The sequence below is a fragment of the Callospermophilus lateralis genome, chromosome X (assembly GCF_048772815.1).
Source record: "Callospermophilus lateralis isolate mCalLat2 chromosome X, mCalLat2.hap1, whole genome shotgun sequence".
Taxonomy (NCBI): Eukaryota; Metazoa; Chordata; class Mammalia; order Rodentia; family Sciuridae; genus Callospermophilus; species Callospermophilus lateralis.
The window spans coordinates 86,183,814-86,327,992 of record NC_135325.1 but is presented as its reverse complement, the minus strand read 5'-3'; the positions used below and the strand labels follow the sequence as shown (position 1 = coordinate 86,327,992).

The window sequence follows — 144,179 nt, the reverse complement described above, 5'->3', positions numbered from 1 at the left end:
GTTGAGGCCGGGAGATTGAAAGTTTGAGGCCAACATGGACAAGTTAAAAAGACCCTGTCTCAATAATAAAATGTGTGTATAATTATGTAACAATCAATCCCACTATTATGTGTAATTATAATGCACTAATAAAAATTTTAAAAGTAAAAAGGGTTGGGGTTGTAGCTCACAGGTAGAACTCCTTGCCCCTCTCCTCCTGCCCTGGGTCAAAGCCCAGTACCAGGAAAAAAATCAGGGCAATAGGAGAGACAAATATTTCTTTTTTGGCATTTCAGGCTTTTATAATTCTAATAACTCTCGGGTCTAACATGCTATTAATAGACAAATTAACATTTGTAGCAGAAAACACTTGGTATCCAAATCTGGGAAGAAGACTTAAATTTAGCAGACCCCTTTTGAGATGAAACAGATCTTCCATAGAAGCATCAGTTTTGGGAGTTGTCAAGTTTAGCCTTGGTCCAGGAAATCTCCTATTCTCTGGTTCTGGAGATGGGAGAGGTAAAGGGGGTGTGAAACAGAACCTAGTGGTGCCTTCTGCTCAGAGGCAATCATATGTCATCCAGGTAATTTCCTGTGAACTGTACTTGCCTGCATCAAAGTTCAGCTTTGGTGCTGTCACCTCCTCATGCCCCACAGTCTGCTCCTGCCACTGTTTTGCAGTCAGGAACCCATCACTGCTGGGCATGGCTCAGGAGACAGAGGCAGTAGAATTTAGAGTTCAAAGCCAGCCTCAGCAACTAAGCAAGGTCCTAAGCAACTGTCTCTAAAGACCTGTCTCAAAAATATAAAAAAAAGGCTGGGAATGTGGCTCAGTCGCTAAGCCTCCCTGGGTTCAATCCCAGGTACTCCCCCCACCAAAAAAAAAAAAAAAAAAAAAAAAACCTCACTATGCAACACACTTTGGTTTCTCCCACTGTAGAAAATGGATGATTATGGCACTTTGTTGAGTGTCACAGGGAACTGAATACTGGCCTTCCCCCAGGCATAAGGATCAATGTTGGAGGTCCTTGAGGGCTTTTTTGCAGCACCGGAGTTTGAACCCAGGGACACTCTTACCACTTGCCACAGTCTGGCTGGGCACAAAATCACGAGCCACTCAAGCAGGAACAAACTTTATTTTTTGAAACTGCCACCAATGCCCTGTACGCTCCCAGGAAGATTGCTGACCGACCCACGCGGTGTTCTCCGGACCCCCAACAGGAAGTCCCTCCTCCGGAATTCCCTCCTATCATACTTCCCCAACCAATGGGAACTCTCCAGGTGTCCCTTAGCAGGCCGAGGTGGACAGCAGGAGTCCAATATCCATATGAATGCAGATCTTAACATAATCATAGCATCTCAATGACTTGCTGGTGTCACCTTTCAACCAAAAATGCCATGCATCATATTACTTGGCTGTGGCTCTTAGCAACCACTGAGGTACATTCCTAGCACTTTATTGAGAAAGAGTCTCACTCAATTGTAGAGGCTGATCTTGAATTTGTGACCCTTTCTCAGTTGGAAGTAGCTGGGATTACAAACCTGTGAAAACACACTACTCTGCCGAGGGTTTTATTTTTGGGGGGAGAGGGGTACCAGGGAACAAATCCAGGGGCACTTAACCATTGAGCAACAACCCCAGACCTTTTTGAGTCAGGATTTTTCTAAATTGCTTAGGGCCTTCTAAATTGCTGAAGCTGGCTTTGAACTCAGGATCCTCTAGCTCCAGCCTCCCGAGCTGCTGGGATTATAGACATGTACCAATGTGCCCACCTAGGGCTTTTTTTGTTTTGACGGTGGTGGTGCTGAGGATTGAACCCAGGGCCAGGGCCTTGTGCATGTGAGGCAAGCACTCTACCAACTGAGCTATATCCCCAGCCCTAGGGCCTTTCTTAAATGACCTCAAAATCTCAACCCAGGAAATGAATTAATCAAAGGGGTTCACAGAAGTCTTATATCAAAATAGTTACCCCTTATCTGCAGTTCCACTTTTCATGGCTTGCTGCTCAGTCAACTGCAGGCTAAAAATATTAAATGGAAAATTGCAGAAATAAAACAATTCATAAATTGTATGCTATTCTGAATAGCATGATGAAATCTCATGTTGTTTCACTCTGTCCTGTGTGGGACATAAATCACTTTGTTCAGCATATCCATCCTGTATATGCTGCCAGCCTGTTAGTCATTTTGGTCATCAAATCGGTATTCAGTATCAGACAGTACTTGTGTTCAAGTTTTACTTAATAATGGCCCCAAAGGCCAGACATGGTGGCACACACCTGTAATCTTGGTGACATAGGATCACATGTTCAAGGTCAACCTCAGTAAATTGAAGAGACCGGCTCAAACAAAAAAAGCGGGGGGGGGGGGGGCACCCCTGGGTTCAAGCCCCAGTATCACAAAATAGGGTTGTTGGTTATTTGTCCTTAGGGCCCTTCTTTCAGGTCCTCTGTTGAGTACAATGATTCCATCTGTACAAGGCTGGCCCTGCCCACCAATGTGGAAAAAGAACATTAATCAGCAGAGCCTCCCAACTGATGTTTTTTTTAGGGGCGGGGGATACCAGGGATTGAACTCAAGAGCACTTGACCACAGAGCCACATCCCCAGCCCTATTTTTTGTATTTTATTTAGTGACAGGGTCTCTAAATAAAAAAAAAATTATATATATATATATATATACACACACACATATATGTATACACACACACACACACACACACGCAAAGCAAAAGAGTAGTGATGCTGGCAATTTTATTACAGTATAGTTATAATTTTCTATTTATTACCAGTTGATGTTCTTACAATTCCTAATTTGTAGATGAAACTATCACAGGTATGCATGCATAGGAAAAAACTATGTGTGTGTGTGTGTGTAAAATTTATTTCAGTACTAGGCATGGTTTTAGGTACCCTTGGGGAGTGGGGGTGGGGAGGTTAGATCATTATCTGTGGAGAGGTAGGGAACTACTATATTCCAAGATGGTAAATCCACACCAATTCATCCAATACTTCAAGAAATAACATCACCAGCAATTGAAGCCATCAATGCTTCATCTCAGCTTCTTCCAGAGCAAACATTTGAGATTGAAGTGGGCAAGGGAATCATAATCCCTTCAGTCCCTCAAATTGTAGAAAGAGAAGCTAGTTGTAATGTTGATATTCAACAAAAGGAAAAATATAATAAATAAAAGCAGGCCCAAGCTTCAAAAATCAAAGCTTCCACCAAGCTCCAGAATCATAGTGCTTCACAAAGGAAAAGAGCACCCTTAATTGATGATACACAAGGAAATGAACTTAAAATTCTGGAATGCATAATGCATTCTTAAATTTTGCACACTTACCTTCTCAAAACAGTTTTACTTAAAAGGGCTGAAATTAAATGCCAAACATCTGTCACCACTGATGAATAGAGGGAAATTACCACATTTGGCAAAATTGGTTCAAAATGAATAAATCATAAAACACTCCTCCTATAAGCAAATACCTAATTTGGGTCCCCAGAATAAGAACCAGAGATCCAGCAGTGTAATTCAGGTTCACTACACAAAATTAGACTCTAGTTCTCAGTAAGCTCTGAATATCTTAAAAAGTCTTACAGTTGAATAAAGCTGTTGCCTTGATTTCTCTTGGCTTAAAACAAGGTAGCAAAAATAGTTAGGAAATAAAGAAACAGGAGCTATCACTGGACACAAGACATCTAAATCAAACCATCAGCAGAGAATCATGACAGAAGATAAAGACCCCAAAAAATCACACACATAGACACTTTATTAGTTTCTTCTACAAGAGACAATTAACATCAAACTTTTAACAGAAATGTCAGGTCACTGGAGAGGCCAAACAGATTCCAGGAAGAAAGATGAAAATTAAATACTTAAATTAAAAGGCACTAGTATACCACCTAAAACCCACAACCACAGTGGAAGTAGGCTAAGGAAGGTCAAGCTACAGCAAAATATCTAATGTGAATGTTAGCAATTACACAGCAGGAAGCAAGTCTGTGTTCTAGAAGACTATGATACAATGATTGTTTGGGCCCAAGAGGATATCTGGCCAGGAAAAGGTCAAAATGGCTGAAGTTGTAAAGCCATAGAAAGGAATAGGTACAAAGGGAATACAAGCTACATGGTCAAGCAGATGACAATGAATCAGGCTTCTTCCTCCCAAGAAACATTTGCTGCACTGTGCTACCCCCTACCCCCTCAGGATCCCACCCAACAGTTTTTTCAGGCTGAGTTGCCTGCTCCTGCCTTAACAGAAGGCTTGCTCAGGAGAATAGGTTTGGGGGCTGCTGAGGGCTCTTATTCTTGATTTAGCATAGATCTTGGAGAAACTTGTCACACATGGGCTGCTTTGTGGCTAGTTGTTCTGACAAAGAAAAATCCCCAAAGTATTCACATGCAAAGTCTGAGCTTCCCCAACCATCTAAACAGCCTTATTCAACAACCTCAGAAGTCTGAGATCTTGAAGCAGCTGAACTCTAGTTAAAGCTGCAAGGTTCACAAAATCATTAAGGAAGCCAGAATGAGACAATGCAGTTAAGAAATCCCAGCAGTTAATCTCAATCTGTCTTCCCCCAATTTACAATAAACCCTCATTTACATGATATGGGATGTAGAAAGCTATACTGGAGCAAGCTGGGTCTTCTGCTGAATTTGTCATCAAATACTAAGGGAAACAAAGGGTAGGGTTGATTTTATTTTTTAAAAAGCCTCAAGTTATTCTATTATAAAGGAACATGACTGAATAGGTAGGAAACAGATTCCCCATTATGAGTTCTCCTGATGGCTTCTGCAAGGATCATAGAGATGTCAATCACCTAGAAAGGCAAGAAAGGCACCAGGTTAGCAGACACGGACAGAGCTGATTGGCCAGTTTGAAGCCTCCACTGTTGAGTAATCTAGTGAGCACCCCTCCTCATAAGCCCATACTCAGCTACTATTCAGAACGATATTTTTACTATACCCATTTAGGAAACAGTCAAATGTTAGTAATGGAGGAAAAACTCTCACTGGGGCTCAAAATGAGGGTGGGATGCCATTTTAAAATTCAAAATGGTGAACTACAGACCAGTGCCAGTCTGAATTTAATCCTAATCCCTAAAAAGATGTACAAAAATGAGTACAAGTTTGAAAAAATTTGACAGTAATTTGATAGAACAATTTTATTTCTTTTACATCTAGTAGTAAAACATGTGGTCTTGCAAAAACAAAACACAATAGTTAAGAGTAAGATAAACAGGGTTTGTGTAAAGCATGAACTTGTACACTTTCATGTGCATTAAAACCACTGGGAGTGCTGAGTGTGGCAGTCCATGCCTGTAATCCCCAGCAACTCTGGTGGCTGAGGCAGGATGATCACAAATTTGAGGTCAGCCTTAGCAAGACCCTGTGTCAAAATAAAAAATAAAAGGGCTGAAGATGTTGCTCAGTGGTTAAGTGCCCGTGGTTTAATCTCCAGTACCAAATATAAAAAAATCACTGGGAGTGCCAGGTACAGTGGCACACACCTATAATCCCAGAAACTCAGTAGGCTGAGGTAGGAGGATCACAAGTTCCAGGCTAACTTCAGCAACTCAGTGACACCTTGTTTCAAAAATAAAAGGGCCAAGGGCTTACATAGTTCACTGGGAGTATACCTGGGTTCAATCCACAGTACTAAAAAAAAAGAAAAAAAATCACTGGAATAGCCTGTTAAAATGTAGAATCCTAGGCTCTATTCTCTAGGTTCTGAGGTCTAGCAATTTGAATTTTTAAACAGGTGTTTTTTTTATCACAGATCCTGATAACGAACAAACTTCAAGATCAAAGGAGATCTTCCGAATCCAGAGACCTAATTTAACATATATAACTACCCCTAAACACTCGGATGAAATCTTGTTTTGCAAGAATCTTATTCTCACCTGTATTTTAGAGCAATGCTTCATCTTGTCCTCCTGAGGTATGGTATTGGTGACCACTACTGCTTCAAAACATGCATTATTGATTCGAGAAATGGCTGGGCCAGAAAAGATTCCATGAGTCAAGATAGCATAAACTCTGGTCGCTCCAGCTGAGAGAAGTCTAGTGGAAAAAAGAGACTTGAGTTGGATTAATCTTATTCACTATTATAGAATCTGAGTTAGGGAGAAAAGGTGTATTAGTCTACCATAGCAAAACTTCATAGACTGGGTGGCTTAAGCAGAAATGTAATTCTTATAGTTCTAGAGGCTGGCAAATGCAAGATCAAGGTACAGATAGGGTAGGTTTCATTCTAAAATCTCTTCTCTTGTAAGAGGCTGCCACCCTGCTGTGTGTTCACAGGATCTCTTCTGAGCGCATGCACAGAGTGCCAGAAAGCTTTCCAGTGTTCTCTTCTTGTAAGAACACTAATTCCATCATGAGGGCTCTGCACTTGAGACCTCAGCTAAACCTGAAATACCACCCAAAAGTAATCTTTAAATACCATCACATTTGGGGTTATGGTTTAACATGTGAATTTTAGGAGGACACAATTCTGTCCATATCAAGAAGACAAATCTGCACTAAGTCACTTCTTGGTTGGACTTAATAAATCACTCAAGGGTAATCCCCTGTGCTCCTTTTCTTTTCTAGCTAGCCAAAATGGAAATATTTCCCAGCAAAATCTTGGAAGCCACATGTTAAAAGAAATAGTCACAAGTTTGAAAGAGTCTGGGTCCCAGAAAATGAGTCCAATCAGGAATACTTGCATTGGAGCGTGCCACAGATGAGAAAGAAACTACCATATTAAGCCACTGACATTTCAGGGAGTTGATCTGTTACACAAATGAGTATCTTATAAATACAAGGATAAAGTGGGTTTTATAAATGTAAACTCAAGGAGCCAAGCTAGGAATCTTTTTCATACCTATTATGTGCCAGGTACAGACACTTAGGAATTTAAAAAAGCATTCTAAGAAATAAAATAGCCAGGCACAGTGGCACACACCTGTAATCCCTGCTACTTGGGAGGCTGAGGCAGGAGGTTTGCAAGTTCAAAGCCAACCTTAGCAACTTAGGGAGGCCTTAAACAACTTTGTGAGACCCTGTCTCAAATAAAACATAAAAAGGGCTGAGGATGTGGCTCAGTGGTAAAGTATCCCTGGGTTCAATCCCTAGTACTAAATAAAAAACAATGCTGTTCATAGTGGTTTGGATTGTAAACAGTGGAAAGCCACTTATGATTCTGCAGGAGAGAAGCGATGGACCCTGGCCATAGTTTTAGAAAGATTATCAAGTGCAGAGGTAATGTATAAGACGGACAGGGGAAGTGAGAAATTAGTGACTGGCAGCCGGGTACAGTAGTGTACACCTGTAATTCCAGTGACTCAGGAGACTGAGGAAGGAGGATCAAGTTCAAAGCCAGCCTTGACAACTAAGCAAGACCTCGCCTTAAAAAAACAAAAAACAAACCACAACAACCAAAAAAAACCCCCAAAACCCACCATAAAAAGGGCTAGGGATGTAGCTCAGTATTAATGCACCCTTGGGTTCAATCCCTAGCACCAAAAGTAGAGTACTCAGGGAAATGAAAAGCACATTGGAAACAAATAGCTATAATGGCTGTACAACATTGTGACTGTAATTAATGCTACTGAATTGTACACTTAAAAACAAATGAAACTGTGTACTGTTATACAGACAATGCTACAACTAAGAAAATTTGGAAAAAAAGAGTACTCAATTTTTATTATAATTCAAGCCTAGGCTTATGAAAACCTTCCAAAGCGACTTATCTTTTTCGATTCAATTACAAAAAGTATTGGCAGGCTGAAGGCATTCAGATGTCAGTTATTAGCTTTTTATTTTATTTTTTACTTTTTTACATTTTTGGTACTGGGGATTAAAAACCCAGGGATGCCTTTCCACTGAGCTACATCCCCATCCCTTTTTATTTTTTGGTTTGAGATAGGGTCTCACTAAGTGGCCAAGGCTGGCTTTGAATTCACAATTCTCCTGCCTCAGCCTTCTGAGTTGCTGGGATTACAGAAGTACACCACCATGCCCAGCTTAGCTTTTTTACTTTTAACCACCAGCTTCCCAACTCTGTACTCACTTGTCAGCGGCATGACAAATTGTGCCACATGTGTCAGCCATGTCATCCACAAGGATAGCAACTCGATCCTTCACATCTCCCACTAGCACCATGCGGTCCACTTCATTGGCCTTCTTCCGTTCTTTGTGAATCAAGGCAAAGTCCACGTTCAACCGGTCTGCAATGGAGGTCACTCTGCAAAACAGGAGATATTCAATGTTAAACACAAGTGTATAAGATTTCTAAGACAAAAAAAAAAAGAAGAAAAAGAAATAGACTAAAGAATGAGCTGGAAGGGCTGGAGGTGTGGCTCAGTGGTAGGGCACTTGTCTAGACCAAGAGAAACCCTGGATTCAATCCCCATCACCACACATACAAAAAGAGAATAGGCTGATTTTCTAGGGGAAAGTAATCACTGAAACCAAACAGTTTCTAGGGCTAAAAGTAAACAACTATCCTTGATGACCTCTCAACACAAACTGGGTTGTATGGACTAATGCCTTTATCCCAATGGCAATTTAGGAATGTTACTCACACTTTGGTAACCATTCATTCTGGGTAAGGGAGAGACCTGGGAAGTAGTATAATGCTAAGGCACACTTAGTTAATGGATTTGTAACAAAGGGATGAGAGAAGACTTTATTAACCAATGCAGGGGTGCACAGATTGTCCCCATTTCCATTATAGAACACCAGTGCCTGTGGATGTGAGATGTGAACCTGAAGCTGGCAGGAAAGGAGCAGTGCCCAGCCTGTTCCAATGCCTGTGCCCTCGTGGCCCCCTTTGTGATGGTGGCAAAACATCCACCAATTGTCAGTGTCAACTGTACCTGGACACCAAGCTTGGGAACTTCTTTTATGAATGCTAGAAAGAAAGTTATACCAATTAACCATACAAACTGGGCGTTTCACTATACAGACTAAACTATCTCTAAATAAAAATACAATTGTTACTTTTTTCCTTATTACAATATAACACAAACCACAGCAGAAAGTGGGGTATTAGATAAGTCTGACTGGTGACCATATAGTTCATAAGTCACTCAAGTATAAAGCCATTTGGTGTAGATAATATTGGACTGCCCTGGTGACATGTACATTCATGCTCCACTGTCATCTTTTCATACACAAAGCAAAGGCCTGTGCTTTGGGTTATTTTATTTTTAAGTGTAGCACTGATTAACCTATAATATATCCTATTTCCTTGTGACTATGGTTACATATCTAGATTTCTACTGGAAAAGGGGGAACCTGTGACCGTATAGTAAGATTTGAAGCATAACTCTAGGCAACATTTGTACCTTGACCTAAACAAGCCACACTCTGAGCTGTCCATTACTACTGCTTAGGCACATAACATTGGTGGTAACCAATTTACTCGGAATGATTGATTTTCTGAAGCAAATGCATAATCAATTACGTTAAGTGTCCCAAACCATCTATACTCATTGGCCAACATATTTATTAATCAACAAAGGAAAAAAAAAGTTAGAAAATGTATCCTACATCTCTCATCCCTGAGAGGAGAACTCCTGTGCAGATAACAATTGCACAGTACATAGGGAGTAGACCCTATCTACTCCCTAAACCCTGTCAAAGCAAAAGGGCTAGCCCCGTGGAAAACATTCCATCATTACAAGGTGATTATGATGAAAATAATCACCAAGAGCAACAAATTATCTGCTTAAGGCAGTTTCTTGTACCCAACTTTGACAAGAAAATCCTGCTTAACTCTTTAAAATGTGATTATTTTCTAAGTCCCTTGGCAAGATGTGACCATAGTGCCTATGACAACTGCCAGTTGGGGGATTTTAATACACTCTCTCCAGTATAGCAGAGGGTAATTAATGACTGAATGGAGCTTATCAAGTCACACACCAGATGGATAACAGAACTTAAGTTCTCAGCTTATCAGTTCCACTGAAGTAACAAAATAAAGAAGCTGCTGAAAAATAGTCACTGAAGATTTTTAACCAGGGATTGAACCCAGAGGTGCTTAACCACTGAGAAACATCTGTAGCACTTTTTTACTTCTTTTATTTTGAGACAGAGTCTCACTATATTTAGGGCCTAACTAAGTTGTTGAGGCTGGTCTCAAATCTGAGATTCTCCTGCCTAGGCCACCTGAGCTGCTGGGATTAAAGGTGTGTACCACCATGCCTGGTGTCACTAAAGATCTGAATGGCTTTTTAAAAGTTCTGAATTAGCTTTTCCTAATCATCTGTGTTTTGGAGCTCTTCCTTCTATTTCCCCATCAAGAAGAACATGTGCCATACTTCTGAATGCATTATTATAAGTAATCCACTAAGAAAAGCAAGAGCTCTTAGTCTGCACCATGTGAGCTGTAAAGCACCATAAATGGAAATCCCTGGCAATGAGTTTAAAATTCTAAAGTCCTGGCTTTAAATAAAAATGTCATACTTTATTTTCCTCCCTGCTTAATATTTTAATCCCAAGGATCAAAACGGTCTAACCAACAGCATTATTAGAAGGGTGTAAAAGCTCACTTATCCACTAATATGGAGTTCAATAGCAGCTGTCAATCAACAGAAAACTAAATTTCCTACCCTTTCAGATAGGTGTTTTGCAGTGTTGTTAGCCATGCAGTGCCAAGTTACTAATGCTATAGTCAAGTCCGCAATATCGTAACTATTTATTCTCCTTTTCTGACTTGTCTTCTAAGTAGTAATTTGGGTCAATAAAAGGATAGTAAAACTATATCTAACATTAGATATTACTTAAAACTGCCATTTAGATTTTCCCAGTACATGGGGAAGAATACTAATTTCAACCATACCTCTTGGCTCCACCAGCATCAGGTGACACAATAGTGCAGTTCCTCCACTCAGAGATATTCTCCCTAATCCACTTCAGGACAGCTGGCTCTGCATACAAATTGTCCACTGGGATATCAAAAAAGCCCTGGAGAAAGAAGGCAGGTCAGTTTTGCTTCGTTTTCCTTCTCTTCCATTTGCAAATGGATAACACAAAGAAAATAATAACTTGCATAGAGAGAATGCCTTACTGCAACACTCAAACATATAGAAAAGGCATTCTCAATATGGTAGATTGTAAAAATTGCCTCCTCAAATCTTGGCTGAGAGAGTCCCACCAAGATCAGCCAATCCAACCCTCAACCAACCCACAACTGAATGCAAGAACTGCAAATGAACCCTTGTGAAGAACAGCCAAGTTTAGCCAAGACCATAAGAACTGTTCAGCCATGGTGTGCACTCATTAGTTTAATATGTACTACTTAATGGCACTCAGCAAACTACTTAGAGAAGTTGTGGGAACTATAATAAATGATCCTACAGGATAACTAGAAATCAGAAGATGTATGTTGATTCTAGTTGATAAAAATTAGTTGTATTTCTCAATTAAGTTGTTCCTTTTCTGTAACATGGGTACCTATGAATCTCAACTGGTTGCCATGGGATAATGACAATGATTTGGAAGTCTCTTTAAATAGTATAAAATAAATATAGTAATCTACTACTTCCTTCATTCTGAGTTTCTATGAAAAGTTAGGTTCCAACATCTGTGGCTCTAAATTGAAGAATGAATCCTCAGGGAGAATAACAACAGCTTCCATTTATTGAGCACCAGTCATGGGCCAGGCATTATATTATGAAATTAATATTTTATAATAATGAAAAAGTATGTTCAGAAGTAAACTGCCCAAGGTACAGAGCTAGTGATTATAAGTGCCAGTATTCAAAGTAGGTCTGCTCCTAAAGCATAGGCTATACCTATAATATCAGACTGCCTCCCTGTCTATCCACTCCAAATGGCGAAGATGGAAAAGATGATATGCTTACAATGAATGCATTTAAAATGTTTTCAGCATCTAGTTTACTTGAGCTATACTTGGGCAGTTTTTGGCTCTCTGCAGTGTTGAGCATTATCAATCCACTCCTTCTACCTAGAAAGGCAAGATAATTATCCCTGATAATTATTTTCCACTGATACCTGAATTTGAGAAGCATGTAGATCCATGGTGATAATATGATCTGCACCAGCTACAGACAGCATATTTGCAACAAGCTTAGCTGAGATTGGTGCCCGGCTCTAAAAGGAGGGGAAGAAAGAAAAAGAAAAACCAAAAAAGCCAATTTGAAATACAATTCATTTCAAGAAACATTTATTTATTGTGTATCTACTTTGTTTAAGTCACTGTGCTACCAGGAATTTGCTACCATTGACTTTGAGTGTATCATAGTCAAGAACATGTGCTAAGTGAAACATCACTTCCCAACTGAGGATATACATTTCAGTAAAGAAAATATCTTCCTTGCTTCCAGGATTATCATTTCACTGGTTATACATATTTTCAGCCTGTTCAAAAGCTTCTACTATTCAATTTTCAAACTCAGCAAACTCAAAACATCTTTTAAAAAACAACTTTACTAAAATCTTTTTAAATACTAGGGCTGGGGTTGTGGCTCAGCAGTGGAGTGTTTGCCTAGTATTTGTGAGGCTCTGGATTCAATCCTCAGCACCACATAAAAATAAATAAAATAAAGGTATTGTGTCCAACTACAACTAAAAATAAATATTTTTTTTAAATCTTCTTACATACATACCCATGCCTGTGTAAACCTAAAATATTAAAGTTCAAAGATATATAACAGAATGGAAATTGTTTCCTTTGTAAATTACATCATCACTTTATTCATCTGCGGATCAGTTTTCCAGCAACCTCAACTCCATTAAGTAAAAGGTATACCTGCTACACCCTAAAGCACCTGCCCTTTACTCTACACTCTGCTGTAATAAAAATATCTGGCCTTTCTCCCAAGCTCTGTGTATTAAAGCTGGGCATTAATTACAACATCCTTGCAAAATTTTATGTGTATACCTCATCCTCTAATAATATCAAATAAGAGAGCTATATGAGACCAAGTATTCATATAAATAGGCTTCATATTTTATGAAGATGTAACAACCAAGACCCTGACTATATGACAGTCAAGAGAAATCTACTATAATTTTTTTTTAAACAGGCTCTCACTATGTTGTCCAGGCTGCCCTTGAACTCCTGGGCTCAAAGGGTCTTCCTGCTTCAGCTTCCTGAGTAGCTGGGACACAAATACACACCATATATAGTTTAAAAATTATTCCACTCCAGCTGGGTACAGTGGCGCACACCTGTAATCCCAGGGACCTGGGAGGCTGAGACAGGGGGATCACAAGTTCCAGGGCAACCTCAGCAATGTAGAGAGGACCTAAGCAACCTACTGAGATCCTGTCTCAAAATTAAAAAAAAAAAAAATTAAAAATCTGGGCTGGGGATGTGGCTCACTGGTAAAGTGCCCTTAGATTAAAGTCCAAGTATGTATGTATTTGTGTGTGTGTGTGTGTGTATTCTATTCCACATGATTGGTAATTAGTCTGATTAATAGAATTAAAAATACCAGCAAGCTAATGGAAAAGTTACATATGCATAATTTGAATGAAATACAGAATACAAATGTGTTGGTTTACACAAAACCACTATATACCTATTGTGAAGACAGGGCAATACCTAAGGAAATGTGAATAAAATACCTCAGAAATATATATATATGATAGTTAAGGAATTTTTTTTTAACTTTAGACTATACTCCTGCTTCCCCTGCTTTAAAAAAATGACTCTGGGTTGGGGGTGTGGCTTAGTAGTAGCACGTGTACCTCGCATGTACAAAGGCTCTGGTTCTATCCGTAGCACCACACACACAAATAGATTCTGTTCATACCTTATCCTTCTTATCCTGCCGGGCATAAGGGAAACATGGGATGACTGCAGTAACCCGGCTGGCTGAAGCAATCTTGCAGGCATTAATCATGATCAAAAGCTCCATTAGATTGTCGTTGATTTCACCACAACCACTTTGAACGATGTAGACATCTTCTCCACGTACACTTTCACCAATTTCCACACTAAATTAGAGAAAGATAGGCAAGATAAAACAATAGATTTTTAGTTGGGCATGGTGGTGCATGCCCATAATCTCAGTGACTTGGGAGGCTGAAGATGATGGTAAGTTCAAGGCTAGCCTCAGCAACTTAAGGAGAGCCTGTCTCAAAATGAAAAATAAAAAGGGCTGAGGATGTAGCTTAGTGGGAGAGTGACCCTGGGTTCTATCACCAGTACCCCTCCCCAAGACTTTAAAGCACGATACTGTATTTGGATAGATAGTAAGGTCTTAAAAAAAACACTAGCTAACTTTAAAGTATTCACAAATAATTGGAAAAGTAATTTCAGGAGGTAGTCATGCAATGTAAAGACAGATTTGACATAGAACCCGTGACTGTTATATAATCCATACAAAATGAAAGTAGAAATATCATAAGGGATGAATCACCACTGTTCTTTCTATAATGATGCTTTCTAGTGAAGACAGTACTGCCTCTACCATATTAGCAATTTGCTCAATAAATATTAAATGCTCATATGCTGGTCACTGTACTAGGAGCTAGGGATACAAAGATGAATAAAGCAGATGTGGTCCTTGATCTCATTCTGTAACAACTGTACTTTTGTCCAATCAGTAAGTCTTATTTAATAACAATGCCATAGGAAGTAAGTCTAATAGTGGAGTACAACTATATTTTATCATAACAAAAATTTCAATACCCATACTTGGGTCCCTGCCAAGAAAAAAAAATTATGATTTCAAAGAAAAAAATCTGGAGCTAGGGGTGTAGCTCAATGTTAGAACACTTGGCTAGCACATGCAAAGCCCTGGGTTCCATACCCAGTGACACACACACCACCTCAATCAATCCTCAAGGTATGGTAGGGATATGTGTATATGTATAAAGAAGGGATAGATCAGAATTGTTAAAAACCTCTACTGAACAATAGAACTTCAGTTCACTTCAGGTGTGGTGGCACACGCCTTTAATTCCAGACAGCTCAGGAGGCTGAGGCAGTAAGATCACAAGTTCAAAGCTAGCCTCAGCAAAAGTGAATGCTAAAGCAACTCAGTGAGACCCTGTCTCTAAAAAGACAAAATAGAGCTGGGGATGTGGCTCAGTGGTCGCATGCTCCTGAGTTCAATACTGTTCAAATTAAAAGGCAATGTAGTTATTATTAAATACAACATGCATACTTTTATATTTTTATGCCACTCTCACCACTATCTTTTGTGTGGTTTCAGAAACTGCCCACTATTATTATTCCCATCAGGATGATGTTTATCTCATGTTTACTCCCCAAATAAAACTTTAAAGGGCATCCCGAAAGAAACCTCTATCAAAATAAACAGAGGTGCTGGGTACAGGGGTGAACGCCTGTAATCCCAGCTACTGTGGAGGCTGAGGCAGAAGTTTGCAAGTTCAAGACCAGCCCGGACATCTGAGAGAGACCCTGTCTCAAAAAAACAAACAAAAAAAACCAAGTTTGGGAAAACTGGGTAAAGGGTATATTTTTATCTGTTTTTTTCTTAGAGGTGAATGTAAGTCTACAATTACCTCAAAATTCAATTATTTTGCAGTGCTAGGGATTGAACCCAGGGCTTCATGTGTGCTAGGCAAGTGCTCTAGGACTGAGCTACACCACCTCCCCTTCTCAAAATTCATTTTTTTAAAAAAAGTGATTGTACAATGTGCATAGTTGAGTAAACCATTACTGCAGCCCTCAATGAAAACTGAGGTCACAGAAGTGTAAAAAAACAAACACACTTCTGTGGTTAGTCAAAAGAACCAGGTCCAGTTGTATTATTTTCTGAAAAGCTATAATACTGTGAGAAAACCTGGTGAAATCCAATTTAATCAGTTAATTTGAGAAATAACTCATCTCAAAGTATTTTCTTCCAAGCTTATCAGGGATCAGTCACATTCTCTTCCTTTATATTCCATGAAGACACCCTTTACTACTTCACAGACTACACTTCTTTCCACTATCTGAATGCTCTTCTCAAAACCACTTCACTAATTTTTCAGGTCTCCAATCAAAATAGCCTACTTGACCTTCTTGTCAAGTATGATATCAATAGAAACAGTAAGATTTTAAATAGTGACTGGAACTGAGTAGAGTGAAACACACCTGTAATTGCCACAATGTGGGAGACAGAGGCTGGAGGATGCAAATTCAAAACCACCCTTGGTGACTTAGAACCTGTCTCAAAACGGGCTGGGGAATAATGTAGCTCAGTAGTAGAGTGTCCCTGGTTCAATCCCCAGTACCAGAAAAAAAAAAAAAAAACATTAAATGTGACTTAACTCAGTGGTAGAACACTTCCCTAGCATGTGTGAGGCACTGGGTTGGTTGATAGCACCGCATATAAACAAATAAAATAAAAGTCCATCAACGACTAATAATAAAATTATCAATCAATTGCAATATATACACCTTATTTGCATGCCAATTCAAACTAAAACAAAAGAACATTTTTATGAGAAAAAAAATTGAACACTGGCTACTTATTTGACAGTAAGGAATTACTATCAATTTCTTTAGGCATGATAATACTATTTTGTTTACTGAAATATATATGGATGACAATATCTATTTGCTTCAAAAATTCAATCATGAGAGCGTGGTGAGGGAAGACTAATAGGAGGAAGCAAAATTAGCCATAGCCGGGCGCAGTGGTGCATGCCTATAATCTCAGTGGCTTGGGAAGCTGAGGCAGGAGATTCATGAGTTCAAAGCCAGCCTCAGCATCGATGAGATGCTAAGCAACTCAGTGAGACCCTAAAATACAAAATAGGGCTGGGGATGTGGCTCAGTGGTTGAGTGCCACTGAGCTCAATCCCCAGTACTAAAAAAAAAAAAAAAGAACAGCCATAAATTGATAACTATTGAAATGGGTGAAGGATGTGCATAGGGTCATTATACCATTTTCTCTTCTTTATGTTTGAAATGTTCCATAATAAAGTTAAGAAAATAACTGGGGAGGATTACTTTATTTATCATTCTAGTTATTCCCTTCAGAATACTCATCACAATTTGTTACATCTTATTATTTGTGGATCTGTTTATCATCTGTCTCCTCCACTAGAATGCAAATTCCATGAAGGTAAGTAACTACTTACCAGTGTCATCAGCCAGTCAGTGCCAGTAGGACATGAAGAATGAATGAAAAGGATGGGAGAGGAGGGGAGGAGTAGGGAGGATAGGAAGGGCAGCAGAATAGAATAGACAATATAATTGATGTATGTACATTCCATGTATGTATTATATGTCAAAATACATTCTGCTGTCATGTATGACTAAAAAAAAATAAAAATGAATCGTATGGTTAAAAAAAAAAAAAACGAATGAACAAACACCCCTCAGGATTAGGCTGCCTCTTATTCACTTTTGAATAAAAGTGAAGTGAATGCCTCCATTTACTTTTTTTTTTTAATGACTGGCTTTTAAAAAAACTTTATTTATTTATTTATTTTTACGTGGGTGCTGAGGATCGAACCCAGGGCCTTGCACGTGCGAGTCGAGCGCTCTACCGCTGAGCCATAACCCCAGCCCCCCTCCATTTACTTTTGAGTTGCTGGGATTACAGGCATATACCACCGTGGCATATGGGATCATGTTTCCTTAAAAGGTTTTGACAAATCCCCCCATGCCCTTCTTCAGATACTCATATTTATATAATTTTGGGGTAGAATTACAACCTGATGGTACCACCAGGATGATATAGTAACAAAGAATTTGATGACGGGTCCTTAACTAGTGATATTAAGACAAACAACAATAGTAATTTTGTGGACCTCCATGTGGCTGACTTGACATAGTAGTGTATTTTTTTTAAACTTATGGATACTTAATTTGATTCATAACTATTGAAATGGGTGAAGGATATGCGTAGGGTCATTATACCATTTTCTCTTCTTTATGTTTGAAACTTGTATATGAATCTTGTGTGACTTTCGGAAATTAAAAAAAAAAAGGATACATATGCTCTATCACCAAGATCAACCTTTAAACCAAATATTTTGGCAACATCAACTATGCCAATACCAAAACTGCTTTCTGAAAACATTCTTCAAAATCCAAATAGATCATAAAAAATAAAAAATGGGGGTTGGAGATGTAGCTCAGAGGTAAAGTACCCCTGTGTTCAATCCCCAGGACTAAAAAAATAAGTAAAAATAAAACAAAAAGAACTCAAGTGGATATGACTAAATAACACCTCCTGGAGATGAGAATGTTCTGTATATTTCTCACTGTGGCAGGTCCAAGTAAGAGGCAGTATTCATGTAAGGGACTTCTCAGATCTTCTTTACTACTAACACATCCCTTTGAGAGCTCTCCAGGCTAAAAGTGGCATTTCTGTTTTATGGTACACAACTGTGGTTTTAACCAAGTGTAACAGGGGTTAACTTGATGTTTTGACTCTTTCACTTATGGCCTTGAAACTTACATATTTTTTTCTTTTTCCCAATCTTCTTTTCCCTAAACTTCTCCCTGATATTCTTTTCCCCTAAACTTCTTCATCCTCATCTCTCCTTCCTAAACTCATTTTCTCTGAATCACCTCTTAAAAAAAAACAAAAAACAAAAAGCCCTGTTCCTGCTGATGGGCAGAATCACAGCCTCTGGGCCAGGAGTTTCCTGTGTTTCTCCTTTGTTAGCAAAGCAATAAACCTTCTTTTTCCTTTTTCTCAAAACCATGCCCTTGTTATTGGATTGGCATGGGGACAAGGACTGAGCTTTCGGCAACACAAGTACTTTCAATAATTGAGGGACTTCAAAGCTCAGAAAATACTAAACCTGCTCATTCCTCTTCTACCCCTAACCTCCTTGACAAAGATCCCCATTTTCCTGGGACAGAATGACAGTTGGGCACAATGATTCCCAAAGTCAATTTTGTCCTTTATATCTGGTATCAGAGATCTATGGTTCTTTTTTTTTTTTTTTTTTGGTGGGGCTGGGGATTGAACCCAGGGCTTTATGCATGTGAGGCAAGCACTCTACCAACTATGCTATATCCCCAGCGCCCCCCCCTGCCCCGCTTCTTAACTATTTCTGTAGGCTTTTAAAGCTTTATTATTGTCAAGTAAGAGCAGAAAAGAACATTCTCAGACCATGGTGGCTTATCTTGCTATACAAATGCCTCAACTAAACTGGGCATGGTGGCACACACCTATAATACCAGTGACTGGGGAAACTAAGGCAGGAGGATCACAAGTTCAAGGTCAGCCTCAACAACTCAGCAAGATCCAGTCTCAAAATTAAAAAAAATAAAAAGGACTAGGGATGTAGCTCAGTGGTTATGTGCCCCTGGATACAATCCATAGTTTGTTTGTTTTTTAAAAAGATTCTACCCATGAAATTCCTAGGATTTTGTACCTATAAGTTTCTAGAGTTTTATAAAAATAAAACTATATAATCCACTGCATATACCTTTATCCCTAGCTGCCAGGAAGCCAAAACATATAGTTAAAGTAACATTAAACTTCAATAATCATTCTATACCAAGTTCTTTTTTTAAAAATTTTTTTAGTTGTTGATGGACCTTTATTTTATTTATTTATGTGGTGCTGAGAATCAAACCCAGTGCCTCACAAAGCTAGGCAAGTGCTCTATCACTGAGCTACAACTCCAGCCCTGATACCATGCCAAGTTCTTGACACCATTACTATAGCCCTTTGTTCTATAAGGTTTCTGATATCTAAAAAAAACTGCACTTTTGACTATGATGAAAAACACTTCAAATCCTTTCTTGAAAGCAGGTGGGATATTTAGTTATAAAATTATCACTGCCAATTTAAACACCAGAGCATCTGTTAAACATATAACTTTGATAAATAATCTTAGTATGGTTATTTAATAATTACATATTCTAACATCACATTAAAGGCTTGAAAAACTTAAAATTCACTTATCAGCTCACCATCCAACAATCACAAGAACCATTTTTTTTATAATTATATCACTTAACAAGCAACCCACAGTTCAGCCATTTCCCAAAGCCAAACTTAAAACTAAAAACTTACCCACAGCAAAAGATGTTTGTTAGAGCAAGGCACAAATTTAGCAACTTGAAAAAGTATTTAATTATGTAAAAATTAAGGTACTGACAGTAGGGCCTGGATATGTAGTTCAGTGGTAAGGTGTTCCTAGGCTCAATCCCTCACACCAGAAATACAAACTAAAAATCTCAACACTAAGCTTTGCATGGTGGTGCACACCTGCAATCCTAGTGACTTGAGGCTGAGGCAAGAGGATGGAAAGTTGGGGGCCAGCCTTGGAAATTCAGTGAGATCCTCAGCAACTTAATGGGACACTGTCTCAAAATACAAAAAAAAAAAAAAAAGAGCTGAGGGTGTAGTGTAGTGGTATAGCATCCCTGGTTTCAATCCTAAGTAACCCTCCAAATCAACATTTTTCTTTCTTTGTATGTACTACTGGGCATTGAACCCAGGAGTACTCTACCACTGAACTACACCCCCAGCCCTTTTTTATTTTTATTTTGAGACTGGGTCTCATTAAATTGCTAAGACTTGCCTTGAACTTGTGATTCTCCTGCCTCTATCTCCCAAATTGCTGGGATTATAGGTGTGGGCCACCACACTGGCTCAACACTGTTCTGATGGTTTCTTCTAAATCTCATCAAGTAAATTGTGACAATAAATAAATAGCAGTTGTGCCTAAAACTTATTTGGTTCTAATAAAATCTACTAGGTGGTAAGATCTAGTTCAGTAAGCAAGAGGGTAAAACTCCTTATACTTTCCCTCTAGTTAACAGGCAAAAACTTCAAAAGGCCTTGGGCCAATCATTCTCCCAGTGGTTTTCAAGGAGGCCAGAAGACTATGTCTAGCTAACAAGTGAGAAAACTACCTTTTCCCCTCCTTTCATTTAGTATCTGGTATAAGTGCTTCCAACTGGCATTGAATGTGAAACAGCACAAAAAGGAAATATAGTGAGTCTTAGAAGTAGATACTATTAAGAAAATCTCAAGAATTTGGAATATGGAGGTGTTGACATGTACAAAATACATGGGAATACAAGTCTTAGGCAAACATAGTTAAAACCTTCCCCTTGCTGGTCATGGTGACACACGCCTAAAACCCCAGTAGCTGGAGAGGCTGAGGAAGAGGATGGCAGGTTCAAAGCCAGCCTCAATAACTCAGTGAGACCATATCTCAAAATTAAAAATAAAAAGGGCTGGGGATGTTGCTCAGTGGTTAAGCACCCTTGGGTTTAATACCCAGTAACAAAGAAAGAAAATAGTTCCTCATAGCATGCAGGTGCTTTATTATAGAAATTAACACTTATTTGTGGTACTGGGGGTTGAACCCAGGAGTGCTTTTACCACTGGATTACACATCCAGTACTCTTCATTTAAGTCAGAGTTTGGCTAAATTGCTGAGATTTTTACTAAATTGCCAAGGCTGTCCTTGAATTTGTGATCCTCTTGCCTCAATCTCCCAAATCACTGGGATTACAGGCATGAGCCAATAAACCCAACAGAAACTAGCACTTCTTAAGCATTTAGCTATACATTCAATATTAATGTTGTTATTATTGCTGATGAGACTGCAAATAGAAAAGTTTGGCTCAACTTTTCTGGGGGACAATTTGACAATAGGTATCCAAAGCCTGAAAATTGGCACATACCCTTTAAATTAGTAATTCTCCTCTTGGGATTTATTCTAAGTTAATAATATGAAAATTTAAAGGAATAATCCATTCATAATGACACTAAATAAAGAAAGCTTTAAACAATGACTTCAATTTTTGAAAATGTAGCTGGGTATTGTGGCACACGCCTATAATCCCAGCAACTTGAGGCTGAGGCAGGAGGATCACAACTTCAAGGCCAGCAACAAGACCCTCGGCAATGAGACCTTGTCTTGAAATAAAAATAAAAAGGGCCAGGATATGGCTCAGTAGTTGGTGGTCATAAATCAAGATATTTATCTCGGGTAGTGGAATTGTGAAGGATATATTCTTTTTTGCCTGCTATATATCCTACATTTTGCACAATACCATTGCCACTCCTCCTTGCCAACATTTATTGTTGCATTTATTGTTTTATTATATGTTGAACAATGTCCTAAGAACTTTACTCCTATCTCATTTAATCCTCACAGTAACTACAGGTGGACAATGTTTTATAGAAGAGATTACCAAGACAAAGAAAGATTCAATTCAGGTTCTCTAATTCTAGCACCTTAATTTTTAACCCGTTTATGTTTATGTGTGGGTATATACACATGCACTCATAAACTATAAATATATGTATGTTTCCTATGTAAATGTATGTTTCCTATGTAAATGTATGTTTCCTATGTAAATGTATGTTTCCTGTGTAAATGTATGTTTCCTAAATAACTAAGGATTATCCTGATTTGGGAAGAAAAATACTCTGCTCACAAAGACAAAGATTCTAGCTGAGCCTGGTGGCATGTGTCTGTACTTCTAATGGCTTGGGAGGCTGAGGCAGGAGGATTGCAAGTTCAAAGCCACCCTCAGCAACTTAGTGAGACCCTGTCTCAAAATAAAAATTAAAAAAGAACCTGGAGACGTGGCTCAGTGCTTGAGCACCCCTGGGTTCTATCCTAGGTACCAAAAAGGTAGAGCAGAGATTTTGCCAAATTCTAGAAAATGGCAAAATTATTTTATTTGAGCACAGGCTCTGCATCTGATGACCCACAGCAGTGAACTGACCTATCCAATACCTATAGATTCCAAGATTCATTGGGCAGAAGATACAATTTCTGCAGCTTAGAAAAAAGAAAGATTGTGGAAGGGATCTCCAAAGTAAACATCTTTATGTTCAGGGCCAATTTCAGAATATCTACAGAACCACACGCTAATGATTAAGCCAGAAAGAAGGAAAGTAACCAATCAGCAATTATCTATATTAGGCTTAATCTAAATCAGTCAGGAGGAAGCTAAATTGTCCCCCCCCCACCACACCAATACAGCCTCCTGTTCTGCCGTGGTACATTATGCAGAGGGCAGAAGAGATTAACACAAGGAAAAAATAGCCTTCATATTTTTCCAGAAAGCACAGGAAATGGATTTAATAACTAGAGGGCCCAAAGAAAACCTCCAAATGAATAACATTCTTGTCCCCTAGCTATGCTGCTACTCTGAGTCTGGTCGGGTTTTGTCTTCTTTAGTAAGGCCCCTGAGCCATAATGGTGTGTTGAAAGCCACAGATAGCAGCTTGCAAACCTCTTTTGACTAAGGTATTGCCTGGTTACAGATGGAAGTGTTTGCGCTATCATTTGCATTACAATCAGCAGCACACTAATCCAGGAAGAAGCTATCCATTACAGATGAATAGTTTTATATTAACTGGGTCTAAAAAAGATAGGGAGAATTACAGTTGGAAAGCACTTTCAAGAAAAAAGCCAAAATCCAGGCATGATGGTGCACACCTGTAATTCCAGTAACTCTCAGCAATTTGTAAGGCTGAGGCCGGAGGATCACAAGTTGGAGGCCAACCTCAGCAATTTGGTGAGATCCTGACTTAAAAAAAAAAAGAATTGGGGATGTAGCTCAGTGATAAAAAGCTCCCCTGTGTTCAATCCCCAGTACAAAAAAAAAAAAAAAAAAAAAAAAGGAAAAGTGTTCAATGTAATCTTATTTAACTGATCATTAGATGAAAACTTCACCCTTAACACATGTATCAATAATGCTGTGGGCAGTGCTATGATTTGACTGATGGGATCACAACTGATGGGTAACCTATCAAAGCCAGAATATTCTACATTTAGCTGGCAGCGGCACTGAAAGAAGCAGGTAATTAAGTTATCCCCAAAATAGTACAATGGTACATGTGAAAGTTGGAAGTGGGGGAAAGGAACAAGACAATGAAAGAAAGTCAAATGTTAATGCACTGTTAGATCCAGAGGTTCCACTGCATTACCTGTCTTTAATTATTTAACACTCAAGTATAAATTTTACCCTAAATTTTCCCACATAGCGATAAGAAATGGGTGATTCCAGGATAGACAATTACTGAAAAATATGCTAATGTACCAGTAGCTGCATTGGGTAAAGGGTCAAAGATCCAATTCAGAACTAAGGTTCCCTAAGACTTTCGGGATGACTCAAGACGAGATGCCAACGATCAAGGGTGCAGAATTAATGTCATCACTTTATTCGATCAACTAGATTTAACTTAAGGATGGTTCCGATTAGTTGGGAGATTAATGATTTTAAAGATGTGAAAGTCAATGCTTGTCAATCTAAGGGAATTCGGTAGTAATAATTTTCGCGCCCTCGGTACATAATGCCAATTTCCTCAACACCAAACCAGACTGACACCATTTCAAATTAAAGTGCTGCTTCTTAGACTCTAAAAGACAGACCAGGGGGGCTCCGAACGCGGTACATTATCCAACGTACACCAGACCAAGAGCTGAAGCGAATCCAGTCCAGCCCCGGTGGCTCAACACTGAAGCGACAAAGCCACGTGTCCCCACAGCCGAGGCTAAGCGTCCATCCCCTCCCTTCGCTCTAGGCAGCCACTATCACTGCACTGGGTCTTCCATCCCTGCCTTCAAACCCAGCAGCTTCGCCTCACGATCCATCTTAACTCCACCCCACCACACGGTGAGAATGAACGTGACCCTCCCGCGCAAGAGGTAAAATAACGGAAACAGCACCCTCGCCAAAGCAGCCCCTTTTCCCCCTTCCCCCAGTTCCCCGGAACTCACGCAGAAGCCCCATCCCCCACAGCTCCTGCCTGCTAAACAGGTGAGGTCTGTTGGGGTCCCAACTTCGCCCTTACCAGGTCTCCTGGTTGCTGAATTTCTTAGTCACCACCTTGCCTAGCTCCAGGCCCAGGCGGTCAGCAATTTTCTGGGATAAATCCTGATGAGAGCTGCCGCTGAAGATTTTGATATTCGGCATCTTGAACAATTATCCTAGGCGCTCGTCGCTCAGCGATCACTGCTACTGCGGAGACCAGAACCGAAGTCTGCCCAAATACTTAATACTGACCGCTTTGCGCTGCTACTCCGCCATCTTACATTCCCGCCCGGCGCGCGGCTCTAAATTACCCAGAGCTGGGGAGGCGGGATCAGCGGGGGAAGTCCACACCCACTCGTTTCCGATTGGCTGAGCGGGATCGAGGGGCGGAGACCTCGCTGCAGCTTCACCTCTCTTCTATTCTCTCGAGTATTGGCTGGAGGGCAAAAACCGGGGTGAGGCTAATAGCCCCACCCCTTGGTAGCTTTGCGGTGGGGGGAGAGCTGGCTAGAGAGCGTGGAGACATCTGACTGGGGGTGAAAGGATATGGGTGGAGGTATACCGGTGACGCGTAGAACCAGATCTTTCCCGCAAACAGAGATCACGCATGCTTTCTTCTTCAGCTAAAGACATTTACGTCTGGCTCTAGTTTATAGTTTCCTTTAAGAAAATATTTTAATAGGATGTGTAGGTTTCTGAACTCGATTTTTATCTCTTTATGAGGGTGGGACTGGATTAAAGCACTTTTATATCACAGAGACACCCCAAACACAAGCGGTCCGAAGGGCTTGTTTACCCTTTGTAATTGTGAAGTGTCATCTTTGCATGGAAGATAAGTCCCATGGGGAAAGTGACCAAAAGCATGGCACTTGAGTCATACAGACAATCCAAGAGGAAGAGGCATTTCATTTCTAACTTGGAACCAACTATATTTAAAGAACTGAAGGAGCGTGGATTTCCCAAAATATACGAAAGTAAAAGTCTGATTTTATCTAACCCTTGGAATGGAAAGGAAAATTAGTGGCTGGGCGTGGTGGCACACGCCTGGAATCCCAACGGCTTGGGAGGCTGAGATAGGAGGATCAAAGCCAAGCGCTAAGCAATTCAGTGAGACCCTGTCTCTAAACAAATTACATAAAAGGGCTGGGGATATGGTTCAGGGGTGGAGTGCCCCTGAGTTCAATCCCCAGTACCAAAAAAAAAAAAAATAGTATTATATGAGACTGAAGATAAAGAAGCCCAAAGGAGGCTGAGAATGTAACTTAGTGTCAGAAAATTTGCCTAGCATGCTTGAGGCCCTGAGTTCCATCCCCAGTACAGCATGAAAATAGGAAGAAAGCCCTACAGAGGGAAGGGTCTTACATTATTACCTTCTTATCTGGCATGGTGGCACATGCCTGCAATCCCAGCTACTTTGGAGGCTGAGACGGGGATTTCAAATTCCAGGGCAGCCTGGGAAATTTAGCAAAACCCTGTCTCAAAAAGGGCTGAGGGATATAGCTTAGTGGTAGAATGCCACTGGTTCAATTCACAGTACTGACAAAAAAAAAAAAAAAAAAAAACCTTGAAGGAATCAGAAAACATGGTTTTCCGTCATGTCCACCTCATATGACCTTCAATGGCATCATGTTCAGTTTGTGTTGCCAATGGATATTTAACCCTATTTTTATAGTGATACTTGCTAATTGTACCAAGGTGAGCTTTTCTTCTTTTTGTTTCTCTCTCTCTCTCTCTCTCTCTCTCTCTCTCTCTCTCTCTCAGTACTGGGAATTAATTGAATCCAAGGATGCTCTTCTAATGAGCTACAACCCCAGAACTTCTTTAAAAAAATATTTTTTAGTCATTGATAGATCTTTATTTAATTAATTTATTTATTTGTAGGGTTGAGATTCAAACCCATTGCCTCACACATTCTGGACAAGCACTCTACCACTGAGCTACAACTCCAGCCCCTCCCCAGAATTTTTAATTCATTATTTTGAAACAGGATCTTCCTCCATTGTCCAGGACTGAGCTACAACTCCAGCCCCTCCCCAGAATTTTTAATTCATTATTTTGAAACAGGATCTTCCTCCACTGTCCAGGCTTGCCTGGAACTTGCCATCCTTCTGCCTTAACCTCCTGAGCAGCTGGGATCACAGCCGTGTTTCAGCCTTTATTATGTATTTATTTTGGAACCAGGGATTGAACCCAGGAATGCTTAACCACCAAGCCACATCCCCAGCCCTTTTTTATTTATTTTGAGACAGGGTCTCACTAAGTTACTTAGAGCCTCACTAAGTGGCTGAGGCTGTCTTTGAACTTGCAATCCTCCTGTCTCAGCCTTCTGAGTTGTTGGGATTACAACTCTACACTACCATGCTTGGCTTCAGCCTTTATTATCATATCACATTTTCATTAAGCACATTCTTCTGTCCATAAATTAGGAAAAGTAAGAGAAAATTCTCATGCAATTTTAGAATCAAAAGTGAAGTTGTGGTGCTGCAGTTGTAGCTCAGTGGTAGAGTGTTTGCATAGTGTGTATGAGGCACTGGATTCAATCTTCAGCACCACATAAAAATAAATAAAATATTGTGCCCATCTACAACTAAAAAAAAATTAAAGTGATTTTGTAAGCCAGGTGTTATAGTTTGGATGTTAGGTGTCCCCCCAAAGGTCATGTGTGAAACAGTGCAAGAAGGCTCAGAGGAGAAGTGATTGGGTTATAAAGTCTTAAACCAATCAGTGATTTAATCCCCTGATAGGGATTAACTGAGTGGTAACTGAAGTGGTGGGGTGTGGCTGAAGGAGGTGGGAATTGGAGCATTGCTTTGGGTATGTATTTGTATCTGGCTAGTAGACTGTCTGATTCCTGATCACCACATAAGCCACTTCCTTCTGCCACACTCTTATGCCATGTTGTTCTGCCTTACCTGGAGCCCTGAGGAATGGAGCCAGCTGTCTATGGATTGAGACCTCAGAAACCATGGGCTCTCAAATAAACTCTTCCTCCTCTACAGTTGTGCTGATCAGGCCATTTAGTCAGAGCAGCAAAAAAGCTGACTAAAGCACAAGGCATGGTGGTGCATGGCTATAATCCCAGCACCTCAAGAGGCTGAGGCAGGAGGATCACAAGTTCAAAGCCAGCCTCAGCAATTTAGCAAGGCCCTAGGCAACTTATTGAGATCCAGTTTCAATTTTTTAAAAAAAGGTCTTGGGATGTAGCTCAGTAGTAAAGCACCTCTGGGTTCAATCCACAGTACCAAGTACCTTAGTGAGATCCTATCTCAAAATAAAAATAAAAATAAAAATAAATAAGAAGGGCTGGACATTCAGCTCAGTGGTAGAGAACCCCTGGGTTCAATCTCCAATAGCACAAACACACAAAAAAGCAATAATCATGGAAATAAAGAAAATATCAGCCAGGCGTGGTGGTTCATACCTGTAATCCCAGTGACGCAGGAGGGTGGCAGCTTCAAAGCCAGCCTTAGCCATTTAGTAAGGCTCAAAAAATCTTAGTCAGACCCTGTCTCAAAAAAAAATGGCTGGCTATGTGGCGCACCCCTGGGTTCAATCCCCAGTACAAGAGAGAGAGAGAGAGAGAGAGAGAGAGAGAGAGAGATAGAGAGAGAAAGGAAAGTAAGGTCAGTGAGATAAGAGTGATTGGGAAGAAGGGGTGGGTTATGTAGGACCTTGTAGGCTATTGTAGGCTATTTTAGGAACTTTGCTTTTACTGAGTAAGGGTTTTCAGTAAGGAATGACATGACCTGATCTCCCTTTTAAAAGGTTCATCCCAGCTTCTGAGAATAAATGCAGGAGGCAAGATAGGAACCAGAGGGACCAATTAGGAGTAGGAGTTGGTTTCCTAGTAGAAGAGATGATACATTTATATGAATAATTTTAAGGTGCAGTACAATTTAACATGGTACCATCAAAAAACCTGCATTTGGATAAAGGGTAGGTGAGCTGCTGTAGCAATGAGCCTCTAAAATACAGCTGATCAAGTAAGACATATTATTTCTCTCTTGCATAATAGGCTGCTCAGCTAGGCCAATGGGACAATTCTGTTGTATGCTAGGTCATGGGCGCATCCACTTTCCAGATCACGGGAAGAAGGAAAGTGAAAGGTTAGTGCAAGGGATTTCCCTTTTAAGCAAGTGAGATGATATTTGTCTATCTCACTTTCTCTCACATCCCTTTGACAAGAGCTTATTCACATGACTGAAAGAAAGATTAGGAAATGTTTTATTGGATGGCCCTGTTCCTAGGAAGGTGAGTGGATTTTGTAGAGGCAGCTAGAAGTCTCTCACAAGGCTCAAAATATTATGCAGGTCCAGGGCTAAAAGAAGTCACCTCTGACTAGGCGTGATGGCACAAACCTCTAAACCCATGGACTCAGAAGGCTAAGGCAGGAGGCTCTTGCAAATTCAAAGCCAGCCCGGGGAATTTAGGGAGACCCAATCTCAAAATAAAAAGGCTGGAGATTGAAGCTCAGTGGTAGAGTGCCCCAGGGTCCATTCCCCAGTACTGCAAATAAAATAAAATAAAATAGAAAAGGAAAAGAAAGTATGACTGAGTTATATGTATATTGTGGTGGGTTCTATGAGTTTAATATAATTCAGAAGACATGAGTTAAGCTCCTTTATATCACGGCCTCTTGAGAGTGGTCATACAGAGAATGAACAATCCACAATCCTTTCTAGCAGGCAGGAGATACAGAACTAAGGTTGATATAGGGGCATGAGAAATGCAATCAAATAGGGAGGATCTGGAAATGGTCTTTCAGGAAAGAGGCTCCATAAGACAAGGATCACAACCTGAAACAGAGCAGAGAGAAGAGCTTTAACAAAGGCCAGAGCAGGTGAATGCACGTGTGGGGTGAGATGAGGTGAAGGGGGGTGTGTTGACAGATCAGGTGAGAAGGGTAACTAGCACACAACTATAATCCCAACTACTTTGGAGGCTGAGGCAGGAGCATTGCAAGTTTGAGGCCAAACTGGGTAATTTAGTAAGACTCTAAAAACAAAATAACGAAATAAAACTATTTATTTATTTGTATGTGGTGCTGAGGATCAAACTAAAAGGGAAAACGAGGAACGAGGAGCAGGTAAGTGAGAAATAAAAGCAGAGACCAGGTAGAGACATACTTGAGAGTTTATTTGTCAGAGCTGACAAATAAAGGCCATCTCTCCGTAGGGGAGAGGCAAAACAGGCTTGAGTTCTGGGACTTTTATGGGAGAGGCTCAGGAATCAGAGCCATTGGGTCCATTGGGTTAAGGGTTGGGTTGGTATGAGGGAGTGGTGAGCCTTTCTCAGAAACACCCTTGGGCGGAAAGTGAAACTTTTTCCTTAAAATGGTGGCTGTCACTTAAGATGGCCATCCAGATGCTAAGCAAGGACCTTATACAAACCTAGTGCCTCACATGGGTTAGGCAAGCACTCTACCATTGAGCTACAACCCCAGCCCAAAATAAAACAATCTTTTTAAAGGGCTGCAGATGTAGCTCAGTGGTGAAATGCTTGCCTAGCCTGTGCAAGGCCCTGGGTTCAATATCCAGTACTGAAAACAACAACAAAACTATAAGTTGACAAGGATCAGTTTTTTAGGAATCAGCTTGGCTTAGGCTGTAGTTCCTGTAACTGAATCAAACACAGATCTAGGTATTGCAGTAGAGATACTTTGTAGATGTGATTAACGTTCATTATTGTTTGGGTTTTTTGTTTGTTTTTTGGTACTAGGGATTGAACCCAGGCAGGTAGGGCTTTACCACTGAGCTACTTATCCAGCATATTTTTAATTTTTTTTTTGAGACAGGATCTCATTAAGTTGCTGAGGGCCTTGCTAAATTGCTGAGGCTGACTTTGAACTTGCAATCCTCCTGCCTCAGCCTCCCAAAAAAACTGGGATTACAGGTGTGTACTCTCCACCAGTTTACTGGGTTGATTTTTAGGTAAAAGAGAATTTTGTTTTAATAATTTTAGTTGTAGATGGTCTCAATACCTTTATTTTAATTCTTTATTTTTTTATGTGGTGCTAAGGATTGAGCTCAGTGTCTTACATGTGCTAGGCAAATACTCTTATCACTCAGCTAAAACCCCAGCCCCTAAAAGAGATTTCCCTAGTTAATCTGGATAGGGTGCCTGATTCAATCTGTTGAAAGGCTTTAGGAGCCTGAGATTTTCCTGAAGAAAAAGAAATTCCTTCAGCTGTTGTCCTTCCTGATGGCCTGAGCCATGGATTTCAGACTAGCTTAGACAGCCTCCGAAATGGTGTAACCCAATTCCTTAAAATAAATCCCTTCAGTTGGGCACACCTGAAATCCCAGCAGCTGGAGAGGCTGAGGCAGGAAGATCATGAATTCAAAGCCAGCCTCAGCAAAAGCAAGGCCCTAAGCATCTCAGTGAGACCCTGTCTCTGAATAAAATACAAACTAGGGCTGGGGATGTGGCTCAGTGGTTACATGCCCCTGAGTTCAATCTCTGGTTCCAAAAAAAAAAAAAAAAAATCCCTTCATATACATCTCCTATTGGTTTGGTTTCTCCGGTTGACTCTGATCAATGTAAAACCATATTGTGGAGGAGTTTGAATGTCAGTTTGAAGGTGCTGAGGGTAAGAGTTAGAGCCCTGATGAGGGGTGATCTGATCCTTGACCTGGAGGGAAAGGGAAGGGGAAGAGAACATCATTTTGTTTTAGAAAATGTAGAGGGATGCCCTCTTGCCCATATTTCTAACAAACTCCAAAGCCCAGGGCTACTGAGAGAATTTTGTAAACACACTTCTCATTGAAAAGTCTTTCTCCCTCCCCCTTCCCCATGGGGTGTTTCTGCCTGTCTGGTTTAGCCTTCCTCTAAGATCCCAGACATTACAGGAGAGTCTAATTACACCCTTTTGTGCAATGAGTTATTTCTTCTGCAGGCATCTCTTTGGTAGGTTGCACAAAGTATAGTGCTCAGCCTCTGGATTATAGACATGAATAAGACAGGGTCCTTGTCCCCAAGATGTTTTCCAAACAGACTTGTGAATGACTAACTTGAATATAAACAGACGTAAAGACCACCCCCCCCATCTTTACAGGAATAAAAGGAGGTAGTTGCCACAAAGTCCTCCCTTTCTGGGCCTGTCACTTCCATCCCATTATGCTGGGCTGCTTCTAGCATTAGCTCTGTCTTGCTGGGCTTCCTAGTCATCTTCCAGCAATCTTTCCTGCTCCTTCTAGTTATTGGCATTCCTTTCAAGATGTTTTCTCTTTTAAATCTGCCTATGTCTCTTCTGAGTTTTCCCTCTTTTATTTTATTTTTTTGGTACTGGGGATTGGGGATTGAACCCAGGGGTGCTCTAATTCTGAGAGACATCCTCAGCCCTTTTTATTTTGAAAAAGGGTCTCACTAAGTTGCTTAGGGCCTCACTAAGTTGCTGAGGCTGGGCTTGAACTTGTAATCCTCCTGCCTTAGCCTCCCGATTTACTCGGGTTACAGGCTTGTGCCATAATGCCCCATTTTACTTTTCCCCTTTTGAGGATAGCCAGTGGAGCCTGCCCATTGTTCATATCCCCACCTGGCCTTCTCAGCCAACTCAATGCCTAAGCAATGAAAGATGGGCCTCCCCTGCACCCCCCGCCTCTCTTTTGCAGTTTGAGAGATTGAACCCAGGGCCTCACACATACTAGGCAAGTTTACTACCACTGAGCTCTGAGCTACAATAACTACACCCTCAGACCTTCTTTAATTTCTTTTTCTTTCTTTCTTTTTTTTTTTTTTTTTGTACCAGGGATGGAACCCAGAGGCACTTAACCACTGATTTACATCCCCAGCCTTTTTTCTTTTTTATTTTGAGACAGGGCCTTGTTAAATTGCTTAGGGTCTCACTAAATTGCTGAGGCTGGTCTTGAACTTGCAATATTCCTGCCTCAGTCTCCTGAGTCACTAGGATTACAGGCATGTGCCACCACTTCCAGCCCCCTCAGCCCTTTTCTAAAATTTATTTTGAGACAGGGTTTCATTAAGTTGCCCAGACTAGCCTCAAACTTGCACTCCTTCAGCCTTATCCTTCTGAGTGGCTGGGATTATAAGAGTGTGCTGTTGTTCCCAGCTATTAATGATTTTTCCAAAGGATTCAATGTGGAGTCCTTTGGAAGACCAAAGGAGGCCAGGCATGGTGGTAATCTCGGAGGCTCTGGGGGCTGAAGCAGGAGGATCACAAGTTCAAAGTCAAGCTCAGCAATTTATTGAGGCCCTAAGCAACTTAGTGAGACCCTGTCTCAAAATAAAAAATAAAAAGGGCTAGGGATGTGGCTCAGTGGTTAAGTGCTCCTGGGTTCAATCTCTAGTACCCCCCCAAAAAAAGCAAATAGGGCTGGGGCTGGAACTCAGGGCCTCCTATGCTACATAAGTGCTCTAACACTGAGCTACATCCCCAATTCAGTTAAACAAAAAGAGCAAATTATTATATATGTTAATCATGGTTTTATTAACAAAGCACCATGATTTACATATCTCTATTTTAAAATGATTTCTGTTCTGGAATATTTATCTCATAAAGCAAAGTTTATTTCACCTTAGGTAGAATTTGGTGAAACCTTTAGGTGTATTTCAATCTCCTATGGCTCTTATGAGTTTGTTTCTTATGCATGTTGGTGTCATTGTGCAAGGTCATTATCACTGGGAGTTAGAATCATCTCAGGAATTAAAAGATGGGAGGCTTCAGCCCCAACCTCCATGGTAATTAGATGAAAACTGAAGGCCCAAGTGGGCTTTGTGGTTGTTCTGATGCTTAACTTTTATGAACTGGGGAATTCTTCCAGTTTAATTTCTGTTTGGGTTGATGCTAGAAGAATTTGCCTTCATTTAAAAATGCTCAAGTGAAAGAATAAAGAGAAAAAGGGCTCCTTTAAAGCTAATAGACCCTCTAGTTCAACTGATTCATTTTATATAGCAAGAAATTGATAACCAGAGAGGGGGAGTAAATGCTCAAGGTCTCACTGCTATTTTTTAGAAGAGCTTCAAGAAGAACCAATATCTTCTGGCTTGTGGTATTGGGCTCTTGCTTGCAGAGCCAAGTGAGAATGGGCTCAAAGTTGCAGGAACCACAAATCAAATTAAAGTGTCTCAAATTGTTCCACAGGGGAAAAAATCTATCCATTATTCAGGTCCCTGGAGGCATGGTACATTCCCACTATGCCAGATTAGGGAAGGGGCAGGAATGTTTGTCAGTACCCTCTTGCTTTCCTACAAATTCCTGCGTTCTGTGTAGCCAAGGCCATATAGCACTTTTTTTGGCCTATGAGTCATACTAGGAAGCAGGAATTGCAAACAACTTGTCCATACTGCAGATTTATATGAAGTAGAGAGAGACAGATGAGACCCTTGTTTTCTTGTTTATTTATTTATTGAGGTACCAGGGATGCTTAACCACTGAACCACATCCTTAGCCCTTTTTTTAATTAAACCAAATTTGTAGTTGTAGATGGACAGCATCTTTATTTATTTATTTATTTTTATGCAATGCTAAGGACTAAACCCACAGCCTCACACATGCTAGACAAGTGTTCTGCCACTCAGCTACAGCTAAAGCCCCCATCCCTTTTTATTTATTATTTTGAGACAGGGTCTCTCTATATTGCTTAGGGTCTCACTAAATTGCTCAGGCTGGCTTTGAATTTGTGATCTTCCTGCCTCAGCCTCCTGAGTCACTGGGATTACAGGTGTGTGCTACTGCATCTGGCTGAGGCCCTTGATTTATAAGGGGGCAGGTGTAGGACTGAGTGATTAGGGTTCTAGAGAAGGCAAAGAGAACAGATGTTACCTCAGTGGCTTGGGTATTCCTCGCTGTCATATCCTAAAATTGAGAGAAGGAATTTCTGACAGCCACATTACCAGGATCATACAGCATGCATATCAATTAAAAGATCATATTCATCACATCTTGCATTCAGTGTGAGTACAGTGTACGTGACTTTGTAGGAAACCCTTAGACTCAGTTAATCACATGACTCAAAACCTAACATATGTCCTTAATGCCAGTTTTTTGCTTTTGGAGAGAAAGTAGAAGAGGACATTAGTTTGAAGCCAGGCCCAGCAAAAGAAAAAAAAAATTAAGTGACTGTTCTTTTAAAAGACAAACATTTGGGTATGATAACACCTGCCTGTAATCCCAGCATCTTGGGAGTCTGAGGCAGGAGGATTACAAATTTGAGGGTGGTTTCAACAACATATCCAGGCCCGGAACAACTTAGTAAGAATCTGTCTCAAAATAAAAAATAAAAAGGGCTGGGGGTGTAGGTCAGTGGTAAACTGCCCCTGGGTTCAATCCCCAGAAAAAAAAAGAAAAGAAAAAATAGACAATTCCTTCCTTCCCTCCCTCCCTCCCTCCTTCCCTCCCTTTCTTTCTTCTCTCTCTCTCTCTCTCTCTCTCTCTCTCTCTCTCTCTCTTTCTTTCTTTCTTTCTTTCTTTTCAGTGCAAGGGATCAAACCTGGGGCCTTGTGTACGGTAGCCAAGGCTCCCACCCCCACTTTTTCCAGCAAGGTAAGTCTAAATGTTGAAGAATAATTAGAAATCCAAATCTCCTTTAATGATAGCTACTTGCTACTTCTAGCAAGGAGGATAAGATGACTAAAGGGCAGGAGGGCCAGGCATGGTGGTGCAAGCTTAATTACTTAATTACTACTCCAGGCTGAGGCAGGAGGATTGCAAGTTTGAGGCCAGCCTGGGCAACCTAGTGAGAATTTGTCTCAAAATCAAAAATAAAAAAGGGCTGGGGATGTGGTCTAGTGGTAGAGCGCCCTTGGGTTTAATCCCCAGTACGTGGGGGAAAAAAAGAAAGGGCAGGAGGAGGATGTCAGAGAAACAAGCCACAAGCCAGGTATTGGCCAAAGGCCAAGAGCCTCCGTTCTGCCTGGCTTTTCACTTAAAATAGGGATTCTCCTCAGAGCTAGCCAGGAGCTTTGTGATTTTAAAATGAGGGGCGGGGCAAGATCTTGCATGTTGCTTTTGTTAATACTCCATTTCTTTAAGATTTACTCATAGATAGGTAGAGAGGAAGGACCCTCTATTTCTTTTTTTTAATACTTATTTTTTAGGTGTAGATGGACAATGCCTTTATTTTTATGTGGTGCTGAGGATCAAACCCAAGTCCTGCCCGTGCTAGACGAGTGCGCTACCCCTGAGCCACAATCCCAGCACCCTTGCATGTTGCTTTTGAACGGAACTGACAGAAGATGGTTTTGCCTTGAATAACTATTTGGAAGAAACAGACCCCCAAACCTGCTTGGGCCAAGTTGCCAGTTCTAGGACCTTGATGTGAGCTTAATTAGTTTCTGTGGACCGACTGCAAATGAAATGGCTGGATTTGCACTTGTTAAGCTTGTATAGCTAGGAGTCAGGAGTTTTTATAGCTGCTTTTTCAGCATCACCTTATTAATCCTCACAGCTGCAGGGGGAGGCTGAAGGCTCAGTCTTCTTCATTTTAGGGAAGAGGCCCAAAGAAAATAAATGACTTGTACCATCATATAGCCAGTCGGTGACTGATTTCAAAATAGAACCAAGAACCAAGCTCCAATTCTGAAATGAATGGCTCAATTTAGTCCACAGAACCTTCCTGCTCTGCTTGCTCATTGTATGTGCAGAAACCTCCAACTTGCAGGGAGCCTGGTTCCCCCTGAGTCTGTGTTCAGGGCTGACCCTCTATTTAAGCATGTAATAGGCAATATGGGGTGGGGATGGAGGAGGAGAGGGAGTCTTTTTGTTTGTTTGTTAGTTTGGTTTGGTTTTTGGTACCAGGAATTGAACCCTGGGGTGTTTAACCACTAAGCCATGCCCCCAGCATTTTTTTTTTAAATTTTAGAGACAAGGTCTCCCTGAGTAGCTGAGTAGCTGAGTTGCTTAGGGCCTCACTAAGTTGCTGAGGCTGGTTTTGAACTCGCAATCATCCTCCCTCAGCCTCCTGAGCTCCTGGGATTACAGGTGTGTACCACCGCACCAGGCTAACACTGTCCCTTCTCTTGGTCTCCTTCTGTGGCACTTCTCCTGGTCTTTCTCCTGGTCTTCATTCCTTCCAGGTCCCTTATCCCTGAAGAAGTGCCTCACACTTACCTGTGCCCAGATCCATGGAAACAGACAAGTCTTAGATGTCCTTCCCTTAGGGCTTATGCCACTAGCTAGAGCTGATAGACCTTAAGTGTGTCCAATGTTTTCATGAAAGCATATCTCATAGTAGAGGAGAGTGAACTGGAAGCCATGTGGGTGGGCACGGGAATGTAGCTAAAAGCACCAGACAGTCTCAAGTGTCTTTGAAATTACACATATTCTTTAAAAGGCATGCAACTCTTGCATTCCTCACCATGATATTTTTACATAAAAATATTTAATATGTCATTCAAATGGTATTTTCCTTCAAAATCTTTGAGAAAAACTCATGTGTCAGGAGTATGGACCACACTGTAACTGTGACTTTTAATGTCTGCCAGCAAATTTCCACATACCCTGAAAGATTCAGACCCCACTTGAGGAGCACATGGGGGTCCCATAAAAATGTGTAGATAGGAGAGTGTAAGGGCCTACATGAGAACTCACATGTGTATTTTTTTGAGGGGGTTAATGGGGATTGAACCCAGGGGTACTCAGCCACTGAGCCACATCCCCAACCCTATTTTGTATTTTATTTAGAGACAGGGTCTCACTGAGTTGCTTAGTGCCTCATAGTTGCTGAGGCTGGCTTCGAGCTCAAGATCTTCCTGCCTCAGCCTCCCGAGCCACTGGGATCACGTGTCTATTTTGAGGGTGGCTTTTGGAAGCATCACTGCTCTATCCACAAATTTCCATCCACATAAACTGTGTCATTTCTGGCTCCACAAGAGAATACAGTACATGGGTAGAATAGTAAAGAGAAGTTGGGAGAGGTGAGTTTCCCTGTATCGTACATTTCATGCTCCAACATTACCTACCACTTGTTAACTACAGGCTGCCTGGACCCTGAGCAACAATTCCAATCCATCTTCTGATCAATGTGGTTGTATCTCTGCCTGTTTCCAGGGAAGTGCTTTAAAGGTGGGGCTGGGCTGAGTACTGGAGGGTAGCAGTTGGAAGTATGGCTGGATTTGCCAACTGACTGGTTTATCACTTAATGTTGTGTGACCTTGGGCTAGTGACTTAACCTCTTTGGGCTTCAGTTTACTTCTCTGAGAAATGGGCATAATAACAGTGCTTCTCTGAAAGGATTTTTGTGAAGATTAAATGAGCTTCTGTGTGTAAAGTTCTTAGCAGAGTGCCTGGCATATGGCAAGTGTTCATACACAGTTGTTTTTGCCTACTTAAGGGCAGAGATCAATTTTTCTGTGTTACAGAGGATCCCAACATAGTACAGACACATGTTCCTTTCAGACAAAGGCTAGAAAATAAGAATGAGGAATGATTACCCTGAGGGAAGGCCTTCCCAGACGGGAGAGCAAAGAAGCTCCAACTGAGCTCATTCCTGAGTGGTAGGTCCATCACCTGCAGCTGAAAACATCAACACCAGCACTGGAATATGTCCCTGTGATGCTGGGACATGGATGCCACCCAAGGACCTAGTGTGTGGGTGTGTGGGCATGTGTGAGAGGCAGTCACCAGAAACAAGCTGTCCTGTATCTTGTGAGAAAGCAGACCTTCATTATTTCCTTCTAATGCTGGTTTGTAGCAGGTCCTGCCTGGAGTCCAAGACATTTCTCCAGGGCCCAAGACTGAATCCTCAAAGGTCACTTCCTCCCACTCCATGGAGGAAGACCTCCTCTTTGCTCTAGATGCACACCCACAGTCTGGCTTGCAGGCTGCAGAATGAGGAATAGGATGCGGTTTTCTCCCATCCAATTGGCTGCTTGGAGGAATTTGATTCTAAGACCTACATTTATGCCCCTTCCCAGTGTCAGCAATTGATCTGTCCCTGTCCCTTTGGCAGTAAAAATTCTGGCTGAATCAGGTCCTTTCAATTCATTGCTGATGAAATTGCCTATTATCCACAGTGCCTTGACAACAGCTTTAAAAATATGACTGTACCAGCACCACTGGCATTTTGGACCCATACCAACAGTCAAAACCCATTTTCCTTTAATTGGCTGAAGTCAGAAAGGCAGGCTCAGGCTCCAGGGGGCTGGCATGGGGCAGCTGGAGAGCATTAGCTCCAGGCTTTGGATCAGACTGAACATGGTGAAGAAGATGCTGGTGGGAATATAGTCCCCCGCCCAGTGCTCCTAGCTATTTAAGAGAGTGGCTCTGGATCCACAGAAAGGGAGACCAACAGTCACCTCAGGGTGACTTGGGAAGTAGTTGGTGGAACACTGGACAATGGCCCTGAGTCTTCCTTCAATAGAATGATGCTAGGCTGCTCAGCCACAGTCAACTACACTGCTCTAGATTAACCATTCCCAGAGCAAAGGGACCTTTTCACATGGTATTGGGACCTGAGAGGGTTCTCTCATGAGGCATTCAACACTCATTCACTCAACACACATTTGTTTGAAGACCTACTATGTGCCCAGTACTATATAGGTAGGTGCCCAGAATATAGAATCAAATAAAAATTCTCTTTTTCTGTAATTTGGATTGAACTCAGAGGCATTTGACCACTGAGTTACATCCCTAGTCCTTTTAATTTTTTTAAATTGAGACAGGATCTTGCTAAGTTGCTAAGGCTGGCCTCAAACTTATAATTCTCCTGCCACAACCTCCTGAGTCATGGGGATTACAGGCATGTGCCATTGTACCTGGCTATAAAAATGCTTTCAAGCTGGGTGCAGTGGCACACCACATGTCTATAATCCCAGTGACTCGGGAGGTTGAAGTAGAAGAATTGCAAGTGTGAGGCCAGCCTCAGCAATTTAGAGAGACCCTCAGCAACTTAGTTAGACCCTGTCTCAAAATAAAAAGAAAAGAATAAAAAGAGCTGGTAAGGTAGCTGTTATGGTTTGGAGGTGAATTGTCCCCCAAAAGCTCATGTGTGATACTATGTAAGAAGGTTCAGAGGAGAAACGATTGGGTTGTGAGAGTCTCAACCCAATTAGTGATTTAATCCCCTGATAGGGATTAACTGAGTGGTAACTGAAGTGGTGGGGTGTGGCTGGAGGAGGTGGGAACTGGAGCGTGGCTTTGAGCTATATATTTGTATCTGGCAAGTGGAGTCTCTCTGCTTTCTGATCACCATGTGAGCTGCTTCCCTCTGCCACACTCTTCCACCATGATGTTCAGCTTCACCTCGAGTCTTGAGGAATGGAGCCTGCCTTCTATGGACTGAGACCTCTGAATCCGTGAACCCTCAAATAAACTTTTCCTCCTTTATAATTTTTCTGGTCAGATCTTTTAGTCACAGCAGCAAAGAAGTTGACTAAAACAGTAGCTCAGTGGCAAAGCATCCCTGGGTTCAATCCATAGTACCAAAAACAAAACAAAACAACAACAACAACAAAAAGGAACAACTGTTTAATCTCAAGGGGCTATCAGTGTAGTCAGTGCAGGGCCATAGGGGCTCAAGTTTTTAGACTGTTCTTAGGCCATTTTAAGTGTCAGTCAGTAGGATTCACTTTATACTGGCATTGACTTCCACTGAACCCCAACCCTGGTGTTGTGGGCCAGTATTTCCAGCAGGCCATCATAAGAAGAGCACTGACCATAGTCCTAGACAGTCATCTGTGGTTCCTTCTAATGTGCTGAATGCACATCACCTGTGGCATTGGGGAACCCACAGAGCAGCCCAGGCTGCTGGGGCTGCCTCTGGCTCCTCTTTCCTCAATACTTTGCTTCCAAACCTCTTTAGCTTTGGACTTTTTTTTTTTTTTTTTTTGTATCCAGGATTGAACCCAGGGGCACTTAACCACTGAGCCACATCCCCAGTCCTTTTATTATATATTTTATTTCAAGATAAGGTCTCATGGAATTGCTCAGTGTCTTGGTAAGCTTCTGAGGCTGGCTTTGAACTCATGATCCTCCTGCTTCAACCTTCTCAGCCGCTGGAACTACAGGCATACACCACCTTACGTGGCTTAACCAGTACCTTTGCAGACATAAAAAGAAGTCAATCTTTGGGAGGAAATGACTCATCATGGCCACTGTACATGATTGTGTGGTTTGTGTACCCAGCCAATGAGGCAAGTGGTGCTAGACAGAGCTGAAACTACCAAGCCATGTGCCTTCAGGGCTATCATTACCTTAAAGGCCTTTCTTTCTTTACTTTTTCCATTCTTTCCTTTTTTCTTTTTTTGTCATTGGAGATTGAAACCAGGGATATTCTATCACAGAGTTACATCCCCAGTCCTTTTTATTTTATTTTTTGAGACTGGGCCTAGCTAAGTTGCTGAGGCTGGCCTCAAACTTGCCATCCTCCTGCCTCAGTCTCCTTAGTCCCTGGAATTACAGGTGTGTGCCATGGCTAGAGATTTTCTTTTCTTTTCCAATTCATCATGGGTGAAAGTAGCAGGGAGAATCTTTTTTTTTCTAATTTGCACAAAGGCACATTATAGACTAGTGGGGACCTGTGATCCTCAGAAACAGTGAAGAGAACAGGAGAAACAAAATAATTTCTCATCATTAAGTAATTCAGAAAAGCCAGAGAGGTTGGCCCTGCTTAGGGTCCTGATGTTTCTATCCTATCTAAATCAGAGGCTATTGGACGGGATTTGCTGGCTTCAACTTCAGGGGGCCAGCCCCTTTAATTTCCCAATCCCAACCCAAATGCTAGCCAAAAAACCTGTGTCCTAACTCCCAGATCATCTGGCACACTAGGCATGGAGCAATGTTTTTGTCTGCCCCTAACTTTTCAGCTCCAAATTCACAGCCACGATGGTTGGTTGAGAGAAAAGGGTAGACAACATCCAATACTTGTGACAAGCGGCTTTAGCTCCTAAAAGAATCACAGAGGATCCCTTGCATGTTGGTAAGGACATGGGAGGAGGAGGATCCTTAGCTCTCATTACCCACTGGGGCCCCGGTACCTGGGAGTAAAGACACAGTAAAGACATTCACAGGGCTGCCACTGAACGATAATTCAAGGACACAAGGACACTCATACAGAGGCACTGCAAAGACTTATTGGGATAATAAGATGAATAGATTTAATCATTCTTGTCTGAAAAACAAGACATAAATTAGTGTATATATATATATAATTTATATATTTATGTAGTATATATACTATATACAGACATTAGAAAATGTTCCCTCTCTATGAGGCTGAGGGAGAGGTGAATGATGGCAGTGGAATGACACAGGCAGGGCCTGAGTGGTGAAGGTATAGGATCAAGAAGTTGGGAGAAGAGGAAGACCACGCCAGCGCTCTGGCTGGCAGTGGTCGTGGGGGACAGGGTTCCCCACTGGCTGCATCTCTGGCCCATTAAACAACTTGGTCCTGTGGGAGCAGGGGCAAGGAGGGGGGCTGGCTTCTTCAGAAGGAGCACCCCCCCCCTTGCAGGGAGGGAGAACTCACCACTCAGGGGGGTTATTGCGCTAGGGGTTACCAAGGATGGGCAGGGGTTCAGCACAGTGTACATCTTTATAAAACTCACAGAAGAACGAGAGATTTCACATGGGCCTCTCACACAGTGATGAAAGAGAGGCAGACACAGAGCCTGAGGGCGCAGGAACAGGGAGGGATGGAGAGGTGGACAAGAATCAATCTATACAGAAGAAACGTTGGCTTTCCTTGTTCCCTACAATGAGAGGATTGGTAGGGACTCCGTGTCTTCACTCCTAGGAAGGTTGCAGGGGGTGGGGGTCGGGGAAGCACTGGTGGTGGCGGTGATGGCAGCGGCGGAGGTGGTGGCAGCGGCGGTGGCGGTGGTGGCAGCGGCAATAGGAGATGTGTGTCGAGGAGGATGCTAAACAGTGTGAATTCCCTTCCAGATGGCTCTGGAGAGGGAGAGAGAGGTGCAGGGCTGCACCGGATAAGGCGCTCAGCTTCTTTTCTTAGAGAGACAAATCCACAGGGTCAATACACAGCCAAAAGCATATACTCAGGATTAACATATCACGCTAGCTTCCAGAAATTTAAGATATAGTCATCAACGCCCCCCCACCCCATCCCCTTCCCCCCTCCCCCCACCCCCCACCCCAACCATAGCTAAGTCAACTCCTAAGGACAGTCTGTCTGGTAGAGATGTCGAAAAAGGAGTCACACACCTTTGGCAACAGCCCCTGCGTGGGGCTGGGCTGCACTGTGCAGACTCCCAGGCCTGCGCTGGGTCTCCCCAGGGCAGACATTTACACCAGGTACCTTACCCAACGAGTGGGGTGATCCCAGAGGCTTGCTCCCTAGTGGACTGAGCTGCCCTGCCCATCAGTAAGGGGCAGGGTGCTTTGGAGATGGCTGGTGTGGAGCTGCTGGACCTGGGGGCAAGGGCTCCCAAGGCTACCAGCCTGTTGGGCTGGCCGCTGACAGCCAGGCACAGCTGTTTTCCGCACACAACCCACCTAGGCATAGGCCCCTGGGGTGGCTCCTGCCTGGTGAGCGGGAGCCCAAGGGTGGGCGGGCAGATCTGGACAGAGCGCCTCTCTCCTCAGCTTGGCGCTGTGGCCTACTGCTACTACCACTGTTCCCGAGAAGGGAGCAGATGCCAGGAGGAGCTCGAGACCTTGGCTCCCCTGCTGCCCAACTCGGAGCAGGAAGTGAGCCTGATGTCACCTCTCAGCCCCAGAGAAGAGATAAAATACAGCTCTGTGGTGAGCATAGTGGCGAGGGGCCTCTGCCCTCACAGTGACACCCAGAGGCCAGGGAAGGGGTGAAGACACCCAGGGCGGCAGCTAGGCCTGCAGCCCTTAAGAGAGAGCCTCAGTCAAGGGAATTTTCACTCCCTGGAGACTGATGGGCTCTTGGACCCTGATTGGCCCAGCGCGCGCGCACACACACACACACACACACACACACTCACCACAAGATGCAAGGACCACAAAGCTCAAACCTGGGGCTGTGGGTGGGGAGGGGGCCAGGCCTGGGCAGATGCCCTACTTAATAATGGTTTTTAAGGAGCGGGTGAATGTGCTCATAACAGTCGCTGAAGTTGGGGAGCCTGGTGGGGGCCCTGTGGCTGCCCCTGTAGCTGCTGCTGCTGCTGCAGCCGCCTGCTGCTGCTGCTGCTGCTGCTGCTGCTGCTGCTGGTTAAGGTTCCGGGCTGTGGACTCCTCAGCTGCACGCAGCAGGAAGGTGTAATTCCTCACCACCTCTTCCACCTTGGCCAGAAGCTCTTGGCGCTGGGCCTCGGAGCGCACGATGAATACCAGCCGTACGAAGGTCTCAATGAGGCTGCTCAGCACCTGGAAACTGCCTGTGATGGCTGCCAACATGTGAGTCGGGCTCTTGTCCACATTGGCCACCCGGCGGCAGGAGGCCCGGAGCTCCTTGAACTTGAGAGCTAGCTCAAGCTTGTACTCAGAGATCTGAGAGACATAGGGCTTAGGGGCACGAGCCTCGGGGCTGGCCACACACTGCCTCAAAACTGTCAGCAGTTCATTGGTATCTAGCCGGGCAGCCAGGAAGCCATCAGGGAGGCCATAGGCATGGGCACGCAGGGCATTGATCTTGGCCAGGCTCCCCTCGAAGGTGGACACCCGAAGGTCAATCTCCTGGGTGCGGGAGGCCTCGGGGCTGCTGCTGCAGGTGGCAGCATCCAGCACCTGCAGGGTCCTGCTTACTACAGGCACCACCTGCTCATCCAACTTCATGCCAGGCAGAATCTTCATGGGGATGGAGTAGGAGAGCTCATCCTTGCCATCACTGGCATCATCTGCCATATCACACTTGCGGTAGTAGAAGCAATAGCGAATGGAGCAGCACTTGCTAGTCTCACTGTCCTCATCTAGATCGGCAGGCTTCCGGTACACCTCCTCTGGCAGTGAGAACACAGCCATTGGCCTGGGGCCTTTGGTCTCAGGGGTAACCTGGACGTACGAGGGGTCTCCCAGGGTTGGTGATTCCACAGACTTGCTTTTGGGACCCAAGCCTAGGGGGAGGCCTGCCTCTACCTCCTTGGCCTCCCTGGGCAGCATGCCCAGGGGTGGGTGTGGGTAGACATCTGAGGTCAGCGAAGCCCTGTCACCTTGGTCCAGCTCACTGATGCTGTAACGGCGCATCAGCTTCCTGTAGTTGGGAGCTCCCAGACACTCACCCCCTGAGGCACACGTGGTCAGGCACGAAACACCACTTTCTGGGTCCGATCGGCACTCTCGAGATTCCAGGCTGGTGGAACGGATGCGGCGGATATTGATGGGGCTACCAAGGCTTAAGCCTGGGCCAGCCTCTGGTTGTCTCTGGGTAGGGGGGACCCTGTCCCTCTCCCTCCCCTGGAGGCCAGGCACTGGTGTCTGGGCGGCCTGTGGTCGGCCCCCTCGGCAGATGCGCTTGCAGTCACAGCTACGCCTTTGCTCGCGGGACATGCCAGGCCCCTGTTGCACAGGGCTGCTGCGTAGCTGGCAGCTGCAGCGGCCAGGTGCGGGAGGTTGCAGGTACTCAGTGCCTGGTAGCTCCCCCTGGCTTGGTGGCTTTAGAAGTTCCTCGAGGAACTCCAGCTCATACTGCTTTACCTTCTGCAGCTGTGCCTGTCGCTCGTCAGTCTCCTTCTTCTGGCGGGTGGGGAAGGTGGCAGAGAATAAATTGCGTAGCCGGAAAGGACCACGGGATGACTTGGGCTTTGTGGGACCTTCAGAGGATGAGTGGGCTCCATCCAGTGTTGTCTCAAGCTTCCTGGAGGGCATGGTGCTCACCTGCCGGCTGCTAGCCTGTGGCCTTAGTGGACTCTGGCCTTGAGGTTGGCAGCTGGGGCTCTGGCCTCGCGACTGGCTGCTGGGGCTGTGACCACGGGGCTGGCAGCTAGGGCTGTGGCTTCGAGGCTGGCAGCTGGGGCTCTGCAGAGCCATTGGGTACCCAGGTCGGGGGGCCAGGCTTGTCTCCTCAAGTTTGCTGCTCTTGGAAGTACTCTCCAGTTGCCCCTTCTCTCCCTGGCTGGAGACAGTGCCCTGCTTATGTGGTGGAGGCTTTGCACCTTCTGCTCCACCCTTGCCTGCCACCTCCCCTGGAGCTTGCTTGCCCACTGACTCTCGACTCGCTCGTGAAAGATGATAGCTTTTGGGAGGGAAACTTGGAACAGGAAGCCTATCCTCTTGTGGGGAGAGGTGTAGGCTGTCAGCCCGGCTGCCTGGGGGTGCTCTGGGGCTGGAAGAGACCTCTGTGCCCAGCTGCTGCTGGGAATTCCGTGAGGTCTCTGGAGCACCGGGGCTCATTTTAAACTTCAGATTCTTACTGGCGCTGCTGCTCACCATGCTAACTTCTGGTCTGCCCATGCTGACCTCTGGCCTTCCCCCACTGGCCTCCAACTGTCTCTCCCCTCTGCTTGGGGGGTTCACCAAAGCCCCGCCAGGAGTGGCTAGACTCTTACTGTGAACCACCTGTTGTAGGGCAGCCGAGATGATGGCTGGGGTCACACTGCCTTTTGGGTCCAGGATAAGCTTGGGGCTCAACCTGACCTCCTTGGGCAGATTCTCTCTCATCTCTGAGACTTGTTCTTCACTAATGGATGGTGTGGCTGCTCTCAGTGACATCTCCAGGCCTGCCCTAGTGTGGCCAGGCCCTTTGTCCTCAGGAACTGGGGGCAGCAGGCTCAGATTCTTCTGCTCACTAAGCTGTGGAGACAGCACTGGGTGCACTGCCAGGGAGTATGATCGCTCTCCCTGTGTTTGGGTCTCTGAGTGGGGCAGCTTTCTCCGAGCCCCTGGGGGGCCAGGACTCTGGCCTGTGACAGTTGGCTGGAGGGATGGGTTGGGATCCGGGCGCCCAAGAGAGTAAGGGGCTGTGAGAACGGCCTGGGCTGCACAACTCTGGATCCGGAAGGGCAGGTCCTTGCGGGAAAGGAGGCTGTCCTTGTTGAGGTGTTGGGCCAGAAAGTAGGTGGTGTTCTGGTGCTGCTTCATGGCCGACATCATCTCAGACATGTCTGTGAGCTCTGAAGAGTTAGTTTCATGGCCCGAGTCCAGCGATGATTCGGGAGTGATTGTGGCCAGCACAATCAGACCTGAATGAACAGGGATGGGATTTGTTATACTTACTGATATTAAGTTCTTTTCCAATCAAATATAGAGAGTTGGTGGAGGCCAAGGTTAGCCAACAGTGTTTAAAACTGGGGAAAACTAAGGCCTGAGAGGAATTCAGGGCTGAGGATGGGAGGAGAGGTGGGGAGGGGACAGAGAGGAGCAAGTTGTAAGAAGGGGTATGAAAGGATGGAATCCAAAAAAGTAACAAAAGAGGCGAAGAGAAGATCTGGGCAGTTTGGTGGCAAATTAACATGCAAATCACATGCAAAAAACAACCATGCTAATCAACATTATTTTTAGATTCAACAGCTAGGAAATTTCTGTTAATTGTCCTGAAGAGGGCTGGCAATGAGAGAACCCTCTCTATCCCTCCTCATCTGGCCAGGCTGCCCACAGTCTTAGCAGCTGAGGCCATTTAGCTGAGCATGTGCCCTCTCTGGCAGTCACATGGGCCTCAGGCCTGGAAGTAGCTAGCTCTTGGAGCTCCAGAGTCTAAGCAAAGAGAAATACTGGCCCTAGGGTAGGGGGAGGTGGTAACAAACATGTAGGGGCTGCCCACGTCAAGGGGGCCCTCATGTACAGAAATGGCAGGCTTCCTCTGATGTAGCATCCCATCACCCTCTCTGTCCACAGTCTTCCTGGCCTCATGTATTTGTTCAGATTCCTTATTGCTCCCTATTTCTTTTCTGTTACTATGTCATTTACCTCTCTCTCTCTCTCTCTCTCTCTCTCTCTCTCTCCTCTCTCTTTTGCACTGGGGATTGATTCCAGGGGTACTTTACAACTGAGTTACATTCCCAGCCCCTTTAAATTTTTATCTTGAAACAGGGTCTCACTAAGTTGCTTAGGGCCTCACTAAGTTGCTGGGCCTAGCCTTGAATTTGTGATTCTCCTGTCTCTGTTTCCTGAGTTGCTAGGATTCAGGTATGCACTACTGTGCACAGCTACCTCTTAAAAAAAAAAAATATATATATATATATATATATATATATATATATATATATATGTATATGGAGGTATGTATTTGTAACTATGGGTACATGTCTGATGTGTTTGTCTAGAATGGACATACATGTGACTATTTCAGCCATGTTTGATGACTCTCTTATCCACTAATAGTTAATAGCAGTAGCTCCCACTTACTGAGTCCTTACTGTTGTGCAAAACAGTGTTTGAGTGCTTTGACTAAATGATCACATTTAATCCTCACAATAACCCAACATGATGTGACTACTGTTCTCAAACCAATTTAAGATAACAGAGAGGCTCTGAAACAAAAAGTGCCTTGCATCGGGTCACACTGTCTGTGAATGAGGAAACCAGGATTCCGATGCCCCTGACTTAGAGCCATGTTCTCAGGTAACATAAAGACCTTAGCCCTTAGCAGTGTTGGCTTCCCCAATCCCAGGTCACTAGGTGGTTAGTTAGTCCTGTTGTTTTTCTTCCAGTCATGTACATGCTGATGTTATTTGCCTAGCTTCTGTATCTCTCACAATTTTTTTCTCTCATCCTTCCTCCTAGCCTGGCTCTGTAGCTGTCATGGCTCTAATCCCTGGGTTCTATCTGTAAGACATGCCCAGAGAGATGGACTAGAGATGGAATGGTAAGGGCCGGACCTCTGGCTAGAGCTGAGCAGCCCATCCTGGTCACAGCATTGTTGCTCTGCAAACACTAACTGGATGACCTCTGTGCCATCTACAGCTACTGCTCTGACACACCACAGTGACTTTAATGTCTATTTGAGAAGAAGCAACATTATCTGTTGGCTCTTCCTGGCCGGGAGAAGGAAGAGGAGGAAAAAGGGAGAAGGAACAGGCCATTACCTGCAGTCTGTGGGGGTGGGGGGTGCGGTCCATCTTCTGAAGCAGCCAGAGCTTCCAGAGCCTGCAGGGTGGACACTAGAGCATCATCTAGCTCCTGGGCATGATCTCGAACTGTCCGGGTCTGCACACTGTCAATCAGCGTCACTGGAATCTCATCATACAAGAGCCCACGAAGGTGGCGTCCTTGTTCCTGGCTTTGGACAGCTCGGCGCTTGGGGTCATCTTCATCAGAGCTGTTGTCTCGGAAACCAGGGGGTGGGGCAGCAATGGCAGGCAACAGAGAAGTTGTTTCATCTTCCTCTTCCTCCTCCTCCTCACTCCCAGGTGGTGGGAGGGACATCAAGTCTACCATATTGTCACGAGAGGAGCCAGGCCTCCCGCCTTTTCGAGGGCCCTGCTGCTCCTGGAATTTGGCTTTGCACGAGTCACAGTAGAAATTCAGGGCTTCAGCCCCTAGGGAATTGTCCAAGGTGTAGGACCGGGCCCTGCTGGCACAAGGCTCGTGGTCTAGGCTGGCTGCATCAAAGTCATCAGGGACCACGTCGTAACCTTGGCCAGAGCTTTTGGACGTGGGGTCAGACTTGGTCCGGGGCCTGGTCTCCTCAAAGAAGATTAGGTTCTCGTTGACATCTGTCCGGCTTTCCTGCTCCTTCCTTTGTTCCCGCATGTGGAGGTAGCAGAAGCTGACAAGCTCAGAGTCGGTAGGCGGGGGCGTGCAGCGGCTCGACTTCCTGGGGCTGGCGCCCACGCTGCCCACATAACTACTCTCCTTTTTCCCCAGGTGGCCCCCAGTGACAGGGCGGTGGGCACTGTGCACGTAATCTAAACCCAGAAAGAGAATCAACAGATGAGCCCTAATGCTGAGGACAGTGGCTGAGCTCCCTTGACATGTCTGGATCATGTCCCTGTTGCACAGATGGCAAACAGATACCAAGAGAAAGCATTATCTGGCTAGAGATCACAGGGAGGGGAGTTGATGGGCCATGTCCCTGCTAACCCTGAAAGTGGAGTGAGTGAATCTTAAGGCCTGAACTGCTAATAACCCCATCACCTTTGAAATGGGAAAAAGCATGGGGTGAGGTGGGGGTGGGGAAATGCCTGACAGCTGAGCACTGCTGGACTCCTACCTCTGGTATGCAGTCAGCTATAAACATTTAAAGAGGTGAGGTTTGTTTTACTCCTTTGAGAACTGTCACTGCGGGACCTGCACTTTTTCAGAGCTATCTCAGCCTCCAGTGCTCTATTGCTCCTGTTATCTTGGTTCTCTCCTAGCCCAAGGAAATGCATCTGACAAGCTACTAATACTCTACTGAGAAAGTGTTAATCCAACTAGTGTAATGCCCAAGAATTTGTGGTTCAAAGTGGACTGATGACAGAGGGGCCCTAAAAGAATAGCTATCTACTTAGTAGAATTCTGGGTATCTGAATGTGTAAAGGGTATGGCAGATATGACAGGATGTGCTATGTGAAAGAAGGGTGGGGTTGAATTCTCATAATTCTTCAAAGCTTATTACTTTCCTGTGTTCATGCAGGGCCAGCCCTGCTTGCTACACATACATGTGGTAAAATGCTCTTATCAATAGTTTGTTCTTTATTTTTGGTACTGGGCATTGAACTTAGGGGTGCTTTACCACTGAGTACACACCCAGCCCTTTTCAATTTTACTTCTATTTTTTGAGACAGGGTCTCTGGTGCTTAGGGCCCAAGTACCTCTTGCCCTAGCCTCCCAAATAACTAAGATTATAGGCATGTACCACCCCACTGGCATTAATAGCTCTTGATGGTAGGTGCTTACATCTGAGAACTATCTGCAGCAAATGCTTTATTTCTTTTTGGGGGGTAGGTACTGGGGATTGAACTCAGGGGCACTCGACCACTGAGCCACATCCCCAGCCCTGTTTTGTATTTTATTTAGAAACAGGGTCTCACTGAGTTGCTTAGTGCCTCACTGTTTCAGAAGCTGGCTTGAATTCATGATCCTCCTGTCTCAGCCTCCCAAGTTGCTGGGATTACAGGAATGTGCCACTGCACCCGGTAGCAAATGCTTTATTTCTGAATGGCTTCTCTCTCATGCTGTTTTGGGAGCCCTTTTGCATGTTTTCTGTGAGGATGCACTCAGACAGCAACAGTTCTTTCTGCTATCAGCAGGTAGACAGCAAGCATTAACAGGTCAATTTATTAAACATGATCCCATTTAATCTTCACAATCCAATGAGAGGAAGAAACTGACCCAGATGGTCACATGACTTATCTAAAGTCACAAGAGTCATAAATGACAATTTGAATTTTTTTAAAAATATTTATTTTTTAGTTCTCGGTGGACACAACATCTTTGTTTTGCATGTGGTGCTGAGGATCGAACCCGGGCTGCACGCATGCCAGGCGAGCGCGCTACCGCTTGAGCCACATCCCCAGCCCAGACAATTTGAATTTGATCCCAGATATGAGGGGCTTCAAAATTCATGTTTTCAACCATTACTCTACAGTTTACCGTTGTGGTCAAGAATCTATAAAACAAGACTTCAAAATGCTTTCTGGCTGGGGATGTAGCTCACTAATAGAGCACTTGCCCAGCATACACAAGGCCCTGGGTTCAATACCCAGTACTATAAATACAAACAAAACACAAAAAATGCCTTTCCATCTTCAGTTGAATAGGGCGTGGTGGCTCATGTCTATAATCCCAGAGACTTTGGAGGCTGTGGCAGGAGGATGGCAAGTATGAGGCCAGCCTTGGCAATTTAAATAAAATAAAAAGGGCTAGGGTTCAGTGGTAATGTGCTTCTATGTTTAATCCCAGTACAAAAACAAGAACAACAAACAAACTTTAGTTTGGCAGGGTCAGTATGTCAGTGTTAACTCTTGTTAGAGTTTATAGCTTTGACAAATGCACAGCACTGGAACTAACAACAGAGCCCCAAAACACATGAAGGAAAAACTGAATTTAAGGAAGAAATACACAATACAACTGTAATTGGAGAATTTATCTTTTTTTTTTTTTTGTACCAGGGATTGAACCCAGAGACATTTAACTGCTGAGCCACATCCCCAGCCCTTTATATTTTAAATTTTGAGACAGAGTCTTACTAAGTTGCTGAGGGTCTTGCTAAGTTGCTGAGATTGGCCTCAAACTTGTGATCCCCCTGCTTCAGCCTCCTGAGCTGCTGGAATTACAGGCAAGCACCACAATGCCTGGTTGTAGTTGAAGAATTCAATATTCTACTTTTTATAATAGTTAAAACAAAAGCAGATAAACAAGGAAATAGAGGACCTGAACAATATTATAAACCAACTAGATCTAACACATCTATAGAGCACTCTCCCTAACACCAGCAGAATATACATTCTTCTTAATTGCACTTGGAATGTTGTCTCAGATAGACTATGTGTTGGCCATAAAATAAGTCTCAATAAATTTAAAGAAATGAAATTATATAAAGCATTTTTCCTGCACAGAACAGAATTCAATTAAAAATCAATAGTAGAAATTTGGGAAATTCACAAATAAGTGGAAATTTAACAAAATACTCTTAAATAACCAATAGATCAAAGAAGAAATCACCAGAAAAATTATAAAATACTTTGAGGTCAATGAAAATGAATATACGATATGCCAAAACTTTTGGGATCTAGCTAAAGCAGTTCTTAAAGAGGAAATGTAGCTATAAATGCCTATACTTAAAAAGAAGAAAGATTTAAAATCAATAACCTAAACTTACACCTTAAAAAAACAGAAAAAGAGCTATCTAAATATAAGGCAAGCATAAGGAAATACTGGAGGATAGAGGATTGGAAAGTAGAGAAAATTAACAAAACTAAAACTTGTTTCTTTGAGAAGATGAATCAAATTTATCTTTTTGCAACCATCAATCTGAAAAATAAAATCAGAAAACAATTCTATTTATGATAGTACCAAAAGAATAAAATAAATATGAATTTAACAAAAGAACACTTGTATCCTGAAAACTACAAAATATTTGTCAAAGACAGTAATGAAGATATAAATAAAGGGAAAAGATATTCTATGTTCATGGATTGACAGACTTAATATTAAGATGGAAATACTTTCCCAAATTAATCTACAGATTCAACGAAGTCCTTTTCAGAATCCAAGCTGAATTTGTAGAAATTTACAAGCTAATTCAAAAACTCATACAGAATTGCAAGGGACCCAGAATAACCAAAATTATCTTGAAAAAGAACAAAGGAGGAAGACTCATGCTTCTTGATTTCAAAATATAAAACAAAGCAATAATAATCAAAATAGTATAGTGCTGGCAGATCAATGCAATAGAATTGAGAGTCCTGAAATAACCCTCATATTTATGGTTAAATAGCCCAATTTAAAAATGGACATAGTCAGGCATAATGACACACACCTGTAATCACAGTGACTCTGCAGGCTGAGGCAGGAGAATTGCCAGTTTAAGGCCAGCCTTGGCAATATAGAAAGACCCTGTCTCATATCTGGCCTTACTGGTTGTATCTATGGACCTCTAGATCTCCTGGGGAGATAGTATTTAATTACCCTCATACCAGGCCTCTGAGGCTTATGGAAGAAGCGCTCCAGGGGAACATAAAATAAAAAGGGCTGGAGATGTAGCTCAATGGTAGAGTACCCGTGGGTTCAAGGTTCATCCCCAGTATTACATAAAAAAGGGACAAATTATTTGAAAAAAATGTTTCATCAAAGAAGATATATAAATAGACAATAAATGCATGAAAGATGTTCAACATGATTAGCCATCAGGGAACTGCAAATAAGAACTGAGAGTTTGCATATCATCATTTCATACCCAATATAATGGACATTAAAAAAAGACAGACAATAACAAGTGTTAGGCAATGGTGAAATTGTAACTGTAATCCATTGCTTGTGGAATGTAAAGCGGTGTGGTCACTTTGGCTGTTCCTCTAAAGGTTAAACGCAGGGTTATCAGTTGATCAGCTATTCTGTTCCTAAGTAGATAATGAAAATACATGTCCTTGGGGCTGGGGGTGTGGCTAACTGGTAGAGCACTTGCCTAGCATGTGTGAGGCACTGGGTTAGATTCTCAGCACCACATAAAAATAAGTAAATAAAATGAAGTATTATGTCCATCTTCAACTAAAAAAAATATTTAAAAAATATTTTTGGTACCAGCTTATAAAAAGCTGGACATGAATGTTTATAAAATTATTATTTATAATAGCCAAAAAGAAGAAACAACCCAAGTGTCCATCAACTGATGAATGGATAAAGAAAATATATTCCAAAAAAAAAAAAAAACAAAAAAAACCAAACAAACAAAAAAGAAAATATATTCCATTCAATGAAATATTACACAGTCATAAAAGGAATGAAGTACTGATATATGCTACAACTTGGATGACTCCTGAAAATATTAAGCTAACTGAAAAAAGCATGTCACAAAAGACCATATATTGCATGATTTCATTTATATGAAACATTCAGAATAGGCTAAGCTATGGAGACAAAAAGTACATCAGTGATTGCTTAGGGCTATGTGGCAATTAGAGGGAAAAGGGGAATGACTACTACTAGTGTGTGTGTGTGTGTGTGTGTGTGTGTGTGTGTGTGTGTATTTTTGTTACTGGGGATTGAACTCAGGGCACATGACCACTGAGCCACATCCCCAGCCCTATTTTGTATTTTATTTGGAGATAGGGTCTCACTGAGTGGCTGAGTGCCTCACTTTTGCTGAGGCTGGTTTTGAACTCGTGATCTTCCTGCCTCAGCTTCCCAAGCCACTGGGATTACAGGCGTGCTTTTTTAGAGGAGAGGTGAAAATGTTCTAAAATTAAAATTTGGAGATAGTTATACAACCCAGTGACTATACTAAATATATTTTAAAACACTGGTTTATGTACTTTAAATGGGTAAATTGCATGGTTTGGAAATTATATCTAAATAAAATTTGACTATTTAAAAATAAAAAGTGCTGGGCACATGATAAACTCTCAATCCTTATGAGAAACAAACAAAAAAAAAAGTGCACTGCACTGTGAAACCACTTTATGCAGTTTATCTCATGTAATCCTGTCAAATTCTCTGTGAAGTAGATAATATTATTATCCTCATTTTACAGATGAGGACACTAAGATTCCATTTAAACAACCAAGATATGGCAGAGAGGGGACTGGAATCCAAGTCTCTGTCTTCAGATGCCAAGTTCTTCTGGTTTTCTAAAGCTCATGGTGCCCTTCCAAATAGAAATTCAATAATTAGATTGAATGGGTTCATATCTGGCCTTACTGGTTGTATCTATGGACCTCTAGATCTCCTGGGGAGATAGTATTTAATTACCCTCATACCAGGCCTCTGAGGCTTATGGAAGAAGCGCTCCAGGGGAACATTGAGCCAGAAGAACAAACTATCTACATATGATGTCTATCCACCTCAAGGTATTGTCTGCAGGTTTTTGGGGATGTACCGGGTGGTAACTCCTCTTAGGCAAAGGTTAGAGTTTTTTTTGTTTGTTTGTTTGTTTTGGTACTGCTGATTGAATCCAGACCTGCTTTACCAATTAACTACACCTCTGGCCATTTTATTTTTTTATTTTATCTTGAAACAGGGTCTTGCTAATTTGCCTAGGGCCTCACTAAGACTCTGAGGCTGGAATCAAATCTGTGGGCTTCCTGCCTTAGCCTCCTGAGTCACTGGGATTACAGATCTGAGCCACTGCTCCCAGCCAAAGGCTGGAATTCTCCCTATAAGCTGGAAGCACCTCCCAATAGTAGACTGTCAAGGCCAGGTCATGCCCCACCTACCACTTGGTACTGTGACTTTTAGGTCAGAGAAGAGAGTATGCCTGGAGAAGCTCAAAGCTCCTCCATGCAGAAGGTTAGAAAAGCCAGTGAAACCAGGTGTGTTTGGCGGATGGCTGGGACACCATGCCTCCTAGATTTCAAATCTTTGTAAATTGCTCATGAGCTTTCCCTGAGGGTGGGGGGTGCCCTAGTTTATTCTTTTATATTCAGCCACTCAGAAGATTGACTTAAAATGCTTACAAAGAACAGGACAGTAAACTGACAGGAGTTATGCTAAACAGTATATGTAGATGCACACGCATATATACACAGTCTGAATAACATTGACTCATCCTGCTTTCTAGTACTTGGTTATTGTGTATTCTACAGTCCAATAATCACTGGTCATAATGATGACGTAGGGCCTTGCAAGAAACTCATGTTCTTTCTGAATCATCAAAAAAAATTAAAAATCAAAAGGTCTATTCAGTGGCAGAGTACTTGTCTAGCATTGGTGAGGCCCTGGGTTCCATTCCCAGTACCACCAAAACAAATGTCTATTATATTCAGTCTAATTTTAATACTCCATGCATGTTGCTGGGTTTTCCCTACATGAAAAGTGATAAGTCATGTGTAGAATATTCAGTAGCCATTAACTAGAATATTCAATTTACCACAATAAACTGTTTCTAGCCTTAATAGAAAATGTAGAGTGAATTCCTCCAACTGAGGTTCTAACAGGGGTCCCCAAGGCTTTATTTTCTGGGATTCCCTCAGGATATAGGGAGCTCAGGGCTAGAGAGAGATGGCAGCTGCCTCTGGATTTTCTGACCCCTCAGACTAGATGGAGAATTGGCATTCATGTGAGCCATTCTCTAAGTTTACAGCCTTTCTGGGCCTTCAAACACAGGTGTTGTTTTGTTGTGACTATTGAATTTCCCCTCTATAAATATAAAGATAATAACTATATTAGCATTCTCCCTTTAATCATCTGTCTGTGTATATTTACCCCCACTGGACTCTAAGCTATGTAAAGGCAAGGATCATGTCTATTATTCCCAGCTGTGCCCCCCCTCCAATGCCTGGTACAAAGAATATTTGAGAAATGTGTGCATAATGAACAAGTAAAATACCAACTTTGGTGAAATTACTGAGAGGGAATTCCTTCCTTACAACGTCCCATTCTCCCTTTTTCCTGGGTATGGGAGTGGTGATGGCTTCTCTTTCCCAGTTTTTGGTTTAAAGGTCAGGTAGGCTAAACACCATGTAAGACAAGCTGGCACCCAGAAACTCCTGTGGGATAAGAATACAGAGCTAGCCATACATCTTCCTCCTTTTGAGAGAGACAAGGTCCTGAGTAGGCTAAGGCTTTGGCTCCTCAGGAAAATGCCCAGCTGAGGTTGGGTGGAGGCCTAAGCCCTAAAGGCTTTTGCTAAAGAACAACAGTCAGCACTGGGGCATCTGTTCTGGAATGAATGTTGAGAGGAACTGGATCTCAGCTTTGGATCTTGGTCCTAGTATTCTACAAGAGCAGAACTGATAATCTCTGCAATATAACCTGGGCTGAGGTCTCCTCAATAGCATCCTTTCTTTCCCTGGGACCATGAAATAAGAAGTGCACCCCATCCCTCCTGCTTTGCCGGGATAGCCACCGTTCTGTGAACTCATGCAGAGACAGGAAGATACCCCACAGCACCTAGTAGCAAGAGTTCTGGGTACCTGCTATCAACCCAGTATCTAACAGTTCAGAAGGATAAGAAACCAAGGCCCTGGTGAGGCGCTACCAAGCTCAAGTTGTGGCTCTTGTCTATTTAGCCAGAAGAGATGGAAAAGGAAGATCAGAGGCTATTTGCATCTGTCCCTGAGCTATTTTTACACTAAGAAGAAAAAGCCCTATAAACAACAGAGACACCACAGTGGTCTGTTTGGCTCCTGAATGTTCATAAATACCCTGAGCCTCTGTCAGTTTGCAGATACAAGGGTTTGTCAGGAATCAGGGAGGAGGGCTCTAAAGCTATGCCTAGCTAAAAAGAATCCCATGAAGCAGATTTGCCTTTGGAAAAGTGACAGGGAAGCAACATGGGAGTAAGGCTGCAGGGACTTGTGATACCATGTCCTTCACTTGGTGCCACTATCCCAGAGCAAGGGGAACACTTGGAGCCAGCATTGGTTAGGGTGTTGATAGGATGTCAAACTTTTTCTCAGACAGATTGGGACTACGAGCTATCACTAGCACCTGCTAAAAGTGGATCCCCCTGAACAACTCTGTCACATCTGGTCCTTGGCTGGGTTCCAGGTTCTTTCTTCTGCCTTCCCATTTCCCTTTTTCTCTCTCCATCCTGCTCAGTAAGAGGTATAGTTTACTCGGATGTGATTAAACAGAAGAGGACCACAGGTGACACTGATAATGCTAATGCTGGCTTTTCTAATTTTTGGCCATCTGTAGGTTTGCAAGTATGCACCTGCCTCTTCAGAGCTATTCACCTGAAGATGTGTAGCACCACCCTCCTCTGGTTTCTTCATATTCCAACTCAGCTCTTTTGCATCTCTCTCTTTTGCATCCCCCTTCATGTGCTTTGGGGCCACCTATCATTTCCCAAATATGTTTGGCAGATTTTCTTTTAATTCTTATGGACAATATTTTGGGCTTGTCATGAGATTTGTGATGGACTTGTTTGTGATAAAGATAGGGAAGAAGACATGTATGTAGGGAAATGATACACAGGCAGGACATCCATCAGGACTGTGTTTCTATTCTCAAAAACACTTCATGGGGCTGGGGTTGTGGCTCAGTAGTAGAGTACTTGCCTAGCATGTATGAGGTACTGGGTTCAATCCTCAACACCACATAAAAATAAATAAAATACAGGTATTTTGTCCATCTACAACTAAGAATATATATTTTTTTAAAGAGAGAGAGAGAGAGGGAGAGAAGAGAGAGAGAGAGAATTTTTTAATATTTATTTTTCAGTGGACACGACATCTTTATTTTATTTTTATGTGGTGCTGAGGATTGAACCCAGTGCCCCTCGCCTGCCAGGTGAGTGCATTACCGCTTGAGCCACATCCCCAGCCCCAAGAATATATTTTTTAAAAACACCTCAGTCTAGATCAGAAGTGAAAAATTCTAAAAACCAAGAAAGTATTCTTTTTAATTAGTTAATTTTTTTTTCAGTGCTAGGGATTGAACCTGGTGCCTAGTGCATGATACAGAAGTGCTCTATCACTGAGCCACATCCCCAGCCCACAAGAAAGTCATGAAGAGAGAAGAAATAGTCAACAGGCAAAGGCAAGTGGATCAAAAGTTTTAAGCATGTGGAAAGGGTGACTACTAGGTGTTAAGTTTCAGCTTTGCCCATGATACTTGGGAGCTGGGGTTGGGGAGCACTTCCGGCATGTATACGAGCCTGAGGTCTAATATGTGGAATACCTGCTCTTAGGGTCACCTTTTTCTCTAGCTTCAGTTCTGGGCAGAAATGTCTGGACTAGGCTAATTTTTCCCAAGGCCCCTGGAGAGCTTTGAGAAGTATCTACACTGAGTTGCCTAACTGGGAAGTCTTCTGTCCAGAGGCTGCACTTGTTCTTCATCATAATCCTTTCCTATCCCAAAACCTTCTTCTTGGCCTGCCCAGACTCCCTGCCACCTACCCCACCCCAGCCTTCAATGGCCTTGTATTTCAGACAAGTTTGTCAAGCCCCACTATGATGATCAAAAAAGGATGTCTCTCCTCATTATCAATCCCACTTCAACTAAGCCAGAACATGCAGGAATCTCCCCCTGGTTTACTATTCCTCTAAAGTTTTGTCTTAGATCCATTGCAACTGTTATTTTGAGACAGGATCTCACTGTGTTTTCCATTCTTGTCTTGAACTTGCAATCCTTCAACCTCAGTCTCAGGAGTAGCTGGGATTACAGGTGTGCACCACTATGCCTTGCCAAAGCAATTCTTTAATTGGCTCTCCTGTGTGTGTGTGCTATTTTTATCTTATTCACCAACTTAATCAGAATGTGTTGCCACAGGCATCCTTTGTAGAATAGGCACATGCAAAGTCCTGCTGTCTTTCCCATGGGGTCAGGGTGTGCCAGTTAAGATGCATGCTACAATGCTCACTAGTGGGAAACCTGGTGCTGTTTTTTTTTTTTTTTGCAAGGAGTAAGTGCTATGGCAGCAGAGCTCCTCCCTCCACATCTCTAGGGTCCAAAGGGCCTCTGGCACATAGAAAACTGAGGCTGAGCCCTACCTGCCTTGATCATTGGAGGTGGAAGAGGCTGGCTGGCAGGCCTAGAGAAGACCATCTTCCTGGAATCCAGCAAGAGGCGGCAGTACCCCGCAATCAGGCAGGCAAAGTTGGTGGCTTCAGGCCACTCCATCAACAGCACCAGAGGCTGCAGAAAAGATGCAAAGAAACATAAAGTTGTGAGAAAGTGGAAGGCAAGTACATTTCCAGGAGGATTGTAACAACAACAACAAGAAAAAAGATGGCTTCTGTAGTTATACGAACCATGTTTTCTGAACCAAAAATTGAGGCAAATAACCTGACAAACAGTTTCTTCTGATTTGAGAATTTCTGTGTAGTATTTTCTTACCCACATATCAAAATTCAATCAACCTTTACTCACGCATTTGATGAAGCACCTTTACTGAAAAAGACCAGAATTATATAACATCACATAACTATTATGGCTGGTTGTATTTGTGCTTTTCACAGCTCAGCAGATGTGCAGGCCAGTTGAGAGAGCTGGGGGTCTAGGTTAGGCTGAGGAATGACCTGGAACATCTTTATTTTTGTGTGTGTGTGTGGTGCTGGGGATCAAATCCAGGGCCTTGTGCATGCAAGGCAAGTACTCTACCAACTGAGCTATATCCTCAGCCCAACCTGGGACATCTTTAACTGTAAGCAACTTGCGTGCAAGAATCATCTCATACTCATCTACATAGGCCCCTACAATACCCAGAGCAGTTCCCTGAACATAGGGGACACTCTATGGAATCAAGTCCTAACTGTCCTTTTAGGGCCAAATACTTTCTGGCCTGCAGTCCTGCTCAGATCTTCTTGAATGCCCTCTCTTTCACAAAGTGGCCTTGAAATTTGCATTGGTGCTGCTTTTTATGTTGGTACTGGGGATTGAACCCAGGGCCTTGTACATGAGGGCCCTACCACTGAACTACATCCCCAATCCTTTTTATTTCATTTCCAGATAGGGTCTCAGTAGGTTGCTGAGGCTGGCCTCACACTTGTGATCCTCTTGCCTCAGACTTCCAAGTAGCTGGGGGAAACACACACACACACACACACACACACACACACACAGAGGATTGAACCCAGGGGCACTTAACCACTGGACCGTGGATCCTCAGCCCTTTTTTGTATTTTATTTAGAGACAGGGTCTTGCTGAGTTGCTAAGCATCTCCCCAAATTGCTGAGGTGGGCTTTAAACTCGCAATCCTCTTGCCTCAGCCTCCCCAGCCACTGGGATTACAGGCGTGTGCCACGGTGCCTGGCTAGCTGAAATTATAGACGTGCACCATTGTATGCAGCTATGGTTTGGATGGAAAATGATTGCCAAAGATTCAGATGTTGAAGGCTTGGTCCTCAGTGCAGCAGTGTTCAGAGGCAGGGCCTTGGAGAGGTGATTGGATCATGAGGGTTCTGAATTCATCAGTGGATTAATTCATTTATGGATTCATAGCTTCAAGCATTTTGGAGGAGTGGCTTTGTTTTAAAAGTGAGCTCTCTCCTTGCTTCCTCGTTGTTGTGATATGCCAGCTTTTCTGTACCATGTGCTCCCTGCCATGATGTTCTGCCTCGCCACAGGCCTGGAAACCACGGACCTCTGAAATCATGAGCCAAAATAAATCTTTCCTCTTTTAAATTGATTTTCTCAGTAATTTTGTCACAGTGATGGTAAGCTGGCTAACATAGATATCTAGCAATTATATACAAAAAAACAGTACCCTTTCAAGAAAACTTTCTAATATCTCTACTATAATTTTAAAAGTATGACTTGATTACCTATGGATCACACTGAAGTCATTGAGGGTTGCAATCTCCCTGGTCTTCATATAATGACTACTGAAGACTGTCTAAAGAGGGAGTCATGGGGATGTGGGTGGCCACAGCATTTTGGAATCCCCAGACCAGGCATTAAGAGATAGAAGAAGTAGGCTGGGTGTCATGGTACACACCTGTAATCCCAGTGACTCGGAAGGCTTGAGGCAGGAGGATCACAGGTTCAAAGCCAGTCTTAGCAATTTAATAAGGCTCTAAGCAACTTAGTGAGACCCTGTCTCTAAATAAAATATAAAAAGGGCTGGGGATGTGGCTCAGTGGTTAAGGGCCCCTGGGTTCAATCCCTAGTACCAAAAAGTGGGGGGGGGGGCTTGGGGAGGTTTGTACCTTTAGTTAATGGATACCTTTCAGTCACAGCAGAATGGTCAATCTTACATATAATAAAAAAGACATTGGGTATGGAACTGGGCAGGGTGAGTTAGATATCCCTGTTTTACACCCTGTGACCAATAGCAGGCCACACAGAGGTTTGGGTGTGGATGGCTGCTACTACCATTACTCTGAGGGACCAAGACTCACTAGCTCTGCCTCAGGAGCATTCATAAACACCACGGCCATCTCTGCTGTCACCACTTCATTTGAGGCCCTCATCATCTTCCTCCCAGGCCCAAACTTCTCAAAGGATATGTAAATGGTTGACAAGTGTGCTGATACCAAGCCTCTCAGGCTATGGTGAAAAGCTGCCTCATCTGTGGGTATGTATTGCTATATAGATTGTGACATTTGCTCATGATAAGGAGAAGGTTAGGACACATAAACCTAGGGACCTCCTTCTAATAGCCTCCTGATTGGCCCTTCTGCCTCCAGTCTCTTCCCACTTCCTTCCGCTTCACCTTCATAATGCTGCCCAAGGGGTATTTCTAAAGTACAACTCTAATTGTCACTTAAAATCTTCCATAGTTCATCACCTACAGGGTAAAATCTGACTGCCTTACAATGGCATACAAAGCCCTTTGGAACCTGGACCCAACCTATGTCTCCAACCACATCTTCCTTACCTCTCTGCCTGTGACTTTCTTATCCCATCGCTGTCCCTCACCCTATGCTCCTGCAATGACACATCATTTACAGTTCACCATGCTCTTTCACACCTCTAAACATTAACCCATGCTGTCCCTCTGGATGAAATGCTCCTGTGCTGTTTTGTCCACCTGGCCAGATGCTACAAATGGGCCAGTTGCCTCCTGGAGAACATGACCAATGGACGGCTACATCCATTCATTCCAGAACAGGCTGTCCAGTCTCTATCACATGGACCTTATAATCTGGCAGGAAATAAGACAAATCAAATACTCACACAAATGAATATGACTGCAAGGTGTGATAAGCACTACGAAGGAAAAGTACAGAGAGCTATCAGAACATAGAATGTCCTAGAGCAGTGAGTGGGTGGGTGTGAAGATGTGTGTTTGTATGACATTTGATTTTGGAAGCTGGAGGAAGCTTCTTTGAGGAAATGGCACTGACTGACAAATAGAATGAGGGAAACACTTGACCAGCGTACAGACTGAGTGGCTGGCTGACTGATGGACAGACAGGCTGACTGACTGCAGGGCAGTCTGACTCACTCTGGCATTGGCTGCCAAGATGGCTGCAGGAAGGCAGAATGCTGAACAGCCTCCCATTCTGCCTGCTTAGTTACCTGGCTGGCTGGTTGTTTGGCTAATGAACAGAATTACTGACTGGAGGCTGGTGACTCACTGGTCAATTGAGTTAACTGTCTGACTTCAATTCGTTTCCATTTACCCCCAATACAGCATGATGTCGGCACTATAACAGCATGAAGGTGAAATCCTGTGCACAGAGAAGGCCAAGCACATCTCCAGCTGGCTCAGCACAGCACATCAGAAACCTCTCCTTGACATATCCCAGATGGCCAACTGGGCCCCAGCACAGGCCAATAGTGGCTTGTAAAAGAAACACAGATGTGCTTTTTTGCCAACAGGGGTAAAAATCAAAGCAAAGGCAGGCTAGCAAAAAGGTTGGGTAGGTTTCTTAGAAACCTTCAAAAACAACATTTTACTTTAAGTAAGATTTTAATGATCAGGACATCTAATGTAATGCTTGTCCCTACAGAAAGTACTAGAGCAATACAGTTCAAACATGACAATGGCAGACACACAGGGCCACAAGAGATCCCTTGGGACATTTGTTTGACAGTTTCTTTCTTCCCCTTATGTGCTTCTGTGGTAATAGGGTATGGTAATGGCCCAGTGGTGTGTCAGTCCCAGACTGCTATCTCTTAAAGAAAGATATCTGAACACTACCTCATGTTCACTCCACGACAAGCAAATCAGCTGAGTGAAAACTGTAACTAAATATGCTCAGGCCATCTTCAAGTGGAAAATAAGATAAGGAGAATGGAGTCTGAGGCATGAGTCAGCCAGGAAAAGGTACAGCAGGATTAATTTGACATGCTCCAGCCACATCTCCTTCCTGGGGTGCCGTGGAGTAGCCTCAGTTCACTCTAGCATCTCTGACAACAGAGAAAGGATGGAAATCCAGGGGTCTGGAGAGGCAAAAGCACAAGATGGAGGTCTTTGAGTCCCAGGGGATTAGTGTCTTTCAGTTCTTGCTTTCAGTTCCACAGTGCTGGGAAAGGCTAATTGGGTATAATCAGCCAATTTGGGGACAAGGCAGAATATCACTTAAGGCAAGAGTTCTTGGGCCCAGTGTACATTAGAATCACCTGGGAAGCCACAAAGACCTGTATATCCCTGTGTCCTACCCCGAGAAATTCTTATTTAAATGGTCTGAGAGGAAGAGCTGGAACATCCAGTGTTTTTAAAAATCTTCATATGTGATTCTTACGTGCAGTCAGGGCTGAGAACTGTTTTCAATAATAATCTTTTTTTAAAAAATTTGACCTGCCCAAATTGAATGAAGAAGATACAGAAAACTTAAGCAGACCAATATCAAGTAATGAAATTGAAACAGCAACCAGTGAATAATCTTAATTTCATCAGGCCCTTCCAGAATATTCCCAGACCAGAATGGCATATCTAGGGGGAAATGGGCCAAATTTGGTCTTTAACTTACATGCCTCTGTTAAGAAAATTTAGATCTCTGAAACAGAATGTTCCCTACACAGTGGTGCACTGGCAAATGTTTTGTAATCAGTTCTTCCAAATCTTGATTTGTAGTATTTGCCATGTTTTCTGGTGTGCATATTCCCACCATGGCAGCTTTCAAGCTAACAATATGATGTCATCCATCCATTTTGCCAGTTGATTTATCTGAAAAAGGGTTAAAAAGTGTGTTGCCCATCTCACAGAGCACAAATTTATAACTAGTGATGAATTACAGAAGACATCTCTGATTACAGGTGTGTCTGGTTTCATGTAACAGAGGTTGGGTGTGAACAGCATGTTTATCAATGAAATCATATTGATACTTGCTATTTGAAGGAATCTCAGAGTCTATTAATTTCCTGTTGTTGCTATAACAAATGGCTATGAATTCAGTGGTTTAACATTATGCTTAGCAAAATAAGTCAAACTCTGAAATTCAAGAGTCATATGTTTTCTTTCATATGTGGAAGCTAGAGAGGAAAAAGGAAAAGAAAGGTGGGGATGGGGAAAATCTCATGAACATCAAAGGGCAATCAGTAGACTATATGAAAGGGACCAGGGGGAGGGAGCAGAGGAAAAGAGGAAATACTGGGGAATGATATTGACCAAGTTATATTGATATATCATAAATATATCTGAATATGTAACAATGAATCCCACTATTCTATGTAATTATAATGTACCAATAAAAATATGAAAAAATAGTGGCTTAAATAATACACATCTACTCTCTTTCAGTTCTGGAGGTCAGAAGTCTGAACTAAAATCAAGTGTAGGCCTGTCTGTGTCCCTTTTGGGAGCTGCAGGGCACAATCTGTTGCCTTGCCTTTTCTGGCTTTCTGGAGGCCTCCCACACTCTTTGGCTCAGGGCCCCTTCCTCTATCATCAAGGTCGGAAAAGTTGGGCTGAGTCCTTATACCACATCTCTCTAGGGCTGGAGATGTAGCTCAGTGGTAGAGCATTAACTAACAGGTATCTAGGCCCTGGGTTCAATCCAAGAAACAACACATCCACAAAAATCTCTCTGAACTTCAGTCTTTGTTTTTCATATCCAAGAAATCTTGTGATCACATTGGTCCTCCTGGATAATCTAGGCCACCCTCCCTAGTTTACCGCCAGTAGATTAGCAATCTTAATTCCATCTGCAACCTTAATCCCCCTCTTGCCATATGCATACCATATCACAGGTTCTGATGATTAGGGCATGAACATTTTAAGGGGAGGCATTATTCTGACTACTACATAGGGTAAATCTCATTACAAAGTAGAGAAATTTTGACATAAATTGGCTAATTTTCCACAGGCATGTTATCAGTTGCTTAAAGTGGAGTATACCTGAATCATCTACCACCTGACAGTTGTGTCTTTAAGCATTCATATCATCTACCTAACCATTAGCTATTTCCCACTTGCAAAGTGCAACCTTCTAGCCCCATCCATTCACTAATATCATCTCCTGCTTATCCCATAATGTAGTATTTCCTCGACACCCACTCGTGACACCCACAATACTCTTGAGGGAGTACTGTGCATGCAGTACTGTTCTTCAGTGCCTTTGGGCTGCATGTAGTAGGCAATGGGGTTACATATATCAAAACGTGCATTGTATGTGGCACAGAGGTGTATGTGGGAGGACACAAAGGTACATATGCAGGTGGGGTACTGGGGACTGAACCCAGGGTGTTTTACCACTAAGCCACATCCACAGCCCTTTTATTTTTTATTTTTGAAACAGGATCTCACTACATTGCCAAGGCTGACCTTGAACTTGCCATCCTCCTGCCTCAGCCTGACATTACAAGTGTGCACTACTGTACCTGGTTACACGTGCATCTTAATGAGTCTACGTGCTTCACACCTACTCTTTATCTTTAACCACTGCTATTCTTCCAGCTCAGGCCCTTATTACTTTGCCCATGGACTGGTACCACAATCCCCTCCTCACCTCCCTGGCTTCACACTAGCCTTGTTCCCACCCATCTTGCACTCTAGTTCAAATCAGCTTGCATACCATCACCCTTCTGTTCAACAACCTACTATTCCTACTATCCTACCTAATTCAATGTAAATTCCTTGGACTGACCCTTGAGGCCAACTTATTCTGCCTACCCCCAATCTGTTTGGTCTTCTTTCTTGTTATTTTCCTCTCCAGCCAAGCAACTATGCTTATCGACCTGCACATATGGCTTGCTTATTTCCATGCTTGCTCCTTGCCTTTGAACACATCTCACTTGCTAATTCATGCCTATCATTTCAAGATCCAGCTTAAAACATCCTCTTGTGGGAATCCAGTTCTGGTTAACTCCTTCCTGTTTTTGTGTTCTATGTTCCATTGCACACTGATCTATAATATTTATTTCCTATTATTGATGTTTTTCTTTTGGAAAAAACAATAGGTCTCATTTGTTGGGCACCTACTATGTGCCAGGCAGTATACTAAGCCATTTTATGTGTATTTTATCATTTAATGGCCTTTTTCTTCCTTTGGTGGTACTGGGGATTGAACACAGGGCCTTAAACATGCTAGACATGTGATCTACCATACAGCTACATCCCCAGCCCTCTCACTTTATATATATATATATATATGTACTGGGGATTGAACCTAGGTGCACTTACTCACTGAGTCACATCCCTAGTCATTTTTGTATTTTATTTTCAGACAGGGTCTCACTAAGTTGCTTAGGGCCTCCTAAAGTTGCTGAGGCTAGCTTTGAACTCACAATCCTCCTGCCTCAGCTTCCTGAGCCACTAGGATTACAAACATGTGCCAGCATGCCCATCCCTTCTCACTTAATCTTTTTAAAATTGTTATTGTATTTTTTATACCTTCATTTTATTTATTTTTATGTGGTGCTAAGGATTGAACCCAGTGCCTCTCATATGCTAGGCAAGCACTCTGCCACTAAGCCATAACCGCAGCCCCCTCTCAATCTTGATAACAACTTTTTGAGATAGGTGCTCCATTTTGAGTTGAGGGAATTAGAATTTAGAAGTTAAGACACTTTCTCAAGATCACAGAGCTAGGAAATGGTAGGCCTGGAATTTGAACCACACTGGCCTGATTCAGAAATCTACATTTCTCTGTGCTCCTCCCTAATATCTCCCCATCCCTAACCTCAGGGGAAACAGGATTACCTTTCTTCCCCATCCTAAGCAGAGTTATCTGTCCCTGAGTACCCACCCACTGTAGGAACGAAGTAATCCACTCTTTGGGGTTGGTACTAGAGATCTCAGAAATTACTATCTCCCAAATTAACAAATGAATTACAACTCCAACAGAGAACACATGAAATGTAGCCTTTCAATCATTTCTTTAAAAGCCCCAAGTTCCCACTGAACAGCAGAATCACAGCCTTTGGGATAGGAGTCCCCTGTGTTTCTTCTTTGCTAGCAAAGCAATAAAACTTCTTTTTCCTTTTTCTCAAAACCACGTCCTCACTATTGGATTGACATCAGGGACAAGAACCAAGCTTTTGGCAACAGCTGGCTGTCTCACTTGTAGAATTGGTCTGTTTCCTTGCAGACCTCTGGTGACACAGGTTTTAAACCTGTGTGCTCTCAAACTGGTTGTACTACAAAATCACCTGGGAAACTGAAAAACAAAACAAAACAAACAAACAACCTAGGGGCTGCACCTCCAACCAATGAAATCATCCCTTCTAGGAGTAGACCCAGACATTTGTATTTTGTGAAAGCTCTCAAGAAAATTCTGTTGTGCAACCAAATGTGAAAAACTACCCATAGAAAATAGAAGGAGACTCAGTTAGAAAGCTGATTCTCAGTTTTAAACCCCTTTGCTTTTTCAGGAAGCCACACCTCCCCTGCAGGTCCCGTCTTTCCTCCCCCTTCCCTACCAGTTCACTTGGCTTTTTACCTAACAACATCTGAGTACGGTAGCGATCATTGGTTGAGGAAGTGGCTACAAGCCAATTAAACCTAAGTACCAGGCGGGTTCCTAAACCAATGGGAAGTCTGAATCACAGGTGGAGAAATTAACATACTAAAGCTTTCTGGGTTTCACAAATAAAAAAATAAAGTAAATAATTTGCTCTTTTAGAAACAGCAAACACTCCACCTCTTAATCTGCTAACAACATAGCCTCCTGGGAAATCCTTTAAAAGAAAGCTGCACCTCCTCTAAACTGGCTTCCGACAGCTGGCAGGCAGGCCTGCCCCCAGCCCACGCTGGTCACTGTATTCAAACAGAGAGCTGTGGAGGAGGCGGCTGACCGAAGCTGCCAGGCTTTGCCCAGGTGAGACAGCTGCTTTCCTGCCTGAAGGCACTGTTCTGTGGGAAAGGTTCTGAGGTTCTGGAAGAGCTGGGCTCCGAGTAGTGAAATGGGGATGAAGCTCTACCTGTTTCCCCCTCCCCAGGCCCTCTTGGTTCTGTCCACATGCTCATATGGCCCCTCCCCCCTGATTCAAAGTGAGTGCTCCCTGGCACATGCCTGTAATCCCAGCAAATTGGGGAGGGTGAGGCAGGAAGATTGCAAGCTCGAGGCCAGCCTCGTCAAATGAGCAAGACCTCATCTTAAAAATTAAAAAGGGTTGGGATATGGCTCAGTGGTAGAAAGCCCTTGGGTTCAGCCCTCAGTACTACAAAGTGGGTGTTCCCCAACCAGTGTATGTGGCAAAGTGGGTAGAAATGAGCCAAAACATCCACTCCTTCGACCTTTGAGGCAGCCAGGTGGGGCCTGGGATGGCTAGTCTTTGGGGCTGCTCCATTGACCCCAAAGCTCCATGAGAATATAATTTTCTATGTGTGCTATCCCATGAGAATGAATGGGAAATAATGGCCTGGGTTAGCTCCAAGTTCTCCAGGTCCCTTGCCCTGTGAAGAATGGAATCTTGCTGAGTTGACATTCCCTGTCCTTCCCTCCTGCTGGCTCACTTTATAAGGTTAAAGCGCATGCCCCAGAGGGATGAGAAGGGAAAGAAAGAGCAGCCCAAAGGGGCCCAGGGCCTGAACTATTTTAGAATCAATTAACTTAATTTTGAGATAGTAATTAAGAGAGAGAAAAATATCCTGAGTCTCCAAAGGTAGTGCCCTTGAACAATAAGAATGATGGAATGAACCTTTGAAATGCAAAATAAGCAACTCAAGAGCAAACCAACCCAAATCTTTAGCCCTCATTTTTGGCCCACACCCTGGGCCCACATCTTTGCCTGCAAGATGTAACCCATAGCGGGCAGTATGAAAGTGCAGAGAAAACTGGTGCAAGATTGAGATACGTCTTTTATTTTATTTTTTACTTTATCTTTTGTGATGCTGAGGATGGACCCCAGGGCCTCATGCCTGCCTCATGCTCTTCCCCTAAATTGCACCCCTGGCCCACTGGTAATTCTCCTCTGACTAGTCCTCTAGTCCGCCCCTAGCTACTGTTCTTCTGTATAATATTGACAACCCAGAACAAAAGGTTGCTGTCTCTCTGTTTGGAGGTGGGCCCCATTCTCCCTTGAACATGTATTATTATTATTATTATTTTTTGGTACTGGGATTGAACTCAGGGGCACTCAACCACTGAGCCACATCCCCAGCTCTATTTTGTATTTTGTGTATTTTATTTAGAGACAAGGTTTCACTGAGTTGCTTAGTGCCTCTCTTTTGCTGAGGCTGGCTTTGAACTCAGATCCTCCTGCCTCAGCCTCCCAAGGCTCTGGGATTACAGGTATGCGCCACTATGCCCGGCTGAACATGTATTCTTTGACTTATCCCAAAAGATGTCTTTCCCCTAAGATAGCCCACATTTCCTCTTGAATGTGTCTTTGCTTTCCTAAATAAATCTGTCTCTGCCTCTGACTGGCACATGCTGAAATTCACATTCAAGGACTCCACTTGTCCTGAGTTGAGGTCCCCCTCTCCAGAAACTCCTCTAGTGACAACTTCAGAGGTTCAAACTCTCTTCAGAAGTTTAGTTCTTCCTCTGGTCCCAAAGCCTGTTCCTGGAGAGAAGTAATCTGTCAAAGTAGGGCTTACCTTGGCATCCATGATGCTGGTCTCCACACGCGCCACGCCCTGGTTCTCCCGGAACAGCTGGATCTTACTGATCTTGCTGAACTCAGACAGCACAGTGGTGAGGTTGGTTTTGAGGTCAATAACATGGCTGATGCCGTGACGGGGTCCCACTAGGAGAGTGGTGGCTGACTGCTTCTCGTCCTGGTGCCCAAGTGTGGCAGGCAGCATTAACATAAAGAATGGGGTAGGATGTGAGGAAGAAGAAGTAAAAGGAGAAAACACAAAATATGCATTGGGCTGGTTCTGCTGGTGGGGCTGGAAATATCTGGGGTTCAGTTCCAGGGCCAGAGGACAACCTTGAGGGGAAATGGTCTGGAACCTCTCTATTCCAACATAGGAACCCAAACCATTGTCTAAATCAATACCTTAGCCTCAACAGCAGGCTAGTGGGCAGCAGCAGAGCTGGCTCTAGCAAAATGGTGACAATAGGTGAAGTTTGTTTTGGGGCCCTTGGAGAACCTTCCCCTAACTAAGCCCTGCTAAACCTTCCAAGGTTACTATGGGTCATTCACTGTCCCCATCCAGTGCTCTGCTTAAGCAGGCAGCATTGTGTCTGGACTTTACCCTCCCCCCTCCAACAGCCACTCAAACCTGAACTTCTCATCCAAAGCCAAAAGCTGAACTGACCAAGTAACTGCCTAAGGTGTTAATGGTTGATTGAGTGCTTAATGAAGGACTCCTTCCCTGAGGATATGTACCTTTTAATAGGCATTCTAGCAATCTTTATTCAAAAGAATGGCCAATGGGAATTTCAGCAGTGGTGGAGGGCAGAGAGATATGATGGTGTGTGCAGTGGGTGGGGCAGGTCAGTGGGCTTTCAGTGTTCTGCAAATTCCAATATGTAAAATGGCTACCTCTATGCCTGATGGACTTGATTCTCTTTAATGGTTCTGACAAGCTCCTTGGAGCCATCAAGCCTGAGCCCTTGGCTGGCCCATTCCCTGCCATTAGCATCACCCCAGGAACCTCTTGTGTCTGGTTATAGGCACTTTGATAAGCTGCTTTCCTCCTGTGTGTTCCCTACAGAGCTTGGCGAGCACCTGGATCCAATCAGCAGGATGATTTGAATTTCCTTTTACAGGGGTCAACTAGCCTGGGGCACATCTTGTGGGTGGAGCAAGCTGTGCCAGCCCTAGGATATTGCTGTGGCAGTGGAGGTGCTGGGACAGGGGGAGGGGGGCAGTAATAAGCACTCAGGAAACCTGGGGTAGAGGCCATTGGGAATATCTGTAAGGGCAATGGTTCTGGCAACCTATGGCCTAAGGGCCAAATCATTCCCACCACCTGTTTTGGTATGGTCAAAGAGTTAAGAATGCTTTTTACATTTTTAAATGGTTGTAAATAAATCAAAAGAACCATATTTTGTGACACTGGAAAATTATATGAAATTCAACTTTCTGTGTCCCTAAATAATTATTGGCATGCAGCAAAGCCCATTTGTTAATACATTGTCTATGGGTGCTTTTTTTTTTTTTTCCTTTTGGGAACCAGGAATTGAACTCAGGAGCACTCGACCACTGAGCCTCATCCCCACCCCTATTTTGTATTTTATTTAGAGACAGGGTCTCACTAAGTTGCTTAGCTCCTCACCATTGATGAAGCTGGCTTTGAAATCAGGATCTTCCTGCCTCAGCTCCCTATCCCTCACCAGCTGCTGGGATTACAGGCATGGGCCTCCACGCCAGGCTTCTGTGAGTGCTTTTATGCTAAGACAGCAGGGCTAAGTTGCTGCCACAAAGACCCATTTGGTCTACCTGCAAAAGCCTAAAATATTTACTATCTGGTCTTTTACAGAAAAAGTGTGCCAACCCCTGAAATAGAGGAAGGGGAACACAAAGGGGCGATGAAGGGATGCGGAAAACAAATACAGTCAGCCCTCAGTATGCATGGGGAATTTGTTTCAGGACTCCCTTGCAGATACGAAAATGCATGGATGCTCCAGTCCAGTAGAGAAAATGGCATAGTATTTGCCTATCACCTATCCTCCTGTATACTTTGAATCTTCTCTAGATTACTTATAAAACCTAATCCAATATAAACATAAACAGTGGTTATGCTATGTTGTTTAGGGAATAGTGTCAAGAAACATTCTGTACACATTCAGTACAGACACAATTTTTTTTTTGAATAGCTGTGATCCATAGTTGGTAGAATCAATAGATACAGGACCTACAGATATGGAGGGTGGACTGTATTTTCCTTTCTTGTTCCCACCATGGACAAACGTCAACAAAAGGATAACACCCCATCCCCCTCCCCCCTTTACCCCACTGACCAGACCCACAGTGTTGAACAAAACGCCCGTGAAGGTGGGAAGTTCATTCAGAATTCGAAGGTACTGGAGCTTTGCCTGAATTGCAGAGCCCTGTGGAAACAGCCCACCTCAAAATATGAGAAGCACAAGGAGCACAGAAAAAACAAACCATCTTCTCAAACAGGAGTCTTGACATACTAGGACAGGTTGAAGGCATTAAGCTACTACACTGGGAATGTGAGGAGGCCTGAGTAAAATAACAGGAAGGTTCCAGTTCAGGGAGCTTTCACATCTAGCATCCCATCTCACTTTCCAAACCCTCCTGTGACCTCCTGATCCTCATTTCTAAAGCATCCAGCTGACTACATTTTTCTTCTTGGATTCATTCCAACACTTTCCCAACTCTTTGTTTTTGTACCAGGAATTGAAACCCAGGGGCACTAAACCACTGAGCCACATCCTTTTTTATATTCCTATTTAGAGACAAGTCCTCACTGAGTTGCTTAGGGTCTTGCTAAGTTGCTGAGGCTGGCTTTGAACTCATGATCTTGCCTCACCCTCCCAAGCCGCTGGATTACAGGTGTGCACCACTGTGCCCAACTTTTCCCCAACTTTTGATACCCTGCCCAATCTACGTATCTCTCCTAAGATTCTTCAAATCCTCAGAACCACCTAGATACTGGCTATCTCCAGGTGGGGGTGTCTCAGTTAATGCTTTAATACTGAGCACCCCTACTTCCCAAGGGTGATATCCATCCATTCCAGGTCTCCATCAGCATCTCTGTGGCAACTGAATCAGAAAACTGAGAGTGACACTGGACTCCTCCTCCATCCTTTGATCTGAGGGCCACTAGTCACCAAATTATCTTGATTCTTTCCCCTAACTCCCTCTCCAATCTACCCATCCCTCTTCTTTTGCTCCACAATCACTGCCTGGCATTTCTATCTGTGTCAGGGTGGCAGCCAGGTTACCTTTAGTACTAATATTTTTCCCCTCAAACACTTCCACACACTGTTAGAGGGGACATCCTAAAACATAGTAATTTAATCATATTGGCTTTCTGATTAAACCCTTAGATAGCTCCCTCCTGCCTACAGGATGAAATACAGCCCCTTTTCATAGCACACAAGGCCCTTCAGGAACTGGCTCCTGCCCACCTCTCCCCTACCCAGCCTCCTCTCTTGTTCCCCACCCCCTTACCACATCCCTTGCATTCTGTGTACTTGCTTGGGTCCAGTTATTTGCATTTCTTTCCTTGCACCAAGGTCTCTCCTATCCCTGGGCATTTGTATAGATGGATCTCCTACCTGGGAAAGTCTTCTTCCTACTGACCACCCCCACCATCACATCTAGAAAAACTCCTGTCTGCCTGTCCTCCAAGACCCAGCTCTGGCTTCAAATGTACCAATTCCTGGCCTTATACTCCATTCTCAACCTAGGCTTGGGATCCCTCCTCCATGCTAGAGTACAGTGCCTACAGCACTGTTGAGTCTGCTGATTGTGTTTCCCCACTAGACTGTGCTTGCTTCCAGGGCCAGAATCAGGCCTTCTTCATCTTTATATCTCCAGGAGGAGCACTGGAGTGCCTCCAAAAAAAAAAAAAAAAGGTAGCTGAGGAGCCAGCGAGCACTGGTGCTTTCAGCTGAGAACAAAACAATCCGATTAAATATGCACAGCAAGGTGGGAATGGCTTAACTCTCCAGGGAAATTTGTATCTTAAAAGAGAAGCTAGTTGATAATACAAGAAATCTGGAATGGGTGAAATACATGGGGGTGACTGTGTCCTGTGTCTACATCTGCATGCTGATGCTAGAACCTCTCACCATCTTCCTGCCTCTTGGGTAGGAAGCTAAAGCAGAAAGAGCCTTAGAAGCCTAAGAAGGGCTTGCATGACTAGGAGAGGCAGGGAGAGGGAGTTTTTCAGAGGCAAAGGGTTGTGTCTTAGTGTAGCAGTGGCCTAAGCCCTCCTCCTATGCTTGCCCAGTGACCCATTCTCCAGGTCAGGCTTTGTCATACCCCCCTGGGGGGGGGGCTTTTACCTCCAGAGTTCCATATACCAGAACTGATGAATTAGAAAGCTTGTCTGGGACAGAGTGATCATTCCCATGGAAAATATGTGCCTCCCTAGGGTCTAATGCTGTCCACATGACAGGTGCTCAATCCACACTAGCTAATTGGTAAAAGAACCTGAGGATGATCTCTGGCATTGGTCTCTTTGTTTTCAGGACCCAGAGGTCTGTCAGTGCCACTGAGCTGTTTCTGGGACAGGCTCAGGCTTGGGGAAAATACTTTCCATAACTGTCCCCATTCCCAGACATGCTGGATGTGCACCTGAGTCAAAAAATGTGGTGAAGATCACCAGAGAAAACGCACCCCCCGCCCCGCCTCAAGACCTCTAGTGCCTGAACATGGTACCCCATAGCCTCCTCTGGGTACCTTGGTGCCACTAGAAGGATGCATTTGGTGAGCCTTTAGTTGCTGTGAGAGAGATTTCCGAAGGTTCTTCTCTTTGATGCCTTGTAGGAGGGAGGGGGGGAGAAAGGGTTCCAGGCCCCACTCCTTCCTAAGAGCAGAAGAAAAGTAAAAGATTAGTGAGAGACAGAATGTGACAGAGAATAGAAGATGGTAAGTCAGAAACTGAATCTGAAAAGTACAGATGGAGGAATAGAGACTGGGAGAAAGAAAAAGAGGGACTGGAACAAGAGAACATTGGCCACACTTCCCTAATAGAAGCGGTAGCTCTAGGGCATCATGGGCTAGAGCAAGGTGTGAGGAACTCCAATTCTCACTCCCATTCCACTTCTTGCATTCCTGATAAAGGGCAATATAGCTCAACCACTTTACCTTCTTCCTACACAGCTATTTGCCCCCAACCCGAAGGGTCCCAGCCCAACTCACTCCACATTCTTGAGTGAGATCTTCTGACTAGGCCGAGTGGCTGAGACAGTGATATAGATGTGGAGGGCAGCAAGGCCCAGAAGCATCTCCGGTTTGGGGTCCATTCCAAAGCGTTCTCGGATAACATCATTCCGGCTCTGTGAGAGAAGGCAGTCCAAACCTGTTAGTTAAAGGCGATGTTCCCTCCCCACCCCCTATCTACTCCTTTATATCTCAAAAAAGAACCACGGTGTCATCAAAGGAAAGAGAAAGATGCTGCCCTTGGGGAAGAGACAACAGAGAAGTCTCAGGTCACAGAGACACTATTAGCTTTATTCAGCAGATAGTGGACAGTTTTCTCAGTGACAGGTGTGCACAATGGTAGGGTGCAAATGGGCATAAAGTAGTTCACAGCATACCACTCCCTTTCTTTCCTCCTGTTAAAAAAGACCCTCCCACATTTGGGGTAGCAATACTCACCCCCCAATCATATAAAACTCTTCCACAAGAGCAGATGGGAACAAAGAAACAGAGACGTGGGGAAGGACTCTGTATAGTGTTCTGGCCCAGAAACCCAGGGTGAGAGATGGATTGCAGGGATGAGGTAGACATTCTGTTCCTTGGGGTGTAAAGGACAAAACATTGATGGGCCAATCATTCCTAGGCTGTTTTCATGTTGGTCTCCTGGAACTGCTGGCCAAGCATTATGGTAACCCTCAAACTCTAAGGACCAGGACCCCAGCTATCAATGAATCTAGCTTGGTTAGAACAGTTGTCCATTTGGTTGAGGTGGACCCAGTTAAGGGACTAGGGAGTCACAGTAGTATAATTATAGCATGGGAGAAAGTAGAAAAGGAATACTTCATCAATGATCGTCTATGTAGAAAATCCAATGGAATCTATAAAAAACTACTAGAACAAATAAGTGAGTTTAGTAATATTGTAAGACATAAGGTTAATATATGACAGCTAATTGTATTTCTGATAGCAACAAACAATTGGAAATTGAAATTAAAACTCCAAATCATCGATAATAGCATCAAAAATATAAAACAATTAGGAATAAATCTGACAAAACATGTGAAAGACTTGTACACAGAAAACTATGAAACACTGCTGATAAAAATTAAAGACCTAAATCAATGTAGAAATACTGTGTTCATGGGTTAGAAGATTTAATATTTTTAAGATGTCAATTCTACTCAAATTTATCTATAGATTTAACACAATCTCAACCCAAACCACATCAAGTTTTTAGCAGAAATTGATGTGTTGGTTCTAAAATTCACATGAAAACACAAAGGATCTAGAATAGCCAAAATGACTTTGAAAAAGAACAAAGTTGGGGCTGGGGTTGTGGCTCCGTGGTAGAGTGCTTGCCTCACATGTGTGAGGCACTGGGTTCAATTCTCAGCACTACATATAAATAAATGAATAAAATAAAAGTCCATCAACATTAAAAAATATTTAGAAAAAAAATTGGAGGACAAATACTACTTCATTTCAATACTTATTATAAAGCTACAAAAACAAAGTAATATAATGTTGGCATAAGGATATATAAGTAGATCAATGGAACAGAATAGAGTTCAAGAATACCTCCACAAATATATAGACAACTGAATTGTTTTTGATTTTTTTTTGCATTACTGGGGGTTGAACCCAGGGGCCCAAGCATATGGGGCAAATAGTTCTACCACTGAGCTATATTCCAGTTCTTAAATTTTATTTTGGGACAGGGTATCGCTAGGTTGCCCATATTAGCCTCAAACTTTGGATCCTGGCTCAGCTTCCCAACTACAGTGTGCCAGGTTAAATGACTGTTTTGTTTTCTTTTATTCTTTGGCAGTACTGGGGATTGAACCCAGGGGCCCTCTACTACTGAGCTACATCTCAGTCTTTTTATTAGTTTGAAACAGGGTCTCACTAAGTTGCTAAGGCTAGCCTCTAACTTGCAATCTTCCTGTCTCAGCTTCCTGAGTCTCTGAGATTATAGTTATGCATCACTGTGCTCAGCTGGACAACTGATTTTTGACAAGGGAAATTCAGTGGAGAAAGGACAATCTTTTCAACAAATGGAGTTGGAATATGAATATCCATATGCCAAAACACACAAAAAAAACTTTGATGGATACCTTGCATCTTATATGAAAGTCAACTCAAAATATATCATAGATCTAAATACAAAACCTAAAATGATAAAACTTCTGGAAAAAATATAGAAGAGCTTTGTGATCTTGAGTTGACAAAGATTTCTTCTCTGTGACACTAAAAGTACTGTACATAAAAGAACAAATTAACAAACTGGACTTCATAAAAATTCAACATTTGTTCTTAGGAAAGACACTGCTGAGAGATTGAAAATACAAGTCACAGACTGGGAGAAAATAATTGCAAATAACATATCCAACAAACAACTTGTTTCTAGAATACATAAAGGACTCAAATATCAATAACAAGAAAACAAATAGTCCAATAGAAAAGGGGGCAAATGATTTGAACAGACATTTCACCAAAGAAGATTCAAGATAGCAAATAAACAGATGAAACATTGTTCAACCTCATTAGTCATTAGGGAAATGCAAATGGGAACCACAATGAGATGCTATTTTACACTAACAGAATGACTAAAATAAAAAAGTACATGTGTGTGTGTGTATACACGCGCACACACATCTCAAGTGTTGAAAATGATGTGGAGAAACTGGAACTCTCAAAATCATCATGCTCATGGGGCTGGAGTAGTGGCTCAGTGGTAGAGCACTAGCCTGACATGTGTGAGGCCCTGGGTTCGATAGTCAGCACCACATAAAAATAAATAAAATTAAAAAAAAATCCATAGGGCTGGGTATGTGGCTCAAGCGGTAGTGCACTCGCCTGGCATGCGTGTGGCCTGGGTTTGATCCTCAGCACCACATACAAACAAAGATGTTGTGTCCACTGAGAACTAAAAAAATAAATATTAAAAAATTCTCTCTCTCTCTCTCAAAAAAAAAATCCATTGACAACATTTAAAAAAATCATCATGCTCAGCTAAAAAAGCTAGTCTAAATTAAGTATACATACTGTATGATACTATATATATATATATATATATATATATATATATATATATATATATAATTTTAGTAAATGAAAACTGATCTACAGTGATAGAAAGCAGGTCAGTGGTTTCCTGGTGATTAGAGGGAATGAATTACAAAGGAACCTGGGGAAACTTTTAAGAATAATAGATATTGCCATTGCCATCTATCCTAGCTGGTGACATAATGCTGGGTTCATGAAATCTCACTATTCTAATAACTTAAGAAAACTGCAAAGAAAGCCTGCAAACACACAGAAGTACCTTTTCAAAATCCAGGAGAGCTCTCTGACCTTAGGGGTCGGTGGAAAGAGAGAGAGCCAAAGTTATTGCGGGGTACAGTAATTGTTCAGTATCTCTTGCTCAGGACTTGAGGGCGTGTATTTCCGGAGAGGTTCCCAACAAATAAATATGTTCAATATTTTGAATGTGTTGATATACACGTATGGGTGTATACATATATGTGTCAAAATTTGTCACAGTATGTACTTTATTTATTTATTTATTTATTGGTGCCAGGTATTGAAACTGGGGGCACTTTATCACTGAGCTACATCCCCAGTCCATTTTTTTATTTTGACACATGATTTTGCTAAGTTGCCTAGGGCCTTCCTAAGTTACTGAGGCTGTACGTGTGTGTGTAAACATGCGCACACACATCTCAGGAGGATTGAAACTATAATCCTCCTGCCTCAGCCTCTCAAGCTACTGAGATTATAGACATGCACCACCATGACCCACACAATGTGTACTTCAAATGTGCAGTTTGTTGTGTGTCAATTATCCATCAATAAAACTGAAATATGAAAAAGAGGGAATAAATCTGATATCCATATCATCATAAAGGGGAGAATTTGGGTAGAGATGATCTTGTCATCAAATTTGGAAATATTAGAACCAAGGTGGTCCCCAGAAGCTTAAATGAAGATGTTATATCATATGCATGTACAAATATGTAACAATAAATCTCATCACTATTTACAAGTATAGTGCACCAATAAAAATGGGAAAAAGGAGGCTTGAACAAAGAAATTCAGGGTAAAAAGATGAGAATCAAGCTTCTAAAATTCATAGAGCAACCACACAACTCATTTCCCCCTGGAGGGTTGGTAAAGGAACTTAAGGCAGAGAAATGTTCCTAACATTTTAAGTTGTCAAAAAGGGCAGAAAGGACAATGATTACATCTCATAGCATATTCCCAGTTGTCACTATCAGAGACAGATAAAGTCTGGGTTTATTTTTTCCTCTCATCAAGTGCTGTGTACATCCTGTGGACATCTAAAACTCGACACGTCCCCCAAAGATCTCCTCTTGTCCCCAAACCCATTTCACTGCCTTTGTTTCTTAATTTGAGGAATGATACCACCTCTGCCAGTCACTCATCAAGTCAAAGTCTATTGAATCCTCATTTTAAATTTTTTAAATACCTTTATTTATTTATTTATTTATTTATATGGTGCTGAGAATTGAACCCAGTGCCTCACATGTGCTAGGCAAACACTCTACCACCGAGCTACAACTGCAGCCCTTAAATCTCTCTTGATTCCCACCTACTCTATCACAGTTCTGATTCTGGCCCTCATCATTTCTTCTCTGGATAACTGCCATGGTTCTCTAGCTGGTGAATTTCCTTGGCACTGTGTGATCTTTTGAAATTGCTCATCTGACCAAGCTATTCTCCTTTCACCATTTCTGTGCCTCCACAGAATTTCTTTATCTAGATTGCATATTGGAATCACCTGAAGAATTTTAAAAATAGCAATGTTTGGGAGTCAGCTCATAGGTCTTGATTTAATCAGTCTTGAGGGTGGCACAGGACATTTTTATGGTCTTGAAATGTGTGAATTTTAATAAGAAAATGAACAATCAGCCAAAGGCAGAAAAAAGCAGGGAGAGTGGGTCTCTTGTCTGATAGGAAAGGAGAATATTAACTTTGAGAGCACCTATATATTTCCTGCTTTGACACTGTGGGGCACAGAGCATTTTTTTTCCAAAACTTTCCAGATAATTCTAATGTGCAGTTAGGGTTAAGAACCACTGTCCTTAAGCAGTAATTCCCAAACTCCTTTGGATATCAGAATCCCATGGAGGGCTTGTTAAAGCAGATCACTGATTTCTAACTCCAAGTTTCTGGCTCAATAGGATTGGGCTGGGCCCCAAGAATTTCCATCTCTAACAAGGTCCCAGTTGATGCTGACGCTGCTGCCTTTGGGACCACACTTTGAGAATCACTGCCCAGCCTCCATCATAAAGCCTACGCTTGCCATGTCCTGCCAAGCCCTTCACTGTCTGCTTCCTGTCTCTCCCACTTCATTTCCTACTGCTCCGTACATTACATCCTGTATCGCAGCTATAATAAAATCACTCAGTTCTCTCATTGTACCACGCTATTTAGTGCCCCCATGCTCTTGAAAAAGCAAAGTCCTTTGCTTAGAATATGTTCCCTGTACTCTGTATCTACACAGCAAACTTTCATTTATCTCATTGCGAGAAGCATGTGTTTGTCACTTCCTCTGTGAAGCCTTCACTCTCTCTCCCATGTGCAGTTGGCAAACTGCTTCCTGGGTGCCCTCATTGACAGTAAACCCCACCACTGTCATATTTATTTTCACACAGACTAGCTTAAAGGAGCCAAGATAGTTCTTTTGTCATCTTTGATCATCAATACCTAGGGTAGGGCCTGGAATAGAGTAAGCACTCAATGTTTTTGGGTGAAGTGAGTTGGGAATCATCTCCTTATCAGAGCATGGTATTGGAGGCTGAGGACTCCTGCAACCCAATGTGCTTGTTAGACCTTGGGATCCTGTGAAGGAGCCAGAGTTATTTGGGTTGATTGTTCCTGAAAACCAATGAGTTGCATGGTCAAAAAGACAGGACATTGAGCCACAGGCAGCTCAGGTCACCAGGCCAGTCAACTTAGCCATGGAGTACAATGGTAGCAGAAAAGAAAAGGGCCTTCAGAACTATGTGGAGGTTGAAAAAACTTACATAGTGACTTCACTGTGATGGCAGAACAGCCTGCCTGCTTGTTTGTCTACTAGCTGTTTGTCTGTATCCCCAAGCCAGATTCTACCTGGATGTAAAGGTACTCGAAAGCAGCAGGATCCCGACGCAGCAGCTCCACGGGGTCTTTGGGAAAGAAGCTTATTCGGAACAGGCATTTCATTCCATGATAGTGTGTCCTCTGTACCACCTAAATCCCAGGGGTGAGAGGTGAAAGTAAGGATCTACAATGCTTGAGTAGTGGGCAGTCAGTTTGGTGGCTCCTTCAAGTGGGGCTTAGGGCAGAGTTAGGCTGTTGTTCCCACTCTGTCTCCTACCTGGCAGATTCACATTCAGTAAACCTCGTCCAAGGTTTTGCTTTCCCCATATTCAGTTAGACATGGTCAAGTGTAGTCTGAGAATATTAAATGGGAATTTCCAGAAATAAACAATTCATGTATATTATTTATTTATTTATTTATTTAGGGCAGTAGGAATTGAGCCCAGATGCAATTTAACCATTGAGCCAAATCCCCAGCCCTTTTCCTTGTTTGAGTCAGGATCTCACTAAGTTGCTTAGGGCCTAAGTTGTTGAGGCTAGTTTTGAACTTGCGATTCTCCTGCTTCAGCCTCCCCAATTGCTGGGATTATAGGCATGTGCTACTGTACCCAGCTTATTATTGTTTTTAATATCTTACTGTACTTAGTTTATAAATTAAACTTTATCATAGGTCTCTATGTGTAGGAAAAAAAACAATACACGTATGGTTCAGTACTATCTATGGCATCCACTTGGGGGGGGGTCTTGGAATATATCCCCTGTGGATAAAGGGGTACTATTGTACCCTTAGAGGAAAGTAGAGCAAGGTCTTTTCTGCCCTTCTGATCCAAAGTGACTGCTATTTTAAAATCACTTATCTATTGCTTCTCAGCCTTTGGGCTAAGATCGTGTGTAAAATCATTTATTTAAGACATGGACTTTATCAACAATCAGGTCTAAGTGCCTAAACACTAGGTAGGAAGAGAGGGCTCTTGAGAACTTCTCAGACTCTTCTTGCACAGGGGCTCAGCTTCAAGCACAGTAACAGTTGCCAATTAGAGGCCAAATCAAATTGAATACATCTATACCTATTTGGAGGTATAGATGAAACACTATACCTCCAAGTATACTGTTAATGGTTGAAGCTGGGGATGGCTAATAGAGTTCACAATACTATATTCTTTCTACTTTTGTGTATGTTTGAAATTTTTCATAATAAAAAGTTTGAAACTTCTTTTAAAGTCTGGTTGTATTCAAAGGGCTGCTTGGGGAGGGGTTCTTAAACCTCCTCCAAGCCACTTACCCATGGCCTTGTCTTTCCTACTGCTGAGGCTCTTGTTTGTATCTGGCTGACAGCTGAGCTTGAAGAATTTTTCTTTCCAAGAACTCATTTTGTCATTTTGTGTGTGTGTGTGTGTGTGTGTGTGTGTGTGTGTGTGTGTGATTTTGGTTTCTGTTTGTTTGGCTTCCATGTAGGCTCTTAGCCATGGAGTAGAATTTTTTCCCAATTGTCCTTCTCCAATTCTTTCTCATCCTACTTGGGAAACCTGTTTGCTACTCTGATAATTCTTGGTGCTTCATATTGGTAAAATCCCATCCAGAGTCCTAATTTCTTCAGCCTTTTTTCCAAATGGTGTGGGCCAGGAAGATCACTTTTTCCTACTCTATCTTGGAAGATAATATAGATGTCAGGGTGTCCATTCTTGGCCCTACTCAGCCAATTCCCAACTCTCACTTGATTCCATTTCCTGACTTTTCTATATCACAGCCTCATCTGAAAGGCCAATTTCTCTTCAGGAAGGAGAAAAATTTAACAGGTGGGCTTTCTGGGAGACAGAAGACTATTTGTCAGTTCAGCATTCTGGGTGCCATGCAGTGAATCACTCTTCTCCCTGAGCTTTCCTTAGGTCACAAAGGGCATTGCCCAAAGGTCCTCTGTGATGGGTAGTAACAAACTTAGGTATGAAATTGTCTTCTGGGAGCTGGCTGAGCATATCATTATGAATTTTCTAGGGAGGGAGTGCCTTGGGTCCTCCTCTAGTACAGGCCACATACAAAGCTACTGGGCCAAGATAAAAGAGTTACTTACATAAGCCAGGGGCTGCTTGTCTTGAAGAAGCAGGAACTTGTGATTCTGTTCTGGCCCAGCATATTCAAGAACAAGAGCAAAGTGCTCAATGTACCTCAGGGAGAGGCGGTCCTGTAATGTCACCATTACATCCTGTGGAAGAAAAAGAGCCTTGAGAGGGTGATCTTTTTTGGCTTTAATTGACTCACAATCATGTAAGGAGGGGATTGAAAGCCAAGCACAGTAGTCCCATGGAGAAGGCTGAGACAGACACCAGCCTTTATTGTGGCCCAGGTACTGGGCTCCATGAAGGCTGCCCAGTGGCCTGGGCCCTGGAGAACACCACAGGTACAAGGGATGGAGGCAGGCATTCCAGAAACTCCCCAGGTGAATCGTATGGCAAAAGAAGGTCATGTCCATCTCTCCCTCCCTCCCTTCCTTCCTCCCTTTCTCCTTCCATTTGACAAACTATTCCCTGAGTGCCAGGCACTGTGTTGGTTCTCCCCTTATCTCTTATAAGTCAGAATGCCCACTCGAGTTTATGTGTCAGCTCTTTCCTTTAGGAATTAGCAAAAGCTACATTTCTATAATTAAAAAAGTATACTATTTCCAGATTCATAATCTAATTCAAATGACTTCAGTTACTGGCAAAATGTTCATTTTTGACCATTGCTGGCTTTTAGAGACAATCAATTTAGCAACTTGAAAAATGTGTCCATGCAGAGGAACTGTGTCACGTGTCTGGTTTACAGTCATAAATCTGACTACTTCTGGGCTCCGTCTGCTCTGCTGCCCTACTTTTAATACTAGGGCGTCTGGAAACATATTGGTGGGGGCTGTCCAAATGTCAGTTTGGAGACTTCTGCCATCTATTTGTTGTGACTTCAGCATATCCGCTGGGTTCCAGTGTGTGTGTTCAGCATCTCTCAGCCCGCAAAGGCTGGAAAGAAGCAGGCTTGGGAATGCAAAGCTACCTGACAGCCAGCACTGCCAAACAAGCCCTTCAATGAACACAGAAAGGCGTTCAGCCATTTAAATAGTAGGCTGGAAATTGGTGGGTACTTGAGAGGATCTCTTTGTGTTATCCAAGTAGTCACAGAGGCACCAGTGTTGCTGGAGCTCTGGCAGGGACAGATGAGGTTTTCTTTGCAGTTCAGCTGCACTGGGATTGTGGACAGCCAAGCCAGCAATTGCCAACTGGTGTTACAAGTGTAATGGTCCCTGTGCCAGGCTGTCAATTCACCCAGGTACCTCTCTGGGACAAGTGGCTTGGCAGCCTGTCAAAGTTCCAATGAATAGCCAGTGCACCCTTACTGAAGTCAGAGTGAGACTGCAAGTGAGGAGAACACTGCTGTCCTGGAAGGCTGGGGCTATGGAGAAGCCATGGTAGCAGTGACATGTTGGAGGAAGAATACTCCGAGAAGCCTCCAAGGGGAAAGAGAGGGGGTAAACACTCCACTGTGGAGACAAGCTACAATGTGCATAGCAACCCATGAACAAACACCAGGGAAGATTTTGACACAATAAGATATCCACATCTGGAGGAGTAGACATTCAGATACCCAGGGTTGGCCTAATTAGTTCTGTTTCACTGGTCCCTCCCATATCCTGAGACCTTCAAGAGCTAAGAGACCATCCCATGACTCCCTAAGGAGTACATTTTGATCCTAATTCTCTGGGGGACCTGCCTAGGCCTAAGCCTTCCAAAGAAAGCTTTGATTCAATTAACATGGATTAAGTACTATAAATTGTACCCAAGATGCTACTGGAACTTTGAGAAGCATACTTCTTGATCATTCATGAACTATCCCCTCCCCCTGCAGAACATTTAGTGTCTCTGACCTTCAGACACTAAACACTAGTGGCATGACAAATCATTGGGATAATACAAAACTCCCTTGGACATTTCCAAAAGCTTTCTAGGAATGTGTAGTTCTTACCCTGCTGGAAAACTACTGGCAAGGCCCATTCCAGGCATCTGTTATCTCTCTTTTGCAAACATTTACTATCCCAGGGGCTTTTATATTTATAGGGTTGTCTTGGCCCCAGTGTGGGAACCACAGGTTACCTATGGGTCAAAGCAGGTTTTCTGGGTAGGTGCTATAGCTACCCAGCAGTTTGGGCAGCATTGATTGCATTAAAACATTAATTCTGGGGATGATATTTTCTTTCTGGAAATAGTCTGGAAGAAGCAGAACAGATATTTCTGTCCTATAGTAGAGTGAACCTTGGGGCAAATCATATCATGGCTTATACTCCTAGGCACTAAGAGAATCAGTAGGACTTTCTGATACCTGGCTGATCTGTTAACAATCACAGTTTTATTAATTGCTCTTCCTGTGTAAATAACAGCCAGGACTGAGGGTGTAGCTCAGTGGTAGTGTGCTTGTCTAGCATATGCAAGGCCCTGGATTTTATCCCTAGAACTGGAAAAAAAAAAGCCAAAGCAGTTGTGGCCAGACTTTTTAAATCTTGATTTGGTGCTTAAGATGTGGTTGTTATTTAAAAAGCAAAGCATGGCTCAGCTAATTTCCCAAGAGACTGCATTTGTTTATTTCTGTGTGTAAACTTGTGTAGGTGTTATTGTATCAATATAAATTGCTTTTGCTTTATAAATGGCTTAATGATCTTCACACTCCTTAGTTCCTAAGAGTCCTGAATGACCCTGTGTTACATGAACATAAAGCAGGTGACAAGCAGATGCGTACCCATGTGCCCACACACATTTTGACAATTATAGTCCACAATTGAGCATGCAAATTTCCACCATCAGCCATATCTGAAGACTATGCATTTTTGCATCAGGAGCTCAAAGGCCACCAGCAGTAGCAGCATGTGCAGTCTCAGAGGAATGTGAGACAAACAGCTGTGTGTCCTCTGCAGAGGGCAATGTTGACCCAGGAGAGGAGACTCTGAAGGTACCTTAACAGTGGTCCGGCCATCAAATGTGAATGACTTGATCTGCCCGTTCTCTAAGAAAACCTTCAGGACGTTGGGGATGAGGAGGAGAGCTTCCTTCTTCATCATTTTCTATGAACAGGCAAGGAAAAGTCAAGGAGAAGGCTCATTTAGAAGGAGGGGGAAGCCAGAGAAGGGTATGGAAAGGAAGGGACAGAAGGTTAAGGAGACAGAGAGTCAAAGGGACGGCAGGGCAGAGACAGAGAAAAAAGATCAACAATAATGTTATGTGGAGACAGAGCCAAATTCCCTAAAGACATTGGAAAATATCAAAAGTTCATCTCTCATATGACATCACAGTGCACTTGCATTCTCCTGTGATTCAAAGTGTGGCAGCTTTGGGCAGTGCTTGGCCCATTTGAGACCACTGTATACAATCTGAAGGCTTCCTTTGGAGCCCAGCTCACTCATCTCAGCTTATCTCCTATACCTCCATTTCCACCAGGTCCTTCACAAGCCAAGACCGCTTCTCAGTCTGTGCCTTTGCTCTACTGTTTCTGCCCTTCTATGGCATCTTTATCCCTCTCTGACCTGGCCCCTGCCTACCTCTCTGGAGTCATGTCTTACCATTCTTGATATCTTCATCTCTAATAATTCTTTGTCCTTCAGGGACTATTTTGTTTCCTACAGGATACTCAGCAACTCTGACCTTGAGACACTAAATGACAATAGCATGAAAAGTCAGTGGGATGATACAAAACATCCCCATATGGTTCCAAAGCTCTTGGAGGGTGGGCAGTACTGATGTTGATAAGAACCACTGGCAAGGCCCCTTTTCAAACACCTGATAACCAAATAGTGACAGTTTTCCTGGTCCAGTGTTTTCTTTATTTATAGAGTGGTGCATGTTAATTTCTCAATAAAAAATTCATTAAATAAAAGCTATTCATTCTGCTTTCCTCTTTTCCTTCTTGGCAAACTCCTATTCATCCTTCAAAACCCACCTTAAATATGTATTCTATAAAGGCTTGGTTCAATATCATCATATACTTGAACCTTGTCTCCCCATATGTTCCTATAGCAACCTGTACACACCTTTCTCAGTGTCTGCATACACACACACACTCACACACATGGTTTCTCTAATAATCCACATGTACCATAATATATGTATGTATATTCAAATATATATATATATATGAAATTAGAAGTGGGCTAGGAGTTGATTCAATCATTCCATAAGTGCTCATTTTTTTGTGTGTGGTGGTGCGGGGGATTGAACCCATGGCCTTGCATAGGCTAAGCAAGTTCTTTACCTCTGAGCCACATCCCCAGTCCAATAAGTGCTCATATTTTTGAAGACTATTTGTCTTTCATAATCAAACAGTAAACTCAGAGTACAATGACCATGTCTGTTCATCTTTGTAATTCCAACACCGAACTGGGTTCCTGGCACACACTTGGTTCTTAACAAATGGCTGCTAAATGAATGAGCAGTAGGTGCTTACTTGAATAATTAGACTCATCAAGAGGATCCAACCATTTCTCTGGGCCAGTATCATCAGTTTTCTATAGAAACTCACAGGCTGAATAGATGGCCAGACTTCTTGATTCAGAGGGCATTCACTAAGCCTCTCCTCTCTATTAGCCCTATGCTAAATCCCCAGGATGGTGACAGCAAAAATGGAGGACTTGAGTCCAGCCTTACACTATTGTTATAGTGACCCAACATTCACATACCTTATGAAACCAAACCAAACCAATAGCATAATATGGTTAAGGTTTCCTAGATAAGCTGCACTGGGTTTTGATTCTCAAGGAGATGGTAGATGTGGATTATTAGAGAAACCAGATGAGAACAGTGATTGGTCACAGACAAAGCATTTCCACAGAAATAAATAAGTTCTCCGGACTTGGAGTACTGGCTGGCAGTGGTAGGAATCAAGAGTCAAGTGTGTCTGGGGTCAAGCCAAGGTGGGCGGTGATGGGATATTAAGTTGGAAAAGTGTGACTCCCTGATCCTGAGATGACTCTCTCCTGCCAAGCCCAGAGGCCCCGAAGCCCTAGGCTGATGACGCTCAGCGGTGGCAGGTTTTATTTAGCACACTGGGTTGGACTCAGATAATTACTTAATTGATTTTGCTTAAAAATAGAGTTGACAAGAAACGCCCACAGGATTTATTTTTGCTCTGGCTGCTTAATAAAGCCTTGGAACACAAGGGGAAAGGGATGATAGGACAGCCCGGAGTCACCTGGACTTGGACTCACCCAGGTCCCAACAGGCTGCTATGGTCCACACCAGTGGCAGTGGTGCAGTGGGCATTGTTATGACTTTACATGATTTCCTGAACATAGAGAGATCTAGAAGATTGATGTGTGTCCCTCTCCAGATAGGAGTCTCAAACCACACTTGGTGGCCTGTCCAGGAGAAAGAGAATTAACTCTGGATTGGTTGTAGCTACTACTGTGCTTTCAGGTTGGGCTGGAGTGAGGTCTTGATTCTGCCTGTGGCCTACCTGGGAGGTATGGAGAAGGGAGTCATAGTGGAGGAAAGACAGTGGAGAAGGGAAAGAGGAAGTGAAAAGGAGAGAAGGAAGAGAAAAGGAGGAGAAGGGAGATCTTTGAGGGAGATCTGTACTGGGTGTCCTGGCCTCAGTTGATTCCTATGTAATGTTGACAAGGGATAGTCCATACTTTCCAGATTCAAGTCATATGTCCTTGGGGTATCCAAGGATTCAAGACACACATGTCCCCTTGGTGACTTGGACCTCAGGATCTGCTCCACCCTATCTGCAGGAGCTCCCCCTTCTCCCTCTTCTCTCTGTGAACCAACTCCTGTTACTCTTCAATCTTTTCTTCCAAGATTGAGATGGATCTCATCTACCAATTATTCAAATAGCTTGCCAGTGGGGTCTGTTGTTTTTTCCAGCCTTTTTCATACAGGGATAGAGGAGGGTGCGTGCTAGGTTTGGAGATGAGTATCAGGGAAATGGAGATGGAAGACAACTGTGTCCTCTATCCTTTCTTCTGAGTGCCTTTATAGAAGCGCCTGGCATTCTGCTATTTTCCTGATCATTTTCCTGCTTGTTCTGGGCTTGCTATCTTCTCTCAACAATTGTAGCTGTGCCTCAGTACGTAAATGCTAAGGGCCCCTGACAGCTCAGCCTGTCACTGCCTACAAAAGCATACAAGAGCCTGCTAGCTCCAGTTATCCCTATCCACTGGGATGTCACCAACTTCCACAGATTCCTAGGGGACTTTGGCCGAGATCCATGACGGCTGGACACACATCTTTTTGCTCTCCATTCACCTCTTCTCATCTGAAGCAGACAGCTGACTGCCTGTAAACATCACAATGCAGTGAGAAACACTGTGGGCTGGCCAGTACCCCCCAGATCGGCAGCTGCATGACATGGGCTGTCAAATACTACTGCTTTTCAATATGCTACTGCCCAGCAATGGGTTCTCTATTGTCTCAACTGAGTTGCTTGTCCCCCAACACTACTGAGAGGTATCCAGTGGTAGGGAACAGTTATTTACTTTGCATCCCTTGTGGGGCTGGGAACACAGCAAGTGCCTAATAAAAACCTCGTGATTTAAGAAGAGCCTGAATTATTTCCCCTCGGCAGATTTGCCCATCACCACAGTCTTCTCCAGTCAAGATGTGGAGTTGCAGGAGCACTTCAATGTGAAGAGAGCTCAATTTCACCAGCTGCTTGTTCTCTGGATCTTCAGAAAATCATTACTTCCTTCCTGCTTCTATCAAGTAGCCAAAAGATGTTTATGGAGCACTTGCTCTTGAGTGAAAGCTATTGTACTAGGGACAGAAATTTCTCTGAGCACCAAGAGCATCCTGAGTGAATCAATGTATGATTCTTCTCCAATGCCTAAGGCCTCTCTGAATGCTGCACACTTCTTTCCACTCACTATCCACTCACAGCACCAGGATCCTCCTGCTCCAACCCTTTCTGAATGCCATCCACTGAGAGGAGCCCCAGAGTGAGACCTTGACAGCCAAGATGACTCTGGCCAAGGGCTGAGAATAGGGAGTTGAGACTATACTTACTGCGTCTATTTCTCCAACTGCCACCTGCTCAGAAAATCGGACCTTCACAGGATTGGACCTCAGCTTGGCCTTCTTCGCAGCACTGATGAAGGCAGATTTGGGGGACTGCAAAAATAACACAGAGAGCTGGTAAGTTCTCCATCCCTGGGAGAAACTTGACTTTGTCACATCATAGTTAAGATGTTTTAGTACAGTTGCACTTTGCCTTACTGATCATGAAATCAATAAATAAGTATTGATTACCTACTAGGTGCAAGGAATCTGCTAAGGATCATCTCTCTATGTGATTGGTGCGTGGTGCAAAAGCTGAACATGAATCCAAATTTGGGTAAATTGAATCCCATTATTAATGCTATAAGCCTAGGGGAGTTTGCAAAAATTCTTTAGTAATAACATATATTGAATTTTTATATATTTGGTTTCCTTAATATGGGATATGCCTAAATGGTGGATTTTATTACATCTGAATACAAGCTTCCCAAAGGAGTTACAGAAATGATCATATTCATTTCACAGCTATGCCCTGCCCCTAGGAAGGAGGCACATAACAAATATTTTTTAGATGTGGGAGAAAGGAGATTCAGCACTCCAAAATGACTCATCTAGTTTCCACACTACTCAGGAATAGAGATATGAGAGATTTAACCCAGGTCTCCTGGATTTCTACTTCTGGGTTCTACCATTTTGTTTATCCAATTTTGTAAGAAATGCTCAAAGAATCAGCTAAGTTCTGTAGTTCTAGAAAACTCTCCCAAAAATTCAGCAGGAAGTATGATTAAGAAACACTTGAAATTACAGCCAGACCTCCATATCCACAGGTTCTGCATCCTTGGATTCAACCAACCACAGATCAAAAATATTTAAAAAAATTGCATTTACACTGAACATTTACAGATCTTTTTCTTGTCTTTACTCCCTAAATAATATAGTATAACAACTACTTATAAAACACTTACATTGTGTTTGGTATTATAAGTAATCTAAAGATGATTTAAAGTATACAGGAGGATGTGGGTAGATTATATAAAAATACCGTGCAATTTTATATAAGGGAATTGAGCACACAAAGATTGGGTATCCATGTGGGGAGATGGGGGGGTTCTAGGAACCAATGCCCCATGAATACCAAGGTGATTTTTAGATCCCAGACAATCTAGCAGCCAGGAAACACATATGGAAGGCATCCTCATTTCTTTATGGACATTTATTCATTTGACAAATTTAGGAAGGTCCTACTATGTATGTACCCCAGACACTGTTGAACAAAAACAACAAAAACTTCCTGGCCTTATGGAGTGTCCATTCCATCAGGGCCAGACAGATGAAGAACAAGTGTCTTGAAGGTAGCAAATAAGGACTATAGTAGTCTCCCCTTGTCCATAGTTTCAATTTCTGCCACTTCAGTTCCCATGGTCAAACTCAAGTTGAAAATACTAAATGGAAAATTCCAGGAATAATTCATATGTTATAAATATATTGTTACACTTGTTCTATGATTAGTTACTGTTGTTAACCTTGTACAATGCCTAATTTATAAATTTAGCTTATCATAGATGTATAGGAAAATAGTAAATTTATAGTTCAGTACTATTCACTGTTCCGGGTATCCACTGAGGAGAGTCTTGGAACATATTCCCTGCAGATGGGGGGTGCTACTATATGAAGAAAACTAAAGCACGGTAATGAACTACACAAAAGAATGTGTAAGAGAGGATGGGAGCGGTAGGGGTGTTACTTTAGCAATTTTGAAGCCTATAATACATTATTATTAACGAGTCACCCTGCTGTGCAATAGATCTCAAATAGATCTTCAATGTGAAGAGAGCTCCTGATACTTCGTATTTGAACAGCATCTCTCTGTTGCCTCCTTTTGTCCCAGCATCTGGTAAGCACCGTCTGCTCTGCTTCTATGAGTGAGATGTTTTCAGATCTCACATATAAGTGTGATCATGCTCAGACGAGCAGCTGGGAGTTGGGTCATGTAGGGTCTTGTAAGCCCGGGTGAGAACTTCAGATTTCACTCCAATGGCCAGTTTTGAGCAGACAGTGTCTGATGTGCATTTTAAAAGATGTCTCTGGCTTCCATGTGGAAAATAGAGTGTGTGTTTGGAAGGGTGGGGCAGAGACAGTGTAGGAAGACCAGTTAGGCATGTCAAACTGTAATACTGTAACTGTATTTGTAATACAATTAAAATATGATGGCGGCTTGGCTGGGATGGTTAATAATGGAGATGATGAAAAGTGGGTTATTTCAGGATATAGTTTGAACACTAAGCCAAGATCATATGTTGATGGGGTGGATATGGGGTGGATAGAAGAATGGGGTTTCCATTTACTGAGATGAAGACTAGGGGCAAATCAGGTTTGGAGCCACTTCAAACCCCTTCCCCCAAGGGCCTTGCCATGGAGAGACTGTGAGTCCTACAATTAGGAATTTCTTTGTTATGGCCCTTGCAAGGGTCTCTGACAGCTGGAAAGACAATAAATTAAGCTATTATATGCCATTTACACTGTGGTTGGGATTCATTTGCCAAATCAGCCATAGGAGTTGCAGGGCCATAAGATAAAGACACACCAGAAACAAAGGTCCTTATCTGGTCATGGGCCTCTGGCCCAGCTCTGGTCGGAACCAGCAATCTCATTCCTTACAGAGGGCAGATTACAAAAAGCCACTTGTTCTACCTGAGTCCAGCAGGAACTTGAGCAGTGAGTCTTGGTCCTGGCTGCACAGTAGAAATGCTTAGAACTTTTAAAATTTCCAGGGTCCAGGTCCCACCCCAGACCAATTACATCAGAAGTCCTCGTGTTGGCCAGGCACAGTAACGCATACCTGTAATCCCAGCAACCCCGGAGGCTGAGACAGGAGGTTTGCAATTTTGAGGCCAGCCTCAGAAATTGAGCAAGGCCCTAAGCAACTTAGTGTTACCCTGTCTCAAAATAAAAAGGGCTGGGAGCTGCTCTTTGTGCATGCCTGAAATCCCAGTGACTCAAGAGGCTCAGGCAGGAGGATTGCAAGGTCAAAGGCAGCTCAGCAACTTAGTGAGGCCCTGTGTCAAAATAAAAAATAAAAAGGGGCTAGGGATCTCACTCAGTGGTTAAACACTGTTGGGTTCAATCGCCAGTACCAAAACAAATAAACAAACAGCTGGGGTTGAGGCCAAAACATCAGTATTATTTTTTAAAGCTTCTGATGATGTCAAGGTGCAGCTAAGACTGAGAACTGCTGAGCTAAAGGAACCTTAGACTTATCCTGAGCCATGGAGGCAATTTGTTGGCAGCTGACGATATGGCGCAATGAAATCCAGGGCTGGGAGATGGTTGTAGAGAGTGATTACAGTATCGATTGTTCATGGAGTCAATAAATGCCTTTGTGTGTTGCACAGCCGGGTGCTCAAATCCAGGGTGGGGGCTGCAGGCTGATGCAGAAGTAATGGGAAGGGGCAAGACAGAAATATCTGTAGTTCTGCTTAGCCAGTGCTGTTTGACTCCATCTCCACAGTCACCCGACTTCCCACCAAGGTGCCACAGACAATGGGTGGGTGGAATCTTTGTTGTACCTGACAGCAACCCTCTCACTTCTCTGTGATCATCTGCCATCAGATGGCTCCATGGCATAGTGTGGAGCAAGGCATCTCTAGAGACCTGAATGGGTCATGCAGTACACTCTTCATCTAAATTTTTTTTTTTTTAGTTGTTGATGGACACAATGGCTTTATTTTATTTATTTATTTTTATGTGGTGCTGAGGATCAAACCCAGGGCCTCACCTTCAGTGGTAGAGGCAAGCACTTTACTACTGAGCTACAACCCCAGCACCCTACCCTTCATTTTTATATGTGAAACAGAGGCCTAGGAAGAAGGTATGGTTCATCCAAAGTACCAAAATAATTGAAGAGCAGAGCTGAAACTAGAACCCGGAGTTCTTGAACCTTGGATTAGTGATTGTCTCCCCACAGCAGGCTGAAGCTGGAAGTTTATTCCTTATCTTTCATCCACTGATTCTGGTTGCACCTTGGTCTAATTTAATGATTTCGAACAGATGAAGAACCCCAACTGGTATCCTTTTATGTATTCCCCCACAGTGGAGGGGAACAGCATTTTTGTTCTTCCTCCCCCAAATCCTAAATTAAATTCTGTCCTGGAGATGTTTTGTTTCAATCACTATAAAACGATAGATTCAGATATTTACAGGAGCAAAACCACAAAGGAGGAAGTGGATTTGCCAATATTTTCAGGGATTATAATCATTTCTGGTGTCTGTTTCAGAGCTATTTTTAGCTTGTTTATGCCTCATTCCTCATTGACCCTTGTCTTGTTGGTCTCTAAGACACCATCATATTCTCAGTCTTCAGCCTCGATTGCTAATGGTGACTCACACATTGCCAGCCAGTCTCTGCTAGATGTCACGGAGTCATGTCTAGCCTTATGCTTAGACACACAGGTGGGGCCTGTCTTACTGGGGGACATAAGGCAGCTCTCAAAGGTCTCCCTGTCCTGAAGTATCATCAAAGCTCAGCTGTGGGGCCTGAAATTCTTAATACTAGAATCACTCCTTTGAATTAAAATATTGAGAATTGGGAAAGCCCAGATCAAAATGCAAATGAGATATCAGGGAAGGGTGACAAACACTTAGGTCCTAGCAAATGGCTGGACAGCATGGGCCAAAACTTGCCCAACTATCTGTTTTTGTAAAGAAAGCTGTAATTGGAACATGGCAGGCTGTGACCTTCACTTATATATTGACTGAGGTTGCTTTGGGGTTACCTCCATTGGTCTGAAAAGTCAAAAATATTTACCATATGTCCCTTTATGAAAAGTTTGCTGACCCCTGCACTAACTTATTAGTAATGTGCTAATCCACTGCTTCTAAAACTTGCCCAAAGAATCGAACCACTGGGGAGTGTTTGTTAAAATACAGAAGCCTAGGCCCAAATTAGACTTAAAAAGGCAGAATCCCTGGGAGAGTGGGGCCCAGGAATCTATATTGGTGAAGATGTCCTAACCCATTAAGCACAGATTAATTGAGTGCCTTAAAGCTGGGGCATCTGAGCTCTTAACTGACCCTATTTTCCTCCAAGCAGCTGGGAGTCTCATTTTGCAACAGGCACCCTTTCTGGCTAAAATGAATTTTGGCTTGAAACACAGGAGTAGAATTGCTAAGTACCTCTGGGGCCACTGCAAGCCCCTTGAAGTAAATATGAAGCCAGCAGCTAGGTGGAATAAGGAATTGGAGAGACAGCCTGCTTCTCCCTCAGGGATGAATTTAGCAGCTGGTGATTCTTTGACCATTTTTTTAATTTGGTGGCTCTATTAGTACAGATTTCAGAGCTGTGATCATTCATATCTTGGCCAAAGTCAGGTATATGGTCAAACCTTTTCATGCAAGATAGGAACCCACTTTCTTAAAGTTTTATTTTTATTAATACATAATAATTGTACATATTTATGGGGTACAATTTGATGTTTTAACATGTTTTGTTTTAGTCAGCTATTTACTGCTGTGACTGAAGGATCCAACCAGCACAGGTTTACTTAGGGGCTCACAGTTTCAGAGGTCTCAATCCATAGACAGCAGTCTCTATTCCTTGGGGCTCGAGGTGAGGCTAAGCATCATGGTGAGAGAGTGTGGCAGAGGGAAGCAGCTCACAGCAAGGTAATCAAGAAGCACAGAGTCTCCACTTGCAAGATACAAATATATACCCCAAAGCCATGCCCTAATTCCTACCTCCTCCAGCCACACCCTACCACTTCAGTTAATCCCCATCAGAGGATTAATTCAGTGATTGGGTTAAGACTCACACAACCCAATCTTTTCTCCTCTGAGCCTTCTTGCATTGTTTCATGCATGAGCTTTTGGGGGATACCTCACATCCTAACCATAATATATACATTGTATAATGATTAAATCAGGGGAATCAGCAAATCCACCTCAAACTTTTATCGTTTCTTTGTGATGAGACCATTTAAGATAATCTCTTCTAGCTCTTTTGAACTATACATTATTATTAACTACAGTCACCCTACTGTGGAACAGAACAGCAGAATATATTCCCCTTATCTAACTGTGAAATTTAAAAAAGTTAATCTCAAGGAGTAGAGAGCTAAATGGTGGTTACCAGAGGATAGGGAAGGTAGGGGGATTGGGAGAGGTTGGTTCACAGCCCCACTTTGATTACTGTAAATGGAGGGCACTCAGGTTCCTGCCTGAAGCTTTGATGGTTTTCTGATTTTGCCTTTTTGCTGGCTCATTGTCTTTGACACCTGAGCCTACTTACAATCAATTCCCATAGCAACCATTGTGGGCATCTAGGATAATGGAGGGCGGTCATGGTTTCACCAGGCCATTGATGAGGGTACCAGGCAGCCTTTCTTCCTTCACTCAGGACTGTCTGGCGATGAACCCGACTTCCAAGGCCTCCCATAAGCCACACTTCACTCTAACCTCCTCCTTCACCTATCTCCAATATCACCTTCTGTTGCATTTGGTGGTTCTGCCTACAGTTTTGTGCACACAGTGGGTTTATTCCCATTTCTGGATTCACTTCATGCCTTTCCCCTCCCCTCCTTATCTTTCACAGCCCCCTACCCTCACCCTTTGCAGTACTGGGGATTGAACCCTGGGCCAGTACTTTTATTTTTTTATTATTATTTTTGAGGCAAAATTTCACTAAATTGCTGAAGCTCCAAGTCTCTGGGATTACAGATGTGCATCACCACACTTGGCTCCAGTGTCCCTTTTGACCAGCTAAATGCCATTTCTCTTTAAAAACTTAGTTCAGGTTCTACCTTGGTCTTAAATCCTTCCCTAATCCCTCCATTCTCCTCCCTGGATTTCCTGCAGTATCCCTATTAATCCACACTGATATAGCTTATCTCCCCCATCAGATTGTACAAGAAGAGATTATATTTTATATTAGCATTTCTCCCCCTAGTACTAAGCACACAGTAAGCACAACATAAAATATATTAATTGATAGCTAAGATTAATAATAAATTAGTTCATTAATTCAGCAAATATGGTTTGAGTACCTACCATCTGTCAAAAACACTATACCTCAAGAAGCTGTGTGCAAAACCAGTTCTTCTGTAGTGGTTTCCATTATTTTGTATTTCCCACTGGGCAAGTGGCTCCAAGCACTGGGGATTCAGGCTCTTTTGGTATAGGCTAAGTTTTCAGTTTCAGAAAACTAGGATTTCCTTTGAAGGGATTGTCTGGACCTGCTTTACCAGAGCCATTCTAGGTGACAACCCAGTATTTTGTTTATCTATTTTAAAATATTTATTGAGAACCTACTATGGACCAAGGTCTAAGTGTACCAAGACTTGTAAATATTCAGTCACTCACAGGAAACAGTTGGTCACTCAAAGATTAAGGAACACTTGTAGATACACAGAGGCTTAGTAAGTGCCTATGTAGTATGAGTTGAGGAGTCCTAGGAAAGGACACTGAAAATAGCCCCACAATGATCTTCCATGGTACAAATAACTCTGCTAAAAGGAAAATGTCAAATGAAAGATTTCACATCAGAATCATTTGCGGGAACCTTTTCAAGAGCCCCATTTTCAGATTCTGATTCAATTAGTAAGGGTTAGATCCTGAGTATCCATAGTTTTAAGAGCTGCTCGGGTGGTTCTAATGAATAGCCAGGACCAAGAACCATTACAACTGTATGCAGCAGTAGGTATTAGACCATTATCAGTTATGGAATATAGGAGCAGGAAGAAGCCTTAGAGATTATCTAGTCTGGTGTTTATTAAATTCTACTGGTCATCAGAATCATCTGGGATCTTATTACAAACATTGATTCCTAGGTCACATCCTAGATACATCAGGAGGCTGTTTTCTGGAATAAATGGTAATCAAGCTTATTTATGGCAAGAGTTCAGTAAGAGGCAATAGTTTCCTTAAACCCATGAGGAGCAAAATGCCTGTGATGGACACAGTACTATTTTCTGTGATGCAGGAATATAACACTGAACAGGTTGGGGGCTGTCAAGAAAATTTCACTATACCTTGAGAGAGAAGATTCAAGATTCTCAGTCAAGTCTTGTTAGTCACGATAGTTCCATACAGTGACTGTGTACACTGAATTAGTAAATACTGAACTGTTGTTCCAGATTTCATACAGGGTATAATCTTACCCCACCCCCAAACAACTCACCCTGGTATTCTGTGTGTATGCATGTGGTACTGGGAATGGAACTCAGAGTCTTGCACATGCTAAGCAAGTGCTCTACTACTGAGTCACATCCTTAGCCTTTATTATTATTATTATTATTTTTTGAGACAAGGTTTCACTAAGTTGTCCAGGCTAGCCTCCAACTGGCAATCCTCCTATTTTAGCCTCTGGAATAGCTGGTGTTACAGGCCTGCCTGGTAACTTATCCTGGCAGATTCTTTTTTCTTTGTTTCACAAGAGAAAATGAGGATCACAAATATTAAGTGACTTGACTGTGGCTGTGTCACACACAGGTACCAGAGCGGGGATTCAAACCCCATCCAACTGGCCCCAGAATGGGAGCGTCTCACTACCCTGCACTGCCCCCTACAGTTTCCATCCTCTGGGCATCTCCATATGAAAGCTGACTCAAGAAGGCTGGGTGTTGTCTTGTTTGACTTTACCTGGGAACTGTGTGCACTGGGCAACTCAAATTTTTCATGCTCTGTGCATGTCTGCAAAGGACAAGGAAGGTGCTGTGATTATTGATTTTGTAGGTTACATATAAATTTTAGCAAGTAGGCAAATTTGCAAACACAGAATCTGTCGATAATGAACACATATGCAAGGCTGCCATTCAATTGGAATGCGCTAGAATGGCCACACTGGTTGTAAAATATTAAAAGTTTTTTTTCACACTGGTTGTAAGTAGATGCTGCCCTAATTTCCTGGGTGCCATCTGACCTCTCCCCTGAGACTTCTTTACCAATGTAGACCAAAACCTGGTACAACTAGGATTCCTTCAAGACTATGTTCTAGTTGTTTTTGCTGGTTTACATTCTGATTGGTTGGCTCCTACTGTATAGGTTATTAAAATTTTTTTTTGAGTACGGGAGATTGACCCTAAAGGTGGTGAGTGACACCCCCAGTCCTTTTTCAAAATTTTTTTCTTTAAGATAGGTTATCACTAAGTTGTCCAGGCTGGCCTCAATCTTGTAATCCTCCTGCCCCAACCTCCTGAGTTGATGGGATTATGAGTGTGTGCCACCATAATCCAGCTCAGGTTGTTAAAGGTTTGACTATCACCTGTGTGTGTATGCATGTGTGTGTGTGTGTGTTTGCTCACTTCTACACTCCCAGGCTAAGCACAAGGCTAAGAAATAGAATGAAAACTCTGAGAGGGCAGCAATCATCTCTGCCCCAAGTACTGCTACATTCCCAGCCTATAAGATTGCCCAGAACAGAGGTTGAGGCAGGAGGATCACAAGTTCAAAGCCAGCCTCAGCAACTAAGGTGAAGCCCTAAGCAACTTAGTGAGACTCTGTCTCAAAACAAAAAGTGCTGGGAGTTAAGCACCCTTGGTTTCAGTCTCTGGTGCCCCCAACCCCGAAAAGAAATAAAAGACTATCCAGAATAGCAGGTATTCAACAATTTCACGATGAATGAATGAATGAATGAGAAACTCTCATTGGGGTTAGTCAGGTAAAGCCTTTTGGAAAACTTGAGTATCCAGCCAGATTTTAAAGGAAACAGATGTTATTAGAAGAGATGTGGAAGAGTGCAAGGACAAAACTCTGCAGGGCAGAAGACATAAAAAGTGTACAAGGAAGAGAAGAAAAGTAGTCTGGTCATAGCAAAGGGGCCACGAGATGGGACAAGTGGAAGTATTAGAACTAGGTGCAAGGGAGTGTTGGAGGCACTGGGATAGGAAAGTTGGATGGAAATGGGGGATGTTAGGTTCTTTATTCTGTACCTAAGTTTGGGCATTTGGGTTTATGTTGCTTTTTTTAGGAAGCTGGTTTTCCTTCATGAATCCTTCAACCTATATTTATTAGTGCTACTTTGTGCCAGGTGCTGTTTCAGGTGCTAGGAGATACAGCAATAATAATTTTAAAAAATTCCCTGTCCTTTGTGGAGCTCACATTCTAATGAGGGATATAGATAATACACATATAAATATAACATTTCATGGGAATGTAAATTAGTCTTAAAGTTCCTTGATAGACTAAACATACACTTACTATATGAACCAGAAATCATGCTCTTGAGAAATGAAAAATTACGCTCACAAAAATCCCATACACAGGGCTGGGTGTGGTGGTGCACACCTGTAATCCCAGCAGCTCAGGAGGTAAGGCAGGAGGACCTCAAGTTCAGAGCCAGCCTCAGCAAGACCCTGTCTCTAATAAAAATACAAAATAGGGCTGGGGTGCAGCCCAGTGGTTGAATGCCCCTGAGTTCAATCCCTAGTATACTGCTCCCCCCAAAACATCCCCCACACAAATGTTTCTAGAAGCTTCATTCATAATAGGAGAGAGAAAGAGAGAGAGAGAGAGAGAGAGAGAGAGAGAGAGAGAGAGAGAGAGAGAGAGAGAGAAATAGTCTAGATGCCCTTCAATGGGTGGATGATAAGCAAACTGTGGTACAGTCACACCATGGAATACTACACTGCAATAAAAGGAACAAAATATTGACAAGTTGGATGACTCTTAAGGGCATTATGCTGAGTGAAAAAAGCCAATCCCCAAACATCAACAGGATAGTATACTACATTATTCCATTTGTGCAATAGTCTTGAAATGATAACATTGCAGAAGTGGTTCACAAGGATTTCCAGAGGGAGTAGGGGAAATGGATATTGCAGTAAAAGAATGACATAAGGGACCTTTTTGGTGACAAACTTTTTCAGTATCATTTTTTTTGGTATTGGAGATTGAATACAGGGGTGCTCTACCACTGGGCCATATCCCCAGCTTTTTTATCTTTTTGATTTTTTAGACAGGGTCTTACTAAATGGCTGAGGCTGGCCTCAAACTTGCAATCCTCCTGCCTCAGCTTCCCAAATTGCTAGGATTAGAGGTGTACACCACAATGCCCAGTACCACATTTTCTTTATTCATTCATCCGTTGATGGACATCTAGGCTGGTTCCATAATTTGGCTGTGAACTGTGCTGCTATAAACATGGGTATGCATGTATCGTTATAGTATGCTGACTTTAATTCTTTAGGATGAATTCCAAGGAGTGGTATAGCTGGGTCATATGGTGGTTTCATGCCTAGTCTTTAGAGGAACCACCATAGTTATTTCCATAGTGTTTGTACTAATTTCAGTTCTGCCAACAGTGTAAAATTGTTCCTTTTTCTCTAACACTTAGTATTGTTTGTATTCTTGATGACTGCCATTCTGGCTGGTGTGAGATGAAATCTCAGTGTAGTTTTGATTTGCATTTCCCTAATTCCTAATGATGAATATTTTTTCATGTATTTGTTGCTGGCCCAATATCTTGATTGTGTTGGTGGATTCATAAACCTACCCATCTGAAACACATTGTGTATGCATGTGTATAATTCACATTGAACTATATATGCACATTGAAAAAAATGTCATTTTCCTGATGTTGATATTGCACTATAGTTATAGAAGATGTAACCACTGGGAGCAACAGGCTAAAGGATACATTGTATGTCTGTACTAGATTTGCAGCTTTCTATGAATCCACAATTATTTCAAATAAAAAAATTAAAACTATGATATTTTACCAATGATTAAAAGTTAAGCAGTATCAGGAGATAATGACGGTATATACTCTCTTAGAGAAAGAGTAGTCAAATCTGGGCACTGTGGCAAATTGCCCAGTAGCTTGGGAGGCTGAGGCAGGAGGATCACAAGTTCAAAGTAAGTCTCAGCAACTTAGAGAAGCCCTAAGCAGTTCAGCAAGACCCTGTCTCTAAATACAATACAAAAAGGGCTGGGGACATTGCTCAATGGTTAAATGCCCCTGGGTTCAATCCCTGATACCAAAGAAAAAAAGTAGTCAAAGAAGGCTTCTGCAAAGAGGTGACATTTGAGAAAACCTGACTAACCTACAGAGTACCCTATAATGTGTCTCTGACCAGACTAATATATTCTAACCATACAAAAAGCATGTTTTGCGGTACCATTGGTGGGCATTTTCTGTTTCTTTAGGGGGGGTGTACCAGTATTGAACCCAGGGGCACTTGGCACTGAGAGCCACAGCCCTAGCCCTTTTTAATATTTTATTTAGAGACAGGGTCTCACTGAGTTGTTTAGGGCCTTGCTCATTGCTGAGCCTGGCTTTGAACTTGAGATACTTTTGCTTCAGCCTCCCAAGCCACTAGGATTACAGGTGTGCGCCACTGCTCCCAGCTCTTGGTGGCATTTTCAAGACAGGAGGTTGTAGGGAGTGGGAACTGACTCCCTATTGGCCATTTGGCAACTGCACATATGCAATGAAGTGAGAAGGGAACTATTCATAATACCCAGGAAGGGTGGGGTCTTCTGGTCGGACTCAGAGAATGTAATTGAGTGAAGCCTGTATGCCTGGGAGCGTTGTATGTGTGGGTGTATATATGTGTCCAACAATGTGAATGTATAAGTGTGTAAGTGAAAGTATATGTAAGCACGTGTGTGTATATGTGAGTCTATTGCATGTATATAAGAGTATATGTAAGCATATATATGTATACATGATCACATACATGAGTGTATATGTGTGTGTGCGTGTGTGTGTGTGTGTGTGTGTGTGTGTGTGAAATTCACACAGACTCAGAAGAGGGCTGGGGGCCTCAGGGTGAGTCATTTACTGTTGGGCTTGATTTGAGCCTTGACCCCCTGACTCTTAAGCTCAGGCCTCACACCTGTGCTACATCGCTGGCTTTGCACAGATATATTGTCTCTCTGAAAAATCTTCCCCTCACTGCATGTCAGGGAATTCCTTCCCCTCCCTCAAGGTCCACTTCAGGTGTAGCCTCCTCTAGGGGTTAGGCTATTAGTGCTGGGGAAAGATGGGCTGGAAGTGGAATAAAGGCTATGTGTTTTGCTTGTAGAAGTTTTACATCTACTTGATTTGTGCATTCAAGTGTGATTGTGATAAGGACGGATCCTAGTAATGGACACTGGGGTTTCTGAATTCAACTTGAGGAGAGAGACCTGAAATAAAAATATATTTACTTTTAATATTTAATGTAATTAATTATTATTTTTTGGTGGTGATGGGGATTGAAACCAGGGCCTCACACATATTACACAAGTGCCCTCAGCTCTGTCTTCATTTCTTTTTTTTTTTTAATTTTTGAGATGGAGTCTCACCATGCTGCCCAGGTTGCCCTTGAACTCCTGGGCTCAAGAAATCCTCCTGTTTCAGCTTCCCAAGTAGCTGGGACTGCAGACACATACCACTGTGCCCTGCTCAAAAGATTTTTACTTTTATTGGGGTACCAGGGATTGAACCCAGGGGCACTTGACATCTCTAGTCCCCCTATTTTATATTGTATTTATAGACAGGGTCTCACTGAGTTGCTTAGCACCTTGCAGATGATGAGTCTGGCTCTGAACTCGCAAGCCTCCTGTCTCAAGCCTCCCAAGGTGCTGAGATTACAGAAGTGTACCACTGTATCTGGTGATTTTTACTTTTAATAAGTGTTCTTATTAAAAAATATTGTTCTATGAACTTCCTAATTTATAGATGAAAAAATAGGTTTAGAAAAGGGAACTGACCCACCCAAGCTCACACAGCCAGTTAGTGACTGTCCCAGGACAAAGATGAACCTCTTTGTCTAACTGTACCTCTCAGGATTTTATATGAAACTCCTTACATATGGTGCTGTATCTTAGATGTCATAGGTTGCTTAGTAAATACTTATATGCATGAATAAGACTACCACCCACCATCTGCCAGGACTTTATGAGAGTTGGACACTGGATAGATACATTTGTATGATACACAGCAAAAAAGAAGTAGAAGTAGATTTGGAATGGAGGCAGTAGGCAGTTTAAGTGGGTAAAGCAGGGGACAAGGGAGAGAACACAGTCCTGTACAGCCCTTTAAAATCTTTAGCCTTCAATATTAGAGTAGACATGATCTCTATAAAATATTCTTTAAATTTACTCCTACATCCTTGCCTCCTAGGACCATCTTTGTTGGTCTTAATCTCTGATCCCCCTTCTTCCCATGCTGTTGCTTTCTAATATGAGGTCATCTCTTGTCAGTCAGGAAGAAGGACAGATGGCAAAGAGGCTCACTCACCTGATGAGTGTGCAGAACTGTAAGAACGATGAATTCCTTAGCGCTCCTACAGAGAAAAGAGGGAACAGGAGAGCAGTGTATCATGCACTAGGTATTCATCTAGTACAGAAAGCAACACCAGAATTTTCCCCTGGGTTGCATTCAAGGATATGGATTAGGACATGGGGTAATCTGAGTGTCTGCACGGATGCCTTGCCTCTCATCATTTGTGGAGGCTTACACAAACCATCCATATTGGTTCATGCAGGCCTCTGATGATGGTATTACCATTACCTCTGGGCTTGTCATTTTTCAGGTCTTCTTTTTATATTTCTTCTCACATTCTCTCTAAAGAAATCCCCAAACTTTAGGAGCAATTTTATCTGTAGAGTAGAACATTCTCAAGGAAAACTAAAGGCCTGAATTATGGAACGCACAGGGCATCCAGCCACTGGGTCCTGGGAACGTGTGCGATGATTATTGGCAATTTGGTATTTAAGCAGGAGGAGAAACTCAAAGGAAAAACCCAAAGGAGGTCATTTGGTCATCATGACTCATATTCAGCAGATTTGTTTTAATTGAGGGAGCAAAAAAAAAAAGAGAGGAGAGAGAGAGAGCCAGGGAGCAACAGATGGAAGCCAAGACTCTCTCCAGATAGCAAATATTCAAAGGATGAAAAATTTGAAACTCTTCCGACAAGAATTATACCAGCGATCAAAGAGCCTGTGAGGTATGAAAATTCTCTCCCAGGAATCCATAATCCTGTAAAAGAACTAAAAGAAATGGAAATAGTTTGCCTGAAGGAGCTTCTCCTTTCCTTGTTGGCTTTGTTCAAATGTTTGTGGGAATAAAGGCATTCAAGAAGTAGAGTTAAGACAGCCTTGATGCTGGGTATTTGAGAAATGCCTATGCCATTTGCCTAAGGACTCTGAACAGTTCTCATATTCCATCATGCAAAGTCCAGGCATGAATCAGCCTCAAGGTCTTGAAGTTCCCAGGAAGAATTGTGTTACAAGGAAAAAACCAAGGAAAATCCTCTATCTTGAATAGGGAAGGGGCATAACGCAAGTTGTGTTTCCCATTCATTTACAATGGCTTATAAGACTTTCTATAATCTGGACTTATCTTCTACAACTCTTCCCCTTCCTTAGCTGATGCCAGTCATATTGGCCTCTCTCCTCTTCCTCAATCAGGCCAGACACATTCCTGCCTTAGGTTCTTTCTACTGGCTCTTTGCTTTCTCCAACACCTTCACCTCCTTCAAGTCTTTCTTCAAATGACACCTTCTCAATGAAGACCAAACTGGCCATGCTGCTTAAAGTTCCAATCTGTAAATTTGTGTCCAGCACTCTCAACCCTCTTTACCCCAATCTACTTTCTATTCTTCAATAACATTTATTGAATTCTAATACAGTATACAATTATTTATCAGGTTCACTGCTAACTGTGAGTCTCCACCAGAATATAAATTCCAATGAGCCAGGGATTTTTTGTCTCTTACTTGCTGCTATTTCTTTAGTGCCTATACTGGTGCCTTGCACAAAGAAGATGCTCAAGAATAATTATTCATGGAATGAATAAATGACCCACCAGTCCCTGAAGTTATCAAAAGAGTAAGTTCTGTTTTGATCCTGAAAGAGCTCTGGAATCCCTCAAAAAAAAAAAAAAAAAATTAGGCTACTTTGTTCTAGGTAGAGAGATGTCTACTTCCAGGAGATCAGGCTTAAAGAATTCCAGTATACCCTGGAGGGGTGAAAAGAATTCACCCCATTTCAATGTGGTGGTGGAGGGTGGAGGGTGAAGAGTGGGGGAATGCATGGACAACTGAACTTGGAGAAGAAGCAAACTGAAGGTCATCAGGGCCCAGACACATGTTGAACTGGAGGGAGAATGCTGAGGAAGACCTGTTCTGGACTTCAGGATGGATCATTCCAAACCCCTTTAGAGCTGAGAAGAGGGTGCTATACCACATGAAGAATGCTAAGTCTGCTTTTGGAAGCTAGGGAGGGGCTCTGGGACCAAGTGGGCTTTGGAAATTCTCAGAAAAATGAGTAGAATGAAAATACTCTGAATTAACAGGGATGGAGGATTGAGGGAGATGGAGGCAGGGCTGGAGCCAGACTATACAAGTTGTGGAGGGGGAAAAATACATTGAGGACATGGTTCCATTTGAGGATAGCCAGCATCCCCAAAGCCAAGGTTAACACATGGACTTTAGAGTCTTCACCTCTATCCTCCCATTCCTTATCAACAAACTATGGAAGTGTATGAACATGTGGTGTGAGTGAGGGGAAGGGGATTTTGCACAGTATGTAGGTGGAATGTGTATAGTGGTGAGGGACAGGCAAAGACAATGCTATTACTCTCCATTTACAGATGGTGGAAGTCCCCTGAATGTTCCCGTCCTCTCTTACCTGCTCCTATCTGGGGAGGATGGACATTAAGGTGTTACAAACAACGAATGCAGAATCTACAAGAGTATATTCCATTTCTCAATGCATTGGGAAGGGATCTGATTTCTCTCTCTCTCTCTCTCTCTCTCTCTCTCTCTCTGTGTGTGTGTGTGTGTGATTGTGGGATGGGTGAGGAGGTGGGAATAATGTCTTTAATGACTTGCTTACTCTCAACACTCACTTTGTCTGTCCCACTGCACAGTAATCCCAGCATAAAGGGGCTCAGGTGAGGAGATTAGTTGGGGAGGGTAGAGGTGAGGCTGTAGCAGGAGATTCTTCTTTGTGCCTACTCATATCATCACAGCAAGTTTAAGCCAGAGTGTGTGAGGCTTATGGTAACCCTGACTGGCTGTGCCCTGAAGTTCTGGGTAGACAGGAGCCCTGGCTTGGGGCTGCTCTGCCTGGAAACTCTCATCTTTCAGGGCCAGGGAGGATAGTGGTAGACTTAGGCCTCTGGTGGGGCAGGGGTGGGGAATATTACTCAGCTCCTGCCAAGGCCCCAGAGGCCCCTGTTACCTGATGAGTTCTATGAACCTCTCCCTGGGGGCTTCACTCACGTCCTCCTCATTAATAGCCACAATCTGGTCACCAGCCAGGAGCTTGTCCTCAGAGGGGCCTCCTGCAGAGGAGAGGAGAGAGGCGTGAGAGCTTCAAGCTACTGCTGGGAAAGCACAAGTCTGGGCAAGAGCCACAGTGCCTGAGGGATACTTGCAAGGCCTGCAGGAAATGATGCTCTTGGCAGCTGCATATGGAAAATGAGGGGACAGAGTAAAAATGAAAGAGAATCCAGTGGGCTTCCTTTGATTGGGCATGGTGTGGTAGCAAAAGGTCCCAAGCCCAGACCTCATACTCAGACAAGGTTAGTGTTTTACTGGCTTGGTTCTAAAGAGGAACATAGACTTTCAGACTGCTGGCAATGTTACAGGTAACAGGAGGAGGGGGAAGAAACTTCTTCTTTGAATCTTTTTAAAAATTATTTTTTAGTTGTAGATGAACACAATACCTTTATTTTATTTGTTTTATTTTTATATGGTGCCAGGGATTGAACCCAGTGCCTCACACATGCTAGGCAAGTGCTCTACCACTGAGCCACAACCCCAGCCTGTGAATATTATTCATACTTTCTGGTTTGGAATGGTTTAGGTATTCACTTGCTTGGAGACAGGGGTTGACTGAAAGACTTAAAAGGATTAATCTTTTCTAACATTGAAAGATGATACTGTTCAATAAATGAGGAAAACGATGCACAGACTCTTGGACAGCTGAAAATTTATTTGGTTTTTCCCTTTCCCATCTCTACTGCTGAGCTTAAGAAAGTAGATCTAGCTGAGACCTATACTTTTTGTATGGTACTGGGGATTTAACCCAGGCATGCTTTACCAGTGAGCTGCAGTCCCATCCCTTTTTTATTTTTGAGATAGGGTCTTGTTAATTTGCTAAGACTAGCCTCAAACTTGTCATCCTCCTACCTCAGCCTCCCAAGTCACTGGGATTGCAGGCATGTGTCACTGCACCCAACAGATATACTTCTTGGTTAGGGGAAAGGGTAGGGATAGAGGGGTGCTATGAGGCTGTGATGCTTCTGCTGTTCAGCAAAGACCTTTTTAAACAAAAGCTTTTCAGCCTCAGAGAATGAGAGGTCAGATCTTCCCTGACTCAAACCAGAAAGAAATGTTTAATGTTTAAACCAGCTTCAACTCTTATTTGTGTCTACTTTAAAACGCCAGATCCTAACTTCTCTATTTCTCTACAAAAAAAGGGTGCTGCCCAAATTCTGAAAACATGAACATACACAGCAAATATGTCACTTGAGAACAGCTCAATGGCTCTGGAGCCTGGGCCTTATGTGGTGAGGAAGGCTGAGCCATCATGGCCAGCAGGAGTCACAACTCTGACAGCAATTGCCCTGAACTTTCTAGGCCAATACAGTCTCCTGCCAGAACAGGAGTGGAGAGCATGGTGGTGAAGAGCAAACTCTTTGCCGCCAGACAGACCTGGCCTCGAATCCTGAACCTGCAATTAATTCACCAGTTATATGACCTTGGGTGAGACAGTGAATGTCTCTGAGTTTCTCTTATCTTCTCTGCTAAATGGAAAAATAACAGTACCTACACATCATAGGCATGTTGGGAGGATAAATGAGATGATGAATGTATAGTCCTTCAAACAGTTAATTGATGTTGGTTAGAATTTGATGAATGGTAGTTATCATATCCTTTCAAGGGACAATTTCTTCAACTCATTTCATTCTTTTTATCTATTTCTGTCAAAAATTTGAGGCTCTTAGGTGAAGACCACTCTACTTATTGCATTCCTTCCTTCCCTCCCTCCTTCCTCCATCTCTCCATCACTCCCTTACTACAGAAGAGGTCCTCATGGAAATTTTCCTCCTCTGCAGGCCTGGGCCCGTGATAGCACTGGTAACATTCAATCTACTATCCTTTCATGAATGGTTTGTTGGATTACTCAATTGCAATTGCTCCTGTGTAGAATCCTTCTTTGTCTTTTCTTATGTCCTCAAACACTGAACCACTTGGCAGCTGCCTGAGCAGATGCTGCAACATGGTTCAGCCTGAATCTCTAATAGGGCTGTGCCATTTACTGCATGACTTTTTGTGGCTCTCTCCTGGGGTCTTCTCTTCACCCCTCCAACTCCTCCTTCATCTTTTTTTGGGGGGATTGGGGGGTTTAGCAGGGATTGAACTCAGGGGCACTCGACCACTGAGCCACATCCCCAGCCCTCTTTTGTATTTTATTTAGAGACAGAGTCTCACTGAGTTGCTTAGTGCCTCACTGTTGCTGAGGCTGGCTTGGAACTCGCGATTCTCTTGCCTCAGCCTCCCAAGCTGCTGGAATTACAGGTGTGTGTCACCATGCCTGGCTTCTCTTGCGTCTTTATCTTATACCTTTTGCAGTTAACCCTCTCTAGGCCTAGGAGCTTTCTTTGGCCCTACAAATTATGATTCTGTCTCCTTTGAAGCTAAAGCAGGGGTGCCTGGTGGTCCATTACCAAGTTTTACCTGGTACTTCTTTCTGAGGACAAATTTGATTTCTAATCAAAGATTCAAAACTCTCCTGTCAAAACAGCAGGACTGACTTGGGAGCCTTAGGTCAGCCCCAAACTCCTGAATTGATTTTTTTTTTCTCTGTGACATCTAGTTGAAGAGGGTTTACACAATCTTTTTCTTTTCCTTTGAGGATTGCAAAATTCATCAAATTTCTGCAAGACCAGTTTGTACTCTGGCTGCTTCTCTTGACTGAGCGAGAAACTGTTGTAAACATCTAAAGCCTCAGGCCCAGCAAGTCAGGAATAAAGCTCCTTTCTGTCTATCTTCTGTCAATGATAGCAGATTTGGAACAAAACAGTGCTTCAGCCTTTTCCTGTATCATTCACAGTTTAGGGGAGCTTTTGCTTGTTCCTTTGCACATGGTCCCTATCAATTCCCTGTATCCCCATCATGGTATCACACAGACCCTGGAGCAAACACTGGCTCTGCTGGTTCCTAGTTCAGTGGCCCTGGACACATCATTCCTCCTCCTCTGTGCCTCGGTTTCCTCATTTGTACAATGGGAAAGGTATCACTTATCTTGTAGGCTTGACTGTGAGGATTAAACAAGATGATGTAAAGTGCATAGTAGCAGATGCTTAATCAATGGTAGCTATTGTTATTGCCACTGTGGCATTCATAGATTTCATTCTCCTCCCTCCTCCTATCCCATCTGTGGTCTCTATCCTAATTCCAGTCTTTAGTGGCTGATGTATTTTTCTTTTTTCCTTTGTGATAGTGGAGATTGAAGCCAGGGGTGCTTCACCACCAAGATAATTTCCCAGCCCTTTTTATTTTCTGTCTTGAGACAGGGTCTCACTAAGTTGCTAATGTCGGCCTCAAACTTGCAATCCTCCTGCCTCAGCCTCCATAGTCACTGGGGTTACAGATGTGTATCACTGTGCCTATCTTATTTCATGAGTTTTTACCAGTCTCCACAGCCTGATGATTAGATTCTTGTGGACAAGAACTGTGTCTTGTACTTCCCTACCACATTTCTGGGCTTAGAGTAGGTGATCTATAAATACTTGTTGAATTGAATAAATGGCACTTTGCCATCCAAGGCATTGTGGCTCTTCTTTGAATGTACTATGCAAAAGGAAGCTTTAATTAAGACCCATGTCCTATGAAACAATCAACTACAGCCTCTAAGGCTCCAAGCTACCTCAATGGTTTGGGTTAATCAGTCTTAAATACTGTTATTGGTAGGCAAGTCTTTACCTACTCCTCATGAATTCTTTAGGAACAGTGTACTTGGGCGCTGTGCTCTCTGGGCAGACAGTTAGGTATAGGGGGATAGGAGCTAGGGCTAGAGGGACACTACGAGGGACACCTACCTGGCCTCACAGATCGAACCACCACAGGCCTCTCACTGCCGGCCACGAAGCCAAAGCCATATATAGGGTCTCGGTGAATGGTCACTTGTCGCAGCGTCCCTGCTGGCAGTTGCTCACATTCCATATCATTTGCGCTCTCTTCCTGCATCACATGACTGGGGGAAGGGGAAGATGGGAGCAAAAGAAGATGCAAAGGGAACTAAACCTCAGAACCAGATGGGTGAGACTCTGGTTAGGGTTCTGGCCATGGCACCTGGGAGGTCACAGCTTAATTTCCTACATCCTCTGGAATCAACAGAAGTGATGACAGCCTCATATTTCAGATTGGAGAAAGAGGAAGCTAGGAAGGAGAAGTCACTTGTCTCCAGGCCTGGAGCCAGTAGAAGAAACTGGTGCCATGAAGTCTGAGATTAAACTTCAAGGCATTGGGATGCCAGAAGAACCCTAAGTGCAAATGGGTCATTCTGAAGTCTACTGGCATCACCCATTTTAATTGGCTATTAACTCCCTAAGGGAAATCAAAACTTTGAGGGAATGGGTAATGAAAACAAACAGATAAGTGGGAAAAGAATGTGAAGTCATTCCAGAATGTGGAGCATCTTCATGAAGTCCTTGTGTCATTTGAAACTTTAATATCTCTTAGGTGGTATCTAAAAAGGAACTATTGGGGTGGCATATATAAACATGTATGCTCATGTTTAGCACCACTACTTTACATAATGGTACATTATGCCAACTTACTTCACCTAATGGGACAGCTGGCAAATGGCTCCTGTGGGCTATATGGGGAGCTGTATTCTGGGGCTGCTCACAGACCTGAGACCCAGAGAAACTGGCAGAAGAGAAAGTGCTTCCCTAACATCTGGGAGAGATTACAGATTGTTCTCCAGATGCCCACAACTTAAAAGTTACTGAAGCTTAGGAATTACACAAGAGCTTTATAAAGCTTCTACATCAAGGGCCAGGGTGAGATAGGCCTAAATGTCGTGTTCATATGGAAAGCCCTGAGGGTGAGGGCACTGTGAGCGCATAGGGCGCCAGGGGAATGATGGCTCAGGAAAAGAGTAAGGCAGGTGGAGGTGGAATAGAGGGGTCCAGAGCCAAGTGACCCAGAGTCTTGGCTCCCCAACTTGGCACCACTTCACCCCTAGACTTTTAGGCCTACCAAATGGGCTTAGGTTCCCCTGAATGAGTATGTATATTCTCTGAATTTAAGATCTCAGGTGGGGCCCTTCAGAATAAGATACAAAAGGCCAGAAGTTAATTGATCAAACTAATACAAGGTTTGTAAAAGAAGTAGGAGGTTTTGACACTATGAGAGTGAGGTAACTGTTGACTAGCTAAAAATACAAAATTCATCAGTGGCAAACAGTTTCAAGCAGTTAGGTTGTTTATCAGGACACAAATCAAATAATTATAGTGGAGCATTAGGTCTACTTGTGGGGGAAGTGTACAAGACTTAGAGTAACTGTATGAAAGAGAAATTCATGGGCCAGCAAAGAAGCCTGGAGTTGTTGCCATCATACCAGAACTTGGGAAGGAAAACAGACTGTGTCTGACTTGCATCAGGCCACATCCACTCAGGCTGCACGAAAGCTGGCTTGGAGACTGTCTCTCACCCCATAGAGGAGAACAGTGGAGGATGCTAGGATGAGGTCAAGACTCCAGAAAGTGAATTCAGAAGCTGGCTCTCTCTGTCCCACCCTAATGAGATAAATTATCATTTTATAACTGAAAACACTTACAAGTTGGAATGTGGCTGGCCAATGTCCTTGATAGGCACCCTTCTGGGACAGGGACTTTGCAAAGGTGGCTTCAGACTGGCACCTCTCTCATTTTTGCTGCTGGTGACAGGCAGGAGCTCAGTTTTGAAGGGAGTCAAAGAACATCTTCCAGCAGCTGCCATCTTGCCTCATCCTGGGGACTGCTTCTCAAATAAGACTTTTGACTCCTGCCAGCCAACCTCATCAGTGCTAAAGGGCCTCTTCCTGAGATGACACTAGCTCATTTCTCATGTGGACACCAGGTGGAGCAGGTTGGTGGACAAGTGCCTGTGAGGCTGCAGAGCCCCTGGTGTAGAAGCAGAACACTGCCAAGGGAGATGCCCACATACTGTGGAAGCACTGGGTACATTGTCCTATACTCAGTACCCCCACTCACTGGCCACTAAAGCCTCAGCTTTGCCCCTTTTTCTGAAGTTGGGAACACTTCAGTCTCTAGTGGGCCTTGAGGTAGCACCAGCACTAATAAAAATGGGCCTTCCTAAAGCCAGAGCAACTGATGAGCCTTTTGTGACATGAATATTTTGCATTCGTTTTCAACTCATGTTAGTCAATCAACAAGTATTTATTCAGTGCCTACTCAGTCCTGAGGTCTGTGGGATACAAGAGAAGTCACAGATCCCTATCTACAAAGAGCTTCTAGGCAAGGCGCAGTGGTGCACACCTGTAATCCCAGCAGCTCAGGAGGCTGAGGCAGCAGGATCACAAGTTCAGAGCCAGCCTCAGCAACAAAACAGCAATGTGCTTAACAAGTCAGTGAGACCCTGTCTCTAAATGAAATACAAACTAGGGCTGGGGATGTGGCTCAGTGGTCGAGTTCCCCTGGGTTCAAAAAAAGATTCAAAAAGGGCTTCCAGTTCAGCTGGAGGAGAAGACTAGTGTCCAATTCACAAGAGATTGAGAGTGTTGAGATTAGCAGGCAAACTCTAGTGCCAACTTGGGTGTTCAGAGGAGGGGTGGAAAAGTGGAGAAGAGTCCATGGAGGAAGTGGGGATTGAATTGGCTGGAAAGATAAGAACCTAAGCACTGCCCATGGGCATGCCCCATCTTCCCATAGGGGGCCCAGTATCTTTCCTACCACGACAGGCACTTCCCCAGATGTGACTGGAACCTATTTGATCCCTGCTCAAGGTTGTCCCAAATTGGACTGGACTTATCATCCATAACTGCATCCTCCCTCAATTCTGTAAGCAGCCCCTTCCTCACACTGTCTGGGCCTTCTTGGGCATCTAGGGTGGGTAGACGGGTGGGGGAATGCCTCCATTCACAGACCAGAAGGCCATTTTACAATTCAGATGGAGGCTGTTCCTTCCCTCCTGGGGTTTGCATCTTTCAGTGTCTGCAGCTCAGTCCCTCTGAAATTTGCTAAATGCCTGGAGACTTGGGAGACACTGAAGGCAAGCAGTGATGGATGACAGGAGCTCAGCTGTCCGTGAGTCACATGACTTCCCTCCTGGGGGAAACAGGCAATTTGACTTTGAAAGATGTTTAGCTTCTAGTCCCCTCAAACAGGGCGACCCTGGACAAAATTGGGAAGCAGCCAAACTTGTGCTCCGTGCTTCTGCTTTATTTCTGGGACCTGCTATTTTCTTCTCTTCTTTTGCACCAAAGCGTGCAATGCTTTAATTCTATCTCCTTCCTACTTGAGATCCCTAAAGGTCTCCCATCACCCTGTGCCAGGCTCATCTTTTTCATTCAGTGACCCAAGTAAGGGTCTAGCCTTTCTCTTCTGCCTAATGATAACAACACTTTAGATCCATGTGGTCCTTTGCATTTCTACACCCATTACCTCATTTGAGAAAAGGTACTTTCACATCCATTATCCCCTCTCACTGTCCTGCCAAATAGACTAGGTGACTCCTCCTCCTCCACCCCAGGCTCCAAGGTAGATGAAGAAGGAAAGGCTGAGCACATTAGCAGTCTAGCTGGAACCAAATCTCTTGGACACAGCTCACAAGCCCAGTACCCCCACCTGCATCTTCTTAGGGTCCTAGACCCTCTCAGTATCTAGAGTCTCCACTGCAGGGCTGCTTTGATCCTATGACCAGCAGCACTCTATGTTCTGGCCACATCATAATTAACCTGTCTCTGATCCCATTCACTCTGTGTTGTTGGGAAAATGAAATGAGATCATGGCTACAGAAGCACTTAGGGAGGTTAAACATATCACACAAATGTAGAGGTGTCAATATTACTGGTAGCATTATTCAGAGTGGTCAGGAGAGCAGAGAAAGGGAGCCGAAGATAAACCTCACCAGTCTCATACAGTCCTGGCCCTTCCTCCATCAACTCCTTACTTCTAAGAGACAGCCCCACAGTGCACTCCATCCCCTTGTTTCCCAGGCAGCCCTTTCCCTGACCCAACTCTCAGTCGACTTGACTCCATCTGGATGCCCTGACTCCTCTGTGGGCTAAACTGAACCTTGCCCCCATCACTGTCCAAAAAAGAGACTGGTAGCTGGAGCTCATACTAACTACTGTTGCTAGGTAGGATGCAACAAAAGAACAGAAGAACAGAGAAGATGACAAAATGGTTCTGAGCTAATGCTCTTCCTCCTTGCACTTCTAGGCAGGGAGATAGATTTGTAAGAGTTACATTTAAAGGTGTTTGTTTTTAATTTCCCCATCCCTCCTTGCTTTTGGCTCCCTTTTCATTACATTTGGTTGGCTCCTTGGGGAGTCTTGTCACTCCCCTTGTGAGTGGCAGGATTTGGCGCCACGTGGGGCCAATTAGCCCTCTGATTCCAGTAACTGGAGCCTGACTCTCCTCGAAGCTCCAGAGATCCGGCATTGCAGATTAGCAGCTGGGTCCTCATGAGATGCCACGTTCTCCAAGTGGCAGCAATGAGAGCTCCATCCCCAGGCCTCTGAAGTAACTGCTCTGGGTCCCCTCTTTGTGAAAAGCTTGGACACAGCTTTTCTTCCTGTAAAGGAATCCTCACCTGTTACTTCATTTAGCCGTTCCTTACTATAGAAGTACTACTCACACTTTTATGGGTACAGGAATCACCTGAGGTGTTGCTGAAATAATTCCCAAATAGTAGGTCTGGAACAAGGGCTGAGATTCTGGCAAATTCCAGGGTAGTGGCCATGCTGTTGGTCCACAGACTCTGAGAAGCAAGGATCTATCTAGAATGCTATTCTCAGACAATGGCTAAACCACAGCCAGGTGAGGGGGGAAGTTGATATGCTTTTATTCCATTGGATTATATCATCAAAGGCCTCAGTTAAAGCACAATTGTTATCTTTTGAGGACACATAAGTTCATGCAAACAAAGGACTAGCTGGCTGAATCAGATTCACCTCAGGGGAGACTATGGAGGGTTCTGAACCATAAGAAGTAACATAGGGAAGGGTGCATTAGGGAAAATCAAAGATTTGGAAGATGGGGCACTGTTTAGCTCTGATGGAGAATTTGGTTAAAGAATACACTGAGGACTAGAGGCATCTGGAATAAGGTGAGGAAGATGCCGAAAGAGATGACAGTGCAGAAAACAATAGTATCGACTACCATTTATTGAGGACTTACTATGCTTCTGGTGCTGTCCACATATGATCTCACATCATTTTCCTAGCAACCCCCTGAGTGAAGTGGTATATTTGGCCATTGTATAGATAAGGAAACTGAGGATTTGAGAAGAGAGATTAGATAACTTGCTAAAATATAGACACATATAAACTGAGTGAAACGACAATGTGAACTACAATGGCTAACTCTAGAGTCAACTATTGTATGCAATTTTTGCCGAGAACCTGTAAACCAAGCAGTTTCCCAGAAGGCAATGAGGTTGGCTCAGTGGAAGTATTCAGTAGACTACTGCTGCCCATGTGGACTAAGAGCTGCTCCAGTGCTATCTGTAAGAGCAGACTCCCTCAAAGCCAGCACAGCAACAAGTGAGATATCAGGGCTGCTAGCCATCAAATGACTTCTTATGTGCCTGCAAGTCTACTCTCTTGTATGGGAGAGTCATCCCATCAGGCTTCACATTCCTGTTAACTTCAGTCACCAACAAAAAGAACTTTCCTTGTCTCTGGCCATTCCTCAGAGTCCAGATTCTCATCCTTATATCTATTTTTTTAAAGAGAGAGAGAGAGAGAGAGAGAGAATTTAAAAATATATATATATAGTTTTCGGCAGACACAACATCTTTGTTTGTATGTGGTGCTGAGGATCGAACCCGGGCCACACACATGCCAGGCAAGCGCGCTACTGCTTGAGCCACATCCCCAGCCCCTTATATCTATTCTTAACACCCTACAGTCAATGCCTGAAACCAAACTCTATAAACTGTAGATATACCAAAGTCTATATATCTGTTTTTTCCCTATACATACATGCCTATCAATAAATTTAAAAATTAGGCACAGGAAGAGATTGACAACAATAACAACAAAAAAAACAAATATAACAATATACTGTAATAAAGTTATTTCAAACATGTGAATTGTTTATTTCTGAAATTTTCTGTTTAATACTTTCCGACCATGGTTGAATGCAGGTAACTGAAATTGCAGAAACTGAAATCATGGATAAGAGGAGATTACTGTAGTGGTCTATTCATACTCCAATCTCACCCTTTTCTTCCCTTTCCAACTCTTCCATCATTCCTCTGGAACTCTCAGTCAACAGCAAACTGTTCCATAGTCTTAATTTATTCACTGAAAGTACCTATCACTTTCTTTCCCAATTGAGACCTGGTTATTTCTCAAGGATACTACTTCCCCACCAGTCCTAACAAGTGTACACTGGCTTTTTGTTGTTGTTGCTATTGTAGATGGACATGATACCTTTATTTTATTTATTTATTTTTATGTGGTGCTGAGGACTCAGTGCCTCACACATGCTAGGCAAGCAGCTCTGCCACTGAGCTACAACCCTAGCCTGTACAGCGGCTTTTTAAATTTTGTTTTTATTTTTCTCTCTCAAATGTCAAGTCCTCCAGGACCTGGAGGGGAGGTAGGTGTCTTTTGTGCTTGCTAATGCTACCTCTAGGCCATTATTCCTCCTTCTTTCTGCAAAAAAATCCTTTTCCTCTGAGGAACCTGCCTGCTGCCTATCTCTACCATTCTTTCTTCCTCCTCATTGCTATCTGTGAACTACCTAGATAGGCCCCATGGTTACTTAGTTCCTAGTGACATCTGATCTTCCCCTTGACTCTATCTCTTTTTTAATTTTTATTTATTTATTTATTTTGGTACTGGGGATTGAACCCAGGGGTGCTTAACCACTGAGCCATATCCCCAGCTCTTTTTAATTTTTAAAAATTTTTTTCCTAGCTCTTTTTTATATCTTATTTAGAGACACAGGGTCTCATCTCTCTGAGTTTCTTAGGACCTCACTATGTTGCTGAGGCTGGCTTTGAAATCATGATCCTTCTGCCTCAATCTCCCTAGCTGCTGGGATTATGGATATGTACCACCACACCCAGTCTATCTCTTTAAAAAATCTTTGTCAGATACACATAACATAAAATTTATCATTTTAATCATTTTAAGCATACAGTTCAGTGGAATTAATTACATTCACACTTAGGCAACCATCATAACCATCTACTTCTGTAACATTTTCTTCTTCCCAAACAGAAACTTTGTCCCCATTGAACACTAACCTTCCATTCCCCTTACTCCCAGCTCCAAGTAACCACCACTCAACTTTCTGTCTCTGTGAATGTGACTACTGTAGGAACAACATATAAGAGGAATTATACACTATTTGATTTTTTGTGTCTGGCTTATTTCAGTTAGCATAATGTCTTCAGGGTTTGTCTGTGTTGTAGAATGTGTCAGAACCTCCTTCCTTTTAAGACTCCATAGTAATCTATGTATGTGCCACATTTTATTCATCAGTCTATGAATACTTGAGTTGTTTCCACCTTTTGGTTATTGTGAATAATGCTGCTATGAATATGGCTGTACAAATAACTGTTGGGAGTCGCTGCTTTCACTTCTTTTGAAAGTGAAATTGCACCTAGAAGTGGAATTGCCAGATCTTCTGGTAATTATAGGTGTTTAATTTTTCAAAGAATAGCCATACTGATTTCCACAGCAGTTGTACCTTTGAAATTCCCACCAGCAATGCACAAAGATTCCAATTTCTCCACATTCTGGCCAACACTTGCCATTTTCTCTTTTTTGTTTGGTTTTGTTTGCACAATAGCCATCTGAATAGTTGTGCCCACTCCAACTCTTGATATCATTATTGGAGAGTTCAACATCCACATGGTGATGAGGAAGGATCTAACAACTGCTTCTTCCACTGAACTTACTCCATTATCAGCCAACTAGACTTTGGGCCATATGCCACCTCCCAGATTTCCATTGCCAACATCTCACTCTCTTCTAAACCATCTATTCTGCCAGTTTCCCTTGTAGAGGGAAAATCACCTGAATACATTATGGTCACCAATTCACTTCCCACTTGGTATCCCTTTCCCTAGAAATCTCTTCACCCATTCTTTATCTGACCAACTCTTCAATCTTTGTGTCTCAGCTTAAATGTCACCTTTTCAGGGAGGCCTTCTATAAGCACTTTCCCTTAGTTATTCATTTTCTTTCTCTCTCTTCTTTATTTCATACCAGGGATTAAACCCAGAGAGGCTTAACCACTGAGCCACATCCCCAACCCTTTTTATTTTGAGATAGGATCCCTCGAAGTTGCTTAGGGCCTTCAAAAGTTGCCAAAGCTGGCCTCAACTTGCCATCCTTCTGCCTCAGCCTCCCGAGTTAGGATTACAGGCATGTGCCACCAAGCCTGACTAGTTTATTCACTTTCTTAACTCTCTTTCAAGCTTCTCTTTTATCCACTTCCCTTCATGTCCATATTGGAGATTATAGTCTAACTAGCAATAGATCATTCATTGCAAACATCTTCAGCTCCCTTATTTCCTCTCCCTCTGCTATACTTTTGTTGCAAAACCCCATTCCTTGATGAACTCAATCATTTGCATTCTCCATGCCTGCCTTACAGTGGGCTCAAGGTAGCTGGAGAGAAACCATGCACCTGGGTAGCTGGTTTTCATTTTTAAATTCATGATCTCAAACCTGGCATGAACTCTCAATACTTTCTGGCCACCATTTTCTCTCCCTCTAAAGTGCCTATTTCTTGGCTCCCCTTCTCTCCTCAATCTTCCTCACCATTCCATGTGAGATTCTAAAAAGTCACATCTGAGATCTCCAAAAACAAGTCATCAGACTTGTTCTTGCACCTTCATCTTACCACCACCAAATCTACACACTGCAGAGTGTTCTACACATAATGTCTCTACTTCATCTCCTTTTTCCTCCTTGATCCACTATCATCTGGCTTACACATCTATAATGCTACATTTTCTCTTGTTAAGGTCCCCTCTGGCCTCCAAGGTCATCGCTCAGTCCCCATCCTATTCAACTTCTCACCAACTGTAGACTCGGCTGACCACTCCCTCTTTTCTGACATATCCTCCTCTCTTGGATTTTGTGACTATCTCCTGACTGTCCCCCTACCTCTCTTGCCACTTTTCCTTCATCTTTGTGGGTTTCTCTTTCCCAATTTAAGCACTGGATATTGGAATTTTTCAAACTCAGTCCAGGGTCTTCTTTCTCTATTCTTTCTTTCCCAAGATGATCTCATCCAGTTCCCTGGACTTAAATACAATCTACAAGGGCTGGGGATATAGCTCAGTGGTAGGACACTTGCCTAGCATGTTCGAGGCCATGGATTCCATCCCAGTTGTAGACAACTCCTAAATTTGCATTCTAACCACACCAATTTTGGAGCTCCCAAACTCATAGACTTTGACAATGCTACCTTTATGTCTCACAGGAATCTCAAATTTAACATGGCCAAAATTGAATTCTTGATGATTACCAGTTCAAGCCTAGGCCTTTCTTGCAACTCCTCATCTCAGTGTGTGGTACCATCATCTCTTCAATAACACAAGCCAGAAACCAGAGCATCATTTCTGAGGCCTGTCTCTCCCTTTTCCTGCATCCTCTGTGTCCAATCTCCCAGTAACAGCTGTGGCTTCAAACACAAGCAAAATCTGACTTGCTTTCTCCATCTCCATGGCTGTCACCAATTTAAGCCACCATCATTCCTCCTGTGGATTGCTGAGGCAGCCTACTTACTGGTCTCCCTGACTTCTGTCCCTTTTCAATCTGGTCTCTACAGCTGTTGCAAAAGTAAGGTCAAAGCCTGACACTCCTCTACTTAAAACCCCTCATCCATCCCCCACTGCAAGTGAATAATTACCAAAGTCCTTTTCCATGTCTCACAGGCCCTGTGTGATCTCCTGCCCTCCTTGCCACACCCTCCCCCAATAGTATTTTTATCCTAGCTGGCTTTAGTCTGGCCCCTTTGAGTTTCTTGATACAACCAAGTTTTTGTCATCCCAAGGCCAGCCCATTTGGTATCCCCTGCCCCCCCTTTTTTTCCTGGAAACCTTTTTGTCCATTTTCCATGTGACTGATCTTTTATCCTTTATCTCTCTGCTTAAATGTCACCGCCTTACAGAGGCCTTTCCTGGAAAATCTGCCTGGTTATTTTCTATGATTACAACCTGTTCATTTCCTTCATGAAACTCATCATAATTTGTAACTATGTATTTAAGTGTTTATTTGGTTGTAAATCTCATTAAGAATAGGATCCGTGTATACCTCCCCTACCTACTATGACACCTGGCACATTTTATAAGTGGACCAATACATAGGTGGATAGGAATGATTCTGAGGCATCCAGAATAGAATCCTTTGGTTACTCCATGCAACTCAGTATCAAATGCCTACATATTATGCTCAACCCATGACAGGCAGGTTTCCAGATGGGGAGTCTGACCCATAGGAGAAATCCCTCAACATCTCTGGCTAAAGACAAAAATAGAGAGATTATGGAGTCAAAGGAAGAGTCCAAGGCTACAATCTAAGAAGAAATGGGAGATAGTCGGCTTCATCCCTTTTAGGGTTTGAGGGTAAGAAAATTGAACAGTTACAGGGAAAGAATTTTTTAAAGGCAGAAAACTACCCTTTCAGAATAATAAGAGGCAGTGGGATGGGTAGAGTGGTATTGGATAGTCCTTCTCACTTCTGAAAGTCTCTAGGTAGATGATTTGGTTACTTTCCTAGGGCTGCCTCCCTCTTTACCTTACAGGTCTTTATGGCCCTGCAAATTCCTCTTGTAATAAAACCTAGAAAAGCATCTTTTGGAAAACCTTCTGGTGCCTGGATTATTTTTTCTGGTTGTCTATATAATAGCTTTTCCCCAGTGGACTGGAATGGAAACACCTGTCACTTGTTCTAGCAGGTTATAAGGGGGTAGGCAGAGAGACCAAGTTAAGCTATCTTTTCCCAAATACTGGGGGCCTGAAGTCACCTTGCGAAACAGCAACCCCATAATGCTTCTGAGAGGAAGCTGTGGAGGACCCTCTCAGAGAGCAGCTCCTCTTTCTCCTCCTCCTCCTCTTCCCCTCAGTGGCTACACATTCAATAGATTCCGACATGTTGTCTAATAGGCCCAGACACACTCCTAAACCCTCCCTACTGGGGCTGCCAGCCGGGTGACAGATGTGAGGGCTGTGCCAGATGTGAGGCTGATGCCATATGGCACCCCGGGTCATAAGGTCTGAAGCTGCTGCCGCTGAGCTGTGGCAGAGTTAGTGGGGAGATCCTTGCATTTCAGCCCCCACTTACCTGTCACTGACTGAGGCACTGAGGGGGAACTGGAGCCATGAAATATTTATGGGAGCTTGAAGAAATTGTTATGTCACTCCAAAGAGCCCTGGGCACCCCAGCCCCCACCCTCCATGTACCACACCAAATATTTCTGAAGGAGGCAGAAACAGAATGACTGAGCCATAGGGGGAAAGATGAGAAATGAAAGGAAAGACAAGCAAGAGGGAAAGACAGCTGAGCAGGAAAGGGGGCCAGACAGAGCCAAGGGGGAGAGGCCAGGAGAGGCAGCGAAATACAAGACAGAAAAGGAGAGATGAGACAACAGGGCCTTGGAGAAAATGAAGGACAAAGGACAGGCTTGGGGAAGGTGAACACTATAGAGGTACTGAGCTGCCAACTCTAGTGGCCTTAGCTTTTGGGGGACCCTCTCCAGTTCCTCATTTGTTCTCTAAATGCTCTTAAGCTGTCCCCCAGCACTGCTCTGAGGGTTCGCAATGTAGCTCAAGGGCCAAATGGCAATGAGAGTTTTCTGCTAGAAGACTTTGGGGTGATGAAGCTCTTCTGGGATGGGGGACTGGTTTTATGCTGTACTGACAGCATGACCAGTCCCTACCCGTTTCACAGATGGGGTTGTAATGAGCAGAAAGCAAAGAGAAACAGAGACCCAGACACCTTCCTGACTTAGGCCAATCTCCCAGTCACTGGAGGCTGATTTTTTGTTGTAAAAGAGAAGGAGACCAAGAAAAGCCAAATAGGAAGGGGGAGAAATCCAGAAGGTGGGAGGGAACGGTCATGATGGGCAAAGTGGAATTGGCAGAGAAAGGAGCAGCAGGCCTAAATTCTTCCCCTCAGTGCACACAGCTCTCTGAGGCCAGACTGGGCCACAGAGCTCTAGCACAGAATGCCAAGCCAGGAGAGGGTCCCTGGCCACCCTTCTCTCTCTTCTCTTGGATCCCAGCCTTTAGTCTGCCAAGGGATGAACTGTAAACAAAGCTTGGAGGGCGGACAGGGGAGCAGGTGTAGGCAGGAGCTTCTGGGAACTTCCTAAGTAGCTGCCTCCAGCAGCCAAAGACCCAGGGCTCAAATAGCACCCCTCTGGGGGCCACTTGGCAGGCGCTGGCTGCACAAGGCTCTGGGCAAGGCCTCCTGAAGCCAAATGAGGGCCTATTCAGCTGGCTGGCTGTGCCATCTCTCTCTTCTCTGTGAGGCTGCTAGGCATCAACAGCCTGGATATCTTCAACCCCTGACTCTGGTCAACTCCTAGAAAATCTCAGAGTTGGCAGGAGCCTTCAAAGTTATTTACTTGCCCCTTGTAAACCTTCTGTAGATTTCCAGAAGCAGCAGGAGGAGGTTTTCTAGACAAGGACTGCAGCTGGTACTGCAGGAAGAGCCAGACTTGGGCCAATTGAAAGGGAGGGTGTTGAGAACAGACTCAGAGACCAAAGGGAACAGAAAGTTTGTGGCAAGAAGCAGGAAAATGACAGCCTGAATGGGTTAGAGGTTATCTGGGAAGCAAGATCCTATAGCTGACCCAGCGTATACAGTAAGTGGGTCTTTCCCTTGCTTATCTCTCATGTCTGGCTCTGTTGGGGCACAAAATCCTCCTCACCAGTGTCCTCAAGGGGGTGTGTAAGGAGAGAAGCCAGTCTATTCAGAGCTGGACAGAGAAAGGCACAACTGTCCCGACACTTTGCTTACATGCCTGACATGATGCAGGTGGTATCTGAAGCCCAGGCCCTATGCCCTGCAGGTGCCAACCTGAACTCCCGTGAGGGAACAGCCCCCCAGCTCCTTCCTGTGTACCCTCTCTAACCTGTGCAATCAGTACATTCCAGGGGAAGGACAGGAATTAGGGCAAGAAGTCCCTAGACATAGGACAGAATGTGACAGAGGCCTGATAGAGTCTTGTTACCCCTCTGGAGGTGTCCAGAGGTGCCAACTGAAGCCTCAGTATGAAACCCCTTTGACTCTGCGTAATTGCAACTTCCTTCTGAGAGGGAGAAAGGAATGATAAGGTCTTTCCAAAACTGGGGTTACAAAATGGGGAGTGAGGTTGGTGAACCCTCTACCTAAGAATAAAAGCCAAGGGCAAGAGCACCAGCTGAGTTACCAGCTCAGAGGGCATGAGTTAGCACCCAAACATCCTGTACCTCTCCCATGCTATTTGCTTCCTGAAGTGAGCAGCAAGGAAATTATAAGCCTCAAAGTCCCCATGGGTTTAACTCTAGGTACAGCAAGAATAGGCAAGATCCAGGTGCTGTGGCACACGCCTGTAATCCCAGCAGCTTGGGAGGCTGAGGCAGGAGGATCATGAGATTAAAGCCAGCCTCAGCAAAAGCGAGGCACTAAGCAACTCAGTGAGACCCTGTCTCTAAATAAAATACAGAATAGGGCTGGGGATGTGGCTCAGTGGTCAAGTATTCCTGAGTTCAATCCCCTTTCCCAAAAAAAAGAATAGGTAAGGGTTAGGGATGGTGGGAGAAGATTGAGTCCCAACAACCAGGCTTGGGGCAAACCGAATCCTGGGTAATCCTGAGAACCCACAGTCTACCAACTCGGCACATATATTTACGATAGATCCCAGACTAAGGTAGAAAAGCAGGCTCAGATCTTTTAGAAAGATTCAAAAATGGTAAGGAAAAATGATTTTGGGGGACAAACCCTGTTCCCCAGGAACATTCTATTAACTAGGAAAGACTTTCCCCTAGCATTCAGGTTTTGGCACTCAAATGCATTTTTTCCCCCCTGGTGATTAAAATCCATAGAGCTGGGGCTCTCTATTGTAGAATAATTCAAGCTCTGCTCCTAATCTCCTTCTTATAAAGGGAACGAATGATAGTAGAGTCTCTTGCTGTGAGTCAGGGGCTCCCTCCACCAGCATTTAGATGTAGAAATTCACTCCTTCATTCATATATGGGACAAAAATTGACTGAGCACCTACATGTTCCCAGACTCTGCCTTCGGGAAGTTTGCAATCTAAGGTGGGGCAAGATATATAAACATATACAAAACTAAGTGTCACCTGACTCCATGGGGGGCAGCAGAGGATGTTATGGGAGCACAGGGGAAGGTATGCCTCCTTCACACTGACTGACAGCAGAGTCTCTCCACCCCAGCCAAGCAGACAGTGAAGGTGAGAAGGACATTCCAGGAAATGAATGTCAAATGTGACAGCAAATGAACAGTTAGGAAGATTTGCTATGGAGGAAAACCTCTAGGTATTTAAGACTCTACAATTAAAAGAAGAGATCAGAATAAATTCAGGTGAAACTTTGAGTGCTGTTCCCCACTGATTCCTTTCATGTGGCCTTATAAAATGATGCAGTGATCTCTGAAGAGGCTGCAGAGACAATGAGAGACACAGCTCAGCCCTGGGGTCACCAGCCATATGTCTTATGCACCATCACAAAGTTGCATATGGAAGGGCCTCCTCTCGTGGGAGGAGCAGGAAGGGTGGACCACAAGCACCTGCACTGGGATCCAGCCATAGTAATGGAAACCAAAACCATAAAGCTCATACATCCTGTTATGCCCACAGTAGAGCGGGCCCATGTGAGGCTCCCTATGGACAGGTAGGGGCAATGGTGGGAAGTTACAAATAACCTAACTGCAAGGCCAGATGTAACCCACAGGGGCAGCCCCACAGTTCTTAGCCACATTCAGATTTCAGTATAGACTGCAGTATCTGCTACTGAAGTCCTGGCTGAGAAACAAGCCCCTTCCCTCCCTAGGAGTGGGGAAGATGACTTCGCCCAGCATGCAAATATAGCTCTAAAAACTTCTCAGAAAATAACTCCTAACAGAGGTACTCAGATAGAGTCATAATATCGGATTAACAACTCCAAGCCAGCAGACCAGACACTTGTCTAATTAATAAAACTTATAAAGCAGAACAACTTATTGATGTTAGTGGCACGGCACTTAGTACGATAACAAAACCCAAATCCATGCAGAACACTCCATCTTCTCTAGGAAGCCCTTTCTCTGCCAATCTTCCTTGGTGTAGAAGGGGGCTGGGGAATGGAGAGGAACAGTGCAGAGCTATGGGTAAATACCTGGGGAGAGGGGGCTGTAGGGAAGACAAACCTTCGTCATACACAAATCTGTCAAAGGGAAGTTCCAAACTGGGCTTTGGAATTAGCAGATCTATGCTGGAATCCCAACTCAGTGGTAAGTTATTTCACCTCTTAACCCTCAGTTCCATTATCTATACAATGGGATTCATGACAGCACCAACTTCAAAATTCGTACAGGAATATTAAATAGACCAGATATGCTGGTGCAAAGTAAATGCTCCATAGCCACTTTATTAGTATTATTGGGCATCTACTGATAGGATCTGCTGTCTTAATATAACCCACTTGGTTTGACTTTTTCCACAGGATGTAATGGGGGTAAACTGAAAACTGATTAAAATCTCTTAGGGTCTGGGCCCTGACTTCAGATCTATGGAATAAAAAAGCTTGGCTATAGAGAAATCAAACTCTGTTTTACTACTTTATTAAGGCTAACTTTTCATATGTCCAGAATTTAGTGGGGGTTGAGGGTGGGTGTATGCTGAAGAAAAAACCTAGTCTCCCCCTCACTAGCTGTGGAAACTTGGGCTCAAGGATCTCTCAATTTTCTAATCTGTAAAATGGGAATAATATTAGTATCTACCTCACCAGATTGTTGGGAAGATTAAATAAAATAATGTAAGTAAGCACTTAAAAGCATGCTTATCACAGAGAAAACACCAAGTGAACGTCAGCTATGATTTTTATTACTTCTTACTACAGTTAGATAAAGAGTTTGTACACATGAGTGGCTCTGGGTGGAAGAACAGCTGGGAGATCTGGGCATTCTCAGAGAAAAGACTAACTTAAGATAAACTCGCCTTTGTGATCTCAGGCTACCCCTTTCTCCCCAGAATTTAATACAGACAAGGAAAGAGGTAGGTAAGCTCTTGCACATTATTAATTCAACACCTAGTGGGGTGGTCATATTTCTCAGCCCCGCGGGGCTTTGAGAACGCTGAGGCATCACCTGTTCCCTTCCCGGGCTTCCATAGTGGAAGGTCCCAGGAGGGCAGGCCAGCCAGTGTGCCTGGGGAAGAGGAGGCGCTGGAGGAGGGTGGCTCGAAGTTCCCTGCACTTCCCAAGCAGGGCTCCCCTCAGGAGACCAGACCTTGCAGGCTGGTGGGAAGGGTGGGTTCAGAGCACCTGGAAGGGCTGCTCCCCAGCTACTTGCTCTCTTCCCCTCTTTTTTCTCTCCTCCCCACACTTCCCCCACCCCAGCAGGAAAACTTCCCGCTTGCGCTACCACTTTCCCACTGGCGTCCAAAACCTTAGCCCCGTGCATCTTGCCTTGCATTTTCCTCTTCTGCAGCACCGAGGAGAAGGGACCCTTGGGCTGCCTGGGGACCACAAGGAATCCTTGGGGGTAGGGTATCGGAGTGGGGGATGCAGAAGGATGTGGGCTCCCAATGCAACTCCATCCATCCTCTGCAGAGGTGAGCACCCAGTAGGGGGCCCAAGCCAGCACTGCCCCCAACTCACTTTGAGGGACCCGCGAAGACCCTAGCACTTGGCTGCAGATCACCCAACCCCACCGACCCCCGCTTTCCGGCCCTTTCCTAGGCGAGTCCCAACCTGACTGTTCTGAGCGCGGCACTTACTGTCCAGGCTCTCTCGCGGCTGGGGCTGGGTGGCTGCCCGGCCAGGGAACCCTCCCTCTTACCGTCTCCCTCTCACGCTGCCCCTCGCTGTGCCCAGCACCGTCAGCAGGAGCGGCAGCGGGCAGCGTCTGTAAGAAGAGAAAGATCACGCCTGTCTTAGAAACCCAGCCCCTGCTGTGACCAGAATTATAAAGTCGGAGACGACTGGCTCTGCCCCAGAGCCTAGGCTGAGGTGGCCAACTAGGAAGGGAACTGGTAAACACCGCGTCTGCTGTCTCTCACCCTCCCGCAATCTGGCTGCCGGGGGCAGTGGGCGCCCCCTGGAGGACCCCTCCTGTTGCGGACAGGGGTGTGCGGATAATCCATCTGCTGCTTGTTGAGCACTTAGGTGCTGGGCACTGTGCTTTACATTCATTTTGTCTCTCCAACATCCTTTCCATTGTACAGAGGAGCAAAGTGAACATCTCCCTGATTTGAAACCTGAGAGACCTTAAATTCAAAGCACCTGAGTCAAAAACCACTTTGTGTTGCTGTGAAGCATTTTTCAAAGATCTGTGTTTCACCTCCTGTTTCCCTATTTTTCTGACTGGAATAGGAGGATAAGTGGCAACTTCAGATCAGTTTACCTGTGAAGGTGGGATGGGAACCTGGAAGGCAGGACCCTGACTGTAATGCTTACAGCCAGGGAGAGACCTCTTTACCATGAGAGCAAATTTACTTATCTAACATTTATTATGCCCACACTACGTGTTGTCAGGCCCCATGGAAGACAGAAAAAGGAAAGGGGGTTGGAGTCTGGGTCTAGATGGTGTTCCAGAAGAACAGCTCTCAGCCTGTGAGGTCTGGGTTATGCTAGAAGTGTCAAGGAGTAGGGGTGCTGAGGTTATAAAGGAGTGGGCAACTAGTATTCTCAGACACCCCTCCCAGCAGAGCTGCAGGAAGCCAGTAGTTGGAGATTTGGGGAGAGAAGGGGCTTGCAGAAACAAAGTGGGAGAATCTTCTTCCCATTGGGTTCCTACTAACTCCTTCCTGCTTCTGGAATGAGGACCCACAGTATTCATTTCTCTGCAAAGGGTGAGTGCAGGTCAGCCTTGTTGGGAGATTAAGCCCCATAGCTTCCCTGTGGGAGCTCCCCAAATGTTCACACTTTGGCAATGACATCTGTGAAATGGGAAAGACCTTTTACTCCTTCCTTTCTGGTCAAGATGATGAAATAAAACAGTATGCTTATCCTGTTCTGATCATTTAAAAAAGAGCCCAGTATCTGGGCTGTTTGGTGGGTACAGTAATCCTATAATCCCAGTGACTCAGGAGGCTGAGGCAGGAGGATTGAAAGTTTAAGGCTGACCTCAGCAATTTAGAGACACCCTATCTAAAATGAAAATAAAAAGGGCTGGGGATGTAGCTCAGTGATAAAGATCCCCATTCAATACCTAGTACCCCCCCCAAAAAAAAGAATAAAAAATAAAGAGAAAAAAAGCCCTTGTAGATCTTGCATTCCTTCCTGCCTTGTCCTTGCTAATCTATTCAATCATAAATGTACCAAATGTCTATGAGCATCTAGCCTGTCCCAGGCACTGTGCTGGGGGCACAATATGTCCACAGAACTGTGGGGGAGTCCACATCAGAGGTGGAAAGATCAAAGGTCTGGAAGTTAGAAAACATTTAAAGTCCTATTCTTTCACTAACTAGCTGTTGACCCTGGATGAGTCATGCATGTATCCTTTCAAGACCTCAGTTTTCTTGTTGATCAAACAGGGATAATAACACTTTCCTGTGTCCTAATCTATGGGGGTGTATGAGAGGCCCGATGGAGATAATGGATGTGAGGGAGCTTTGAAAAGTATAAAGCCACTAGACAAATGTCAGGGATTAGTCTGTCTCCTAGGTGGGAGGGGGCTGTTAGGAAGTAAAGCTTAAAAGAAATCCTGGTTGACTCTCCCAAATTGATTGCACCGAAGCCCATCTTCTCGGAATCACTGAGCCTGCACCTGGGCTGGAGTCCCTGCTCTGTGAAATATCGTTCTCCCTCAGTGGTGCTTATGACACACGGGTTAGTGATGACCTGGCCTTGAGCCAGAAAGATTGTTTTTGGGACTTGAATGGAACCAGCCGTACAGTCTTGGCTCCAGGTCTCTGATTTCTGGCAGTAGCTGCTTCCTCCCACCTGAGCCCATCTATCCCTAGAACTGCAGGTATCTGGGTAGAAACCACTTGAGGCCACCAGAGACTCTCCCTTCAGGAAGCACAGGGTTCATGTCATACAGCAGAGGGTGACCATGAGAAAGCTGGAGATTCTGTGTTCTGCCTCAATAGCTGAGATCCACCATAGAACTAGTGGAGACTGTGGAAGAGACTTCAGCTTGCTCAGCTTGCCCCTATAAGCCACCCCAAATATACCTACAATCTAAATTACAATATAATCATCCCTCTGTATCAGCAAGACATTGATTCCAGGACATCCTCCAAAATCCAAGGACACTCAAAGTCCCTTATATAAAATAGTGTAGTATTTCTATATAACCTATGTACATTCTCCCATATCCTTTAAATCATCTCCAGATTACTTAAAACACCTAATACCATGCAAATGCTCTGTAAATTGTTTGTTATATTGTATTGTTTAGGGAATAATGACAAGGAGAAAAGTCTGTACACATCTCCAGCCATTTTTATTTTTTATTTTGAGACAGGATCTTGCTAAGCTGCTGAGGGCCTCAGTGAGTTGCTGAGTCTGGCCTTGAACTTGTGATCCTTCTGCCTCAGGCTCCAGAGCTGCTGGGATTATAGGTGTGTGCCACTACACCCAGCTCTTAGGAATATTTTTAATCCAGAGTTGGTTGTATCTGAGAATTCAGAACCCAAGATATGGAGGACCAATTGTAGTATGTTTGCTATGCAAACACAGCTTCAAGGCAAGTTCCCAAAGTACCAGATGCACTCTTTCCTACCCTCTACTCCCCCAAATAAACACACACCCTAAGGAAACAAGGGGTCTTGCTAGGCAAAACCAATTTTGAGACAAATTCACTAGCCTCCTACTTCCTTTTTCCCTTGCCACAATATTGTCTCACTGAAAGCCCTTGGTTATAAAAATGCTAGAACTGATGGAAGAATAGGAAAGGCTCAGGAACCTGGGGATCACAGCCAAGGCCTGAATTGCACTGCATAGCCCTGGAACAGAACTTGAATGGAAACCAGAGGAAGTGACAGAAAGCACCCCAGCATTGGGCCAGGGCACCAGCAGCCAGCAGGTTCCTAAGGAAGGCACAAAACAGATTCTGCACCCAGCCTTCCTTGGCAGCCTCAGAGCCCATCCATCCCTCTTGTGGCTCAGGCTCCTCTCAATGTCTTCATAGATTCCCTTGTCACATCCATCTCACCTAGGCCGCTCCTCTTAATAAAGTGCCCCCACGGCCACTCCAGACAGCCTGGTATTATCCTTCACTCTCCCGTCCTTCTTCCCGGCATGGACCACACAGCAGTGATTCAGACCTCCTGGGTCACAATACAGTTTCCTGGGGGAAAGAATTCCTGAGTGCCCAAGTCAGGCTTGATGGAAGCTTTGGGTGTGAGTATATCAAATACCCCTACCTCCATCCATCAGGGTGGCCTGAGCCCTGAATTCAGATTGTTGCTCTGAGTCCCTATCCTTCTCTGAGTTCCCATCCTTTCCTGGCCTTGCATCTTCTTTTATGGACCAGCGGCAACTGCTTTCTTCCAAATGTATAACCTGGATCTAATTTGCAAAGCCTTTCTCTTGGTTATTGTCAATAAATCCCCCATCTCTATTCCTCTGAAAGAGCAGAAAGCCTCAAGATCCAAAGGAATGAATCACCCATGGTAAAATTTCAGGCACAATGACAGGCAATCGAAGAGATACATTTGATCACATCATGTTTACCTATGTGTAAGGCTGGCCCTGAGGATAGTCTGGCATTTTCCCTCAAATATAATGAAGACTTGGGATAATAGCAAAGAAGGCAATAAAAATACACCAGGCTGGGAACAGGCACAGCTTGCTGCTCATCACAGCTCTGGCACTAATTAGATATATAGTCCTACACTATTCCTTTCTAGGCCTCAGTTTCCCCATATGTCAAAAGAGAACACTGGATTAGCTGATTTCCAGGGTTCAGATTCTAAGCTCTCTGGAAATGATACAGACTTATGTTCCTTTAAGAATGCATACTGATTCCAGGACACTGGGCATGGCATTGTGTATGCATGGGAGTTAGACATAGGGTTGGCACTATGGGGTATGGGCCTGGCACTGCTATTTAACAGGGCAGCCAGTATCTTACCAATGCAATGCATTGGGAGCAAAGGGAAAATTTGTTCCTTTGCCACCTACCCTGTCTTTCAGACAGAACCCTTCAGGTTTTCAGTGGTAGCTGTCTGCCTATGAATCTCTCAGGCCCTCCAGGACTGATTCCATCTGTCCCAGGATCAGGGTTGACATCCCCCCATGAAACACCTGCATCACCATCCCACTTGTACAAATCTTACATTCCTTTCTTAGTGATACTAAACAGATGTTTACCCAAGCCTCTCAGAGTGCCTCCAAATATCCTGGTACTTCTTGCCCCCTTCTGATCCAGCAATTAATGGGTTATTAATGCCTGGCACATTAGGGACCCACTAGAATACTGTTCCAGTTCTAGGGGCTATTTTTCTGACTGGTCAGTGCACTGTCACATAGGCCATAAGATATTTTTAATAGTGCCCTAATCTAGGGTTCTACTCTAGTTGAATGCCCCCCCCCACCTCACTCCACACTTCACTTCTCTCTGAAGATTTGTTGAAGGAGAAGTATGCCTGACTCCCTGCCTCTGAGTTAGGTGGGTCCCTGGTGTTTCACAGAATGAAGAAAAAGAAGACAGCTGAGGTGTGGGGAGGAGACTGGCTTGGTAGTTAGTAGCAGCTGCCCAGGTAACCCTCTGCCCTATGTTGTAGATCCAGTTGCCAGAGGATCAAGCCAAATTTGTTGAAGTTGGAGGGACACTCCTTCCTGTCACTGACCCCCCAACACATATCTGCTGGTTCCCTCTGCCACGAGCTGGCAGGTGTTCCCCATTTGCTCCCCAGATCCACTTGGAGTACTTGTGTTTCCTTTCCCTCCTTTCTCCCCCTTCTTCATGGTTGATCACTTCTTTTCTTCCCCTAGCCAGAGTAAGTCTCTCAAGCACTTAACCCCCCCACTTGTTCTCTCTCCTTCCTCCCTCTGTTATCCCACTTCCTTCTTCCTGCCAAGTCCTAGCTGCTCCAATGGGTGCTTTGCCCCTGTGGTGCGAATGTTCTGTTCTCGCTGGGCCTGGTATTAATTTGCTCTCATTTGTGAACTGCTTTGTTAACGTGCATGGCCTTTTCTCAATGTGTAATGCTGCTTCCCGCTGCCTCTGTTGCCTCCCCACCCACACTCTCCTTAACCTTGTAATAACAGGTCCTCCCTTGTGGAGCAGGGGGGGGCTGGGCTTTTGCAAAGTACTTTCTTATGCATGATGTAGTACTTCACTACATTCTCACAACCACTGGAGGAAAAGAATGGAGCACGATGACTGATCTGCAGTATAGCTACTATGTGACAGCCAAGCAGGCCTAGACCCACATTCTTCCCACAGTACCCACGTGCTTGCACCATTCATCTTCTGCAATGCCCTCTGCAGTCTTGATCGAATCCCCAGAAAAGTGTACATGTGCATACATGTACATAGGCAATTTGGCTTATGATTGTGTCAGGGTCAAAGAACCTTTGAGGGGACAGGCCCATGCACCTTTGTTTTTCCTTTGTAGTACTGGGAATTGAACCCAGGGGTGCTCTACCACTGAGCTCCATCCCCATCCCTTTAAAAATTATTTTAAGAAAGGGTCTCACTAAGTTGCTGAGGATGGCCTCGAACTTGCAATCTTCGTGCCTCAGCCTTGTGAGTTGCTGCGATTACAGGTGTGCATGACCATGCCTGGCTGCATCAACATTTTTTAAAAGCTCCCCAGGTGATTCCAATGTTCAATCAGGGGTGAGAACTTCTGATGTAAAAAAACAAACAAACAAACAAAAAAAACAAAGAGAGGCAGATAGAGAGACAGACACAAGAGTTGGCTTAGAAGCCACCAGCTTTCTTAAAAACCTTGGGGATCCCCAGTAAGAACTAAAGGTAGAGTGGATGTGAACTATGGCCTAGCTTACCTGCCTCAGTTTCCTCCACTCTGCCTATTGAGAATTATTCTGTAGGACTTCTCAGGCCATCCTCAGGGTTGGATAGGCTTTGTAAATAAGATGGCACTATGTGAGAGGGTACAAATAAAGAAAAACACTCCCTCCCCATTACATATGCTTGCCAATTGTCCAAGTGTATCTTTAGTATCTTCTGCCTGCAAGGGTAGAGCTAAATTGCCCTGGTTAAGGTATGGGATTTATCTGGAGGTGAAGGATAGAGATTTTCCTATCAATCAATTAGAAAGAGATGCTCCTCAGGTAAGAGATTGAAACTCCTAGGAATAATAATCATCTTAATAGCTACCATGTATTTGTCACTTATTCTGTGTCAGGCATTTCAGTTACATGGCCTCATTTAGTTTTCATAATCACCTTCTGAAGTAGATATTAGTATTGTCCCTATTCTACATATTAGGAAACTGAGGCTCAATTAGTTAAGTTGCTTTACTAAAAGTCAGCCAGCTAGGTGAGCAAGAGTGTTTTATTTGGCCTGCATAGTGTTTTCAAGTAATTTCTATTGTGAACATATAAAAATTCTCAGATTTCATATAAGAATACAGGTTCCTGGCTTCCCTTGAAAGATCCTATTTGACAACCCTGGGGTTTCAAGGTCCAATAATAATCTGTTGGAACCAAGTAGCAGTGCTATCTTTATATGAGGGTTGGGCTTCTCAGGTTACCCCAGTTCCCACTACTCTTCCTATACTGGCATTACAGGGTGAAGTGTCAGTTGTTGTTTAATATTGTACTTGTACCACTGTGTTGCTGTTGTTTTTTATGAAAAGAATAATAAAGAGGAAAATAGAATGTTTCTTGAGCTTCACATCTGAGTATACTGATTCATTTGAGTCTGGCCTCATAGGCATATGTTTAAGATCCCTCTACTGTCTTCCCCGTGGAAAGAAGAGAAGAGAAGCACCCCTGTCCTGGGTTCTCAGTGGTTGGGAGAGCACACTTGTAGGTGGTTGCAGTTAGAGATAACCTCTGGCCCACAGAGGCAGGTCAGGTGTTGGGAGGGAAGAATGGGCCCCCAGAGGGAATGTGAAGGTGACTGAGTTATACCTTCTAAGACTGATTATCTAGTCTAGCTTCCTGATTCTCACTTGTGAAATAGACCCAGAAACAACAATATTTCTTATTATTGTTATTAAACTACTGACATGTCTACTTAATGGGGTTATTATGAGAATTAAAAGAGTATATATAGGGGCTGGGATTGTAGCTGAGTGGTAGAGTGCTTGCCTGGCGCGTGTGAGGCACTGAGTTCACATAAAAATAAAAAAAATAAAAAAGGTACTGTTTCCATCTACAACTAAAACACACACACACACACACACACACACACACACATATATATATATAATATACATGTATATATGTGTGTATGTATGCACATGTATTTATAACAGTGGCTGGCTCAGAGGGAGAGTTCAACAAATGTTAGCTATTATTATTATTACTCTTCGTGTTGATTTCCCTTTTGTCATCCCTTAGCCTTTAACATCCAGTTTATCTGAAAGTTTCAGCAGGATATAGAGACTACTGTGGGGCATTACATAACCCCCAGGATGGGTCAGTGTTACAGGGGAAGGGAAATCTCACAGATGTTTTTTTCCTGCTGGAGCAGTCTCCTCCTAGGGCCAACCATGGAGGTTCTGGGTGAAGGAAAATGACATTTGCTACTTTAGGAAGAAGGCAGTACTGCCTTTCTCATGGGGACCACACAGGTTTTTTCATAACCCACACTTTGACATGCTTGATGTTTCTTTATTCAGAATGCCCTCTACTACTTTGTCTACCAGGCAATCTCTAACTTTTCCTTCTGGACTCAGTTTGAGTCACCTCATGTGAGAAACCATCTTTGGACCTCACCTGTCTCCCTAGGCACAGTTAATTTAAAAGTCTACCCTCCATTAGAATGTGTCTTTGCTGAGGGCAGGCAGGCTCTATCATATCCCTAGAGCCTGGCATAGGAATAGGTGTTCAATAAATCCTCTTTGAATGAACTGGGAGGAGGAGCTGTGGGGAAGGGAAGAGAAGGGAAGGACATGTTAGAGGACACGCTAGGGTTTTCTGGTTCCTAGGAGCCCCCTAACTCTGTTTCTGCCTGCCATTCCAAGTTCTTCCAACTGACATAACTTCTCTGTGTTTGTCCCAGAACTATTTTAAGGCTCTCCTTAGAATGGAGACACCTTCTCCATTCTAACACATAACTGTTTGGGGAGCTTTCCCCCAAATTTCAGTATGGTCTTACTCCCTTGAACAGACACTTACCATGATGGAGCCACATGTTTCTCCCACCCTAGGATTTTCAAGTTACCCTCAAAGCAATGAGAATCTCCTGGAGATCCTTTGGGGATCAGATATTTTCTGTCTCCAATCCTTTCCAGCTCTGTTCTTGCACTACAGTCTTCCTTCCCAGAAAACATTTGAATCTTACATGCTTTCACCAAAAGGAAACTTTTAGTACTGGGATGCTAGCTGGGAGCGATTTCTGGGTGAGTGGGGTTCTAACACCCCTTCAGTCATACCCTTCAGCCTGCCCCCTTAATCAGGACAGCATTTTTCCTCAAATTGTTGTAACAGTCTTTTGAAAAAGCAGGCCAATACAGCTGGGTGAGGTTTGTATCACTAACCTTGTCACCTCTGATAACAATAACTTGGCGCAGCCATGGAGCCCCCTAGGCTCTGCTCAGCATTTTTGCTTCTTTAGCCCACTCTCTTGTGTAGTCCTAATCACTATCTCCTAGCTCAAGGCAACTTCCCTATTCTATTTCCTGTACACAATCAGAGTTCCTTTGCCTGGAGCAGCCTGACTGCATGAAAAAACAACTTGAGAGCCATTAACAGGAAAGTACATCTTTCCAAAAGCCAAATGATTCTGAGGCATTAATGGACACCTTTGTGGATCCCGTCTCAGGAGGAGCTAATGTCTCTGCGTAAGCTGGCTGGCACTGGGCCAAGAAGTACTCGGCACAGCAGCCTTCCAACTTTGAGAACACATGCCTTAGGACTCAGGATGTGCCAGAAGTGCCAGGTGAGACTGGGGATCAGTGAGAAGACCTAGGATGTGAGTTCCTATAGAGTGTCAATCCCAATGATGCATGGGCGTGCATGCACGCATTCAGAAACACAGGCGGGGCTACACATTGGCACAAAAACACCACCCACACTCTTTCTATAAGACCCACATGTGATTTGCCAACAAATTGCAAATTAACCTCCTAGTGAACAGATTAATGGTATTCATGGTAATTTACACTCCAAGTTTCATAGCAACAGACTTTGAGCATTCTGGTTGCATAAGAATTCAAGGATTTTTAAGTTCCTGGAGACATTGTAGTAATTAACCTGATATGCCTATGCAAATTAGCCTCAATTTGACACTGTCACTTTTGAAGCCAATATCCAGGGTATTGGTCCAGAAGGTTGCCAGTTCCTGCTCCAGATCTTTGGCTTGAGGTGTTAAACTGACAGATGTCAGTCTGCATTTGTCTATGCAAATGAGGCCCCAGAGCAGAATTCCCCATCAGGCCCAGAAAGGGACTGGACATTTACAAATGGGCCACTGCATGGTGAGGAGAATGAAGTCAAGGCTGCTGGGAGAAATGAATAGGGGGGTCACAGCCAATCTGGACAAGACTGACAGAGCTATCTTTTTAAGGTCTTTGGTTGAGGACACAAATCCCTGACTTGCACAGGAGTTTGGACTTACCACATGAAGGTCATGAAGAAGCGGCCTCTTTGTGGCATATTGTCAAGTGCCACTAAAGTTTTTTTTTTTCCCCCCAGAAAGATAGCTTCCTAAAATAAACCCAAAAGCTGGGGTTCCCAGCTTCTTCCCTGGGAAGGTGAGATTTAATTGGCTCTATTGCCCATTTCGAGCAAAAATCACAGAATGTACTCAAGTCCCTCATCAAATCAATCAGCCTATGAGCACAGCTTGTGTGTGCTCTCCTCAGTGAACTAGTTCCTGTCTAATAATGTGTAGCTTCAGGGGGTGACCACTTCCCCCACCCTCACACTGAGCTCCATCCTTGACCTCTTTCTTGTTTGATCTCTTGAACCACCAGGGCTCACTGAGTTCCCTGGTTAATCCACCCTGTGCTTCACGATCTGCAGGGCACAGCCATGAAGTACAGAGGGGAGAGCATCTTTGCCTACTGGCTACCCATTCCTGCTATCCAGTGCAATTCTCCCCAGGACCTCAGGTGGTTGCTCTTTGAGCTGCAGCCCTGAAGAACAGTTCTCTTGAGTTTTCATTTGTGGTAGGAGGTAAGCAGGGAAATACTGCAGAGAAACTGTTCAGGTTATCCAGACCCAACCTCCCACTATTGGGCTACCACTTAGAACTCAGAACTCTTTCTGGAATGCAAGGCTCTATGGAGTGATGATCAGAGGAGGCTCACCATGCTTGAGGAACTAACACTCCAAGGCAATAAGACACTTGAAACTTATTCAGTAATAATTATCTTTCCATTCAGTACTGTCTTTCTGTCTTCCTCTGCAAACTTTAGCTAAGTCAGGATTTCAAAGGAAGGCCTCCCATGCATCTGCTGGCTTCCTCTCTGAATGCATCCATCTAGGCATTGTTCTAACATGATGTAATTCTTTCTCTGGTCTCCCTTTCCATTCTCACTATGCTCATGCCCCTATCCACTCCAGGTCCAATCCATCTTCTTTGACTGCCAGTAACACTTAGTGTCTGCTGCACTGGCTCACAGTCCAGCAGACTCAGGAACCCTGGGGTACTGAAAGAGGGATGCAAATCCATACACATGGAAGCACTGCCTGAGGACTCAATAACCCATGATGATGATGATGATGATAGTAACAGCTCTCAATTTGAGAAGCATTTACTATATGCCAGTCACTTTACATGAGCTCTTCATGCAGCATCTCACTGAATCTTCCTTTGTACTCAGTGATACTTGACACTTTTGGGAGCTCCCTTTTGCAGAGAAGGACACTGAAGCAAAGGTTTAAGCAACTTGCTCAAGATCACATAGGTGAAAATTTTCAACAGTGGGAAAGAAACCCTAGCTGCCAGACACCAGAGACTAGGCATTTTTGTCCTGAAACATCTCACAAATGTATATGTATCACTGTTTTCCAAACGTTAGGCAGATGTCATAATGATTAACAAAATCCATATTCATTTTAAAACATGATTACATGGAAATTGATTCATGATCATGTGTTTTGCAATCAATGGATGCAAAGAGTAAAACTGCTGTCAAGAACCATCTGGAATATGGGTTCTTGGTTTTTACCAGATTGGGAACCATGGAATGGACATTTTGTGCATAGAGTTCTTCTATCTCATGTTTTCTTGAGTCCATAAAGTCACACATTCTCTCATCTACTCACCTTCTATTTCATCTCTAAGACCTATGTGTCTCTGTATATATGACAGGGGTGGGGTGCTGTGTCTAATGCTACCTTCATATTCAATTCATTCAATTCATTCAAATATTTACTGAGATGATACAGCATGCCAGACTGTTCTAAACACCAGGAATATTGCAGATAAAAATCCCTGTCCTTGAGGAGCTTGCATTTTAGTGAGAAAATACAGATAATAAACAAATTAATAGGTAAAATTATATGATAGTTTAGAAAATAAATGCTTTGAAGAAAAATAAAGCAAGGAAAAGGAATACAGGTTTGGGAATGAGTGGTTGCAATTTTAAATAGGGTGATTAGGGAAGGTACCACCTGACACAGTGACAACTGAGCAAAGCACTGCAGGAAGAGAGGGAGTGAGTCACATTGCTGTAGGGGGAAGAGAGTGTCAGACACAAGGAACAGCATGTGCAAAGACCCAGGAATGAGTGTGACTGGGGTAACCAAGGACCATGAAGAAGGCCAGCATTGTTTGAAGAGTTCGTAACAACGAATGTGAATGTTTTTGCATAGAGACAGATTCAGGAGTGGGCTCTGTGGGCCACCTCAATCTCACTACTCACAGGGATAGTCCTAGGTAAACTTATGAAGAAAATGCAGGTATCTGCCAATCCTCAAACCTGTAATCATTCCTTCTGCCTCCTGGTGATGCCAGTCCCCCAGTTAGAAGAATAAAGAGTACAACCTAGGAGTTCCACAGACTGGTGCTTGCCTCCAGGTTCTGTCTCATACTAGCAGTGTGATTTTCTTTAGGTTAGTTACCTACTTTTCTGAGCTTCAAATTTCTTATCTGTAAATGAAGATAGTAAGGCATTGTGAGGATTAAATGAGATAATGTACATACACTGCCAATGTACATCCCAGTGCCTGACACACAGTAAATGCTCACAAAATGGTAACTGCTATTATTCACTCATACCCAGGTATAAATTCCAGAGAACTATCTATGCATTTGGTCTGCTGAAAGGCCTATGGATGTCTTGCAAAGAGAATTCTTAAATATACCAACTGTGGATTGTTAGTAGAGAGAGAAAAATTCGAGTAGAATTACTATGATAGAATTATAATTTCTTGAATGTTTAACACTATGAATGGATATTGATATTTAGAAAGTTTAGGAACCACTGCTATCAAGTTACCATTTCCAGGTGGGTTTGCATTTAGTTTCAAACTGATAGAACTATGAACTATGGCATTTCCAGCATCATTGAGCTGGTGAAAAGTTCAAATGAAGCTTTGGATCTCCTGATCCACTCTAAGGAGGTGATGCCAGTCTCTGCCCTTTTTACTCTGTTGCTTCTCTTTCAATGGGAGTGAGAGAGATAGAGGCTAGAAGCACCACCAAACTATACCAGTTAGCCTCTGGGGCTGGCAGGCCCTCTTGACTAGAGGACCAATGGGGCAGGCTTCCTCACTTTCAGACATCTCTAGGTACCATCCTGCTGGCTCATCTTACTTCTTCTACTTGTACTCTAAACAGACAATCCTGATCAGCCACAAAAAGTGGCCACTGAGATGGTACCTAGTGACAACTTCCATGAAACCTTGCTGAGAGTTTTGCCTGTGGCCTAGCCAAGTTTGGGTATGGTTGCACCTTAGTGTTCAGAACAGTTGCATCCTGGACAAGTGTCTTGCAAATCAAAATTTCACAAAGCCTATTTTCTCTTTAACATTTAGCATAAAATTTGAGACGTGTTTCTCCAAGGGGGGAAAATAGGGCCCTGAGACTTAATAAAGCTCATGTTTATGAATGCAATGCAGCAACACACTTGAAAATCACAAATATGAATGGAAAAATGAGAATTTTCTTATAAAATATTAACAATGCCCCCAAATGAGTTGCAAGATCTGAATACAAAATGCAAGTGTTATTTTGATGTTTGGCACAATAGCTTAAAGGCCTAAAAGAAAAACAACGACAGCTTAACTGAACAGAACACACCGGACTGAAAAGTTGCCTGGCTTCTATGAAATAGTCTTTATAATGTTCTACAGCAGGGGACCACACAATATTCCTTGGATGCTCAGATCCTGAGATCCAGTACTCTAAAGAAGCTTCTGGGTTCAATGAACAGGTTGATTTGGTCCATAGAACAGACCAAGAAGCACAGCCATGCCACTGCTTTAAAAATGCCCCAGGAAATGAGTTAATTGGGAACACGGGGGTATGGGAAGACTTTCTAGTAACACAAGATGCAGAAGTCTTGAAACTTCTGTAAAATGAGACTTTGGGTAATATATAATGAATCACCTCCCCAATTTCTAAATGTTGCTTTTCCTAAAGTTTTTCAATGGTGTCTCCAAACAATAAAAATTTCTGCCAGGTGACGTGGCACATGCCTGTAATCTCAGCAACTCTGGAGGTTGAGGCAGGATGATCACAAGTTCAAGACCATTCTGGCCAATTTTGTGAGCCCCTATCTCAAAATACAAATGATAAAGGGATGGGGAGGTAGCTCAGTGGTAAAGTGCTCATGGGATCAATTCCTGGTACCAAAACAAATAATTAAATAAAAATTATATTTTCCACATTTTTATTGGTGCATTATAATTGTACATATGGTGGGATTCTTATTGCACATTTATATATGCACACAATATAACAATATAATTTGGCCAATATCAGTCCCCAGTATTTCCCCCTTTCCTACCCTTTTCCCTTCCCCTGGTCTCTTTTCTCTACTCTATTGATCTCCCTTTGATTTTCATGAGATTCTCCCCATCTTTTTTTCCTTTTTTCTCTCTAGCTTCCACATATGAGAAAAAACATACAACTCTGATTTTCTGAGTTTGGTTTTAAATAAACACTTCTGTGAAGGGCTTTCTAGCCTTGGATTTTCCCCAAAGTACGTTCCAGGGAACACTAGTCCCATAGAGGCTGGATAAAGGGATGCCGTTGACAAAAATTTTTGAAAAGTGCTGTGCACTCTAAATTGGTACTTCTCAACATTTAATGTGCATACAAATCACTCAAGAATCTTGTCACAATGCCATTTTAAATCAGAATGTCTAGGGTGGAGGCTTGAGATTCTGCATGTCTAACGAGCTCCCAGGTGATACCTGTGCTGGCAATACTCAGACCACACTTTGGATGGCAAGGCTCTAAGAGTCCTCTTGGAGATGCATTATTCTCATTAGTATATTAAGGGCTCTGCAAAATCCTGTAGTCAAATATTGCTTTTCTAACCCAGTATTTGTCAGAGTCATTTGTACTCAGAAACCTTTTTCTCCCCAGGGTACCTATTAATCCCTCACAGTTGGGGTACCATAGAAACCAATTTGGGAAATGCTAGTCAAGCTAATATTACTCCACCTGATGTGACTTCACATCATCTGAAAAATGTATATTTTGGGTCATGGCCATAGGCCTCATCTATAGCTAGCTAATAGTTCTTCAGAGACAAGGGTATGCCGAGGTTGTGAATCATCATTGGTTTTCAAAGCTCAATGACAGCAAAATATCATAAAACTCTATTTACCATCCTGCCATAGTCACTACTTTCTAAAGTGCTTTACAACCTTAATGTGGCTTAAGCTGAAATGAAAGCAGAGGAAAGTGAAGGGATTTGGAGCAGAGAGGAGCTGGTATTTTCAAAAGAGGAATGAAGTGAGATGATGGGCAAATAACACTGACACTAGAAAGGCGGTAAGGGACTCGGTTTAGCTGGGGCAAGGAGAAAGAAGGAGGCATCAATAAGAGATGCTAGTGGGTGGGGTGGACTAGGGAGTATAATGAAGAGAGGACATTTAGTTGATAATGTCCTGCTCTACCAAATG

General features: G+C 43.4%; 2 protein-coding genes across 2 annotated transcripts; both read right to left on the bottom strand.

The window, feature by feature from the left end:
- Positions 1-2,817: 2,817 nt before the first annotated feature.
- On the bottom strand, positions 2,818-24,948 carry Prps1 (phosphoribosyl pyrophosphate synthetase 1). Its single transcript, XM_077106751.1, has 7 exons — positions 24,697-24,948; positions 13,753-13,936; positions 11,987-12,085; positions 10,812-10,936; positions 8,037-8,210; positions 5,884-6,043; positions 2,818-4,800 (listed from the first exon to the last, which is right to left on the bottom strand). Exons 1-7 carry the CDS (start codon positions 24,816-24,818, stop codon positions 4,708-4,710), a joined length of 957 nt encoding a protein of 318 aa, XP_076962866.1. The 5' UTR covers positions 24,819-24,948; the 3' UTR covers positions 2,818-4,707.
- Positions 24,949-43,593: 18,645 nt separating this feature from the next.
- Positions 43,594-111,845, bottom strand: Frmpd3 (FERM and PDZ domain containing 3). Its single transcript, XM_077107498.1, has 14 exons — positions 111,698-111,845; positions 107,830-107,932; positions 104,882-104,927; positions 90,676-90,780; positions 86,634-86,741; positions 83,733-83,864; positions 81,695-81,814; positions 75,560-75,696; positions 75,098-75,224; positions 72,682-72,771; positions 70,368-70,547; positions 59,487-59,631; positions 48,495-49,316; positions 43,594-46,652 (listed from the first exon to the last, which is right to left on the bottom strand). The coding sequence occupies exons 1-14, from the start codon at positions 111,843-111,845 to the stop codon at positions 43,594-43,596; spliced, it is 5,322 nt and encodes a 1,773-aa protein (XP_076963613.1).
- Positions 111,846-144,179: the final 32,334 nt, after the last annotated feature.

Bases quoted from the DNA above. Each gene is read 5' to 3' on its own strand.
- Frmpd3 (XM_077107498.1), bottom strand. From the start codon at position 111,845: ATGCAGGAAGAGAGCGCAAATGATATGGAATGTGAGCAACTGCCAGCA. The intron at 104,928-107,829 runs GTAACAGGGGCC...TTTTCTCTGTAG, and splicing joins AGGTTCATAGAACTCATCAG to GAGCGCTAAGGAATTCATCG. The intron at 72,772-75,097 runs GTACCCAGAGGA...CTGTTTCCACAG, and splicing joins ATCCTTCTAGTGGCACCAAG to GGCTCTGCAATTCAGGCAAA.
- Prps1 (XM_077106751.1), bottom strand. From the start codon at position 24,818: ATGCCGAATATCAAAATCTTCAGCGGCAGCTCTCATCAGGATTTATCC. The intron at 12,086-13,752 runs GTATGAACAGAA...CCCTCCTTTTAG, and splicing joins GGCAGGATAAGAAGGATAAG to AGCCGGGCACCAATCTCAGC. The intron at 4,801-5,883 runs GTGAGAATAAGA...TTGCCTTTCTAG, and splicing joins AGCATTGCTCTAAAATACAG to GTGATTGACATCTCTATGAT.